Here is a 144,179-nt window from a genome sequence, read left to right on the forward strand (position 1 = left end):
GTCGCCTTTTACGACAAGCTTAGTGCTGCTACAGGTCTATTCTTTTGACACCCGGACCTGCACGGGGCGTATTCATATTGAGGTCATCTAAATATATTCTTAAAGTGTTATTATTTTTTTCTATCAAATGTTGTTAGGAAGAGAATTTACTTATCCTAGCCATAAATTGTGATTCGTAACAGTACAGAAAGATGTCTGCAATAAGTGTGTATGTCAATTTTTGTCGGGTGCACTTTTTTTTTATAAGATTTCTTACTAAAGGCAACCACTGTTAAATTCATGTTTTGTTTTTGTTTTGTTTTATTAGAATACTATTCATCACAAAGTTCTTTTGCTTGAGATGTGTAGTCAACAGACAGTTTGTAAAAATCATCGTGTCATTTTTCAACTATTACTGTGAGGCATTTTTTCGGCGAGCCGATATAGTTACTATGACGTCACATGCTGGACAATAACGTTCACCATTGACGCATGAAACAAATTTTAATGGACCGTATATATACGGAATCGCGCATCAATAAAAATAGCTCGCGTAAACCTCCTTTTAAACATAATGTTACTTTTTGACTTTTGTGAAACAGTTACAGTATTCCATTCAATATAAAGATTATAACCTATAAAAGTCATAGATGTTATTTTGTTTTTAACTTCATCAGATTTAACATCAAGCTGAGCCCAACATATTCTCTGAACATAAACCTTGATAAAATCACTACTAAAACAAACATGCCTTTTTATCTATACTATTCATTTTTTTTCTGTTTTTAGTGCTTAAGTTCTGTTTTCTTATTGCATCGATTTCATTATATTTCATATCATTTGTCGCAACAACACACCACAAAAAACACTTCTACGATACAGCTTTGATCAGAAGGAAACCACACCATAATGAAATATTTTCCTTATACGTCATGTTTTTTATAGACTGTGATCATCCACCTGGGAACAATATTGTGAAGGCGGAAGTAGCGGAACGACAAACAGTTTTAAAAAGTCACGGAAACAGAGTCAAATAGATTTGACTAATGGGCCAGAACGACTATATATAACATAGACACATCTTTCGCATTTCTACATGGTATAAAAGTGATAAAAACAAGATCATGATGGAACTGTCTCTCAGAGAGAGCTATTCCTGTTTAACAATGCAGATTGGGTCTATGTAAGAATGTGTTTTAATTTTCTGTATGTTTGGTTGATCGCACTGCTTGTAAATGGTTCATAATACAGTATTGACAATCCGACTATAATAAAATGATCATGTTTTCTTTTTCATTATATAACAGAATATATTGAGATATGCTAAATTAAGGGCAAGGGACAAGGGCACAATACCTTTCTAATCGTGATGATCATTTTTGAGCTATAAAAACTTAAGTCTAAAGTTGTTCTATTAACCGAATATTGCAATGAAATGGAAACAAAAATCAATGCTCTTTAGGCACTAAACCTAAAGGTATTTTGTTGTTATGACACTAGCACGAATTGAATTAATTATCAAAAGGTCTAAATAAAAAAAAATCCAATCATGTAAATATCACAGATTTTAATATGTTGTACACATGTTTCCAGAAGAAATCTCTCTCTTATTCAACATAGGAAAAAATGTATTGAAAGAATTTAATCCAAAATAAAAATAATTGAACTAATCCATTTTCAAGAGGTCCTTCCGTACACAATACTCAATGTTTTAGGGATTTTGAAATTTGTAAAAACGTGATATAATTTGGGAGACAACTCTTTAGTTTGATTTTTTAAGAAAGTTGCTGTCGTTAGATGTGCAGTCAAGACTATAATTGATTATCTACTATAATAATAAACTCTAAGTTTTGGGTACTTCTCAGCGAGTAAATAAATGGATGTAAAACATTACTTACACTTGCTTGAAAAAGAAACTGAAACATTTATGAAAAACATATTTTCGTTAACATATAAAAATAAATTGGACCCTGTATTGTTTTTTTTTCTGGAAACGCTCCATGTTAAATCTTAATAGGAATATAATACATCAAGACTTAAGATAATTCTTTATACTATAATTACTGATGCTTATTTGAAATCTCGACTCGAAAGCATTTAACACCGTTGTTTCTGTAAAAATGATGGAACACATGAATAATAATGATAACTAATTTGTATAAATTGTCAATACTTTGTTAAAAACTATTCCAAATCATCTTCTAAATATATTTTGATTGAAGTGTTTGTCCATTGTGGTAGACGTGTTTTTCGATAGATGATCAGTATGTCAACGATAACAAATTGTGCTCTGCTACTTGCAGACCTATTCCGTCACTCTAAGGAGCTGATCTTATCAGAGAGAATGAACATCGTTTAACTCATATCTTGACCTACTCTAAAAGATCAATTGAAAGAAAAAAAAACGTGACTTAACTATACGACAAACGCAATTATGCCTCTTTCTATATCGTCAACTTTCGTTTTAATCAAGGAAACATCCCTTTAGTACCCGCGCATGGAGTTTTCATATCAAAACTCATACTTTTTACATACAGAGCTTGTCAAAACAACACGCATTTTAATACTGTGCAAGACTTTTACTATCATGCTTATGAAACAGGGTTATGTTGCTACAAAATTGAACTCGTAGATCGTTATGGGATATCCATCTGCACAATGAGAAATGATTTGTTCAACAGAGGAAGTTGATCCTACCGGTGCACCCAGTTTATGCTTCCATTCCAGGTTTAAATGGAGCACGGTTTGCTCATTCACTTTTGTTTCATACGTGTTATCTTATTCATTTTATGTGCTTTGTTTTGTCTTTCAGTTTTCTTGTCTCATAGTTATCCTTGTATTATGTTTCTTTTTGAGTACAGTTCGAATCATTGTTCCCTTGGTTTCCCTATGAAAAGGTTGTTAACATTGATTTGGTGCAAAATACTTAGACATATTTTTCTCACAATTACTTATTTTAATCATTTAATGGAAAAAAAGAACAGTATGCCTTACAAGTGTTATCATATATAACAACTGCTTTTCTCTTATGAAATAAATAAGCTAAAATGAATAAATCTCAGGAAATTTGTACGCACTGTTTCTTCGGCGAGGTTCGCACATAATTTATCTCTACCTTAAGCTTTAAATGTTCCGTCATCTTTGTCTCATTATTTAATAAGATGAAACAAATTTCGATCGTTACAGCTTAACCTATGAACATGAAGCATAAAAATGGAAGACATTGAATTTTTTCACTAGAATTGAAGACCTATTTATTGAACGACAGAAATTTTGAAATACATCGCAAACAAGCAATGCGGCGTCTATACCAATTATAAAAATATGTTTTAAGCCGTAGGGAAAACTGTTCAGTGTAGCTCCATCATTATCTTAATGGATGCTAGGTTATGACACTCCTCTCAGAGATGCGTCTTTAATGACACTTGTTGTAACGTTTGTATGTATGAGATATTCCGTCAGTAAACTAAAACATACATATAAGAAGTTCCATAACTGCCATTGTGAGTGTCACACCTTGTATATATGTATCAATGGGGGATTGCGGAGAGTAGCGTTGAAATGACAAACAAAATAAACTTGAAATGTTGACAAAAACCCATTATAACTCCGAGAAAGCAAATGTCAAGAAGGAATAACGAACTAAACAATATATGTCACAATGCGTATTGTAGCATTGTTTGAAATGTTGGGCATAAATTGGAATGGTGAAGAAGGGCATTAAACTTTTGAAATATCAAGCAACGGTAACATACAAAATACAGAGAACCCAATACAAAGAATGAGGTCACGTGAGGTGTAGGGGCATTAGGATATAAATATGGAAAAAAACTTCATGCAATAATATAAAAACTGTTCAAAACATAAAATATAGGAATTATAGAAAATATAATATATTTTTAGGTCACTATAATTACGTCATAATGAACCGATAATTATACGTTAATTTAGAAAACTTGCTGAGAATTTGTTATTTTTAGGAAAAAATTATGTATACATAAAACTGTGTACACAGCCATAAAACACAATAAACAGCTTAATATTTTCACACAAGAAAAGTTATGAAATGATAAATGCGTTCGCTTAATATGATGTTGTTTCTTGGGTGTGTACACAATTTCATTGTCGCAAATATGACTGGAAAGTGACGAAAAAGTTTAAACGGAAAAGAATATTTGATTTCTTTTGTTCTTTAAAGCAAGAATTATCAGAGGTCTGTATATTTTTTCAGTTGTTATGGGTTTTAGTCTCAAAATTCACAACTAAGACTTTTGACACATAAAGATTAATTTTCAGTTGTATTTAGGTAAATTACGGCATTGAACGCGCCTTCTCGTTTATGATCTATCTCTTTTCCTACTTTTTTATAGTTACCTATGGATGATACTAAATTCAATACGAAACAAAATATATGACGACAAAAGGATTCCATTGAAATTCGCAAATATTGACAAAAATGTCAAAAGTAATGATAAAGGGACAATGAAGTTTCACAATGACAAATTATTGTATGACTGTAATATAGATGTCAAGATTAAAGACTAATCAGTAATAAAAAAGCCATTGGAACAACAACAAACCACATTAGTAATAAATTTAACAGAGAAAAAGTAATTGCATTGACACAAAAAATCACTAATAATGCTTTCTCCAAGACATATGATTTGATGTTTCTAGCTTTTCTCAGCTTCTGAACTATCTTCGAGAAGTTATCGTTCATCATCCGGAACTTTTTAAAGCATTGTTAAACCCATCGCGTGTCAACATATTTGGTTCTCTTACTTTCAGTGATTATTCTTGTTGTGTATTCTTTATCGGAGTTGTGACGCACGCTATTTGTGAAAAAGATGCATTGAAATGCAAATATTTATCGATACATTTATGTTTTATTGACCTTTTATTAAAGGACAATCAAGACGAAACCAATGATCAAAAGATATTTCAGTACAAAAATGTCAAATAAGACAACTAACCTGAAAAACGAAATAAAAAAGTAGAGCAATTTTCCTGGAACCAAATTTGGGGAGTTATTATATAAACAAAAAAGGCTTCAATCTGCTTCCAGTAGAAACATGTGGAAGTTCGTAGCGCTGACGTATCTTGATACCGAAACGCATTTATCCCTTCGAAAAACTCGATAGTCGTTTATTCTTTTGTTTACTGAGTAGATGAACATCTAAGAGATGACTTTTTTTCTAATATAGGTGCTGTTGACACAACGCCGTAACTGATTATAACCAATTACAATTGACAATACATGCTTTATTCGATAAGTTTATAAAATATCTGCACTAGTAAACTTAATGGCATGTACTTAATTGAAATGTTTGATCTGATACCATACCAAGACTTATTATAGTATTATATCATTAGATGGGCTATAAATTATACGTGGTTGTGAAATAGTTTTAGTTTGGTGCACTTTTAATCTTTCTACTGTGCCAATAAAAAGGACATTGTTCGACAACGTGTTCAAAGTCAGTACAAAGTCTTTACACTGCTGCAATAGATGGTTTTGTTCCTTGGAATTGTTGTGGGGAAAATGACGGGATTAATTGTTATCATTTACAGCCCACTGTTCTTATTCATAGATTATAGCCAGACCATTTAACTAAGAGTCAAAAGTAATAGAATCGGGTAATCAACCGTACAGACTGCAATTCAGACATGTCATGCACAGTAGTAGAATAAATGATGGCATCACTTATATTTGTCCTATTCCCCTTCTTGTAATAACTCAATTAATGAGACTTTCTTGTGCTATAAAATTTGGTGAAAGAGTCTTAACAACAAATAATGGTAGTTCTCCACAGATTTTTTTTTTGTGTGATATGTACCTTTTTTGTTGAAATTGCTCTCCCTTGTGCAGTTCCGGAGTTTGTTCTGTTTTGTAGGTTCGTGCTGCACGCTTCTCTATCAACTGTTCAGAGTTGTCTATTATTCGTTATCTTATGCTTTGCTGTCATACGACACGTTGGATTTCCGAATGTAAATTTGTCTACTTTTACCATCATTAGATACATTAGTAGGTATTTCATCATATATTAAACTGCCCATTTACACACAAATCTATTTTATATATTATGATTAACTTTTGCGTCCATGGGAATTATTAAAATGTCTTACAAACGTCCCTATTACAAATACATGCATGGTTCAATTTTGTTTGTTTGTTTGTTTGTTGTGGTTTAACGTCCGAGCAGCAATATTTCAGCTATATTCAGACAATGAACATGAAATGGATGATAAAATGAACATGAAATAAAAAAAAAGGATGGGTCACAAGGATAATAGGGTCGACAAATTTTGATTGCCACTGGAAAAAGGGGGGTGGGTAAGGTCGGGCAATTTAGCCTCCACTGGCGGAGCGCAAAGGTTCCTACTCCTATCGCATACCACAGCAGGGTTCTTTACAGTGCGAGGAACGTGGCATCTTTCCCAACATGGTGCACCACTATGGTTTGCGGTCAGGTTTTCCGTATTATAGCCTGACAACCCCAGCATGTAACACACCAGGGGTACCCCATTCCACCCACTGGGGCACACATCCCAGTTGCTCTGTGGGCAGAGCGCCTAGCCCCGGCTAGGTTTCTGAGCACTATTTAGTCGCCTTATACGACAAGCTTAGCGCTGCTGCAGGCCTATTCTTTTAACACCCGGACCTGCACGGGGCTGCATGGTTCAAACAGGTGACCTTGTCATTTGTGTCTATTCGTAGTCAAACATTGGTCACATATAAAACGAAAAAAAAAAGATTTTACTGAAGACTGAATTCAATAATAAATATTTGTCTTTTTGAAGTATTGTATATTAACGAATTGCACCACAAGTTTTACTTTATGTAAGATATTGGCATACTTTGATAAATATCAGTCTAATATTTTCTAGGTAATTTGGGGTTATTGTACACACTTGCATGGTATGAACTCGGTTTCCATTTTACTCCAGCTATTAAAAATTATATTCTCAGAAATAAGTATTTGTATTTATTCATAATCTATGAGAAGCAACTGTCGAGTGTTACTCATTTTTGAAACTGATGATCTTTCATTAATTTCAAATGGTTTCGAAAGAGTATTCAAGTGGACCAAGATTCGTGCAGAAATCAAAAGAATATTATCCAAGGATAAAGACAAGACAAGGAAAACAGACACACACAACAAAGAACATGCAATAATCAAAATAACACGTACAAAGAAACAAAAACAGAGAGCAACCCGAATTCCACAAAAAAAATTGGGAGTGTGGACCAGTAACACCGACAGGGTAAACGTCTTTTGCTTTTTAAGAAACATATGCCGAGTTACTCATAAAATGTCAGATTCGTGGTAGACGAAAGAGGAAAAGAAAACTATGACATAGTGAACAGATTGCTACATCTTCACTTCACTTTTATAGCAATATACCCTGTTCCCGAAGCCTAACTGTAAGAAGTCGAGCACGGTACAAAAAGTCCGCGTAGTTACGGCAAGCTCTGATATAAAGTATGAGTTGTGATATGAACACACCATACGCTGGTGCAGAATGGATGTTACCACAGATGAAAGTAGAGGGGTTTTTTGCCCATACCATGAATTTCTAGTTAAGAAAATTTGAATCCTTTTATCATCTGAAATGATGGCTGATGCCAGTTTTTATTCTTTAATATGTTTTTACCAATCAAATCCTTTCTGCATTTCTATATATTTTGATATCTTACGGTGTTCAATCCCCGGTTATTTGGGTTGTTTATCAATTTTATCATTCAAGTATGAAGTTTCTTCATTGGCAAAAATGTTGGTATTCAAGAGGAACAACCGCAGTAATTTCTTAAATTTAATATTTTGTATTTCTAAATTTATAACATGGAAAATTCGAAACCAAATTAAATTTTTAATGAAACGTTACACCACATTTATGGTGCAAAGGAATTTGAAGTACAATTTGAAGAATGAACTTCATATCTTATCTCAAAGTTCCAAACTTAAAACATTTGAGAAGGACATTTTAAACAGTATTATTAGGGATCTTTAAGGTAAATATAGCATACAAATTACTCCAAGGATTGTGCATATATATATATATATATTTAACCATGTTACAACTAATATTATTATTAACTTTATGACATAGGTATTAAAATGTGTGTACAAAGTCATTTAATGCTATTTCATGGCTTAAAATGTACTTGTTATACATACCGAGGTTTTTACAAAATCATTCTGTAGAATACACTATTGTATCAGACACTTTTTCTACTATATATAAATAACTGTGAGTGGATACCTTTTTCATTTCCTGTTTTTAGAAAAAAAATTACCATCCTACAAACAGTCCCATTCTATGTAAAAACTATCGTAGGGAAAGAGAGGAGTACTGGATACGCAGACTACGCACTGCAGTACCTTACGGATGCAATGACAACATCAAAAGTATAGGAAACCTTTCAAGCCAATATAACAATAGCGTAAATGTGATGAATTTATTTGACAAAAGTCCAAGACGGGAAAGGAGTCATGGCCATCGCAAGTATACGTCACCTAAGTTACATGATGCCTCCATAGATGGTCTCCTTCCATTCATACAAAAATCTCTTGGACTTCATCACAATAGAACCAAACTCTATTCTACACCTCTCACTCTACCACACTCCCTAACAAAACAAGTCTTGCACTCCTGTTTCTGACCCTACCTCATCATTATACAGACTTGTTGCCATCATTTTGGATATTGGTTTCCACAGACATTTTATACCCGTTTGTGTGAAAAGTCAACAAAGGTAGAGAAGCAATTAATTTGCCTTACATCCTCCATCACAAAAACGTTACCAACAAAATTTCCCCATATTTCAAAGACAAATCCATACCAATTATTTCATATTCCTATACTTTGCCCATTTTGCATCCAAAATTTTCGATTATAAAAGGCTATTGTAGAACCTCGACATTGAGGACTTCAAGGCTAAACCACCTGACTGTTCTTGCAAAAACTTTCCATTCAAATATGGTCCTTCCGGTCACGTCGTCACGGGAGATTAAACCATCATCGAAAACGAATCTCTGTGTAATATCCTTTCTAAAGGCCCCAAGTACCGTGAACCACGCTCCATAAATTGGAATTTAACTTCTTATGGATTCCGTGGAGGACTACGCAAGAAACTGGATAAAACGAAAACAAGAAGACATTGATTCTCTGTCAGAGTGGTTAAAGGCCGTGAGATCTTTAATTTTGAAACGGATGAAAGTTTTAAATAGATCAAAGAGTACCAATGCTACATCAGTTTTCAAAGACCCCGATGTAGAAATAACATTGTCTACTATACATGACAAATATATTGTCGTACAACCAGACAAAGCCCAAAACAACATTGTTTTTGTCTGCAAAACGTTTTACACCCAATGTTTATTATCAGAGGTAGGCGTTTTTTTGTCTCTCTACCAAGGACGAGATTGTGATTTACCGTATATGTACTGGTTACCGTGTATGTACTTGATTCCTAAACTCCACAAAAATTCATACAAACCTCTTTCAAAATTTTTTAACGTCTATACTCACAGCTGTCAAAGAGGTTCTACAGTCCTAGAACAACACTTGTTACTCCCGTAGTGGTTTTAATTCAATGTGGATCCTGAAAAATTCGAATGATCTTTTGGAGACAATCAGTTCAGAATATAATAGCATTAAAACCTATAATTTTTCAACACAGAATACTTCTATTCCCCATACTCAGTAAAAAACCCGACTAAAAAACATTATACATCGTTGTTTTTCCAACAAAGATGGTGCACCTAGATACAAATATATAGTTCTTGGTAGAGATTCCACATACTTTGTAAGAAATGCTTCCAAATCATCTTCCAAATATACAGAGGAAGATGTATAAAAAATGCTGGAATTTCTAATGGACATTATATTTGTCCAGTGTGGTGGACGCGTTTTTCAACAAACAGTCGGCATTCCAATGGGAACAAATTGTGCTCCTCTACTTGCTGGCCTATTCCTTCACTCTTGTGAGGCTGAATTTATAGCTGATCTGATCCGAAAGAAAGAATATCGTTTTGCTATATCCTTGAATCTCAGTTGCCGCTATATAGATGACGTATTATCTTTAAACAATCCTAATTTCGTGGAGTTGATACATTGCATCTACCTCAAAGATCTTGAGATAAAGAATACTACAGACACAGTGAAGACAGGCTCATACCTTGACCTACACTTACAAATCGATGGTAAAGGAAAACTATTGACCAAACTTTACGACAAACGTGAGTACGAAATAAACCTTTTGAAAAATTAAAAAAAAGAGTAACAATGGAATTTAACTCCTATGCTTCAATGTGAAATGATTTTTAGTAAGAATAGTTTGGTGATAAAAATATTACTCACTATAATACTACATGATTTTCTGGTACATTTTATGAAAAATATAGTTTCTGTATAATTTTTCACCACAATTATAGAGAGTTGAATGGTTAACTTCGGGGAATTTTGTGTTAAATGACCAGTCGTGATTGGATAAAACCATTCGTCTAAGTAACCACAGCACTGTGCAAATGAAGACCATACATTGAAAATCCATCCTCCGCTGATGGAAATATTTGTAGTACCAAACCAATGGATAATATGCAAATAAAGACTATTACACGAAAATCCATCCACCAATGATAAAAATAATTGTAGAATGAGTCTGTTATTCAATAATTTGACCTTGACTATGAGATTATTTAGCTCAATCGATGAAGACAGGGCACACTAAGCGTGCACTTTCAAATAACCTGGATGTCATGACTTTGATAGTTCAATGGCAAAACCGGTCAGTGAGTACATTTTTGGACGCCAAAACAAAATAAAAATTGTTTTATGAAACAACAGGGGATAGGTGCAATGACCTTAAATGTATTTTCATTAAACACAAAAACAAGAAAAACATTTTACATTTGGTTCTTAATTTTCTGCAAAAAATAATACACTGGCGTTCTACAACAATAAACACAATGGAAAGTAGCAGAAGCTCAATATGTAGGCTTGTGATTGATGTTACCAAGTAACAGCCGAATGACTTGCTAAAAACTCTGAAAAATATAATTCGATACCGTGATACAAATTTTATTCATGTCCACATAATATCGATAAGTAAAATCGTATAAAAATGTTATATAAGCTTCCGTAACCGTCTATGATTACTAAGGCAGTCAGTAGATTTTGTTGAAGGGTGATATGTTTCTAGTTCTATTCCGGCAAAAGTTAAAACCAAATTGTAATTCTGGTGACTTTTAAAAAGTGAAATCTTCTATCTATCTATCTGTGGTATTGTTTACAAAAGATTTTATTTCGTTAGAAGAAAGATAACCAGCTACATGAATATTCATTCTTCGTCAACTTCTTGTGCAGAAGAGATTATTCTTTATGAAACCTGATCAACTTTGTAGAAAAACAAAGATCGAAATGATAGATTTTAGGTCCTAACAGATCAATTCGCCATAAGTATTTTGCCATTTTATTTTACAATAGAATGTATGCATTATTTCCCTAATCGAACATAATTCTGAAAAATAGGCGCTTTGAGATATTTTGTTTGGTCTTTTGTCTCCCATGTGTTACAAATTTCATATCATTACCGAGAGATGAAACTGATTAGTGTCTGTGATCAAAGCAATGATGACATTTTGACTAATATCTTGTCCATACTAAAATTTATCAGTATAAAGATTGGGAGATTTTAAGATATTAATAGGCATTGATTATATTGTTGTATAAAAGTGCACACAGTCATTAGTGGCCTTAAGACTATAAATTTATGCCCTCGTTGTCTGTTTACGACCTGTTGAAACCAACATAATATGAAAAACGCAAGGACTGTGATTGCATACGAATATCGCACCAATATAACTCTTTGTAATTATATCAATTTGCATATGGTTTTATTAACGACATTTAAAACTGCAATAAAACTCAAACTCAATTTAATTATTTTAGCTGGTACATGTCATGGTCTGGTTATTAAGGAAAAACAGTTTGTTCAATAAAGAATAGACACAAACAGAATATTGAAATGGAATTGTATGATTATTAATAGTAACGATATATTTTTTTTCTTTTTTTAAGACAACAATAAGGATACTTTAATGTACAGTTATTATACAGTTTTTCTACTTAAACATAAAGGCATTGTCAAAACGATAATCTGGTGAATTGCAAAATGTGTTCCTATCCATCAGTTTTTCAGTTTTGAATTTTAAAAACTACAAGATTCATTCCAAACTGAAGATAGGATGTTCTATTTTGATTCAAATCGATTTGAGTAGCCGTCATTTTAAATACCTAAATATCGAAGATGAGGTGAGTTATTCATACTAAAACCACACCAAATTCACTTTTGTTGATATTTCAGAAACAGTTCAGACAACACAACAAGTCCTTGGTTTCATTCGGTCGTTGCACTTTTGACATAAAAATTATACAAATTGTACATAAAATTTGCATTTTCCAAGAGTTTTTTGTTCTTGATATGGCTTATTTAATCGGAAAATGAATGCAAGGTTTTCTCTAAAATACTGTAACAGATCTGTAAAAAGACTGTTATAGTGTAAGAATATGGCGTTTAATATAAGTTTTTATTCATAACAAGAAGTTCAAATGATTTGTTCATTGAAATATCCATAACAACGATGTCTTAATTTCTTCAGTGTTTAGAAAAAACGAATGCAATAGAATCCAAAATCCATATAGCAGTTCATGAAGATTATATGACATACATGTAATGATGACCGTGAAGAACGACTAACTTTATGCCACACCAATAAATATAAGTATCGTAATGCATTGCTTAATTGTGCGGTTAAAACTATAAACCTTGCCTTTATTCAGTCATTGTGCTTTCAAAAAGGGTGTACTTTGATCGGGATTATTACTATGCAGAGACCTTGTTAAACAAAAAAGGAAATAATGATTTTAATGACTTCTGATCTCTTCGTGTAGCTCTAGTACACGTTACAATTAAATATGACATTACTTCACTTTAATACTACATCATTGAAAATGTGTAGGTGTAGCACACTATACTATCATTATTTCTAAGCTCATGACCAAATAACTCAAACTGACAATTACCAAACCAGAATACATGTTAAGTATTTTCGGTGAGAATGTGTATATGACGTACTCTCCCTTTGTATGATATAGACATACTACTATTTGGTAAGTCTACTTGACGCGTTTTATCAACTTACAACTTTTGTATAAAGAAGGAGAAACTAATTAACAATTATTTTCGACTAAAAAGGAAAACTTTTTTTTTCAATATCCCTCACAGTTCTAGATTGTTATTGTTCTCCCGTCTTAAAAATATGCCGCAATGGCAAACACTTGATCAATGTGATCTGAAAGAAGATACCCAAGAATGCTTGTGACCGTGATTGTGGCTCCCTGTCATGTTCTTGCAAAATATATTTTATACAAGTATTGACAACGTACTTATTATAAAACTAATTAAATGGTTAAAAATTACATTATTACGTGCACGTCATTCGTTCTGAAGTTATGATATAGGTAATGGCCAATTTCTATCATCGCGGGTGAAAAAGTTCTAATGTAAAATTCATTTACTTTCATGTACAAAAGAAGGTATCAATCATGTTTAACTTTAATGTTTAATAAGTATTTTTAAATTCAATTATTTGTTCCACTGAAACAAAAGCAACAAATATGATCATTAAATGAAAGTCTTAAACCATATTTAATAGGATAAAAAGAAAAACCATCAAATGAATCTAACAATAAATTGCGTAGCTTAATAAAAAATAAACTGACAATTTTTAGAACAGCATTTTGAAATTTCTGTCTACTGTAATAAACTTAATTTGCACCGAGCCACTTCTTTTGTCTGCCTCTCTACGGCACTGACTTCAAGCAAAGTGCCACCGAATTTAAATTCAACCTCCACGTAACGTCTTTCGGCAGAAGGCTCTGGGATTGGAACTGAAAATTCTCCGAGTTTTTTGCACCCTTCATCATCAACATACATGGCACCATCGTCCTTGGGTGTGTAGTAGATGGCCACAGACACGGAGGTCTGATGACTTGCAACTGTGTGATACACAACAGTGACTACTTTATCGATTGGTACAAATTCGTTTTTCGGCATAAAAGTTTCAAATACATCCCGACACCGATCGCCGCCCTCTCCACCAACACGTTTGCTTGGATCATGCTTAGACTCGTCAAAAAACGGTCTAATACGTCTTCCGTACGTACATTTTGTCACTCGAGTACTGACGAAGTCGGGTCTGTGACCGAACAATACTGCTCCCTTAACAACCGCAAGACATGGGTCATCTCGAGGAACTATGATCTGCATATCTGAGAATGCTTCCCGGATTGCGCTTTGAACAACAGGTGACTCAGAAACTCCACCGACAAGAAGTATTGTCCTTAGATTTGTCGTAGATGTTTTTTTTTCAAAACTTTTCGTATCTCCTGTACAATTTTGTTGCAAACATTACCATAGAGTGACGACAAAAGAAGTCTATCTATTCGCATTTTATCTCTTACGAGCAATATATTATCCTTATAGTCCGACTCACTCACTGCAGTCTTAAAATCTTTTCTTAAGTAACTGGTGCATAGTTCTGTCAAATCGGTGAATGGTATTGTCATGTTAACGTACTGCCTACTACGGGAGTGAGTTGTCCTTTTAACCATCTCAAATTCTCTTAAGAGATCAAGATAGCTGATAGTTCTGTCGTTTTTAAGTTGTTCCATTATATCCCCACCAACTATGTTTTCCAACAGATTAAGGAATTCCCTGTCTACAGCAGTACCACCACAGGCCCCACCGGAAGCTGAGCATAGTTCACGGAGCTCATCTTTGTTCACTTTATGATGAGCAGTAATGTCTACAGTACCTCCTGAAAAGGTCAGGTAAGTATGATTATAACATTATTATTCAACTAGAATTCAAATCAGATTACTATAAGGAACAGAGTAATAGAGGTATCACCATTTCCCTGTGTATTATCACTCTGCAAACTTTCCGTAACAATGTCGAAGGGGAGGTAATTGGCCTGAAATGTTCTATAGAAATATAATCGGAATTTATCACATGAAAATAAGTTTGAAGATCCCCAAATTTCTTTTTGTAATGTAAAATAATGTCAGACTAGGGTTCTTTATACAATTTTTTAAAGAAATTTTAAGTACCAGTTTTTTTTTCACAGTAAGCGAAACAGTGAAAATTACCCACAGAGTCTACAAAAAATGTTGTAACAATCGCCTATATTTAGGCTCAATTATCTCTAAATTAAGTTCATTAAGTTATGTTTTTATCTTAATATTTTCGCTTCAAAATCACGTTCTCTTAAATGTTTTATAGAATTAAAAAGTAATCTGGGGAATCAAAATTCTAGTGGAAATCAAAAGAATGTTATCCAGGGACAAAGACTAGACATGGAAAACAGACAAACACAACAAAGAACGTTAAGTAACTAAAATCATACATACAAAGTAACAAAAGCATGAATGAGCAACTCGAACTCCACTAAAAACTAGGAGCATGGACCAGGTGCACCGGTAGGTCCTCTGTTTCTCTAGAAACACCCGCCGAGTTGCTCATAAAAGTCAAGTCCGCTGTATACTAAAGAGGAAAGGAAAACTATGACACGTTGAAGAAATCAGTTTTCATGGTGCAGATGGATACACCGTAACTATCCACTAGTTCCTGATGACGACCATAAAACTTCTGTAGTGATGACCAATCTTGTAGCAATATAACCCTGTTCCAGAAGCCTAATTGTAAGAAGTCTAGCACGATACAAAAAGTCTGAGTAGTTACGGAAAACTCTGGCATAAAATATGAGTGATATGGAAACTCCATATGCAGGTGCTGAAGGGATGTTGCCACAGATGAAAAGAAATTTGACAATTATGAATCAAAAGTCATCACGTTTGTCGTAAAGTGTAGTCAATAGTTTTCATTTACCATCGATCTCTAAGTGTAGGTCAAGATATGAGGCTGACTTCACAGTGTCTGTAGTATCCTTTATCTCACGTTCTTCGGGGTAGATGCGATGTATCAAATCCCCGAACTTATAAAAAATGATAACATACACATTATGAGTTTCATATTTATCAAATAAAAATTCAAACCGTTAATGTGCAGAAGGAGCTGTGTAACAAAGCGACGGAACTGCCAATATATTGTTTCAAAAAGACAAACATAGTTTCGAATGAGTTCAGCAAATCCAATAATATGAAAGAAAAGGAAAAGAATGAAGCAAACAACCTTGCAGTGATAGACAAATCCATCCACTTTATGCTCATCGGAAGCAAATGCGATACATTAGTTATAAGTCCCTGATTTATGTGGTTTATTCAATGATGCATATTATTGATGATATTCTTGCATGATTCTTTAAGTACAAGCATGCGTACCTGCAATGTCCACAACTAAGTATTTAGTGTCTTCATCTCCTACAGAGAATCCATCGCTTGCTCCTAATATTTGGTCTGGTGGGAGGTATTGACAGAATATGGACGCTGCTTCCGGTTCAAGAGCAATCAACAAACGATCTTCTCTTATACCAGCCTAGAAATAATAAATGGTTGATGTGCAAATAAGTAAAAAGAGGCAGAAATCGATAGTATTTCCTACCTACCAAATATATTGAAAAAAAATCAACATGTCAGCAACTCATGGAGAAAGGGCTAAATCCTGATCCACGGTCTGAAACATTTTTCGATCGAACAGAAATTCAAGCTTAGTCAGTAACTCATAAAAAATCAGAGTACAAGATAAAATCATCATTTCGAAAGACTTTCTCTCGACTATACATATTCGGTTTTTTTTGTTATGGTGTTATAATCTCCACAATGAGAACAGGTGTTTTCACAAACACAATGTCGTAGTTTAAAACCAAGTTTGACATCACAAGTGTAGTCCGGCGGATGCTTCTTTAAAAGCAGATGACGCTTGTGCCTGACGCAGTCTTTGGTTTCTATGTTTTTCAGTTTATTTGCATTACATTTAGTATTTTGCCAGATTGGTGTTGGTATCCCGGATTGTGAATATTCTGATTCTCGTTTTTATAAAAGGTCACGTTGCATATACTTTATGTCTGAATGACTCACATTTCAGTTCTCAAATAGAAATAACTTAAACTCAATCCAATCCAAATATAAGACAAAACTTACCCGACCGTTCTATTTTACACACATTCACTGCTAAATGTATATCCAGATAGCAAATTTTACAGGGAGCTTACCCTACCGGTGCACTTGGTACATACTCCCAGTATTTCCAGGTAGCTCACTTATTTTTGTTACTTTGTCATTGCTAGCTCTTTGTTGTGTGTGTCTATTTTTTGTCTAGTCATTATTCCCTGTGTATGTTTTTTTTTAATTTTCTTTCGAATCCTGGTTCCTCTAATTGTCCTTCTTATAATTCTAGACCTAACGTTTGAAAGAGTGATCAAGGGAACCAAGGCTATAGCGGTAATCAAAAGAATGTAATCCAGGGACAAAGAACAGACATGGAAAACAGACATACACAACAAAGAACATAAATCATACATACAAAGTAAAGAAAAATTGTCATTAATATAGTTTCGCCGTCTTAAAGGATTTGTTTCGAAATAAATTACAGCAAGTAAAATATATCCCAGTAGTTGTAAATAATAAAATTATTGGAAGTCAAGTCTGAAACCAAGAACTTCTGTACACGCTGTATTCAAGTATATGTCATACTTTTTGTTTTTGTTTTTTTTTAATGGCAGGTTGCACTAGATACGTTATTCTGTCATATATTCACCCCCCCCCCTCCCCGAAAAAAATGAATGCACACCAAACAAAACCACACGCCCCAAAATAAAACTGATAATATATATGAGTCTTTAGTCATAACAATGGCCCCTAATATTGAATGTTTCAATAATGGGACAACATTGAAAATCTAAACAATTAGTCCAGCAAAGTATAGTGGGGATTTATAACATATAACGTATGATATGTTCCAACGGGAATAGTCAGTGGTGTTACAATATGCTTACTGAATATTTATTCGAATGAACGATGTACGCAACCAGGAGTAACCATTTGAGTGTAACAGGAAACTAAATCAAACTTCGAATAAATTAGCATATTCAGGCTGAATTCATGGTAAAAACAATTCGAAGAAATATTATCATACAGTCCCAGCCCCTGTAAAATACTTGCTGTGTGGATAAGTCCTTGGGGATAATTTGATTTTTAGAACGACCTGGTCAGTTTCGTTCATATTGTTTACATGAGTGACAATCTTTCTGCGGTTTAAAGAAAATCTAAATATTATTCTCGCCACTCAGCAAAATACAACATTGTTAGTATACCATGTAACATACAATCTTGTACAGAAAGTATCCTTTTATATCCCTACTTTATGGTGTGGTGTTACACCCACCACTAATCCGTTACTCCCACGCCACTAAAAGGAAATAAAGAAACTTTCATGGAATCTTTATTACATAACCCAAATGAGAAGCTCTTATTTCACAGTTCAATCCCAATTTACATAGCAAAACACGGATTTTGTTACTTATGAATATTGGGACACGGGGTAACTATCTCGTGTCAGTTACTCTACTACCATTGAATGGTAGTAAACATTTCACCTGCACGACTTAATACAATTAGAACTTAACCATCGGGATACAATAACACTTTAAATCCTAAATTTCCATGCTTTAGTATTCAATTAATTTGCGTAAATTAGGTGTGATATTTTAATAAAATAACTAAACGGCACATATAAATGATTGTTTTACCACGAAATAAAAAAAACTGATGATACTTGCTTATCCATTTCATTTTAGAGTATCATCAAATAGAACAAGCGTATTTCGGAACGCATGTTTATGAATAAAGTTTTACATCTATTGTCACTATTTTCATAGTGATAGGGGTGACCGTCCCTCTTTACGTTACACAAGGTGGTACCCATATTTTTAATATATGTTCTTTGTTGTGTATGTCTGTTTTCCATGTCGGGTCTTTGTCCCTTGATTACATTCTTTTGATTACCGCTATAACCTTGGTTCCCTTGATTACTCTTTAACCGTTAACTCCTCCTATAGCGCTTACTGGAATTCAATGAAACTTTCATAAAAATCTTTATAACACATTTCCATTGAGCACCTATCTACGATTTTGATCCAAATCAATTGAAGGGGTTTCTCATAGCACCACATAGACGTTGTCATTTATTAATATGGGAACATAAGAGTACTCATCTCTTATCCATTACTCCTTCTACATCGATGAGTTTAATTTAATGGAACTTTTATAGAATCCTTGTTCAGTATTGAATAGGTGCACCTCCTATTTTAGATTTTGTGCTGAAGTTTTTATTTTAGGTCTCACATATCCGTTAACATGGACTTTATCCTTTAAGTATCGGCACCCATGTCACATGTTTCGTAACTCCTTCTTGACAACTAAATGATATTTAATGAAACTTTCACATAATCCTTATCGTACTTCACCATTGCGCATCCTCTTTTAAGATTGATCTAAATCAGTTTTTAGGTCAAAAGGCACATATAAATGATTATCAAATGAGGAGTTGATTTAGACAGCATTGCTCACAATTATTCTAGATATTTTCTCTATTTTCTGTTTTGTCTTTGGTTTTATTGTGTCATATTCAGTATATAAGTCAAGCTAGATTCGTTTATTACCATTATGTACTTTCATAGTTTTGAAGGAATTTCGACTTTTGGAGTTTTATTACTTTTCAAATTTCATATTCTAATTTACATTAATATGAAGTAGGGTTCTACCAGAATAAATTCTTACACTTATTTTTTTTTTGTCGTCATCTGTTGCAAATAAAAAAATGCTTACGGATACAAAAAAAATATAAGGACATAATAACCACATTTAAAAAAAGAAGAAAAATACGACGTCATAACCATATTTTATAAATGTTGTATCCGTTGGCATTTTTAATTTCCAACATAAAAAATAAAATATGTGTAAAGAACAACATGGTCAACAAAAACACATTATGTACTGACAAGGATTTTTATACTATAAAATCCTTGATATTTTTTACTCTTTGAAAAGCACGGTAATGGTATACAAAAATATATTAAACAAGTTAAAGAAAACCTATTAGATGAACTTTACACTATTAATCTTTTTCGCACTTTCCTTCATGAATTCTTTAGCTTGAACTGTCCACATAGCAGGAACCGTTAGGACCCATTTGATATTATCCTCTTTTAAAATCTTGACTTCTTTTTTCTTTATGTGTCCCATCATATGCTGTTTTAAAGCTGTTATTCCAGCAGCAAACACATCTATTGCAGGCATTGAATTTCCTCTAACATCTTCCAGTGTCATATCGATGGAAATGTCCTAAAATGCAAAACAAAAAAGAAAAACATTTCTCATCACTCCTCCGGAGCGGGGGTTTAATTACGAAAAACACAGTATTGCGAGGGCAAGCATTTTTAGTTTTTAATGCATCTACAAAACAATAGCGACTTTTATAACGAGGTTAACGGCTTAACAAAAAAGGAAGTAGATTTGTTCTCTGACAAGGAAAACTATAAAACCAATTTAGGTACCCGACAGAAGGTAATCTAAAACCGCTAATGTTATTGCCTGCTGAGAATACTTTTTTCTGACTTTTTTGACAAGGTAGGAGTCTATACGGGGTACCGAATGGGACTTGATCTTTTTGTAATCAAAATCAATTTTGTGTCACAAAAATCAATTTTGTGCGACAAAAGTCTATATTGTGTCACAAAATTCAATTTCGTGAATCAAAATTCAATCTTGTGTCACAAAATTCAATTTTGTGTCACAAAATTCGGTTTTGTGAGATAAAATTCAATTTTGTGAGACAAACTTCAATTCTGTGTCAAACAATTCAATTATGTGTCACAAAATTCAATTCTGGGAGACAAAATTCAATTTTGTGTCACAAAAGTCAATTTTGTGTCACAAAAGTCAATTTTGTGTGCATATTAATTTACAGAATCTTTTGGATATGCAAATGAATTCAAAATGTGCAGCATCATGTACACGTGTATTACAAACTTAAAGCATTCGCTGCAATACGGTGGATAAGGTACGAATGTGCACGGTTATAATAATGCACATAAGTGAAAGAAATATCGGATATCGTAATCGTATAACCAACTTTGTCACTTAATCTTGAATCTAAAGATAGATCATTAATTTTGAGCATTTGTAAACAAAAGGGAAACGAAAGTTAGATACGTACTATGTCGGTTTTTCATCTCGCCCGACCTGTTCTACTCAACCGAATTTCTTGTGTCACACATCAATAGAATCGGAATGAAATAAGGAATCTATCAGTATCTGGCAAAAAGTCGTGAGAAATAGTTAAACATAATAATCTTTCGCCGACTTTGGCAGATTAACAAATTTCACCGCACAACATATTTCTAATATGATTTTCTTGGCTAATCTGACGATTCATTTCTTTTTCCTGCAAAATTTAAGACAAATACATTAATACAAATTATCTTGTCAAATTTTAACAAATTTGGTTGCGATTAACAGGCCGGGCAAAAGCATTTTATAGTTGAGTTGAAAGATGTCAGGAAATGATCACGGGATTCACCAGGGAAAATCCTAATAAATCGAAAGTAGAAAAATCGCGTATTTTTAAACCTATTTTATACAAAAAATCTCATAGAAAACGTATAATATCAATTTTAGTAATTTCAAAACAGTTTTACTGTAGAATGCAACTTAAAAGAGTTTTTTTTTAAATTTCACTTAAAACGGCCTTAACCGTCCGGCGTTCCTCGAAGTAATCGGAAACATATGTCTGCGAGACCCGCGGTTACTATATCCAATAAGAAACCTTCTTACAAAATCGTGATGAGAATTCATTTGCTTATCCAAATGATTCTGTAAACTAATTTGCATACAAAATAGACTTTTGTGACAGAATTCAATTTTGTCTCACAAACTTGAATTTTGTGACACAAAATTGACTATTGTGACACAAAATAGACTTTTGTCTCACAAAAGCCAATTTTGTAGTGACACAAAATTGAAAATTTGTAGTATGTTATAAATATTGTTAATCAGAATTGATTTTTGTTGAACAAAATTCACTTTTGAGTACAAACCCACAAAAGTCCCATTCGGCGCCCCGTAGTTTACACCTCGTGGAAAAATAAAGGTAATATTTTGTTAAAAGATTCTTATCTTGTGGAAAGTTCTTTACCCGTAAGATCTGAGTAAATGGGACTAAATTGTTGTCTTGTGGAAAATTCTTTATCCGTAAGAAGTATACGCGAATGGGACTAGATTTTTGACTTGTGGAAAGTTCTTTATCAAGAAGTACATGCATTCTGAGTAAAAGGGACTAGATTGTTGTGTTGTGGAAAGTTCTTTATCCGTAAGAAGTACACGAGTAGAAATGTAACAGAAATATTTAATGTGTCGTTAACATTAAACTCAATTTGGCACTTTCAAATCACAATTGTCACCTCCAAATCTTCAAGTTTATGATTCATTCTCGCCTGTTGACCAATCGATTCACACCCAGATAACATTTAAACATGTAGTGTAGCCTCACTACGTGTGTTTCATAAAACAATTACTAAGAAGAAGTACTTCTTGTTAATACAAGTCAAGTTTCCAAATGCAGTTAGGCGTTTGTGACATGCCACAGTAATAAACAGCACAGGTTGGCTCTGAATTAATGAATTTGATGAATTTAATAGTTTCATTTCTTACCTTACGTGTATACAGCATCATTTTAAACCTATTAAAGAAGTAATAGTTATCTGTCTGTTCGTCGATGACAGCGTCAGCATAGTTGTTTTCGGCCTCGAAACCAAATGAATCGATCTGATTCAGAAGTGGATTAGTTTTATCAATGAGGACACAAGTCGGAGTTTTAAGTGAAATAAGTGCTCGTCCCCCAGCACTCCACTCCGTGTTCGTGTGGATCTTCAATTTGTCTTTTTTATAGTCTGCTGTCGTGGAGAATGCGTATCCGCTATATGTTGTGCCAAAGTCTATGGCAGCAACCATCAATATAGCACTTTCACCTGTAAAAGTGACTCTCGTTTCGTTGTCTCCATCCATCCCCTGTGCAGTGTCTCTTTCTGCCATTTTGTATGTGATCAGGTCCTTTCTTCATTAAATTTAAGAATCATAAGACATTGAGATAAATCAAAAATGTATTTGGCTAAATTAATTTAAAGAACTTTTACAAAATACAAGTTATGAAGGGGTATATATGAAGAAGATTACATATGTATTTGTATTCTAATGCTGGAGAACAAAAAGGATTTCAGCAATCAGAAATCAGAAAAGGCAAACTCGAAAATAACTTGACCTGAGAGATGCTAACACCATGCACAGGGCTGATAAGTGAACCCGATGTAACATGGAATTATAAGCAGTTCTTCTTTTTTTTTCTTTTTTTGTGTGTGTGTGTGTGTGTGTGTGTGTGTGTGTGGAGGGGGGTAGTCAAAGTATTAGAGATGCTATGTAATGAATTTTCTTTTTTAGAAATTGCCTTTGTGTTTATTTTGTTTGGTATTTGTAAAACCTACGCCAAAGAAAAATGTTCTTAAGAACAGATTCATTATCACATTTATTGAAAAGTGAACTAAGTGGAGCATGGATTAGGTGCACCTGTAGGGTAAACGTCCTCTGCTTTTCTAGAAACACCCGCCGTGTTGCTCATATAAAGTCACGGCCGAGTAGACAAAAGAGAAAAGAAAAACTTTGACATGGTGAATAAATCGGTTCACGGTGCAGGTGGATACACCATAGTGGTCCAAGAACATAAAACGTCTGTAGCAAAGACTTTAATCTTGTAGCAACGTAACCCTGTTCCAAAAGCCTAATTGTAAGTAGTCCGTCGTTTAGTTTCAGCAAGCTCTGACATTACATGAGTTGTGATATGAAAACTCCACAGTTGAAAGGAAAGTTGACAATACGGCAAAAATACCGAAGCGTCAACAGTGGAATGATTCAAATGCGTAAAAATCCCAAAACATGGCCAAACTGTGAACACATGAAACAGAGACGATATATACACAATGTTGCGAACCGAAAAAAAGAAATAAAAGGTATATCTCTCTGAAAGTACTAGCGCGACGTTTCTATATAATAGATAGAATGAGTTAAATAAATATTCATATTTATTTTAGCCGGACCTGCGTATGGATATTCGAGTACCTCGTATTTATGAAGTGTTGTTTGTATGGATTTTTGTAGAGTTTAGGAATCAAATACATGGACGGATGATCACAATCAATATTAAGTAGAGAGTATAGAGCGGATTTATGGTTTTCTACTATCTCTCCTTTGAAGAGTCTGTAGATAGCCGTATAGGTCTTATTACTGCTATTATTTCCTATGTCTACCTTCTATAATAAACAATAGATGTAATGTTTCTGGCAGACATAAAAAAAAACATGTTGTATTGGGCTTTGTCCACTGGTATAACAAATAACATGTCATTTATAGTAGACAATGTTTCGGCTACATCGAAATCTTTGAAAACAGATGTAACATTGACACTTATCAACCTACTAAGAACTCTCATACGTTTCAAGGGGCGCATTGCTTGGGCGCGAATTTACCAATTAACGTGTTTTACGAAAGCGCGAAGAAATTACCTGTACCAGACAGTAATTTTGCATCAAACAAAATTTAATGCAGGATGAACAGATTCTCGTTAGACGTAAGGAAACATCAGGTGCCTCATGTTTTTTTTTTCTCCTTTCTTTATATAATGCCGTTGATTATTTATACGTACATTTTGTATATCTAATTAGTGTACAATAAAAGTTCATAATTCCAATCTAATTAGCATATGTCTTTTTTCGTGCATTACGATTGGTTGTTCACCTTTTACGAGCTCGGCGATGAGAGTTTTTACGACAGTGTAAGTTCCTAAGTCTAGGGAGGATGTTCGCATAGCATTATATTTTATAGACATTTTTGTTTTATTCAAGTAGTGTCTTTGTAAGAATCATGCAAAATCTGAAAAAAATGTGATACACCCCAAAAAAGGCTACATATTTTTATTTTTGTAATTAAGTTGTGTTATGGGTCTATACCATGAAATATGTAATTATTCATTCAAATCTGCCTGCTATTAGGAGATAATCAACATTGAAAATCCAGTAGATTCTATTGTATTTGAGTGTCATTTACAGAGTTATCTACTTTTTAATTTTGAAATCTACAGTGCATTCTATATCATTTTTATCTCCTAAGAGCACGGGTTATATGAAAAAAAAAACACGTTATTTTCTGTTTACTATGAAATTTCAAACAAAATATAAAAAATGAAAATATATAGGCTTTCTACCCATTAATCACATTTTGCATGATCCTTAGCTGGAGTGCTACTTAAGTACTTAAGAGACGTCGCTTTGTCGTTTTATCCTATATACTGTGCATGTGACTGTATTTTTTTTAATTAAAGATGTTTAAAAAATCCTGCAGAAAATCCTACTTCCACCTCCCCGTGATGTGCAGGGGGCAGAAATTATTTATAAGTTATCTTTTACGAATAATTTCTGGCAGACAGAAGAGGTTCTCCTCCAAAAATACAGTATTTTACATGTAAATATCAAGACTAACCTGTAATTTACCGGTAATAATCCTGGTATTTTTAAAAATCGCGTGTATGCAAGGATTTTCTTCACGTTTCCGTAGGAATTTTTTCGCGTTTATGTAATGCATCGGTTTCAAGATTTAAAGAGTTCACAGCTTTCAACAGCTCTGACAGCGAATCAATGTCTTCTTGTTCTCGTTGTGTCCATTTTCTAGCATAATCGTCCACAGAATTCTTAAGAATTTAAAGTCATAATTCCAATTTGTAGAGTGTCGTTCAAGGTATTAGGAACCTAAAGCAAGGACTTTACGGAGAGATTCGTTTTCTATGATGTCTAAATCTTCCGTAATGATGTGACCGGAAGGAACATACTTGAATGGAAAGTTTTGGCAAGAACAGTATAGTGGTTTAGCCTGGAAGTCATCAATCTTGAGATCCTTCAATACCCATTTGTAGTTTTTGAATGCATTAGGTGAAGTACTAGTGTAGAAATACGAAACATTAAGTATGGATTTGTCTTTGATATACGGTATACGGTGGAATTACCTTCGTTGACTAATGGGAGTAGACGAAATGAACATGTTTCTTCATCTTGACCTTATACACAAACTCGGATACTGGAGTGTCTAGACTTGTTTTGTAATGAGAAAGTAAAGGTAAATAGTAAAGTTTATTGCGAATGTGATGCAGTCAAAGAGGTTTTTGTATGAAAGGGAGAAGACCATCTACCGAGACAGCATGCATATCTTAGGTGATGTATATATAGTGGTAATGGCCATGACTCTTAATCGGTTAATTAAAACAATTAACTATTAATACTCAAATTCATTCGTCAATCGGAAATTATATCCAAACAATACTGAACCTGATTTATATCGATTACATCTAAATGGCCGTGAAATGATGTATAAATATATAAAATTACAATTTCTTCCCTTTCTTGCTCAACTCTTTTGTGTCTTTTATATGAATATCTTATCAAAATGCGTCGATAATAAATCAGAAAATGCAGGAATGCATTCAACTTACTACTAAATTGCACGTCTGGTGTCAAGTTCCATCATACTTTCGATTTTGATCTTATTATGTATAATTCACTTCCTTGATAAAAATATGCAATTATTTACTTTAAGGATAACAAATTGGAATAATATAGTACGTTGGCAGAGATAACTCCCGGTGCACCTCCCACTCAACCAAAATATGATTTTCAGGTACCCTTATACCTCCCATTTACGAATCTTTTTGTGGCCAAAAAAATAAACTGAAGAATTTTTGTATTTTTTGTCTACCTTTATACCTCGTTGAGGAAAAAATCGATTTTTAAAGTCTTTTTTATTCTACGAACTTCTTCTTTCTACAGAACGAAGTAAAATGACATTAGTATGTATCATCATATAGCCCAACGTCTCAGCTTTACAATGGTACCAAGAAAGTTGCAATAACACTTAGGGCTTTGCGGTAAAATGAAAAAAAATGCAGCCATACCCGCCGGAAAATCGCTTAAATTAACATATTTTTCAATGTCAAAATCCCTAGAGTATTTATGCTTCATTAAAAATGGTTTATTTGGTATTTTCTGTTTAGTTTTATCACAATTTATACTTCTGGGGTTCTTTTGATGAATTTTGACGATTTTCGTAGTCAGAATTTATCAAAAAATGCGAAAAATGGGATTTCCGATTTTTCGGTCAAAAGTCACATAAATTCGACTCTACAAGTAATTATTCAAATAAAACATCTCAAATTTGGTATCATTTGATACATAATTTAATTTCCTACGTAAATAAATCACGAAAAACTAATTTTCAAGATGAATTTAAAAAAAAAAAGTTAACAATACTGCCCCTACCCCTAGAAAACTTGTCTCAGCTCATTCACAGCCTACTGACACAGTAGAACTCATATTTTAGGCATTCATAATTACGTTAATGATGTACCCCACATATCTGGTCGTTTCGGATGCTTAGAGTTTCTTTTTGGGGTGACAATTACTATAAATTTGGAAAAAGAGGAATTTTCAGAATTTCAAAATTTCTTCTATATCACCCATTATTTCCCTTTTTTTCAGAATACCATTGTTCAGTCAAGCTTTTGTATGATACCGTACATTAATACAGTGTCTTAGCTTCAAAATGAGCTCAAGTAATAAATATTTAAACTTTTCTAAGTCAAGTTAGGTGAAAATTGCCACCCCTATCCATGAAAAAATGCCTCGACATGAACCCAAATGTTAATAATCAATATATAAACGGTGTACAATAGACATATTGAGTACTATTGCTTTAATTATCGATGTATTCAACATATCTTCTCATTTCAGGGGAGTATTTTTCAGTTTCAATGTGACAATAATGAGTTTTTCATAAATCAAAAAAAGGGGAATTTTTTATGATAACTTCGATAATTATTTATTGAAAAATTCCACAGGTTCTTACGACTATATTCGGCAAAATGACGTTTGGTGTTACATATATATTTCCACAGAAAATACTAAACAGAAAATTGTAACGTGAAAAATAAGAGAATAAGTATTATTTTACTCTGCTACAAGGTCTGTTATGTTTATATACGTTTTATACTACTTTTTATTGTACTTGCGTTGAAACGTCCTAATTGTTCGGAATACGAAATAACATGTTTGCAATTATGTCAGGTGTATTTTGTCTTACTTACTAAAATATTAAAATATAGATTAAATGTCCATCCATGTCAATTATTAATTATAATCATGTCTAGGAGATAAATTGCTTAAACTGACATACATTTACGTCTTGTTCTCGTTATAGTCAATGGTAATAAAAAAACATGGATACAAATATAAAATATAAACTGTTTAATAAACAATTTTATTAAGTAATGTTTTTTTTAAATACGATAGAAATTGACCGGTTTATAGAAACTCAACTTCAACTGTTGTTTTCGCGAAAAAAAAATACTGGTCTTAATATGCATTTTAGTTGGTCTTCATCCAGAATTTCAATTTCCGATATATAATTAATTGCACGTGCTTCACGAGTCCGACAGCTCTCAAGGGTTGATGTGCACATTGAATGGCATATTGTCTCTGTGTTAGGGGTTGACAGTTTTCTTCTCAATACTTTTGGCCCCTGACAAAGGCCGTAAGGCCAAAAATTTGGGCTCATATTTTTTTCAATATTTCAAAGTTTTATTCATATTTTATTTGTATTTAGTTCCTTTTTACCTTTTAAATGTGACTATTGTTCACTAATTCATTATTTTTATTTACATTTAGTTTGAGCCACTTCATAGCATATATTATTTTTATTCAGCTCTAAAGGGTTGGTATGTTTTTTTTTTAAAAAAGGATAAAAAAAACTCATTGATTCAAAATCTGTATTGACGTTCAAAGTTTTCATTTTCCAGAAAAAAATATATTTAAAGTTAAATTTCTTGTTGTATTTGTTTCTTTTTGAACATCTGATGAATGAAACAAAAAAGAAAAACACTTAAATATTTTTGAATAAAAATTGACAGATCCGAAATACATGTTTTTTGAAAAGGACAAAAACAAAGAAAAAGAATGAATGTTTCTTTACGAATGTTGCTTTAGAAATATTATAATCGTTTAGATATTGATTGACAAAGGTTTCAACAAGTAACTGTGCTAAATGTACAACATGACTGAGTAACAGAAAACACCCGGCAAGCAAAACAAAAAATTCAAAAAATCTTTTTGGCATTTACATAAAACAATGTAATAAAAGAATTTAAATACAATTTTAACTCCAATACAATAAAAGGAAAAAAATCCACAATCAAAAGTTAAATGTGCAACAAGGAAATTGCATATTTCATTCACCTTTGGCAAAAGGTAGAAAATAGAAGAAAAACAACTTGTTGATGAACTTAGTCCAAATATATATAGATCTGCCTACTTGTTACAGATTCAATTTACATGTCGTAGTATGTAAGTTATTTAATTTCATTGAAATATGACCAAACACTGATCAAACCGTTTTAGTATTGGCAGAATGTTATTCGAATTGTATAGATCCTTCTTACTGAAAATGCTGAGATTTATATTAAGTGAATATTTCGTACAGATATAGTGGTCTAATACAAATATTTATGTATTTAACTAGTGTGTGCCTTTATGTATTTAACTAGTGTGTACCTTTATGTATTTAACTAGTGTGTGCCTTTATGTATTTAACTAGTGTGTACCTTTATACAGTATTAAAACACATTAGTTAATGAAGGTTTTATGAAATTGTTATTTTGATATAAATCTGGTATAAAGTCCGCGGTTTTGATCACCATTTTCATTATAAACTATAAAAATTAGACTTGACTGAAAGTGGCAAAAGTGCAGCTGAGGATATTCAACCCTGAATGAGAGTTTACAGTGTTGTCTTTCTTGTTATGAGGTATTATGTATTGAAGTGAAAAGCCAAAAATTAACGTTTTTTTACCAAGTATGTAAGGACATTTAACTCTTTTCAAATCAACAAAAATATGGATAAATATTAGCTGCGTCTTGTGAAATGTTTGCTAAAGAATGTTTATTCACAAAGTTATAATTTATTTTAAAAAAAAATCACAATATGCTCACTTCAGACAATATAAAATACCTGCTTATATGGAAAGTAACACTGTCAAATGGGAGATAACAGACATGAGTGTAAAATAAAAAGACTAATTACAGGATTCAAGGAACCTCCAGTTTTCTTCTGAAATGAATTTTATAATGTGCATTCTTATTTCTAGTTAATTCCATAGAATCGGTTCAGCCATTCGAAGGAGGTATAGAACCCGCATCAAGGAAGACAAATAAATGGTCTAACAAGCATCTATGTCATTGATAGAGCAGCAAAAAAAATTAAAGACCTTTTTGACAAACCATCCATTAAAAAGAAAAAAGTTTGGCAAAAAAATCAGCAGTGAGATACATGAAGCAGGTTTTCAATTCAGAGTGCAGTCCAGAGTGAGCAGAAAAGAACGAATTTGACAAAAGCTTATAGGGACAATAGATCACAATAAGAAATTGAAGGAAGGGATGTGCCTTTTTCAAAAAGTTAGAGAAGTGTTATGGGTATAGATTAGATGTTTTACCAGTTTCACTTTATGTTCTGCATCTGTGTCCACTTTGTCAGATTATTTTATTGGTAGTAAACTCAAGTTGTTAAAAAGCAGAATGAATGATGTTATACTATTGTTGGATACATGTAATTCAACCCAGGAGCAACAGTCTTTAAGTGGCTGTTAAATATTATTGATATCATTGTTATTAGTAGTTTTCAGTTACTTACTTTTTTCATTAATGGTATTTGTCATTTATCCTTCATAGTATTTCTCAATAGATATATTTTATTCGTAATATTGTTCTTGGTATTTTGTTATACTGATGTTACTATTCATGATATTTAATACATCATAGTTCTGGGAAAGGAAGATTTATTTCAATGATAATGGAATTACATCTTCATGAAACTTGAAACACATGCACCATGTACACCGCATTGAGGTAATTTGATAGTGCAGACATCAATGTAAATAAACACATAATTGCTTTCAATTGTTGTTGTATAATGGGAAATTAGAAGAAGTTGCTTGATTACAACTAAAATCAGCTGAGTTCCGAGATAAATGGGCCTAAAGAGTCCAAAAATTCTATTTCCTGGGGTACATGAAACTTATATTTAACTCAAACTTGGAACTCATCACAAGTGATGGAGTACCATTCTTGTTGATGGCCTTTTGGAGACCCCTTGACAGTTACACATCCTATAATTATTAATCATATAAAATCGCATAGAAATCGAACAGAGGAGTAGGATGTATGGGGCAGAACCGATTTCCTTTATATGTTTTTGCCTCTACCCCCTACTATTTAATTTGACCAAAAACACACTACATATGCATCTCTACATTTTATAATCAGTAATCCTATCAAGTTGAATAAAACGTATGTCAAATAAAATCCGAGTAAGAGTACTGATGAACTTTTGGTAATGAATGGGAAAACAGGACGAAATCTTTAATTCTCCTAAGAAATTGAGTGTGGGTAGGTTAATAATGCAAGTTTGTGACAGATTACTAAATTCTCATTTGGCTAGATTGTCCAGAATTTTTCGTCTTTTAATCCCCGCAATTACCGGTGGATTGTGTATCTCAGTGAACTTCCATATATTCATTCATGTCATCATGTTGCAAAAGACAAAGCTCATGGCGCTAACAACAACTCAAGTGCATACATTTACTTTTTTCGTTAAGTAAAGTTTACATATCAATAAATTCTAAACGACGATATCGTCTCTTTTCAGTTCCAAATGCATGCTCAACCTCAATCCAAGTGCTGCTATGAAGGAAATTTAACTTTTAAAAAAAAATGCTGTCCCCAATGCCCTGAAGAATGATCGAGTAAAAGAATTTTCTATTGACACATGTACAGTTCTCATGGTACTCTTGGTGCACGTATCGGAAGGCGAGTTCTTTCAATTACCCCCATTACTCCTGGAAACCCTATTCCTATTTTCTTCTGGAAGTTTTGTACTAATGCTTTTCTCTCCTGCTTTTTTCTATGCCATCTTATGAACTTCGGTAGCAGCTTGTGGCAAATAATATTAGAAAGACCTTGAAAGAGTAACCAAGGGAACCAAGATTCTAGCGGAAATCAAAAGTCCAGGGACAAAGACCAGACATGGAAAACAGACACCCACAATATCAAAAAAAAGTATTCACGAATAACGAAATGGTTCGCAATGGCTTGCAAGGTATTCTGGCTTGATACAGGTTACAGACCACCAATTCAACCAATGAGCATTTGGAACGTACGCAAAAATAGTCCTACGCAGAAATTACCCCTGTTCCTCATAGTGCTGTGAAAAAAGTTCTCATCTTATTTTAAAAATTAAAACAGTTTCTGAAAGGAAAACATTTCTATACATTTTGTAGGTGCATTTTGCTTCTTGTGATGTGAAGCATAATCTCCATAATGGTTTCTAAATATACCCCTATCTTGTGAAAACACTGGGATTTCCCATGCTATTTATAGACCCTTTTTGACCAGTACTGCACTGCAAGTCTGCTAACCCCACATGCCATTCTGAGGATTGTGAGCGGACATATGTAGAATCATGCTGATATATAGTCCTCTGCAGGTTAAAGTTAAGGTGAAGTCCAGAGAAGCCATTGAATATTGTCAAATTAGCATAGAAGCCTATGGGAAGTGGAATTAGTGGTTTCTAGCCTTAATGCACATTTCTGATACATAAGTACTTCTTTACCTAACCTAATAGATCTACATTCCCTGAATCATCGTAACTACTAGACTAAGTTGTTTAAAGTGTTCACATTAATTCGTTCAAAAACGTTGCCTAAATTCTTGATAGCTGTAGGTTGGCACAAAATCATAGTTAAGAACCTTTGGAATATGTGTTCTGTTTTTGGTAACTCTTACAAAACAAGCTGATTTATTATAACCATTAAAGCAGCTATATGTAATGCAACATTGTTGTCGTATGTAATATTAGGATGGATATCAATTGTTTGGAAGCTGCCATTTTGAGTTCAAAATTAACGATTGTGTAACGATAAGAAAATCAAAACTAGTTTGGAACCAAACTAAACTAGTTTTGTTCAAACAATTTTGGATGTTAAATCCCATCCCTTTATACAAATAAGTAGGGTAAAGCGGAAACAGCTTCGAGGATTTGTAATGAGTGATGCTCGTATGCATGCCCTGTGATTTTTTTTCACATCATGTACAGCGGAGTGATACATAGTAAATCTGAAAGCGATTACAGGTCTGCAGCGAGGATTGTTTCCAAAATATACCTGTCATAGATAGTCGTCCTCCTTATATGGTCTTGGCGTGTGTCTTACCCTTCTGGAGAATATTGAGTCCGAAAGTTTATGCGGTGATACTGCTGTTCACTGCTCTTTGGGCACTTTCGGGCGTTTTTTGTTGTGTAAGTTTTGTTTTTATTTATTATCATTTAGGTAATCCCTGTTTTGTTGATTTGTTTTATTTGTCCGTTAATTTCCTTTGTTTGTACTGTTGGTATTACTTCTTCATTTTGTTCCTTTCAACAACAACAGATTCTTGAAGTAATTATCGCATGTCTTCGAGGAAACTATTAGACCCTGACATAAAGATTACGTAATTTGGAGGTTTCTTTCTATCAATTGTGGTTTTCCAGCTGATAATGACAATTCTCAAATATTCGTCTGTATTTGTGTAAACAAATAACTTTTAATCATTGCAACTCATAAATATGTTGAATTATATTTCTGACTCTACTTGGAAAAATTGGTCATACTTATCAGGACAGATAAATATATTTATATACAGTTCAATGAAGCTAAGCACTAACCATTTTGACAAATGAGACAAATATCTCTGTGTCTTATTTTCAGGCTTTATTGATATCATCCTGTGACTTTAAGATAAAGTTATCTTTTCTTAAAATGGTCATTTTAACGGTATGTCAGGTTTACATAAAGGGGATATTGCAAATATATATGTATGCTAAAACGAATTTTGATGTAATTCATGTACGAATATTCCAATCCTGATAACATTGGCACTTACTAGTAAATCTAGTAAAACTTTGATAATGAAAAAAATAAATATGATGATAGTTTAAAACTGGCTAATACAGAGACGATATTTAACTTAGAGATGATATTCATCATCTGCAACGTATCAATACAATAACAGCATAAAACATAGTGCATTCATTATTTTGGGTTACTTAAAGAGCTCCATTTCAATCGGTACAAAAGTAACTTTAAAATGGCTACAGTTTTCACTTAGGGTTATAGGGTCATCATAGTAGTGCATGTTTTAGTTTTAAACAGTACATTGCTTTAGAACGGATTTTTAAAACTAAATTACATTTCGTGATAAGCTTTTAACAAACTTTAAGCTTACATTTAAAACACCAATTTAATCAATAATATTAAAAAATACTACATCCGAAAGTACAACATATATTCTTTGTGCATGGCCAATAAGGTAAGTTAGTTGCTCATTGGTCGTTCATGATATAGGAATCGCGTTTGATGTTCATCTTGTAACATATTTGTGCGATATTGCAATCATTTTACATTCATCTAAAAAAATGATAATTTCATTTACTATAATTAAAATACTCTAATAATCGTTGGATGATCGGCTTTACCCGTAATTTATACGTGTATTACCAGTGACATATAATATATAATTTGTCTCTGGTATTGCCTATTTTCTATGCATATCTAAAATAAAATAGAAATAAAAATAAGAGAAACATATGAAATGTAATTATGAGAATTGAATGTTTCAATTTTCAATTTTTTTCATCGACGTGTAAAAGCTTTGACCGTAGCACATGAAGCGCTACATCAAAAACGAAACATTCAATTCTTAAATATTCTTTTAAAGGCCGTTATTTGTCATACATTATTTTTTGTTAAGCGCATTTCACTGATACGCTCCCGAAGGGAACGTAAATGGCTGTATTATCAACATGGGTCCTGCATACTTATGGGCAGAAAAAGCATCAATATCCGGTTTGTGCATGTAAAATCGGTAGCTTAAAAGCAGTACAATGGTAACTTCATTTTCGTATACATGGTAACTGCGGTTAAGGACCACGTCAGTCTGTGAAACATAAACTGGCTTCGATGGTTAAACACAAATCAAATCTGAAGTTCAAAACATGGCATCCGAATTACGAAAATTACGTAATCAATACCGGACAATTCAACCCAAAGACATTTCGGACAATGACACCCACAGTTTTTTACCATAAACTGGACATTTCGGCACATACATAGTTCAGACCATGACAATAGGAGAATGCATAAGGACAATAAAAACCGTATATCATTACACATTTTACCAATAACAAAAAATATGAAAGGATTTAGGTGTTTGAATTCATATGCTTCTTCGGGAGCGTATAAGGTTCCATTATCCTCAAATTAGTTATACTTAAGGAATGACTGCTATTTTTTTCGGTCCATGAAAAAAATAACCCTAACCCTATCAGGTTATATTCAAGTGTGCACCACGGCATTGAAATTACTTTCAATAGACCGAAAAATATAACAGTCCTTCCTTATGATTTTAATTTTAGTATAAAAATTCAATGAGTAAATCGTTGAAAATGTTAATGACGTCTCAGTCATATACAATTTGGTCTGTGAGATGATGGACATTTTTTTTTGTCCAATAAGAAAGCACGCAATTTTTGAAATTAAAAATCCATTTTAGACACTGTCCAGCAAGTGCCCGATTAACTAATTAGGTCGTACTTCATGTCCAAATTATACCTATTTTTATTTCTATTATGTTTCAGATATACAAAGAAAGAGGCAATACAAGTGATCAAAAAAGATCAATTAAAGCCGTTCACTTGACTGTAGGCGCGGCCTAAATAAATAGTTCGAAACTCATGAATTCAGAAGCATCACGTGTAAAGCCGATTATCTAATGATATTATACAATTTAATTTTTTTCCGACGCAGTCGGTATAGTGTCGCTTTTTAACCTTTGACCTTAAGAAGAACGCTGTTCTGTGGAAACGCAAGTCACCTGATCGTAATTCTGTTTCCCTATTGGCCAAATACTGATAACTGCATCGAAAATTAAAATTGCTTCCTCTTGAATGAAATGCAGAAACTTATTAAGTAAAAAGAATAAAATTTTACTGCGTCGGGTATCTTTTTTTTTAAAGATAGTACTTGTTTCAAAATATACTGACATGTGTATAATACTTGAAAGATGATTGTGTCCCTAAAAAATGGAACGCAGTTTAAAAATGCATTTCAACGTTTAGGGACACATAATGATCAATACTCTTTGAGCATATTTGCTCATCACTTGAATCGGATGAGAAAGGTAATATGAACAAAAATGGAAGGTTACCTATGTCAATGCAGTATTGTAAAAATATAACATTCCATTAAACTGTTAAGTGTCAAGATCTACTGCAACAAACTAAAATTGTATTGAGTAACTTCTTGTGTCTGTCTCTCAACAGCAGTGACTTCTAACAATGTGCCTCCGAATTTAAATTCAACATCTACGTAGCGTCTTTCAGCAGAAGGCTCTGGGATTGGAACAGGAAATTCCCCAAGTTTTTTGCAACCTTCATCATCAACATACATAGCACCACCGTCTTTGGGCGTGTAGTAGACAGCTACCGATACAGAGGGCTGGTGGCTTACCACTGTGTGGTACTCGAGTGTTACTACTTCATCGACTGATACCGATTTGTTCTTCGGCATAAAAGTCTCAAATACATCCCGACATCGATCGCCACCATCACCACCGACACGTTTGCTTGGATCATGCTTAGACTCGTCAAAAAGCGGCCTAATACGCCTCCCATAGGTACATTTTGTCATTCGCGAAGTGATAAAGTCAGGCCTGTGGCCGAATAATACTGCCCCCTTTACCACAGCTAAACCTGGGTCTTCTCTTGGCGCTAGAATTTGCATATCTGAGAATGCTTCTCGAATAGCGTCCTGTACTAAAGAAGCCTCTGAAAATCCGCCAACGAGGAGTAATGTCCTCAGATTTGTCGTAGGTATTCTATCCATGACCTTCCTTATTTCTTGTACAATATTTGTACAAGCAGTATCAAATAGAGAGGACATTAAAAGCCTGTCCATGCGCATTTTGTCACCAACGAGTAATATTTTACCCTCATACTCCGACTCGCTTACTACTGTCTTGAAATCTTTTTCAAGGTGTCTGGAACAGAGTTCCGTCAAATCGGTGAAAGGTATAGTAAAGTTGATGAACTGCCTGCTACAGGAACTTATGGTCCTTTTTACCGTCTCAAATTCTCTAAGAAGGTCAAGATAACTGGCAGTTTTATCGTTCCTTAGATGCTCCATAACAACTTCACCAACTATGTTTTCTAACAGATTAAGGAATTCTCTGTCTACAGTAGTGCCACCACAGGCCCCACCGGAAGCTGAACATAGTTCACGGAGCTCATCTTCGCTTACTTTATGATGAGCTGTGATGTCAACAGTACCACCTGAAAAATGTCAAATATTTTTGTGTCGGTTTCAAAACAGTGATAGCATGGAACAAGTTGTCGGCTGGTGTTAAAACTACATAAAGGGATTTTTTTCTTGGGGAAACTTCTTGAAATTAGTCCATACAAAAATACACCCGTACCCATATGACAATAATGCACTAGTATACATATTCAAAAAATATCATTTCTTTTAACAGTTTAAAAATGAAACTAAAACTTTTTCAAACAGAAAGTTGAAACAAGATGCACAAAAGCATCATATAAAAGTTTACCAGATATAAAACAGAAATCTCACTGGAGTCAATGACAAAGTGGAGGTAAAACTTCTCTTCAGATCATTTATTTTAATTTTCACCGACTAAAAATTCGTCAAGCTGTTTTGGAGGTGCTCTTGATACAAAATGGTTAACCCTTTTTATCCATCTCAAGTTAACGTCTAAGTCATTGAATACATTACAATAATTGAAACCCTATTTCCTATCAGATTTAAATTAAATATAGCAGCAAGGCGCACAGTCAATCACGTTCCATAAAATATTTCATAAAATACCAGAGTGATTTTTTTAAAGTGTTGCAGAAGTAAAATCGGTTAACAACCCTTTACCACATATCTGTTTATGGCTAAGTCATGTTATTTTCTTGTTTCTCAACGTTTCTGTAAACACCACACAAATGTGTTCAAATGGGTTGTAAAACGGGTATTACTAGTATACAAAACGCAATTCGTGGAATACGAAGCAATAAAAGATCAATTCGATAAGAATATGTTTATCCCGTGCTTAATAATCATATGCTCACCTCCAATGTCAACAACTAAATATTTAGTGTCTTCATTTCCAACAGAAAAACCCTCATCTGCCCCTGATACAAGTTCTGGTGGGAGGTATTGACAGAATATGGACGCTGCTTCCGGTTCAAGAGCAATCAACAAACGATCTTTTCTTATACCACCCTAGTTTGAGATTTAAGGACGTGCATTTATAAAGACATTTAAGATAGACAAAAAAGAGCAGAAATTTTCCCAGTCTCAAGTTTAAAAATTAACAAAAAACATATATAGTTGATAGACTTTTTATGTTACTTACAATTAATTTTATATATCGATGCATGTTAGAACTACTCCTATAGATAAATATTTCTAATGCTCGAATGCCTCAAATATGGCTACCGGTTATAGTAAGCAAAGTATTCATATTTTATGACCACTGCAAAGTGATTACAGTTGTTAAAAGAAAGTTAAATCAAGATATGTTTTAATGTAGATTGTCACGGAATGGACGCTCCTCTATATCATAAATTCCGAAATAAGAAAATTACAAAATATAAGTTCCTCTGAAAATTTGATTTCAATATTAGTTACATTATAAACTTAATATAACAAATGTTCCTAAAGGAATTTTTATTATAAAAAAATCTATGACATGTTCCACTGGAACCTCTGTTGAAAGGAACAAAATATTCATTGGCAGATCATCGTTCTATTTTATAATCTTGCAAACTCATACAGATTGAGATATCTTTAATTAACTAATAGTTTTTTGAATATTTTAAAATCACTTTTAAAGATTTTTTGTTTTGTTTTTGTTTTTTGTTTTTTTACATAAAAATAAGGGGAGATAAAATTGGCGGGAAACTTTACTATAGAAATGTAATGGGAATTTTTTTTTTAGTTTTGATTTTTTTAAAGAAATTCTATAGTATTAAGGCTCAATTAACTAGAAATCAAATTTGGAGACCTATGTGTTTATATTAAAATTCTAAAGTATGTTAATTCAAGATCATCGTTGAGAAAAATGAATATACCAGAAGTGTTACTTTTAGACACTTTCATTGTTTAAAATGCATTGTATATTCATATTTTATTAACCTTTTCCGCACTTTCCCTCATGAATTCTTTGGCTTGATCTGTCCACATAGCAGGAACGGTCAGGACCCATTTGATTTCACTCTCTTTAATTTTTATCTTTTGTTTTTCTATGTGACCCATCATATGCTCTTTCAAGGCCTTTATTCCAGCTGCGAACACGTCTATGGCAGGCATTACGTATCCTCTAACATCTTCTATTGTCATGTCTCTAGTGATTTCCTTTAACACAGATAGGGACTAAATAAGTGCCCTGTGTTCATCTAGTAGATTATATCCTTACATTATTCATTATTATACATGTGATATTTGTATCAATCTAATTCAAATTACCCCTATCAATTGTTCCATTCGAGAGATTACATTGGCTCCCTGTGTATATTGCAGTATTTTAAATGCAAGATTAGTATACTGGTTATATATTAATTATATTTTACAGGATGAACAAAATGGTTTTAGAAAACTATTGATCATTTTTACATCAATCATTGAAAATAGAAAACTTAAAAAATGTTCTACATTTGCTGCTTTTGTGGACTTCAACGGAGCTTATGATACACTTAATAGAAATGTACTTTTCCCAGATTTAAGTCAATTAAGTAAAAGCATAAAGATTTTATGTGCATTAAAAGCAATATACAAACAAACTGATTGTGCTGTGAAAGTTGAAGATAATTTGACTGAATGGTCTAGTGTGAATTCTGGTCTTAAGCAAGGGTGTGTCTGATCACCCATTTTATTTGATATTTTTTATGAACAGTCTAATATCAGATAAGAAAGCTCTAGATATTGGTCTTGATATTGATGGTAAAAAGATTTGTGTACTTTTAGATGTAGATGATTTAGTTAGTTGCTGAAAATTAGAATAATTTACAGTTAATGTTAGATAGGTTAAATAGTTGGTGTAATAAAAAAAACCAGATATGTTAGTTAATTTACAAAAGACTAAGATTGTACATTTTTGAAATCCATCGGTACAACAAACTACAATGTCATTTTATTTGATGGTAGAGTTTAAATTTTGATAAGAAAAAATGGTGTTATAGAGTTAAAGAAAGTTTAAAAGAAAGTAATTATGATTTTTTACAAATATTTATAACATTTTATCAAAACAGTGTATCGTACATTTGGAAAGTATATTTTTATTCAAAATTTTAAATATTGTGTGGAAAAATAGAATGTTAGCTCAAGGTACTTGTAGAAAGTTACGTACATATAAATTATTTAGAAGTTCCTGTTGGACAGAGATATTTATCTTATAATATTCCATATAAATACTGAAGCGCTCTCGTCAAATTTAGGTGGAGATGCACCACTCAGGATTGAGACAGGTCGATTAGAATGTAGGTGGGTTGAAGAAAGAGTTTACTGTATTTGTAATAATACCAATGAGGATGAAAAAAATGTTGTACTATCATGTCCATTATATGCAGATCTGCGACTCAATTCATACAATGAAATAAGTAAAATTCATTCGAATTTTAACCTGTTATCTGATGATGATAAGTTTATCTTTTTAATACATATGTTAACACATGAGTGTTTCCAAAATCTGCTTTAATATTTTAAATAAAAGAAAAACCTTTTTATATTCTTAAACTGTAATTGTGATTTTATGTAGTAAGTATGGAGGTGTATAAGGGTCATAAATTACGATTATTTTTGGTATATATTGATTTATCTAATGTTGATAAGAAAGTTTAAACTGTATTATCTTACATCTTATTATCTGAACTAATGCAAAAAATTATCGCGACTTTTTGAGATAAAATTGCCATTTATGTCGACAAAATACCCAAATTATCACGACTTAATAATATATAAGAGATAATTTTTCGCGACTTTTATTTATCTTGATGACAGAAATAGACTTCCATAAAAAATCGTTCAACTATAATGTCATTCCAACTTAACATGTAACTTGTCATGATAAGACTATATACTCAATATGAAATCAATTGGATGAGGCATTACAAAAAAAGTCCAAAAAACATAAAATTTCATGAAATTTTCTATGTCCAGGGGCCATAACTTCTGTAAAAATCATTCAACCGTAACATCATTCTATCTTAACTTGTAACTTGTCATGATAAGAATATACACAAAATATGAAATCAATTGGATGAGGCATTACAAAAAAAGTCCGGAAAACCAAGTGTGACTGACGGACTGACAGACTGACTGACAGACAGAAGGACGGGTGGAGTGCATTTGCCGAAAAGGGACAAAACAGACCATGTACTAACTTTCTTTTCAAACTGGCGAACGAACGGACAGGCGTAAACTAATATGACCCCATGTCATATTTATCATTTAGAAGGCATATACACATCAAACTTAAATTTCCTGCTATTAAGATTCACTGCATGAAGAGAGTGGCATTTACCTGTTTTCTGTTGTATTCCAAGATTTAGTGTTACGAAAAACTATTTTATTTTATTATTGTTCAGCAACCGCAATAAGACTTACTTCTATATTGGGATTTGAAGGTCGATTCTTTTATGTTTTCATCACGTCTGACGAAGGCCGCGATGCCAAAAAAATGTTTGCTTCATTACTTGGTGTTTTATTTGTATTCATTTTGTACTTGTCCCTTTTAAACGTGGCTATTTTCATTTATCATCCCTATTTATCAGTGAATCTCATAAATAGCAAATATTTTTTGTTACCCTAAAACAACTTTGTACACGACATTTTGTTGCTTAATGTGTATCATATCTTATAATCGTCTATCGGAACGACCGTTTTATTATTTGAAGAGGGATTAACCTTTCCAGAATTGTACCATTCTGTCTTTCTCTGCCAAATAAAACAAAATAAAACAGAGTGAATATTAATACAACTGAGCTCTTTGAATCGGATCGTGTCTTGTAGTTTAGTAAGTCAATAGTTTGGTTTAGATAAGGAAGGTTCATGGTGTGCCAGAATCTTTCCTGTATGTCCGTCTACATTTTTATCTCGGACACAATAAGTTTAGTTAAGTAGTTTGACAAGTGTGAACATCATTTTAATGTGAAGTTAGGTGAAGTTAACAGACTTGTAAATGAATAATATTCGCATGTCCATATATCCTAAAGACACACAGTAACTAATGCCATCGACCTGTGGTAAATCATAACAGCAAGAAATTACATTTTAATGCCTCCAGAATGATCCATTGGGATAATATTCCGCTCGTTTGTCAGTATGAAAAGGAAGTTGGGACATGGTTTGTATTTCTATCCTAAATTACCATACTTGAGCTACAGTTTTTGTTGTACTGATTTCATAATTTCGAATGTTCATATATATACTAAGAGGGTGTCCATGCAAAAACCAGGCAGTGGATGGCACATGTTTTCAAAATTTTTTTACCTATTTCATATCACAAATGCATCCTTTCTCAAAGTTGAATGTTAGTGTTGATTAACTGCAACGATTAAAGAGAAATAAATTACATAGAAAGCATTGAAATTCATTCTGACATACATGTGATGTATACTTTATATTGGAACAAACAAATCAGTGAGATAAAATTTATCCTTTGCCACTCATATCATTGGATCAGCCGGATTTTTTACATGGACAGCTTGTTAATGATTTACAAGACCAAATGAATTTGATTTTAGATTTAAGTAAAAACAGATAAATGGATTTAAATTGGGTGCAATAACTGTAATACAGAAATATCCAAATTTTTATTCAGCGAGCGATAAACTGGACAGGGCAGGGGCGGATCCATACACTTTTAAAAGGAGGGGTGGCAACCGGGTTTCCTAAGGAAAACGGGGAATGCTGGGGTATTATGGGATTATTTACCATTCTTTGTCACGTCAATTTTACCGCTGGATCCGCAACTGCATGGAAAAGGTCATAACCTACGATAACCAGCACGATGCTGAATTTACGCTAACCCATCGGAAGTTCTAAATTACGACAGAAAATATTAGTTTAAAACAGAGTTCTACATCTACAAAAGCTTAATTCATTGTTTCCATCAAAATAATTCCTTACTCCATATCCTGTTATTATTCAACCGAGTGTATTTATATAGGCACAAAATTTGATCGTTATTCATTTTTATAGCAAAGCAGTGCGTCTTTTAAGTGCAGACTATAGTTAAGGGTATTCTTTTATTTCTTTTTTTCTTTTTTATCTTGTTTTGTCATGTCTCGAATTGTCTCGTTTTTTTATTTCGTTTTGCAGCTTATAGGTACCCACTTCACGCGACTCAACATTAATACGTGTACGATGTTGCCTTACGTTTATTTCATTTATATATTTAATATGGAAGTCTATTTCTGTCATCGTGATAAATAAAAGTCGCGAAAGATTATCTCGAAAAGTCGTGATAATTGGGATATTTTGTCGACATGAATGACAATTTCAACTCAAAAAGTCACGATAATTTTTCGTGATAGTGAAGGTAATTATGTCGACCGTTCGAGTTAATTATCACGACTTATAGAGTGTCATGCCAATATGTAGCTTCGACATAAATATTTTCGCAATAGCTTTTTACCAATATCACGACATTAGAGCTAATTATTGTGACAAAATGGAGACATGTTATCTCAACTTGTCGTGAACGTATTGATATCTTTCGACATTAACTATCGCAATTTTATAGTTTAAAGTTATGAAAATGGCAAGTAGTGTCAGTTACAAAATTTTTGCATTGTGATAAATCATGTTGACTTTTTTTGTGAAATAACTTGAATTGTTGACGTATTATTTCGACGAACGTGAAATTTCGCGATAATTTATCGTTACTTACCACGAAAAACTAGCTTTTGTCGAGATATTAAGTCAATAAGTCAAGTTAATTCACGCAAAAGTCAACATGATATATCGCAACACACGTTTAGTTGTTGACACTACTTGGCATTTTCACAACTTTAAATTCTCAGATTGCGATAGTTTATGTCGACAGATATCATAACTTTAACGACCAGTTGAGTTAATATATTAGAATTTGACATGATAATTAGCACATAAAGTCGTTGTATTAGTATAAAGTTGTCATAATTTATCGTGAAAATATTGTATGTCAAAGGCACAACTTGTCGTCGGTTCCCTTGAAGTCGCAATAATTTATGTTAGTATATCGAACGGTCGACATAATTATCTTAACTATTGCGAAAAATTATCGTGACTTTTTGAGATACAATTGTCATTTATGTCGACAAAATACCCAAATTATCACGACTTTTCGAGATAATTTTTCGCGACTTTTATTTATCACGATGACAGAAATAGACTTCCATAATTTAATCTAATGATGTCACCTTAAGTTAGGCATCTTAAAATTATGTCTATCTGAATTTTTGCAGAAGTCGATATATTTTTAGCGACTGTACACATCTATCGCGTCATCAGTTTCTTTATTGCGACTTAATTTTGTCAGAATCTTCCTCAACAGAAGTATGAATTAAACAATATAAGTCAGATTGCATATGTGCTTTTTGTAAATTTCAATAGAACATAGTTATTTAATATGAGATAAATACAGTTAAAACTTTCGTATCAACATAAGTCAACATATACCAAAAATATAATCGTAATTTATGACCCTTATACACTTCCGTAAGTACTAGGCTTCCATAACTTTGTATTTTATTGTTGAATATTTGCATTTTATCTGTATTGTGTTTATTATGTTATATAAGTGGAGGGACTTCAATAAAATATTGAACATGCATCCATTCCGTTACTACAAGCAGTCACTGAATTGAACAATTGATAGGTCAAATTTTGATTAGATTGTATTTGTACCGTGTAGTTTAAGTAAAAATCCATAGAACTAATTAAATGGAATTCACTCAGATTTGGAAAAAAATCAGTCATCTGAATATTTCTGTAATGACCATCTATGAATGTTGTTATGCTTGCAAATAACCAAGGTTTACATTCTCTGGTACTCTTGGGCTACAAGTTACAACCAAGTATGGCCTTACCTCACGTTGATACAACAACATTTTAAACCTATCAAAGAAATAGTAGTTGTCTGCATCTTCTTCTAAGACAATATCAGCATATGTATTTTCAGCCTCATAACCAAATGACTCAAACTGTTGATTTTCTTTTCTAATCAGAACGCAAGTTGGTGTTTTAAGCGACATCAGCGACCGTCCTCCAGAATTCCAAGCCTGGTTCGTGTGGACATTTAGTTTGTCTTTTTCGTACTCCCCCTTCATGGAGTAAGCATATCCACTGTATGTAGTACCAAAGTCTAAAGCAGCTACCATTAATATGTCTCCCGGTATCGGTCCCATTTCTACGTAGTCTCCTTCCATCTCATAACCTCCCTGTGCCATATTGTATATCGAGGAGATCAGTAGTCTATTTTATTAATGTATTACGTGCATTTTCTTTTCCGTATAATCTGTAGGAAATAAAATTACAGACGATTTGAATGGTACAGAATATTAATGGTTAAACAGTAACACTGGGATAAAGCGGATGACCGTAACGGCCGTTACGGTCATCCCAAAATGGAGGAGGGGAAATTCGGGTAAGAATATGTTTCTTAAATAAAGTTGTCTATTCGAGTCATTCAACAAAATAAACATGACAAATAGTTAGACATTCATAAAAGGGGAAGCATATAGATAAAATGTATGATTAATGTGGAATTACGAGGTAAAAATAACAGCGGGATGACCTGACGAAGAATGAATCTTATTTTTCTAAGGATGACCGTAACATGAGAAATATTTCGTGATGAGAGTTGGCACTTTACCATAATGATAAACGTTGAATTACAAAAGATTTCACTGAATAATGTTAAATTTGAAATACTTAATAAATTAATTCCAAATGGCTTCTACACTTTACCACAGTGAGTTTTTATTGTAAAACAGAACTGAAATCAAACACCTCCAAAAATACCACAGTAAAAAGCTAAAACCTGATCATAAGATGTGAAGACTAATGTGCATCTACATTTGGTGGTTAGAACATTAAAAACAGCTGTGACTAGAAGGTACACTATTCTTGTACATTTTTTCTTATTTTATTGATAGAGGTTTGTATTTCATCTATTTCATTATTGTTTGTCTTCAGTGTCAAAATACAGTATTGCGTGTCACTGTCATTGAATACATGTACTGTTATGAACATCACAGCAAAATTTCATTGGATAAAATTTTATCAAATTTGACTATCACACAGACTGTGATACTGTCATCTTTTTTTTTCAGTTATACTGTACGGAACAACCTTTTCTTGCTGAGCATTTTTCCTTTAAATGGGTTTTTCCATATGATTAAATGCTGATTAGAACGTTAATAAAAAAACACACCTGTACACACAATTCATGGACAAAGATTAGACAAAGAAAATGGAAACACACATGAAATAACTAAAATAACAGGCACATAAAACAAAAGAAAAAGAACAACCCGGACTCCACTGAAAACTGGGAGCATAGACCTTGAGCACCGATAGGGTTCAGCAAAATTATTTTATTTAGGACTATTGAGACCACAGATAGTACTACATGTAGTGACCATAATGTTAATTTATTCATATAAGTATACAAAGCATCATCATGAAATAGAAGACAGAACTCAAGAGCTGGAACGACAAAACCAATATCTTGAGGCTGAAAACTATAACTTGAGAGAAGACTTCTTGAAACTTCAAAGTCACTCTATGAAGTATAACCTGATATTTGGTGGAAATAGACAAACTAATGAAGATGAAAATACTGAGGTGGTAATTCGTGAGTTTCTAGAAAGACAACTTCATATTGAAAACGTGGAAGGCATACAATTCCAAAATGTTCATAGATTGGGTCAGCGAAACGATGACAAACCATTATAGCTAGATTTACAAAATATAGTGATCATGAACGAGTTTTAAGAGCTGTACCAAGGGCCCTTAAAGGAAAAAGAGGCTACACCGTAAATCAGCAGTACCCAACAGAAATTGCAAATAGACGCAGAGCGTTATTACCAGAACTCAAACAACTTAAAAGGCAAGGCGTAAACGCTAAAATGGTGTATGACAAAATCTTGATAAATGGCAAACCATATGAAAGCGCAACCCCTGAGGGACCCCACGTCGACTTGAGTAAATAGGACAGTCACTCGGACACAATCAATACCAACGAAACATCTGTAAACAATAACACTGGACATTTAAATCCCAATGAATTAAACTGTTACGATAAAAAACTAAATGTTACATATCTTAACGTATGTGGATTAAAATCGAAATTGTTAAATCCTGACTTTTCAGAACTCATATTAAAATATGATGTACTTATTTTTGTTGAAACAAAACTAGACGAACTTGATACTATAGATTTACCAAACGATTATCTTTTTTATTGTAAAAATCGGAAAGGGTGTAAACGTAAATCTGGTGGTATTATTATTATTTACAAAAAGTGTTTATCTAACTTTATTAAGTTTATTGATTCAGAATCAGATGTTGTTCAATGGGTAGAATTAAATCTAAACCTTGAGAGTAAAGTTTATCTTGGTTGTGTTTATATACCTCCAGAAAATTCTGTCTATTCGTCTGAAAATTCTTTTATTGAACTAGAAAATGACATCATTAATTTTTCACAAAAATCGAAGTATGTGTCACTAGTTGGCGACTTTAATGCAAGAACCGCCCGACTTCCAGATTATGTTACACCTGATGAAAATTTGTTAGAAGAAATACTCCATATTGTAGATGATTATTTAACTGAAAACATGTATACTCACAAAATTTTAGAAAATATAGGTATTCCTCTTGAAAGATTTAACAAGGATGAAGGTAGAATTAATCCATATGGACACAAATTATTCGATCTTTGTAAACGGTGTTCTTTATTTATAGTTAATGGTAGACTACATGCTGATAAACTTTGTGGTAAAACAATTAGCAAAAACATTAGCACTATTGATTATCTAATTATGTTCCCATTGTTAATCCAATATATCATAGAGTTTGAAATATGTGACTTTAATCCCATGTTCTCTGACATACACAATAGAATACACTTTACTATCTTGTCCAAAAATGACAAGCATGATAATCGTGCTAAAGTTAGTGAAGGGGAAAAAATTATTAAATGGAATCAGGTGAAGAGTCAAGAGTTTGTGAGTAATCTTAATTCAGATGAAAATGATTGCATTAAAGAATTAGATGAAAAGGTCAACTCCGTTTGTATAGAAACCATTACCAAAGGTGTTATAGATGATTTGTTTTTAGATCTTCAAAATATTTTTGTTGATAATGCAAAAAATACATTTGGGACACACACTCCTAAAAAGAGATTAAATGATCATAATAAGTCAAAACCATGGTTTAATAAAACTTGTGCTGAAAAACGCAAAGAATTTAATAAACTCAGAGATAAATATAAACATGATATAACAGATCAAGTCAAAAATGAATTAAATCTAAAAGCAAAAGAGTTTCGAAATGCCATGAACAAAAGTTTTGAACTTTTTCAAGGGCAGAATGCAACAAAACTTAGACAAACCTCTAAATCTGATCCCAAAGAAATGTGGAAAATACTTAATAATATGAACTTTTCAAATAAGAAAGATGCTAATATTGATATTGATAAATTATATGAATACTTTAAGAAATTAAATGATACCAGTGAAGATGTTGTTGATGAAGATGATTCGGACGCTTTCCTTGATAACATATGCGACAATGATCTTTATGATGTAATTATTAATGGGGAGATAACTGAAGATGAAGTAAATGAAGCAATTAAAGGGTTAAAGAATGGTAAAGCTTCAGGTATCGACGAATTTGTAAATGAATATTTTAAATGTTCCTCGCCGCATCTCGTCTCTATTTTTTGTAAACTTTTTAATATTGTGTTTGATTCTGGTATTGTGCCAGATACCTGGTTAAATGGAATTATTCGTCCGATATACAAGAATAAAGGTGATCCAAATGATCCAGATAATTACCGAGCTATTACAATAATTAGCTGCTTAGGTAAATTATTTACATCAATTATCAACAGTAGATTAAACTTTCTTTCTAGTGAGTTTGATATTATTTCTAAATGTCAATCCGGCTTCAGGAAGGGTTACTCAATCACAGATAATATTTTTATTATGCATGCCCTGATTTCATTATATTTGACTTATGGTAAAAAATTATATTGCACATTTGTCGATTTTCACAAAGCTTTCGACACTGTATGGCGAGTTGGTCTTTGGAAAAAGTTACAAAATTATGGTATCAAGGGAAAGTGTTTCCGAATAATCTATAACATGTATGATAATATTAAATCTTGTGTGTCATTTAACAACCAGACTTCTGATTTTTTTCTGTGTCTGCATGGTGTTAGACAAGGTGAAAACCTTTCACCTTTTCTTTTTTCAATATTTCTAAATGACTTAGAAAAGTACTTTGAAAATCTTAATGTTCTACCATTGACAGTCATTAGAGAGAAAATTGAAAACACACTTCACCATTTAATTGAAATTTTTGTATTGTTATATGCTGATGATACAGTTATTTTTTCTGAATCTGAAGAAGGAATGCAGAAAGCACTTGATATTTTTCAAGAATTTTGTACTAAATGGAAGCTTTCGGTAAATGTATCAAAAACTAAAGTTATTATCTTTAGCAAACGTAAATCCAAAAATAATCCTGTATTTAAACTAAATGGTATAGAGTTAGATATTGTTGATTCGCTGACATACCTTGGTATTGTTTTTAAATTTAACGGCAATTTTAGCGATGCAAGAAAAAAACTTGTCGAGAAATCACAAAAATCTTTGTTTTCTATATTCAAAAAAATTAGAAACCATAGTATACCTGTAGATGTGCAACTTAAGCTATTTGACTCCTTGGCTGAACCTATTTTACTCTATGGATCTGAGGTCTGGGGTTACGAGAATCTTGAGATAATTGAAAGAGTGCACCTACAGTTTTGTAAAAGGATACTCAATCTCAGACCTTCGACCCCAGACTTCATGGTGTATGGAGAACTTGGACGTCACCCATTACATTTTCGAGCAAATATGAGAATGGTCTCGTTCTGGTGTAGACTTTTAAAGAATGAGACAAAACTTAGTAGCATTCTTTACAAGTTGATGCTAGCTTTAAACATTAACGAAGGCATGAACTTTAGATGGATTGCCCACATCAGATCCTTATTTGACAATACTGGCCTTGGATACATATTTGCAAATCAACTACACATTGAATGGAATACTCTAAAGCCTGTTTTGTATAACCGCTTTAGGGATCAGTTTATTCAGAGTTGGTTTTCGAATATAGTGAATTCATCTAAAGGGGATTTTTATGAAACTTTTAAAACAGATTTTGGCATCGAGAATTACCTCTTACGGCTGCCGGAGTCAAAAAGAAAATATATTACGAAATTAAGAACATGTAATCTAAAACTACCAATCGAAACGGGTAGATGGAATAAGACCCCTCGACATGAGAGGATATGTCCTCTGCGTAGGAATGGTATAGGAGGTGAGTACCACTATCTATTTATCTGTGATAATGAATCTATTGTTCAGCTTAGGCAAACATACATACCAAGGTATTATTATGTGAATCCCAGTGTTTATAAGATGAAAGGAATGTTAACTCTTTGTCATGTAAAATTGTTATCTTATATTGCAACTTTTGTAAGCAAACTTAACAAATATTTTCTATGATTATTGTATTACTTTCTGTCAACTTATTCTTCCTGTCATTGTGTATTTATATATTTATTATTGACCTCATGTTACCTTAATTGTGTCTGAGTGTATCAATAAAATCGTGTAAATCTAAAGAAAACCTAATAACATTTGATTAGCTTTCTGGGCATTTTCCATATGGTACCTTATGAAACTTTGTTTATCAGTATAAGCGCGTAGCTATGACGCATCAGAAATCGGGACTGATCGAAAAAGTTAAAAATAAATTAGTTTTTACTTTCTTTTTAAAACTGGATTTTCAGAAAATCGAACACTTATTTTTCGAAACTTCAATTTCTTTGCCATATTTAAGACACAATTTAAAGATGTAATAGCTTTATAAATGCACATTTCACTTATGTTGGTGTCATTTCAAATCTGTCATGGGTCGTCTTGAAAGATAAGGCCAATTATGTCAATTATCAATAAATACACAAAAAGTTAGGAGAACCAACAGTCTAGAACAATATTTTTGTTTACAATTCATTGTAGATATGCTCAATTAACACTAAAATGGTACCGCACGGTTTTAACTTTCAACTTACCAGAATATTCAATCAACTGTCTGACATTTCATATTTCCTCTCTATTTATAGTAACTTACTTCCTGGATAAAGCATACCCTATTTATAGCCTTGCGCAGAAATGTAACTGTCCGAATAAACCCGACAAAATTAATTTAAACTTTTGTTAGAACATCTTTGGTGTTAACAGAAACAGTTCAAATATTGCAGTACTATATGAGATAGGCAGCCTTCCTTTATATTTTACAAATGCAAATATTTATTCGTTAAAACACATTTACAATAAATGGTTATGACACAATACACAAATCCAAACATACAAGAAATGACAGTCCTAATAATAACCATATAGAAAAAAGAACAGGAGCGGAGGTGCCTTAAACTAATACTTTATTTAATTGACAAGGCGAAACATTTACTTATATTACAGTTAGTGTTTAATTTTAAATATATATTTTAATATCGTATCAATGTAATGTTATCTGCATAAAATGTACCACTGTAGTTCAGAATTATTTAAAGAAGCATTCATATTTTGTAAGAATATGCATGAATGTAATACTCAAACCAGGGGAGAGATCTATGATTAAAATTTCGCCGAGGCGAGCGAGGCGAAAAATTTTTTGAGGTTAAATTTTTGAAATATTTTTCTAAAGTGGGGGCAATGTAGAGATCTTTTATGGTAAAATTAGGTAGAAATTAAAGTTTCAACCTGAAACCTCCTAAATCTACCCCTGACAACCAATGCTTTGCAAATTTTAGGGGGGGGGCACTCCCGCCATGCCCCACCTGAATCTGCCCCTGCAAACTTGGTACTCCTTCGTAAAATTTTTATTGGAGAAATTAGAGCTATCGGAATCTTAGGGAACTGGTCAATCATTGTAAGATTGTGTTTAGATCTACCCTTGCATACATATGGGGGTGCACAAGCATTTTTCATGTAGGAAGGCGCTTTACTCCAATGAGACAGTATTCAGACTTCAAGCCAAATGGACCTCCTGATTCCTATCTGCTCTACAGACGTAGCAACTATCAATTATAAAGTCACAGCGAAGAACCAACTACACTGATATCGTTCATTTATTTGTTTGAAATTTTTATTCACGTGTTACAAGAACACCGTCTACTATACATGACAAATATGTTGTCGTGCCAGCAGACAAAGCCTAAAACATTTTTTTTGTCTTCAAAACGTATTACACTCAATGTTTATTATCAAATGTAGACGTACAAATAATAGCGGTGATAAGACATATACATGTACTGTCAATTCACGCTACAATGACGATAGTGGAAACCATAAATCTGAACTATTATCTTTTGGTCTCTCTACCAAAGACGATGATTGTGATTTACCGTCTATATATTGGATTGCTTAACTCCACAAGAATAAATACAAACAACGCTACATAACTGGATCGCAAAATGTACCAACAAACCTCTTTCAAAACTTTTTTAACTTCTATAATCACAGCTGTCAAAGAGGGTCTCCAGTCTTACCACAACACTTGTTGCTCCCGTAGTGGTATTAATTCAATGTGGATCATGAAAAATTCGAAAGATCTTCTGGAAACTCTCAATTCAAGATTATTATCAGAATATAATAGCATTAAAGCCTATGATTTTTCAACACTTGCCCCGTGCAGATCCGGGTGTCAAAAGAATAGGCCCGCAGCAGCGCTAAGCTTGTCGTATAAGGCGACTAAATAGTGCTCAGAAACCTAGCCGGGGGCTAGGCGCTCTGCCTACAGAGCAACTGGGATGTGTGCCCCAGGTGGTGGAATGGGGTACCCCTAGTGTGTTACATGCTAGGGTTGTCAGGCTATAGTACGGAAAACCTGACCGCAAACCATAGTGATGCACCGTGTTGGGAAAGATGCCACGTTCCTCGCACGTTAAAGAACCCTGCTGTGGTATTCGATAGGAGTAGGAACCTTTGCGCTCCGCCACAGGAGGCTAAATTGCCCTACCTCTTCCATACTCCCTTTTTCCAGTGGCAATCCAGATTTGTCGACCCTAATGTCCTTGTGACCCATCCTTTTTTTTTCATTTCATGTTCATTTTATCATCCATTTCATGTTCATTGTCTGAATATAGCTGAAATATTGCTGCTCGGACGTTAAACCCCAACAAACAAACAAACAAACAAATTTTCAACACTTAATACTTCTATTCCCCATACTCAGTTAAAATCCCGACTAAAAACATTAAACATCTTAGATACAAATGTGTAGTTCTAGGTAGAGATTCCTCATACTTTGTAAAAAAATAATTCCTAATCACCTTCCAAATATACCGAACATGTTTTCAAAATGCTGGAATTTTTTATCGACAACATATTTGTCTAGTGTGGTGGTTGCGTTTTTCAACAAAAGTCGGCATTCCTTTAATCTGTTTCCGTTTTATAGATGACGTATCAGCGTTAAATAATCCTAGTTTCAGGGATTTGATACATCACATCTGCCCCAAAGAACTTGAGATAAATGATACTACAGACACTGTAAAGTCAATCTCATATCTTGACCTACACTGAGAGATCGATGGTAAAGGGAAACTATGGACTAAACTATACGACGACATGACTTTTCATTCAATATTGTCAACTTCCCTTTCACTGTGGCAATATCCCTTCAGCACCTGCGTATGAAGCTTTCATATCACAACATACTTTATGCCAGAGCTTGCCGTAACTACGTAGACTTTTTGTATCGTGCTTGACTTCTTACATTTAGGCATCTGGAATAGGGTTATGTTGCTACAAGATTGGTCATCACTACAGAAGTTTTAATTTATGGTCATAACGAACTCGTGGATCGTTACAGTGTATCCATCTGCACCATGAAAACTGATTTGTTCAATGTGTCAAAGTTTTCCTCTTTTCCTTCGTCCACCCCAGACTTTACTTTTTATAAGCAACTTGGCGGGTGTTTCTAGAAAAGCAGAGGATGCTTACCCTACTGTAGCACCTGGTCCATGCTCCCAGTTTTTAGTGGAGTCCGAGTTGCTCATTCACTTTTGTTTCTTTGTATGTATTGCTTTAGTTATTTTACGTTCTTTGTTAAGTTTGTCTGTTTTCCATATCTGGTCTTTGTCCCTGGATAATATTCTTTTAATTTCCACTTGAATCCTGTTTCCCTTGATTACTTTCAGTGAGTCTTCTTAACTTCTATCAGTGGTATTAACTTGTCTTGCTTTTTCTGACATTGTCTTTATAACATGATACCTGAAACTAATTCGAATTCTTCCAATATATTAAAAGATATCAAGTCATGCCTAACCAAAATGACTACAATGCAACTTGCACAAGCAATGCTTAACTATTGTCGGGTTGCTTCAATTTAAAAACAGCTTCACTGTAATGGTATCATAAATCCTATCCAGAAGGTAATTAGGCCTATAGTGATCAAAGGAGAATCATTTATATTTTTTGAGCTTTAAGTATTCCAGCAAAACAAGATTTCAATTAAATGCACAATTTTAATATAACATTCCTCTGGAAGATATATGTATAGTCATATACCATCATCAAAGAAGTTTAAAACCAGTTTCATTATTACATCTACTGATTTTACTTCACAAGCCATAACAAATGATTAAGTATAAGATTAATTAGAAATCATAGAAGTTGTTTCCATGAAGATTAAAGAGATTTCCATAACAATATACATGTACAAAACCTGAATCAACAACCATCTGAAAAATAAATAACCAGATCTATTGCTGTGCTGATTGTAAAATTTCAGCATGAGCTTTCAAAATGCTTTCAGTCCCCTGTAACACAGGGTCCCCCTCTGTGCCCCCAAAGTCATCAAGTTGATTGACATATGATGACTGAACATCATGTGCAGTTGTAGAAGTTCCAACACTTGTTTCCACCAAAGGGTCAGTATCATCTAATGGCAGAGAAACTTGTACAGGTACCAGTTCCTCTACAGATATACATGGGTTAGATACAATAGAACCATGTCCACCCATACCTCCCATGGCTGTGACTTGTAATGGCAGGGCATCACCATCTCCGGCCCCTTCTACTGAGGCTACTTGGACTGGCAGGATAGCACCAGGCTGTGTTTCTATAATAGTAATAGGCAGTGAAGGAGGGAGAGCAGTTGATGTTTGAAAAGTATGGGTATATAGGTCAGATTGTCCAGAATGAGGATTCTGAATGTGTACAGTCACATACTGCTGACTTAGTAAATTCTCAGGAGGAATTACTTTAACACAGAAATCTTGTTTATCAACCATGTCACTTTCAGACAGTCTATTTGATTGGCTGATAGTTGGTTGTGGTAGATCATTAGACGAATCTTGCTCTTGCAGTGCATTAGAATGTTCAATGTCCTGTAAGTCTTCTTGTAGCTCTGATCCCCCATGAACAGTGGCACCCTCTGTTTTCATATTTTTAATTAAATTCTGATCTGTTTTGTCTAAGTTGTCTATTTTTCCATTATTATCAGGAGTTTCACTCCCATTTTGATGTCCTTCAACCTCCTCCTGTTCAACTGATCCCTTCCTAGTTGTAGTTCTACCTCTCCTCCTCCTTGAGTTAACCTCTGCTGCCTTACCAATTGTTTCCTTAGTAACAGTGATCATCCTCTTTCTTGGTCGACCTACTTTTCTCCTACATGTATTTCTAGGACGATAAACATATATTCTAGTCTGACCAGGCTTTAATGGCTGACATTTATGTTCCTTGAATGTCTTCGGTCGCCAGAATCCTTTGCCACAAGTTTCACATTTGAATTTATAATCAGCATCATGACCTCTTTCATGTTCTCGGAGATGTGGCCTTCGACTAAATGTCTTTCCACAGGCTTTGCATTCATAAGGTCGGACACCACTATGGGTTATAATGTGGGCCTTTAACTTGTCAGCTCTGTTGAACTCCTTATCACATCCTAAAATTAAATATCATAACTCTTTGTGTTTTGCTTATTGCATTGAAGTTCATATATTTCCTAAGAAAACTAAATAGATTTTTTCATCTAGATTCTAATGTTTGAACTTATTCATCAGAACGTCTCCCTTTCAGACAACACATATCAGCAATTCTCAGGTATATGTGCACAAAAATTTCGGAGTGAAGACTTATCACATTACTAATCAGATAATCATTGTAGTGACATGACTGAAAGTTTGATAATTTTCTGTTTACTAACTCTATTTCCTAAACATCATTAATGCATGCTCTGTAATATATTCCAAAAAGTCACTTAAATTAGCATAAGAAAAGATTTAGTCTAAAATAGTTTTACCAAACATGACATGAGCAACTTAGCAGGTGTTTCTTTCCAGAAACAGAAATAGCTTACTCTAAATGTGACCCTGGTTCAATATCCTATTTTATATTGAGGGAGTCTGGGTTTATAAAAATTTTCTGTGTTTTGTCTTATAGTTCCTAAAAGTACTTAGTACTATATGTAGTTATATGTTGGCCCTGTTGCCATTTTCTATGTCGGTCATAGGAAGACCAACTCTATCTCTTTTACTATCATTATTGTATGTGCTGTATTGAAGTTTTTTTTTTATAAAACCAGGCAATATTGTAACCAACCTGTTATACTTTTGAATGGACATCTGAATCTCTTGGTAGTTTCATGAATGGTCATGTGACGTTTAAGTTTGTCCTTCCTGTTGAAAGAGTTATTGCAAATAGAACAAGAGAAAGGTTTCTCTCCTGTGTGAATCAATAGGTGGATCTTCAGGTAATGTTCAGCCTTAAACTTCTTCTGACAAATATTACACTGGAACTGCCCTGAAAAGTACACATACATGAAAATATGAATCAAATGCTTTAACTAAGCGAAAATACAGTGGAATGTATTGGTGTCAGTGGCAAGGCAGTCTTGTTAGCATATCAAATGAGGAATATTGCAAGTGCCTCTTTCAAATTGATTTACAGTCTTCCAGAAGTGGCTTACAGACATCAGACTGAATTGACCAAATTTTTGAGATTTTGATTGTACCTATTACACAGATACATGCAGTTTCTTCCTACCTTCAGATCCATGAGAAGGTAGATGTCTTCTTAGGTATCTCTCACAGGTAAACACTTTATCACAATAAGGACAATTATGTTGATGTGATGAAGTCTGTAGATGGTGCTCTAATGCTTCTGGTGATGAATACTTGTTCATACACTTAGTACACTGGAAATGTCTGAAAATTATATGTAATTCACTTGTAAGCTATCCACTTAATTTTTTTTTCATAATTCTGATAGCCATCTTACATGAACACAACAATGAATTACCATCTCTGCCAATTAATGTTACTTAACTTTGGGGTAATTTCTGGTAAAACAATTAATATTTCATTCTCTTTACATGAGGACTGGAAACACCATGACCATGCCTACATAACCATAACCCATAATTTCCACTAGACTCTGTACATGAAAATCTTTTTATTGAATCATATCCTCTTGCAAGCATTTATAATTGTCTTACTTACATGTAAATAACATCAACAGATCATACCCAACCTTAACGCAAGTTTTCATAAAAATTAATTAAACATGGTACACTGACAGACACACAGATAGACAGACAGTCAGACAGAAACAGTGATTTTTTAAATTTAATAACGAATATACCAACCTAGCACCAGGTTTAACAGGGTGGTTTGGGTACAGGGAATGTGTATACTGGTGAACACCAAGTTCGTACAGTGACTGGAAGAATTTATTACAAAGGTGACATCTATACTGCATTTCATTCTCATGGGTTTTAACATGCTGCAGAAATGCATCAAGATCTTTAAAGCTAGAAGTACAGTCTTTCTGTACACATTTGTAAACCTGCAATGATAAAGAAAAGAAAACACATATAAACTAAAAAATCACTGAAATATCTTTAATATCACAAATAATGAGGATAACTCTTGCAATAAAATAAAATTTGAAGATAAAGATGACCTATTTTTCTATAAAAAAAAAATCTAACAGTTTGTGTCTGGTTAAAATAAAACTAATATTCAACACCCTTTTTCTTCTTATCTTGCTTAACACAACACAAGACAAAGCCCTGAACAATGCTGAAAAACACTCAAGTCTAACCGCCATGATTTCTACAATTTTTGTCCAAACATAAATTCCTGAAACATGCACATCTCCATATGATAATCTAACACTCCATTGAGTTGCATTACAATCCTGCAAGTCGTTAAGAAAGAATTGTGGATAACACATTAGACCAAGTTTTGCTGAAAATGCCTAAGTTCCAAGAGCCATAATTTCCACAATGTTTGTCCTTTCACAAATTCCTGACAATATGCACATCTCCATATGGTAATCTAACACCCCATTAAGTTTCATAACAATCCTGTAAGTCATTAAGGAGTTGAGGACTATGCATCAGACCATGTTATGCTGAAAAACGTCATAAGTTTTTAAGTTCAACAGCCATCATTTCTACAATTTTGTTCTAACATTAATTCCTGACAGAATGCACATCTCCATTTGGTTACATTACATCCCACAAAGTTTCATAACAATGCTGCAAGCTGCTTAGAAAATAGTTTGGACAGATGGACACAGTAAACCTATAAACCCCAAACAAATTTTAGGTATAAATTATGCAGATGTTTCTATAAAAGAAAAGAATTTAAGCCTCCTGTTAATCTGTTCAATTATACCATTTGTTTATGGTTTTCATCAGAGCAGCTTGTTTAATCATTGTATTCGCTCTTTTGTGGGAATGTGTTTGTCATTCGGATATGAATGATTTAATCTTGCTATTGTTCTTTGTCCATTTGTTTTTCAATTTCATTCAAATTATTTATTCAAGAATTGAAAATTTCATTTTTGATTTTTCATCAGCAATTAAAAGAGTTGACCAGAGCCCATTTTTAATAAAGTACTTCATGTAAAAAATGTGTGAGTAGATGCCAATAAAACAACTAAAACAAAACATTCTATTCCTATAATTACATTTGATATCTTACTCTAACTTTATTTCTATTTTATTGTTTTGTAATACATAGAAAAAAAGGCAATACACAGGGATCAATAGAAGTAGTCGACTTAAATTTGGGTGTGGCTTACACTAATGGCTAGAATTCATCAAACATCATCTATAAAGCCACATCCAATGAGATTAGCATATTATAATGAAATGCACAATAAATGTAAAATATTTTGATATTATATGATTGTTACATATTATCTTGAAGGGCAGAACATAGTGATATATTGCCATATATGACATGTTGCCATTTTATCTATGTTTGTATTGCTGCATTGTGTGTACTAAATACTGTAATTCTTGCATGTCATATATGTAAGAAATTTTGTTATTTATGTCGGTTTCAAAACCTCATTAGAGATTGTGTTGGAATGTTTTATATGTATCCACTTTCAATACAGCTTTTGAACTTTAACAATATATTACTCAGATAACCAGAGAAATCAATCATGAGGTGTCATCCCAGTTGTCCCACATTTGATAATTACAGGTAAAAATGTGTGGGACAAGTGGGAATTGTGTACATGTTAATTAGTTGTTTTCACACCCTTATTACAATAGGTAATTATGTATAGTCTTTTTCTGGATATTATCTAATTGTATTATGTAGTATCTATAGATAAATTGTTCCTGAAGTATATTTATTGCTATAAAATATGTAACTTATTATAAAATAAAATAGATCTTTTCCAATCCTTTGTACTGATGCCTGGTAAGAGAGGGAGATATTCCATGTGGATAGTTTGAATGCATTTTGAACTGTGCTTTTTGATGATGCTTTTTCCATATTAATATTTTTCTCCTTGGGTGATAATTGAAATAACAATAATTTTTTCTAATATTTATTAATTGCTTTATGATATATTTCAATATTTATGAAAATAACAAGATTCACAAAAATTAACAGAGAATGATAATAATGCACTATTACAATATAAAACAAACAGTAAAATGTTCATACACTTCTACCCAAGGTGAATAAGCTGAGATGCTGCATCAGCATAATTGATAACTGTGATTTCCCCGTTGCGTAGTCTTTGTTTGAGTAGTTGCAGTCTGTTGTCAATATTTCTGTATTTGCGGCGCTTTCTTGTTGGTAGTCTCCCTGCTCTAATTTGGATGATATTTACTTCATTGGCTGACTGGATCTGCTTGAGATGAGTAATAATTGTGTAGATGTTCGGATGTGCCTGCTGTATTTGTTTCTTAATCTTGGAATGCCATCCCTCTAAGTGGTTGGTTGTTCTGGATTCATCATGGTCAAAGTGGTTCCAGATTTGCTGATCAGACTCTACCCACTGCTGCCTCTAACTTAAATGGCTCTGCTCTGTGGTTGTGTTGAATGTTGTAACCTACTGGTATGTTGTTTAAGGTTCTTATAGTAGCTGGGCATGTTCTGACAGCACACCGCCAGTAAACCCTTTCTTCAAGACGATTCTTTACCTGGAAACGGTAATTGTTGTGAACAAGACTTTGTCCACCTCTACTGTTCTCTATGAATTCTATGTTTAGCTGTGCATTAGCCATTGTGACTTTGATTCAAGTTGACATTTTTACTTTATATACCTCTTTTGAGATGTGTTCACATTGATTTCAACAAGCTGAAGTGGCATGTTGCTCATAAGCAAGCCCACTTAGAAAGAAATTGATTAGCCAATTAATGTGGTCAGTTATTAAAAGTTATTATATGACTGCTGGTTTAATTAGTTAAAATAATTAACTTCACTTATTATTTTTATTATTATTTTTTTTTTTAATTCCAATCAAAAATATGTATCTCCATGTATATGACTAGATGGTGATAGTGGAGTACTAGAAAAAGACTATAACTTTGTCAAAACACTAATTAATTATTTGTTGTTATAAGAATGTTGGACAACTGGGAATATAGTTTTTTTTCAAATGTGGGACAAATGGGAATAAACCAATCATGATTGATTACATAAAATCATTGAAGTAATCAATTATTTTAAGTAGTTACTTTAATCAGTAATTAAGCCAATCTCTGATTATATCCTACCTGTTCATTTTTGTGCACAACCATATGTGTTTTCAACTGAAAGTAGCTTTTGAACTTTTCATTGCAGTACTGACAAATGTAGGAATTATCTACCATTAAAACTTTTTTCTTTTCTGCTTCTTTTGAGCTCTGCAACAATTCATATTGCAAATTAAATATAATTACTACATAACAAAGCATCAATAGCATTTTTTTTCTCAATTATTTAATTTATAATAAAAAAGTAAAAATAAAAAAGCAGGTAAATAGCTAACAAATTCTTGCATTTGTTTCTTTTTTCAACTGGTTGAAAATCTTGCTTTTATATACGTATAATGCACTTTTTACGATTCTGAAAACTTCCAAATATGCAAAGGAGGAATAGCTCTAAATTTTGGAGGGATAAAAGATCACAATGTTAACATCAATGTAGCAAAAAAACTTATATGATTTTGCTTAAATGTATAGATATAACTTAGGTATATTTACATACATCATTTGAATCACCTTCTACCTCTGGAACTGCTTCATTAGTTTCACTAACTGTTACCTCCAGCTGCTGTACCCTTGGTGTGCTTTGTTCTGGCAGAGTAGAACTATGTCCAGTTGGCCAAACCTAAAAATATCAATATTTATATCACGAAAACAAATACTATCAGAAACTACTATCATAAAAGCAGAACATTCCACTGAAATATTTTAATGATACAAGTATGGTGCAGCCTATTAAGTTTAAATTTGATACTCCTCTGATAATAATTGTTACTACAAGATGAAATACATATTGTAAATATCTATACATCTATACTACCTTGTGTGTAGACATGTGTTTCTTCACATTAGATTTCTGAGCAAAAGCTCTGCCACATACAATACACTGGAAAGGCTTTTCTCCTGTATGGGCTCTTATGTGCTGTTGTAAATCAAAGTTTTTAGCAAAGGCTTTGTCACAATACTGACATCGTAGCTTTTTCTTGTCTCCTGGTTCTCCTGATTCTCCTGGTTTCCCTCGTCTAGCTCTAATACTGTTTGGATCTTCTCCAGCAGCTACATTGTTCACAAGACTAGCTTGTGCTGATTTTCGTCCTAAATAAGAATTTAGCATCAAGATGAAAATGAAGGACAATTCTGTGTTGTATAGTTTAAAGAATGTGTCCTTGAATCCCAAGATAGAAGTACATGCACATTTTTATGGAAATCATTAAGCTTATTTTGGATAAACTTTTGTAACTACATAAGATAGAATAGTTAATAAAGAGACATTTAGGCAAAAATGAGTAGATACATTTTAAAAATTGTAATTTGGGTTCAAATTGACTGAAAAAAAAACCTATAAAATTAAAACGTTGTTCTGCTAGGTATACCCCAACTCCTACAGGAAATTGATATCGACTTCGATTCATCCAACTCGGGTTACTCAGGTTATTTTTTTTGTTTCATTGCCTGTGTGTCAAGAGCGTAGCAATCAAATTAAAAAAACCAGAGTTACTCGAGGTCTGTTGTTTACCATAACAAAATGGACAAATTCACTATAATAAAACCATATTTTTAGTGATGAAGAAATAATGGTGATTCAAAATATAATAGATGCAAATCAAATTTTAATTCAGTTATTGACAACTTTGTTGCCCAGGGAGCATGTTCTAAGCATTCAAAACTTTGTCAAGGAAACTGTTCCTAGGTTTTCGAGTAAGGATTTTAGAAGTCATTTCTGTATTGATTGGAGTATGTTTGAGATATGAGAGGTGGGAATTGCACCCTCATTTATTCTGGACTTCGAGATTCGATGATTTTGCCCCAGGAACCCACAACATCAAGATCAGACCCCATCCAACGACCTCTAGATATTGGGATTGGGCGATTTAAAGCTTGTGATTTCAGGAAAAACCCTAACGAGATTCGGGATCAACTATTTCTTTTTTTGGGGATACGGGATTCAAACATTTATTTCAGCGGTAGTTGGGGATTATGTATTTCATTTCTCAGGAGTTCAGGATAGCACCTCTCCTTTGCATCCTCATATTCATGGGAAATTAAGTGCAAAGGAGGTACACATGTGTAAATATAAGCAAAATTTACAATGAATGGGACATTGGTGAAAGACAATGGATACATTTGATGGAGTTTTCATGTGACTATTGTACTTAATCTTCTATTTCGTCACAGAAAATAGCTAAAATCATTAACAATGTATTTTCAAACATCACGTTTCTTTATTTGCCATCTTGTGGCTTAACTTTACTCGATCAAACCTGGTCAGGGGCAGGGTTGATATTGAGTTAACTCAAGAGTTGAAAAATGACTAACTTGAGTACTTTGGTTGCAACCTGAGTAACCCAAGTTGGACTAATTAAAGTAGGCCAATGAAAAGGTGGAGGAATGTGATCACACCATAGTACTTAAACCCTGCCACATTTTTTGCACCAGTCCCAAGTCAGGAATTTCTGGCCTCTGTATTTCTTATTATATAGGGACAACTCTTTCACTGTACCTGTGTATAATAATGTTTTGGGGCCAGCTGCAGCCTGCCCCGTGGTATTAGGATTTCCTCGTCATTCATTGAAAACCATTGGCCTTTTATCCCGGTGAGGTTGTTGTCTCTTAGAAATATACACTATACCTAGTCTTGTTATATGCCCCATCTATATAAAGCTACACACCAACTTTGCAATCAATTCAATTTCATCCATTGGAAGCCAAGATTTTTGTGAAGAAAATTTTCTCTCCATCATTCCATTAAGTGAAAAAGTACTCACAAGTGGAAGTTGATATCAGACAGCATCCAACATTGCTTACAACATATGCCCCATATATATATATGCAGCCACACAACTAATCAATCCATCAATTGGTAGCCAAGATAATTGCAAGGAAATTCGGGCAAACTGACTGACAGTCAAGGTGATTCCAATGTACCACCCACATGTTTAGTGTTATAAATTTATAGTTATTTTTTTAAGATTCATATCACAAGATATAGAAATGTTTCAAAACCTGCTTTTGTTGGGCTAGGTTTAGCCACAGTTGGAGCAATGGTTTTTTCTGGCAGAGCAGCAGTGAACATGACATTCTGTAAAGGAACCTGATTGGCAGTCACTGTACTGGTAAATGCAGATCCTCCTGTCGGCAGGGTAGCGACTGAACTGCCTGTATTCAGTATGGTTACATTGGACGTCCTGCTTAGGTTTGGATTATAGGGTGTAACTTGTGATAGTAAAGGTCCACTGGCCTGTAGTGCTGCACCTTGTTGCTGAAAAATATCAAGTTTCATTTCACAATAGCTAAAGCAGGTCGCTCTTTTCAAAATTCAGCTTATATTTTAAAAAGACACTAAAAATATGCTTAATTGTCCAAAGTAAAAAATACTAGTATGCATAGTACTTCTGTTAATGACCCAATTTAAAAATCCCTTACACAAAAATGTGTATTTCCTTAATCCATACTTAAAATATGATTTATAACTAATTTTAATGAAATCAAGTCTATCATTGATAAAATATTTTAACTTGTCGTAGTATGTGTGTTAGGTGGGGACAAGGCCAAACAGATCAGCTGAAACTCCAAGTAATCAATGTATAGACGAGTCTCAAGGACTGACACATGCTCATTTGTATAATCATCCAACATCAAATCTAAATGTGTATCACAGACAGTTCACCATGTTTTTCATAAAAATTAAACTCACCAGTTGTAAGGTAGATGCCCCAAGAGTCTGATCGACACTGGCAAAAGACATAAGCTCATCAGTAAGGACCATATTCTGTGTCAATGGTGATGGAGGCACTGTTGTGTATGCAGGTAAGGAAACAGCTTGAAGAGAAGGTGCCTGTGAGGTAAGTATAAGACTACAAGTATGAGATACATAACACTGCAGTTATATTTGGAAATAATTGTTTTATGCACAAATTTTGTCATAACTGTTGCTGTGTAAGAATATTATACATGCTCTATCATTAGTGGACAGGGGTTTGAACTACTACATTCATTTTCCACTCTGTGCATATGACACATTTATTTTTTTACATGTGGTAATATTCACTGTATTCGCTGTAGTGACTCAACCCTGTGTGGGTCCAAAAGTGGTAAATAAGAGTATTGCAATGTTACATTGTAACGTTGCCCATGGTACCCAAATAGTTTTATCTTATCAGTTACAGAGACTTATCAAAGCATATCATTAAGTAGATTTATCATTTAATGTTACCTGCATGATTTGTGGAGTCCTATTGACAGTCTGTAGAAGTGGACTCTGGTTGATGATATTCTGTGAAGCACTGATCTGTCTTTGGGGAACACATCTTGACTGTTTGTGGTTTATGAATCCTCCTAGGGTTGTAAATTGTCTTTTGCATTTTCCACATTGGAAAACATCCTCTTCTTCACCTGTTAACACATACAGATTGCTTCATGTTTATGTATTACACATTCAAACATACTAACCAGATTACTAACTAGTGAAAATTTTATATATTTAGCTTGCAGTTTATTATAAGGCTTAAAACTGTTTTTCAAGAATTAATCAATGTGTAAAATCAGACCATTCACTCACAAAATAAATAAAAGTCTGAATGAATTTTATGCTAAAACATTTACATAGAGATTTTACCTGTGCCAGGTATTGGTTCTGGTAAAGCTTGAGATTCCAATAAAGATTGCACTGCTACAGCTGTCTGGCTGTCCATACCCACTGTAATGGAAAATTTGTTTTTTTCAGTATTCTAATGAATACAGGATTTTTCTATGCTGTATACAAAAAAAAAGAGTCCATACAAGTAGCCATGATAGCTCAGATGACTTTAATACAAATTCTTCACACTGCCATTTTTTTGCCAGTCACCTTCCTTATTTCTCATAGGTCTATACACAAAGTAATTTTGTACAGTGACTAGCTTACAGCCAAGAGCATACAAATGTATTAAATCTGTCATCAGCTTTCTCAAGCACTATTTTGTCTTACACAAAACACAACTATAAATCAAAAGATTAAAGAAGGACAATAGACAACACTTGATTCTTTCTACTTTCTTATGTTTCCCTGTTAATCGAATTTTAAAAAAATTCCATGAAGGGGTATAAAAAAAATTTTAAGCTTTAGAAATACAAAATGTAAAAGTACATGTAATTAAGGGACAGACCCAGTGGCAGCAGCAATACTTTCAATGCCCCTAACTACTATATACAGAGAAGCACAACAAACTTAGGGAAAAAATGCCTTAAATTTGCCTATCAGTAAATGAAACAAACTCTGATCTGATTATAATCAAAGTGCTGATAGCACTGGCAGTTTTTGATTCTTGTGAAAACTATAGCATGAACAAAATTTCAAAGATTATATGATGTTAAATAAAATTGTAATCATAATTGCATTTTAAATACTATTAAGAACTTCCTTTTTAATATGTATAAACTGGAAGTCAATCTACTACTGATCCAACATCACACACATTTACATATTTTTTTCATTTCACCTTTTCCCCCAATTTTAAATCTACCACAAAGTTAATTTGTATTTACGTTCAAAAGCTATATTAACAGAGTATTTATCCTACATAACAATTATACAACAATAAAACCAATATCAGCTTAAGAAAACACATTTCCTTAACACAAGACTTTCAAAAACTAGACACTTTTATCAATTTGAATTTCCGCTAATTTTAATTGGTTAAAATCACTTTTCTTCACTCAGAACACCTCAGCCTTTCTATTTATACAAAAGAAAAACCTTGGAGGCACAAGGCAGATGATCTGTCAAGAATATGACCGATCTGATTCTAAAATTGTTGTTCTTTGTTTCCAGTGCTATCCAACTAAAATTTTTACTACTTCGATTCGTGTATGACTACAAATCCTGTAATTTTTTCAAGAAGAAATTCTCCTTACAGCATCCGAGGTTATTTTTTAGTCTAGCGGAAATGAAGTAGTTCCGATTGCTCTTCACTTCCTGTTTGTAAATGGTAAAATATTAATGATAGGATGGATAATTTGACTTATAAGTGTGTTAAAATGAAAATATTTAACATTGTCATTTTAACTAAATTTGCACAAGCACAAGTATATACATCTAAATCATAAACACCCATTTAACCCCCTCAGAAAAACAAGCCTCACTTATTACATAGTAATAGTAACCCTTAAACAAGAGGCTCCCAGGAGCCTGAATCACTCACCTGGTTGAATTTTGCCTTTCAAAGGCAATAAATTAAACAAGAAATTGTCTAACAATTTGGACTCAAGAAGTCTTTGGTAGGACTTATTATAAGATCTTTTCAACAAATGAAAGTTTCTTTCAATCTATCATAGTTTTCAAGATAATGACTGAAAACTGTTAAAAACAAGAGGCTCTCAGGAGCCTGAATTGCTCACTGGTTGCATTTTGCCTTTCAAGGCAATAAATTTAACATGAAGTTGTCAAACTATTTTGACTCAAGAAGTCTTTGGTAGGACTTATCATCATTTCAATAATTGAAAGTTTCGTTTAATCAATCATAGTTTTCAAGATATTAGCTGAAAACTGTGAAAAAAAAATATAAAGACATCAGTTTTTCCCTTTCAAGTGAAAAACTCTTACAAGGAGTCGTCTGACAACTTTGATCCCTGAAGACTTTTGTAGTCCTCATAATAAGGATCATTTAACTCCATGTCAGATTTAGCTAAACCTAACGATTTTGGAGATATATGTGAAAAACTACCGTCTGACCCCTATGTTCTATTTTTAGTAAAGGCGGCCATATTTTTCGACAGATCAAAAATCATGAATTCTATGCACGATACCCCAAGGAACATTCATACCAAGTTTAGTTCCAATTGGTCAGGTGGTGTCAAAGTAAAAGATTTTTGAAAGAAATAACATTCAAAATAGCAAAAAACCTCGAAAAAGGGCAATAACTCCAACTTGGCTTAACATATCATCATGAAAATTTGACCTCAGATAGCTCTCATCATGCTGAATACTTTTACCCCTTCAGAATTTGGCTAAACCTAACGGTTTTGGAGATACATGCAAAAAACTACTGTCTGACCCATATGTTCTATTTTTGGTAATGGTGGCCATGTTTTTTGACGGATTAAAAATCCCCACATCAGTTCTATGCAGGATACACCCAGTGTTCTAGAAACTGAGGCTTCCTTGGGAAAAATCCACATAAAATCAACTTTCCCACAGTCAATGACTGCTTTCCTAACAAAAACAAATCCTTACAGCACATGAAGTTTTCAACTTGCCACGGGAAAGTGTAACTAAGTACCTTACTTTCCCTAACCCAAATTTCACTTGCCCCAGGTAACTGGAAATAGGAATCCTAGAACACTGACACCAGGGAACATTTGTACCCAGTTTGGTTTCAATTGATCAAATAATGTCAGAGGATAAGATTTTTTAAAGAAATAACATTAAAAATAGCAAAAATCGTTGAAAAAGGGCAATAACTCCATCATGGCTTAACAGATAAAAACTAAAATTTGACCAGAGATAGATGTCATCATGCTGAACACTTTTATCCAGTCAGAATTTACCTAAACCTAAGAGTTTAGGAGATATATGTGAAAAACTACTGTCTGACCCTTATGTTCTATTTTTAGTAATGATGGCCATGTTTTTCAATGAATCAAAAATCCCCACTTCAATTCTATGCAGGATACCCCGAAGAACATTCATACCAAGTTTGGTTTCAATTGGTCAAGTAGTGTCAGAGGAGAAGATTTTTGAAAGACGTAACATTAAAAATAGCAAAAATCATTGAAAAAAGGCAATAACTCCCACATGGCTTAACGAATTACAACCAAAATTTGACCAGAGATAGATCTCATCATGCTGAACACTTATATCCTATGTCAGAATTTAGCTTAACCTAACCGTATAGGAGATATATGTAAAAAAAACTACTGTCTGACTCCTATGTTCTATTTTTAGTAACGGTGGACATGTTTTTCAACAAATCAAAAATCCCCACATCAGTTCCATGCAGGATACCCCAAGGAACATTCATACCAAGTTTGGTTCTAATTAGCCAAGTATTTTCAGAGGAGAAGAGTTTTGTATATTTGTTAACGACGACAACGATGGACGCCAAGTGATGGCAATAGCTCACATGGCCTTTGGTCAGCTAAGCTCAAAACCTTATTTATAATGTGAATTGAAAAATTTTCTGTCAATACTACTGAGGGGTTTTTTAACGTCCATGACTACCCTGTCAAGTCTCGCACGTTAATAATTTCTGTCAAATACTGACAAGGGATATATACTAAGAATTCATATTACGTGTCCCTGTATTGACACTGGTTTTCTTTGCAGAGTTGTAGTGTCTGATCGAACTTTATTGCACTATGCATATATTTGTTAACTTTGCTTTGGATTTGATTACTTTTCCAAGAGATCTAACTTTATGATAGTATTTTAAGTTCTGTGTTCTCTTTTGTTAAGCGAATACAAGATATATATATATATATATATATATATATATATACATATTTTTTTTTCAACTGTTCAAAGCCGATTTGTTTTGTGCCGTTCCAACATAATGTTGCACACCCATTAAGGCCAGAATGGGCGGGTCCAATTTATGTCGGTTTTTCGCTTCGTTTGACGACATACAACAACAATGTTTGGCCACATAATGGAAATGATTTAAAGTGATCAACTGTTTAGTATCCTTACGTTGGTAAACAATAAATCTGACTTCAAAATATTTTTGAAAGTGCAAAAACGAAGAAAGACAAAATGGCGGAACTCCAGTAATGGAAGAGCAAGTTTGTAAGCATTAAAGCCTGTAATGGACGTGGAATAGGACCCGACTTCATAAATTTCATATCACCTACACCTAAATTATATATCAGAGCAATATATTATACCCGTAAAGGTTTCCAGGAACGCATGAGCCATATTTCATGGTAATAAAATTATGTACACTGATTTCAATATGCAAATTAAGCGGAAACGCTTTCAAGGGGAATAATTTCACTGTTTCCATCAAATGAATAAAAACGCGGGAATACTTTTAATAGGTTAAAAGGGTGTGCCTGAATTTCATGTGTAAAGTTAAAAAAAAAATCAGCAGTAGCCGGGGTTACTTTTTACTTGAAAATCTACATAATTAAGTAAAGGGGAAATATTGAAATATATTTTTTGTTTGTGGACATCCATGGTTGAGAAAACAAAAATTGTTACTCAAATTTGGAATAAGTTTTTTTTTCTTTTTGAAAAATAATTCGAGCCCACCCTTAGAATATAAATGGTCAGTGCCTTACTGGCAATTAAAATATTATGCATAATGATCCGACTGCACCAAATCTTAATTTTATGGCAAGCCATAGTGGACAAAAAGCCCTATTTTTTAATATGAAAAAAATGATTCTAATATTAAAAAAAGGATTTTTTAAAATTTAAAAACTTTTTTTTCAAAAGTACAGTACTTGTTCATTGGGACGCATTATACTTTCAACATATAAGCTAGGTGAACATCAAGGAAAACCAAATCATAATAATAAGAATAGGAAAAATATGTAGAAATTAACAGAATCTTAACTTTGACACTCGACAGGTTCAGTTTGAAATGCACAAGTATAAATTTAAGCTTAACATATAAAACCCTTTTCAGATTTCATGCTTTAGTACTATTCATATAACATACACACAATATTGTCAATAAAAGTTCAAAATGTCAATTATGTGTATCCCTAACGTTATTATCAACATTGAAAAAGATTGTTGATTGTTAAATGTTACGTTCTATTGCAGGCGGCATGTTCATGTATTTCAGGAGAAGAATGTTTAATTAATCCAACAGACCCTGCTTTGCACTAATCTGAATTTTCATTATGCCAGCTCACATAAACTCTAGCCTACATGTAGGCACGTCACCCCACTCAAACACTATTCTGACTCAACCAGTTATCACTCTATCTCCTATACACCTAGTGCTTGGTGGAGAAACAGTAAATTCCAATTTCTAAAGTCTTTGGTGTGACTCCGAACATTTAAAAAGAAAACAGTAAGCTAAATATAAGTTTTATTAAATAAAATTATCACAGAAGTGGTCACTTATTTACAACAAGTAAATACATGTATAATGATGTTTTTACAGCAAGTATATAAATAGCAGATACATAGAGCATTACCATTTTCATTTCGAAAAATATTTTGATCATTTCCCACAAAAGTTGTTTGATGAAAAATATCTTTTCCCTTCAATACTGTATTGAATATATTAATGATAACTGTACTGAGACCAATTAAAATTTGCAAAATAATTCATAAAACCAGAAATTTAAATAGCCCTCTTTATGTTTTTAAGAGACTCAATTCAGAAACCAGGCAGTTCCTATGATATTACATGGATGGCACATGGTAAATTTTATCCCACAAATTTTTTCACTCCAATGTAATGTCTATATTATACATGTATATGTCCAATTGTACAAAGATTTATTTTAAATCGACAATGGATGACAAAGAAAACATTTCAACATTTTCCTATGAAAGCAGCCATATTTTGCTCAAAATGAAAGAGTTATCTCAATTTTTCAATGAATTTCAGTGCTTTCTATCTAACTTATTTCTCTTTAACCACTGCAGTTAATTGAAAACCAGCATTCAACTTTGCAAAAGGATGCATTTGGGATATGAAATAGATGAATATATTTTGAAAATAAAATTTGTCATGTACCATCCATTGCCTGATTTTTACCTCTTATGATAAAAAACATTTATTTAATTTTACTAGCATAGCAGGTAACCTGTATTAAATAAATGTTATGTTCAGTCAAGATACAAAATAAAGAGCTTCACAGAGCACAGCATGATACAACAGCAGTTGTCAAACCCTGAACTGTTGGGGTAAGTGTGGACACAATATGTGTTTTTAAAATACTTAAGCATGGGGACTTATAGTTCATTATGGACAAAACACCTGGTTTGGACATAATGTAGCACAAAATTTGAAAATTAATTAAAAACTTTCAAAATCAGATCAAAAATAAAAAAATTGCATCTTTGGCATATTTGACCCCTTTTTACTCAAAGATGGTAAGAGATATCTGAAATCTGACTGAATAACACAAACAGGATTTTCTTAAGAAATCCAATGTATAAAATTTTTCGAAATCCAACCAATTTAAAAAAAAAAAAATATATTTTTTACTTTGGTATGACCAAATTATGTGCCCCTTTGACTCACAAACTGTTACAGATAAGGCTACCTTGTAAAAAAAATTCAAAACTGAATTTCAAATGGAACAGATTGACATCTGAATCATAAAAAATCAGATCAACAATAAGCCTTGCCTATCAGTTCTAATGACAAGTAATTTCTCCCTTTTGGCCCCTACTTTCCAAAAGGGGAAAGGTAAATACCTTCAAAGACAATAGGGCACTCAATTATGTTCACCAAAATTAAAATTTCAAAAAGATTGGATAAGTTTTACTCAAATTTTTGTTCATAAACAAAGGTTAATGGATAAGACTGACAGGATGATACCATTACATGACAGAAAATTGTGTGGTCCTATACAAGTTAAAAAAATTCTATCTATGTTGAAATTTTCTTATACAATGTATTAGAAATAATGACCATTACAACATAACATAAACAATAAAAAACTTTGTTGAGCTCAGCATGATGCAACTGCAGGAAGTTGAAAACTCTTCACTTGGGGCAAGCATGGACACAATATTAATTTTTGACACACTTTAACAGGGTGTTACATTTCATTATGGACACAGCAACTGGTTTGGATACAGAATTGCACAATATTTTAAAATTCAGTTTCAACTTTCAGGGTGCTTTCAAGGATCATTTTGTACCCCATTATCTCATAAACAGTTCATGAAGGAGTAAATTTGCTAACATACTACTTAAACTCATTGTAAAGAGGCCCTCTTGAAGAGGTACAATTGAAATTTTAAATTAAAATACAGTTGTCAAAAAAATGATGGGTTTGGCCCCTTTGATCCCTTGTTACCTAAAAAAAGGAAGAATTATTCCAATATCAATTGAAACATGCAGATATGGACTTCCAGAAGGAATCCAATGAAAACAATTTCAAAATCTGACCAAATAAAAAAGTTGTTTTTTTTTTTTTTGGTGTGGCCCCTTTGATCCCTTCTAACTTGAAAATGGTAAAAAATATCTGAAATCTGATTTAAAAACACATGCAGGAATTTTGTATGGAATCAAATTAATTTTTTTTAATTTGACTAAAACAAACTAGAGGCTCTAAATAGCCTTAATCGCTCACCTGCCTTGATAAGTTTGCAGAATTGGTGGTGCTTTTTCTATGATGAAAATTCTTAACACATATACCTTTATTGGAACAATCAAATCATATTCATTGAATTCTGTACGGTAGTTTCTTAGGTGAACATTTTTTCATATCCTTTAGGCCAAGTGAGCTAAGGTTTCATACACGAAGTTGACACAGTCTTAAAAACTTAAAAATAAAAGGTGAAACTTGGTGGAAATAATGATTGTGGGTAGTACAGCATTCATACATTAATAGATGCAATATTTGTGAAAATAAAGAGGTGCGAAATGCATGTTTTAAGTTATCCAGAAATATTCAGGTCCTTGCCCCAGTGGGGTCTCTCCTCTGTACTCGCTGGCTGTTTTTCAAAAATTCTAAATTTCGCAAGAACTTTAGGAATTAAAATCATGAACAAATAAGCAGGAAAAGGTCCACATATTTTTTGTTTTTATACAACAACATCATGTCTGCTTATTTTTTTCTTGCAGTTTTAAAGTGCCTGATATTTTAAAAAACCTCTTTTGACAGTTAAAGTTTTCGAAGGCAACCAAAATTTGTCATTAAAACTGATATTTTTTTCCCAATATGTTACAATAGCTACAGAGTTTTATGACTATATATAAAAGAATATCAGCCATTATCATGGATCTCCATAATGTAAGGATTTTAAAAAAATACATATATAATGGTACTTTTTTCAGGAAAAAAAAACGTTGGATTTGCATGTTTAAGTGTGTCTCAATATAGCTTTATTTCCACAAAATGTCATAAATAATCTGCAGTAGCATAACCATAGAGTGGAACCTAAAAAATTGATTCTTAGGGTGTGGTCCCATTTTGGCCCCACTATAGACTGAAAATGCTAAGTTGTATTTCAAATCTGTCAAAATATTTTAACACAGAATTTGAAAAGAAGCAATTTCAAAGAAGAATGGTAAAAACTGAATGAGAAATAAACCATCTACATCATATTTAAAAGAACCCATTTTACCCCTTTAGGCCCCATTTTTTTGTTGAACTGTAGGGGCCAGTGACACCATTTTGAATAGCAAGCTTAATCTAGTAAGAAGTTACAATATATCAAAATTTCATGACATCTGGTTCACTACAATTGTATATCAATAAAAATATTAACAATGACGACACCAATGCCAACAATGACAGCATCATAACATAATATGACTGAAATGTTTGTCCACGATGAATACAACCTGAGAAAAAGGAAAGTTAAGAAAAATATATAATGAAGACTCACAACTGAAACAAGTTATGAAAGTGCTGCTTATTTAAAAAAAACATGTTTTTTTTTCAGCATATTAAGGTGAGGTTGAATTAAGAAATTTTAACAAGTTTATTAATATAACTTAATTTATAACAAATATACACAGATTTATTCTTAAAATTATAAGATGGGCATTTACATAAAACTAGAGTTTCCATGATGCCACAAGTTATTGCCAGGCCTTATCTCACACTGGTAATTTGATGTTCTTCCAAGCGCAAAAGAATTGCCTCCGGAGACATTTGAAGACAGGTAATTTGTCAATTATCCATTTATTTCATTATTATATAGTTTGAAAGATAAAAGCATAAAACAGCAAAATTTATCAAATTATATCTTGCAAAAATAAACTTCCTTCAAACCATGTTGTAAAACTTTGACCTAATTGAAAATAAATTGCTCAAAGTTACAATTCAAATACACCCATATACTTTTCCTAAAAATGAATACAATGCAATTCCAATTTTGGGTATCATTCCAATTAAAATTCTCTAAATGCAGCATGAAGCTTGTTACTTCAACTAAATTTTAGATGGCTTCTCCTATAAAAATTAAAACCACCATCTTTTATTAGGTTCAATGCCCAACTGAGACTAAACTCCTCTGTTATAAAAGTAAAATTGGGAATTAGTGAGGAATTGCAAATAAGACAACATGCAGACAATATACAGGTGTCCAAAATACAACCCAAAGGTCATCATATACATGTAGATAGTCTTGTCCATGGTGAGAATAGATTTTTAGTGAGTACAACATACCATTAAAATCATAAAAGTTTACCCCAAAAAAATAATAAAATTGTGAAGGTTCTAATTACACAATTACTACATACTGTAAAAAAATAGGTAACATAGTAATTGCATAATACATATAAACAATACACTAAAAGTTTAAAAGCAAACAACATGATATAAGATACTTCATATCTTCTTACATTTGCTTGCCCTTCAGTTTCTAAACACCGTTTTCTTATATCTTTCCATCTATTCTTTCTACATGACTATTATGGTTTTGTTTCAATCCCTTCTTCCTCTTTCTCACACCATTATTAATTTCATTAATTGTACCCAGTTCTACAATATCTCAAACAGATTTCACTCTTTCATTCTTATCATTTTTCATGACTAGTTCTTCCAAAGTTACATTCTCACAAGTAAAAGATATAACTCAACTATCAATATGGTCAAATTATAAGCAATGAAATACAACAAAACTACAGTATAGTTTCAGTTCACATAACATTTGCTCATTTCTATCTACAGCTGAAGACATGACACTTTCACATGTGAAATATTACAAGATTACAAGCATGCTGTTAACCTGACTTACATAAATTACACATTTTTTTTCAAAAATAGTTATGCAAGACAATTCTATTTATCTTTCTTTCCTCATACATGATAAATACAACCAAAGTCCTTTCATCATGGAATCATTCAAGCATTCATATATAATACACCTAAACTATTAATTCCAACCATAACGTTTAACCATTCTATTAAAAGCATCTCTTGCCTCTTGTTCCCCATAAGGCCTATCGGCATCTGTCAGATCTAATGAAGCTTGGCTGTCAGACATTATCTCTGATCTTATTTGCACTAGAATCATCTGAAATTGATATATATAAATTACAGAATGTCATTCAAGTAGAAAGTGCTTAAATTATTTCAATCAAGATGATAAAACTCTGTTCAAACATCAGTAGTTTGAAGAGAGGGATGACAAGCTGCTTTAGACATGTACTTTCAGAAACAAACTTTAAATGAGCATTTGTTCCACAAATTTGATGCATAAAAACTCCTGGTAATATACACAGCAGCATACTGTCTTCTTAAAACATACCAAGTTTCATGATACTCTGTTCCGTAATTTGAGGGGAGTTGCAACGCCGAGCCAGATATTTATTGTGCTAGCTCGCAGAAGCAACATCCCGCAGGTAAGCATGTCACCCCACTCAGACACATTATTTTGATTCAGAACCAACCAATAATCACCCTACCCCCTTAATTACCACATGCTTGGCAGAGAAGCAGTGAATACCAAATTGGAAATCTTGAGTTACTGAGGGTCAAACCCACTACCTTCCACACTAGAGGCAAGCACACTACCATGAGACCAACAAAGCGGTGAAATGTTAAAAGAAGATTAACAGACAGATGGACAGACACATCGAAAGCATTAAACACCCAACAGGTTTGTTGTTTGGGCTTGGGGTCCTGTATGTTGCATGATCAATATGCAAATTTAACCACAGAAAGGGGAGAAATATTTGAAATCAAGACTTGGCTGAAGAAGAATGGGTTTCTTCCATGAAAATAATAGAAAATTCAGGAAATATGAAATGGCTGATACTGATTGAAGAAAATTTATCACCCTCCTGGGGTTAAAAGGTTGTGAGTACATATAATCCATTGCTGAGAATGAGGAGGAAAAATTCAATCAATCAATTACCCAACTTTTACAATTTAAGGAGAATGTAAAAGAAAAATTAATGCCCATTTCTACCAAAGTAATGATTCAAACAAGATTTGAATACTGATAATAAAGCTTGTTCCTGGTCCACTCTACAGTAGTTTTTATAGTTTAAAGCATAAACACCATCAAAATGGTACTAGTATTTGCTGATTGAAATGAAAGAACTTATAGGAGCATGTCAAGTTCAAAGGGCATAACTCAAAACAAAATCTCAGAAATACAAACGTCTATGTAATATGCACAATCACATATTGTGTTCAAACTACAAGGTTTGTGATAAAAATAGAGGATGGAAGAACTGAGCTACAGTATACCCTAAACATTTTGTTGTGTAGGCTATGATGAATTTTTGCATTCAAATTTTCAAGGGGGATAACTATCACAACGTTAGACAGTCATCACTAATCTAAAACATGTCCAAGATACTTATGGCTTAAACCTTTGGTTTAAATTACCGATTCCAATTACAAATTTAGGTGTGAGAGCACTTACAAATCAAATCTTAATTTCGATAGGTTATACTCTCACAATATTAGCTGCTCATTGTTGATGTTTCAAACTTATCCAAAATTCATGCTAGCAATCTTTGGTATAAAATTTATCCAAATCGGCTGAGAAATGTAAGCATGAGAACAAATACGAGCCATAACGAGGTGTGACAAACAGACACAAGGAAGTATGGGAACCTAATTTCCATTGGGGATATGGGGTAATGCACAGACACAAGGGTGCATGGGAACCTAATTTCCATTGGAGATATGGTATGACACACAGAGGCATGGAAGCATAGACACATAGTATTTATAAGTCTCACATGGTATTGCTGTACGAGGCAATGAGAAGTTCAGCCATTTAAGCAAGGAACTGAAGCTGAATTATTTCTCTTTCTACCTACAAGTTACTAGGTATTTGTACAATGAAAATCATAATGACCTACCTCAATGTCATTAATTGGTCTCCATCCAGATTTGGTCAACATTTCCATACAAATACTACCTCCAATTGTTATATGGCCTGGAATGAAAAGACATGCTGACACCTAGAATATTTACAAACATACAAAAAAATCAATCTAATTTGGCATTGCTCCCAGTTTTCCAGTTATGATGTGTGTGAGTGACATAACAGAGTGATGCGAGATTGGCTTTTTAATAGACTGAAAAATAATTAACTAATTAATTATACATTGTACTAAGTACAAGTAGATGGGGACATAAGGAATTTTCTAGTAAACATCATCTATATCATTAACAAATAATAATTCATGAATACAAGTGTTTTTTGGGGTTTTTTTTATGTTTTTTTCCCTTTTGTGTGTTCGTGGAAGGAAAGGTGTGTCCATGCAAGTGTACAACCAAACCATGCACTAGTATCATGGATACAGAGTCGTGTTAATGTTAGTGATTGCAGTAAATAGTAACTAATCTGTGTTAACAATGATAAATATAGAACTTAATGTAGACTAATTTGAATATCTGGGCCTGAAATAAAATTCTTTATACAGTTAAGGTAATACTATATAATCAGGTCAATTCTGAAAATCTCATTCTGCTGAAATAAAGCTGTTTTGAGGCAGTCAGAACACAACTATTAAGTGTTTTATTTCGTTACAAAGTACATATTTTTATAATCCTGAATGTATGGAGGTTCAAGTCATTTATAAGTGCATTAGTGAATATTGACATAAAAACAAGTAGCCACAGTAACATTACTGAGTTTTAATATGAATCAAGGGTGCCTTTCCAAAACTAACAGCTTGATACTATGTTTCTTTTTAAATAAGAGGCAGTTAGAAACTACTACAGGAGTTTGTGGAAGTCAAACTGTTTCATGCTGATCCTTAGGTCCTTGAAGTGGATCAAACATTCTGAATGTATTGCATGGGAATACTAAGTCCCATACCAGAAGAAAAATCCTTTGAAGAGAACTGAGTGCAAACTTCATGCATAAATCATTAAGAAGAAAAGTGTAGAAAGCTGAGTCAGCCACAACTTTCCAAGGACAAAAACTCAGCAAAAACATCAGATGGATCGAAGCAATTTGAGATTAATCTGTAAGTTGTCAGGATAAAGCAATGCCCAAAATATAAAGTTTTTTTTTTTAAATTATGCACTTTTCAGCCCCTAATTCTTACAAATCTCAAAAACAGATCAAGACCTCACTTTACAGGTAAGGAACATTGTATTATTATAGATCTATATGATTATACTAGAGTTATAAAAAGCTTTGCAGGGGGCAGCATGATATGACAGCAGCCAGTTGAGCTCAGTTCATTATGGATACAACAACTCATTGTGACACAACATTGCACATTATTCTGAAACTCAATTTAAGTATAAAGGTCTGCTTCAGGATGAATTCATGGATCACTTTGTACCCCATTTTAAAAAACAGTAAGTGATAGGGTTAATTTTGTAAGCATACTTTTTAAAGCTCTTTATTTAGGTAAGGATTTTCATGAGGAATCTAAAAATAAATAATTTCAAAATCACACCTAAAAATAAAAAAAAGACAATTTTTTTAGGATGTGGACTCCTTTGACCCTTCATAATTTAAGAACTGTAAAAGGCAACTGAAATCTGATTGAAAAACACAGGCAATGATTTTCATTAGGAATCATAAATCCCAGCCTTCCTTTTGTGGTATGGCACCTTGTATTATTGTGGAACAATATTATAGATAGTCCTCTGCTTTTATTGGAGTTAAAAAGTTGAATTCCATGAAATGCCCTTTTTTGGCTCCGAATTCTAAAACAGTTGGGGCCATTAACCCAAAAATCAATACCTACCTTCTGTTTGTACATTATATAAAGATAAATGAACTATTATCAAATTATCACATGAAAACCAGGTGTCTATGCCTACAAACGATGACAGTGCCATACCAATACAAACAAACTTTTTGTGGTCATGATATAGTAAAAACAATGTCATAAAAGCTTGTTTTTGGCAACTTTATGAACCCCAATTCCAAACAGTTAAGTCAGTAAGCTGAAAAATCAATACCAAACTCATTTTGTGGTTTGGAAAGCTTTAAACCCACTGATGTTCAAGTTATCCAAAACCAAGTGTCTACAGATACAAGACAAAAGCATTGACAAAGCTGTTGGCACAGAGGATGACAGTGCCAAACCATACCATTCTACATCAGCAATTTTTTGTGGCAAAAAAATGCTTTGTATGGGCTAGATATGACTGCAAAGTTTGAACTCTGCAGTAATCGGGACAAGAATGGACACACCATTTAAGCTTGATATAGTTCTGAATTTCAATCTCAATTAAAAACAGCATTCCAATGTCCCCTGCTTAAAAAGATACATTTTAACTAACAAATTGCCTTCTTTGTCAGTATAAACTTTAAATTCACTGAAATTTTTTAAGTCCAAGGGCCTTAACTTCTATAACAATCATTCAACCATAACCAAAGTCAATCTTAATCTGTAACTTCTCATAGTAAGACTACAAACAAAAGATAAAATCAATTGGTAGAAAGCATTACCAAAAAAAAATGGCGGAAAACTTTAAATTCACTGAAATTTTCTAAATCCAAGAGCCTTAACTTCTGTAAAAGTCATTCAACTATAACCAAAGTCAGACCCAATCTGTAACTCTTCATAATAAGGCTACATACCTAAAAAAACTTATTTGGTAGGAGCATTACAAAAAAAACTCGGACGGACATCCAGCACTTCTATGTCCCCTCGCAATGTGTTGTGGGGGACAATTAAATATTTGACATAGACAAGAATCCGACCAGAATTGAATTGGCCCCTTTTTCTACCATAATTCCTGCATGGTTTCAGCCACAAACCTTATAAATCCCAACCTTTTCTGCAGTATGGCTCATTTTGGATTAATTTCAAAGAGATCCATCCACTTGCACTTACAATGTTATTTATTGTCCAGCATCCACTCCATTTTGGGCCCATACTTCAAGAACAGTTCAAGTAACAACCTGAAACTTATTTAATCCCACATCATGTTTTAACTGTGATGTTTCTAGGTGACAGACTACTGGTAACAAGTGTTGGGTAAAGCTACCATCACAATTTACTTGTGCTGTTTAGTTAAACCTTACCTGTCAGAAATTTAAATCTAGGTCTAACAACCCTAACAAATGGAGGGGTCATTGGGTAATCATGTGGAAATTGCATCTCTAACTGTATAACAGGCTGAAATAAACAAACATAGACTAGACCTGTTTACTCATCTACAATGCCATAAATTGCACTACAATATGTTGTACATATATCTGCCGGTAATAATCTCGAATTTCTTGATTCTCTACACTGGGTATATATGAAAACGCTAAATAAAAAATGACTAATTTACAGTGAAAACAAGTGCAAAACAGAGGAAATTCATAGAGGCAAGCATACATGTACATGTTCCTAGTTAGACAGCAATGTGAATATCAAACAAGTTTAATTGTTTTTTTTTAATGTAATACCTTATTTTAAGTATAGGGACACCTATTAATTCTGTTACATTATAAAATTAGTTCTGTATTACCATATCTATCAGCTATAAACATGTAGGTATATTTTTAATACTACAAATGTATATTCACATATTCCGTCTTACTCCATCAACGTCCTTTTATAGACAACAGACTGTACATGAATATTATTACAACTTACATCTCTTTTGAACTTGAGTGAGTATTCATTCAAATGTTTTCCAAGTTTAGAATCTACTGGAAAGTCCTTAAGTTTAATATCCTATTAATGATAAAACAATTTCATCTTAATTTCCATATAATCAACATAATGAGTGTGTTCACCGAAAGAAAAAGCTGGGAAATAAAATCCAAATTCAGTTAAGTAAGTGTTGTAGTCCCTGAACCAATCCATGCAACTATTTGACAGATCGCTGACAGTTCAAAGACCAAACTTATCATAGTTTTGTTTGTAAAATGACAGATGACCATGTCATGGAAATTTTAATCGAGTATAATTTTAATGTAAATTAGAAGTGAATTTTAATTAATTCATGTTTTATGTTTCCGTTTAACATACCTGTTAACCTCAGAGAATGGGTATTTGGACCATCTCCAAAAACTATTTATGTTGGGTATTTTGAATGACAAATTTTTAAGCTATAAAAAAAACATGTTTTCCTCATGAAAAAAAAATAAACAACAGGTGGGAACAGCAACAATAATTTAAAAGGATTTCATATAAAAGGAAGCACATTTCAGGGAATGTATGTGCACTTGTTCATTTTCAAATGGTCCTTTGGTGAGGGATTTTTTTTTTCAATGACAGATGTATAATGTGTGATAAATCTTTTGAAGTAGGTGTTTTTAGCCTCCAAGAGCTAAACTGTGGGAGGATAAATAGGGGAAAATAAAGCAAATGCAAAAGAAAAGTAAATAAATTTTTGTCTTAATCTATAAAGTTTAGTAAATTTGTGTAAAATGGAAAATTGAAACAAACCACTCCATAAATATATGAACCAATCAGCAGTCATGTGGTGTAAAACAGAAGCAATCACTGATTTTAACTAACAATGATCCATGACAGATTGCAATTATAGTTGCAGGAACCGGTTCAAGAACTGTGTAGGTTTAAATTTGGTAATTTTATTACTTTTAAATGTCTAAAAAAACATATAAACAAATGCATTACAAATATGGGTAAATATATGCAAAATATAAGTTATATTTCTTTTTATTCTGCTTTCTGAAAACCTACTGGCATGTTCATTCAAAAATCTATATATTCAGCATGCTTAAAGTGACATTTTGATATCTAAAGAAGGAGCTAAAACAACTGGCTTACTTAAATTTGCACACAAAAAAGGTGTTTTTCTATTTGAATAAACAAATGTGTTTTTCCTATTTGCTCCATAAAGACAATTTAGCCACACCCCCCAAAAAAAACCATCAATAATTGCTTTCTATTTAAATACAAATGACCAAGTCTTACCCAGATGAATAAATTGTCTCCCCTTGGACTTCCATCAATTCCATACTTGTGTGCTTCCTTCTTCATGTTTTTCAAATCTGTAATTGAAAAGTTGACATGTTTTTTTGGGTTGTTATTAGTACAGGTACAATAAAAGCAAACAATTGAAAGTTCTACTTGTTTAAGCAATCTCAATTTGCAGTATTTTATTTTAAGTTAGTAACAGGCACAAAAAAATTGTCCTTTAGAAACTAGAACTGAGTATCACTGAAAAGTTTACTTTAAAAATACTCTAAGGCCATACAATAATATCATATGTTTTGTCATACAGTATTGGCCGGAACAGCAGACAGTCTATATTTAGACATTATTTTAGGAAGCCAAACATCTTCTCAAACTTGATCAAAACTGTATAAGGGCATTCACAATTTTTACAACCACTCTTTTCTGCATGTCAATGACTTTCAGCTTTACAGCACAAGTAAAACAGAAAACCAGCTTTGAGAAAGAAAGAATAAGAAAATAAGTAAATAATAAATAAATATATATTTCTGACCAAAGGTGATAATGAAAATTCATCCATGAATTGTTACACCTCTTATTTGAAACACAATCATTTTAAACTAAGATATAAATACATGTACAAAATAGATTTGTTAAGTTTTTTTGTAGTCTTAAAGATACCTGCTCTGACCAACTACAGAAGCAAATCTTCAAATTAATATCTTATTCAAAGGTATTTTACAATAAAATGCTCCACAACTCACAGCTTACATGAATGCAGAGCTTGAACCCTGAACAGTTGGAACAAGTATGGACACTCCAATGAAAGGTTAATCAAAGCTTGCATGAACACAGCGCTCGAACCCTGAACACTTGAAGCAAGTATGGTCACTCCAATCAAGCTTGAAACAACTCTGAATTTTTATTGGGATTACATATTTGACAAAGGAAAGGAATATTGTAATTTGTATTACAATTTCAGAGAGATTTATTCACTTATAATTAAGACAATGTCTGGAACATCATAAAAAATGCTTTCAGTTCAAATCACAACCCCCAAAATCAATCCAAGGAAGATGATGTAAGCATAGAAGGGTCTGAAAAATTCGCAATGAAGTTAGAACTGTCAAATTTGGAAAGCCAATATTTTGTTGTTCCCTCCATGTGACTCAAACTCTTCGCAAATTCACTTTGCAAATTTGACAGTTCTAACATCGTTGGGAATTTTTCAGACCCTTGTATGCTTACATTATCTTCCCTGTATCAATTTGATCCGATGGTACAGTGTAGTGAATAGAGTCATCACATTCTGAGACATTTGTATAATACTGATTTGTTGTGACATGTATTGTTAATTTGATCCTCTATCCTACATAACAACACATAGATGAGCTGTCCTGTACAACCATACATCTTGTACTAAGTTACAGCCCAAGATAAATCCTACACAGAGGAATTACCCGACCAGTGAAAGCTATATTTTCATATAGCCTAGCTGGACGAGTGGTCTAGGGCACTGGACTTTGTGCGGGCAGTGTTGCCACAGATGTCACAGAAGTATGAGTTCGAGTCCTGCGGAAGGAATGACCAAAAATTTGCATTGCAAATTTAAAAATTCTAACATTGTTGGAAATTTACATATTTATATATTTCACCATTTTGACCTTAGAAAACACCTCTCTACCGCTATTGAACTAAGAAACAAGATAGCAGTTGAACTCAAGCAATGATATTGTTGGCCTTTTTCATAACTACCTTAACTCCTTTTGTATTGGGAAAATATGCCGAATCTTTTTAACAGGAAATTTGTAAAAACTACAAAACCTTGAATTTGTGGCTATATTGATGACTTGTATGAGCATGTCAAGAAAAAGTCATAAACAGTTAATCAGTGGAATAGAAACACCATATCCTACACTATGACTACCTACTGGGAAATATTTTATCTATATTGGGATTATTTTTTGCCATTTTTTGACAAATCGGGAAACTTTCATTAACATGTGATAAGGGAAACAGCTTTATTTCTGAGGTAATTTAAGGTAAACAAAAATACCGTCATTCCGTCATTCATTGGATGTATATTGGTACTTTCATTAGGCCATTTATCTTAAATTGGTTGGTCAGAAAAAAGGTGAGAGAAGGCAATCTGAATTTGGCTTGTGAATAATAATTTTCAGTTTTTTATGACAATTTTAGTATGTAAAATAATGTAGTGTATAAACCCCTTTTTCTCCCAACCTGTCTGAAATACTGAAGTTTAAATTTTCAAATTTTATTGTTGATTGTATAGAGGAGAAACTGTCTTTAGGGAATATGTACACATTCCTAATGTCTGGCTGTCAAAAACCAGTTAAAATTGTTTGAACTTCTTTACATGTAGGTACAATGTTTCAGGAAATGAAACATATAATATTGAAGATTACTGCTACTAAATTTTCAAAATCATTTTAAATTTATGAAATAGTATTTACTACAACTTTTAACAAACAAAACTTTTGTTTGAAAACAGCATAGTTAGAACACTGTCCTAACTATATACTGATTATCTACCTGACAATAGTCTAGCTACAGCATAGCTAGAACACCGCTCTAACTATAAACTGATTATCTACTTTTTTACCTGACAATAGTCTAGCTACAGCAGCTTTTGTTCCAACATCACCAAAGAAATTGGAAGCGCCACCAATGTCATCTTCCTCTCCACTTAAATATACAAAAAGCAAAAATAGGAATAGGTATGGAAATTTTCAAAGTATGATTTTTCATCTAAAAATGTGATAAAAAAAAACAGATAAAATTAAATCCTTTTATTTTATTTCAGGTTTCTCCAGTTTATATGCAATACCCTGAGATTGAGATGGGAGATACTGACAATAATACATAATTGTCATAAGTTGCAAAATAACAATTTATTTATCAATTCTTCTCAGGAAAGAATAAAAAAAATCAATACACTGTCTTTGTACGTATTCTAATTTATTGCATTAAATCCTTTAAAAAACGCTAAACAATTTGCATATAAAAGGAAAGATACTTCAACTTTCCAAATCAATTTAATCAATAAAACTTTTCCACAAAAACAAAAGTTACACAACTTATATTTTCCTTTTGAACTAAATAATAAGAAGTTGAGTGTAGCATTTGCAAATAATGATTTATGGCTAGTAAATAATCATATTTTTAACTTATCATATATATAAATATATATATATACAATGTTAAATAAAGCTTCGCCGAGCACAGTACGATACGACAACAGTCAGTTGGACTCTATTCACTTGAGGCAAGCGTGGGCACAATATTAGTTTTTGACACACAAAACATAAGGATTTACAGTTCATTCATGTAAGTATTAAGGTCTGCTTCACGATGCATTCATGGATCACTTTGTACCTCATTATCTCCAAAAAAAGTAAATGATTGGGTTAACTTAATAAGCATTCATCTTAAACCTCTTATATTTACGTATCTGAAATCCCCCCAAAAAAATTTCAAAATCACCAAAAAAAAAATAAAAAAGTAAATTTTTTGGGGCTTGGTCCCCTTAAGCCCCTTATACATTTGTAACTTGAAAACCGTGACACACTAAACATAGGGCCTTACATTTCATTATGGACACAACAACTCATTTGGACACAATATTGCACAATATTTTGAAATTCAATTTAAGTATAAAGGTCTGCTTCAGGGCACATTAATAGATCACATTGTACCTCATTATCTCAAAAATAGTAAGTAACAGAATTTGGTAAGTATACATCTAAAAGCTCATGTATTGAGACTAGGATTTTCATATGGAATCCAATAAAAAAATATTTTCAAAATCACATCAAAATTAAAGTCGAATTTTGGGGCATGGTTCCCTTCGGCCCCTTATAACTCAAAAACCGTAAGAACTATCTGATTGAAAAAATGCACTCTCCAAAACTGCAACAAAAATAAACAAGAGGCTCCCAGGAGCCTGAATTGCTCACCTGGTTTTGGAGATATAAGCGAAAAACTACTGTCTGACCTCTATGTTCTATTTTTAGTAATGGCAGCCATGTTTTTAACTTCAAAAATCCCCACATCATTTCTATGCAGGATACCCCAAGGAATATTCATACCAAGTTTGGTTCCAGCTGTTCAAGTAATGTCAAGAGGAGAAGATTTTTCAAAAAAATAACATTGAAAATGGTAAAAAAAATGTTGAAAAAGGGCAATAACTCCAACATGGCTTATCAGATTAACATGAAAATTTGACCACAGGTAGACCTCATCATGCTAAACACTTCTACTCATGTCAGAATGGGCTAAACCCTATGGTTTTGGATATATAGGCGAAAAACTACAATCTGACTCCTATGTTTTATTTTTAAAAATGGCCGCCATGTTTTTTGATGAATCAAAAATCTCCATAAAATCTTTGAAAGTACAAAAAAACATTATAAGCTGTAAGCCTAATATTGGTTCTAGTGCTGAAAGTGACAATTTTATCACCCCAAGCTAATTACAACTCTCAACAGGTGTCAAAATTGTGCGTGCACAATCACCTAATTCACCAATTACACTAATCAGACACAGGAAGTAAATGTCTCTTGACCACTCAAGCGTTACTTTAAGGTCTATAAAGTTCAAATGCTGGTAAAAATTTCTGCTGGGCAAATTTCTTTACTTCTGGTTAACTTTGTATCAAAATGACATAAAAAATTATATATCATTTATTTTTGTAAATAAAACATGAGTGTAAACCAAATGTGGGTAATATTTTTATAGTTGCATGTCGGCATTTTTTTACGATCTTGAAAATATCATTTATGCTACACTTCGCTAGATGTATTTTTGTGTTTCTAAAAAGGGTGGCTATGCATAAAACAGCATTTTTTGTTATATTCAATACATTTAAAATTATGCCAAGGATGTACTTGGTATGTCCCTGATTGAAGTATAAGAGTGTAAAGGAATTTCCATTTTTGATGATTCTTAAAGGCTGGGGTGTTTCTTTTTTAATTAAATTTGGATTGTCTGGAAAACATGCTTGCATGATAGCGGAATCCTTTATTCATATGCAATGTAGTTGTACTTTTAAGTTTTATTTCATGTATTTACACAGTGCTGTAAATAACAGATGATACAGAAATATCTTACATGTATGTCAGATGCAAATACTACTTTAAACAAAGGCTCCCAGGAGCCTGAATCGCTCACCTTGTTGAATTTTGCCTTTCAAAGGCAATAAATTAAAAAGAAGTTTTCCAACAATTTTGACTCAAGAAGTCTTTGGTAGGACTATCACAAGATCTTTTCAACAATGGAAAGTTTCTTTTAATCTATCATAGTTTTCAAGATATTAACTGAAAACTATCAAAAAAAATTATTTTTCCCCTTTCAAGGGCAATAACTCTTACAAAGAGTCTGAAGACTTTTGTAGTCCTAATAATATGGATCATTTCAGCTATTGAAAGAATTTGGATAAACCTAACAGTTTTGGAGATATCTATGAAAAACTAGTGTCTGACCCCTATGTTCTATTTTTAGTAATGGCGGCCATATTTTTTTGACGAATCAAAAATCCCCATTTCAGTTCTATGCAGTATACCCCAAGAAATATTCATACCAAATTTGGTTTCAATTGGTCGAGTAGTGTCAGAGGAAAAGATTTTTGAAAGAAATAACATCAAAAATAGCAAAAATCGTTGAAAAAGGGCAACAACTCCAAAATGGCTTAACGGATTAAAACCAAAATTTGACCAGAGATAGATCTCATCATGCTGAACACCTTTACCCTGTCAAAAATCAGCTAAACCTAACGGCTTTGGAGATATATGTGAAAACTACTGTCTGACCCCTATGTTCTATTTTTAGTAATGGCGGCCATGTTTTTTGAAGAATCAAAAATCCCCACAACAGTTCTATGCAGGCTACCACAAGGAACATTCATACCAAGTTTGGTTTTAATTAGTCAAGTAGTTTCAGAGGTGAAGAGTTTTGTATAATTGAAACGACGATGATGGACAAAGACGACTACGACGGCAGCGAACGCTAAGTGATGGCAATAGCTCACATGGCCTTTGGCTAGGTGAGCTAAAAATAAGCCACAGAAATGGCTAAAGTAACTAAAGCTTTCAAAATCCTGGAAAAAACCCTGTAATATATATCTGTAATAATTGTGATTGCACTATAAATAAACAATATATTTACATTTGTATTTATCTATAATATGGTCACTTATTAAAAATTTACCTATCATCTTCATTCTTTGATGTAGTGCTTCTTGCTACATCCTGATCTGCTTCTGGCATATTGGCATCTATATCTTCATCTGCATAATAATCATCTTCTATTTCATCTGCATCAGAATCATTATCAGCATCTGTCAACTTTAAATACCAATAATATATATATAAATGTGTTCATGCCTCAAAACATGCAAAAAAAATTTACATTTGGATTAAATTAAATTTAGATTTATGAAGGTCATTCTAATATCATAGAAGTTGACCATCAATAAAAAGGGTCAGAAGTCCTGACAAACACCAAGAACAATGTTATTGAATTGGAAAATAAGATAGAAAAAAACGCTTATTCATTTTTTTAAAAATATATTACTGGTCTAAATCTGCTTTACTTTGTCTTTTTTTTTGTTTTTTTTCCATTAAAAAAAAGCAATATTTCTAATTCATAAAGGCATCAAAGGTACAAAATTTAATGTAAATGTAACATGAACGTTCTTTAGAAATGGCATATGATTACATTATTTGACATTGCATTCACTAACACATCCAGTATCTATGACATACATGAAAAAAAATTGTCACCCGAAGTTGTTTCTACTTCAACATAAATTTGATACTAAGATCAAGGGTTTGCTAATATGAAGGTCATTCTAAAGGTCATAGAAGTTGACCATCAGTAAAAAGGGTCAGAACTCCTACAATAAACACTCACAACTGTATTATTGAATTGGGAAACAGGATAGAAAAAATGCTTATTCATTTTTCAAAAAATATATTATTGGTAAATCTGAATTATTTTAAAAAATCTGCTTTACTTGTTTTGTGAACTTTTTTATCCTCAGTTACAAAATGGTTGCTTCCTAATATATGCATGTACAGTACTATGTGCTACACATAAACTGCAGATATAAAACAGTTAATAGACAATAGACCTACTGGTTTCAAAAGAATATTGATCCTTGATAAAATTTGAAGAATAGACTTTTCTTTACAACCATCTGTAAATTCATGCATTTCCATGATTCTCTGTAAAACTTCTTCATTTTCTGACCAAAACATCTGAAAAAAAAAAACAATCTTCAAACTACAATATTTATTGATTCAAACAGCATAAATGTTTAAGATATCAGATCAGTATTATAAATTTTGCCTCTTAAAATGCAGGATTCTTCTCTTATATGTATATATATATAAACCATACTTTTTATTACTTTGCACTAATTTAATCCCTAAACATCAAATTATTGTAATGTTGTAGAAGTCACAAATTATGTACAGAAACCAGTAAACAAAATGTATGGAAAATCCATAAACTCCAATCAATCAACAAGATGTTTCATTATTACCTTATTTAACAAAAATGGCCACGAGTGAGGAAGAAACAAAAAATGATATTATGTCATACACTGTAAACCAAACAATACTCAAACCAGAAAGAGTAATCATGAGAACAAAGATTTTAACGGAAATCAAAAGAATGTATTCCAGGGACAAAGACCAGACATGAAAAACTGACACACACAACAAGGATCACAAAATAACCAAAATAAAACATAAAAAGTAACAAACTTTAAAGGGGGCAACTCATACTCGACAATATGTAGAATAAAGAAAAAGCATCATAATTCATGAGTTTCGTCTGAACCAGTTATGAATTTGGTTAACAAGGCTTCCAAAAAAGATGGTACACCTAGATACAAATATGTAACCCCTCTCCCCAAACTGAATCCAAGTACCCTTTTAACAGGTGAGACAACCCTGATTTAAAGAATACAGAAACAATGTAATTTACTTTGGGTCATTATAAATCTGTCAGCTGAAGGAGATTTCCGTATTGAAACAACAAGAAAATATATTATTTTTCACAGTGGCATATACTAGAGTTAATACTCACAGAACAGCTTATATAGTAATAATAGTTTACTTGGACAGGCTTGGTTGTCACAATCACAACTAAGCCATTCCTCGAGTTATGATACCCTCTTTAAACTGATTACTAATTGATTAAAGAAAATAAATACCCATTTGCTAGCGGGGTCACTCTTAAGAGGTACAGTGACACTAAAATTGATGTTTGAATTTTCTTCCTCGTCTTCTCCGGAATATTTAAAAAGAATTTTTCTATCGCCTTCGTCTATTAAGTCAACACTAAAAGACGCTCCACTTTCTAGACACCATGCTTTAGAAGCTTCTGTGCATTCTTTAAAATCCATAGCTTCTCTAAGAGAAAAGATTATGAGCTTTCGGTTTTGTGAACTTTTGATTTCGCAACTTCTTGAAGTTGTCGCTTCGGCACTTGAGAAAATTAACTTTAACTTATGACCATATAAATATTTATATCTAGGTTATAAAACGGACGGCAAAGTTTAACTGCAATGGGTGACATACAGACAAAAAATAGAACTTTTTTTTCAATTTCTATTTATTAAACAAACACTTTTCATATTGTATTTGGAAGTAAAAATATCGCTATTTTTTTAGACGAACGTGGTATCGGCTTAAATTTGTATTTGGGTCATTAACATTAATTCTTATGCCCCTTGTACGTGTAGAAAAATGACAGCTGAAAGTGAGAACGAAAAACTGAAACGACAAATACAATATTTGACAGGTAGGTCTGCGAGATTGATACTTTATTAACAATCTTATAGCCAAATATTTTTATCTCTTGTAAACACTTTCTTTCTTTCTTCACCATATGATGTCTACGACTGCTAATCCCTTTTAGGATTCGGCGCTGGTGCCAGTGGTGGTGGTCAAAACAAAAAATATCCTCAGCCCCGAATCCCAAAAGGGATTAGACAACTGCTAAGTATCAAAATATCTATCATAATGGCTGAATGCCAGTAAGAATTACGTACTGGTCAAAGAGTAGTGATCGCCATGATTCCAGCAATTAATTCTTGTCAACTCGGCAGGTGTTTCTAAAAAAGCAGAGGACGCTTACCCTACCGGTGCACCTGGTCCATGCTCCCAGTTTTTAGTGGAGTCCGAGTTACTCATTTACTTTTGTTACTTTGTATGTATGATTTTAGTTACTTTATGTTCTTTGTTGTGTATGTCTGTTTTCCATGTCTGGTCTTTGTCCCTGTGGATTACATTCTTTTGATTACTGCTATAACCTTGGTTCCCTTGATTACTCTTGTAATAGATTGCTACTATTTTGCACTAAAAAGGCTAAAAAATAAGCTTTCATAGACAAATGTAACGATTTTCATTGATTTTGTTTGTTTGTTGGGGTTTAACGTCCGAGCAGCAATATTTCAGCTATATTCAGACAATGAACATGAAATTGATGATAAAATGATCATGAAATGATGATGAAATGAAAAAGGGATGGGACACAAGGACAATGGGGTCGACAAATTTTGATTGCCACTGGAAATAGGCAGAGGTGGGTAGGGTCGGGCAATTTAGCCTCCTGTGGCAGAGGCCTATGGTTCCTACTCCGGGAGAATACCACAGTAGGGTTCTTTAACGTGCGAGGAACATGGCATCTTTCCCAACACAGTGCACCACTATGGTTTGCCGTCAGGTTTTCCGTATTATAGCCTGACAACCCCAGCATGTAACACGCCAGGGGTACCCCATTCCACCACCTGGGGCACACATCCCAGTTGCTCTGTGGACAGAGCGTCCTAGCCCATGGCTAGGGTTCTGAGCACTATTTAGTCGCCTTTTACGACAAGCTTAGCACTGCTGCAGGCCTATTCTTTTAACACTCGGACCTGCACGGGGATGATTTTCATTGATGAATAAGCATTTGGTGAGCAGCTTGGCGAGAATTGCTTCTGTCTTGAAAAAAGTGAAAATTAGCTAAGATGGCGTAATTATGGACAAATACAGCAGTTTAAGGTAGGACTTGTGTAAATGAACGCCCCTAGCAGATTACGGGAAAAACGTTGTCGTTGCCGTTACCATTACTATGCGAGTTGTTCCCCTTTGACCACAGACTAAAAAATGTTCAACGACAATCTAAATTCCTGTGAATATTTTGTTTGTAAATTGTATTATACTAAATAACACAACCTTTGAGGAAAAGAGAGACAAGAAGATGTCCACGAGACAGAAAAAAATGAATGCACATGAAAGTAATAACGACAATTTGGAATGGAGACAGGCCATGATAGAAGAGTAGTAGACATATATGCTGAAAGGGTGTAAAAACTATATAATTCTCTTCTATTCTTGCATAATTGCAAATCTGAGCGAAGAAATGGTCTTGGGAGCACTCTATGAAAAAAAGGGAAATTTGGGAATTTCCACCAATTAAAAATAAATGACCAGTCATGTTTGACGATTAAGATATATATATGAAAACAAGTTAAACGAACGATAATTTAAAATCATTTGTATGGGAAGGGTGTGTTACATTTTTGTGAACATACAACAAATGCACGTAAAAATAAAAAAAAACCAAACAAACAAAGAGAAAAAGAAATAGATAAAAGGATTGATAGCTGCGCTGATATGTCTTACCAAAGAGGCATACAAAAGGAAATATCGCTGAATAAGTACAGTTTACAAAATGTTGTAGGATTAAACAGCTATTTTCGGTCTTTCAAGCATATATGAACGGATCTCTCCACTCCCAAACATTACATGAACAGCCAAAGGCCATTCATTGTGTTTGGGAGCTCCGAGAATAGGAGACAGAAAACCGCACGACATATGAGACCAGGGTGTACTCCCAGAGGTGGTCGAGCGAAAAAGCACCAAGATATCATATTGGCATCCCTACAACAAACTATCAAATAAATCAAAGCCCTCTTGTACTGAATCAGTTTGCATCGATTGTTTGAATTAGTCATCAAATTGCAGAAATGGGGTTAAGATAGAAGGAAAGAATCTGAATCGTTTTCAAACGTATCTAAACACAAGCTTGATGTTGTAAATTGTCAAAATTAAACTCATTTATTTAAATTCACCATTCTGATTACAAATGACAATCAGTTTGTCTTTAACATAGCACAATAAAATTCAATTGGCACTGTAGCAGTGCGCAAGTTTGTGTGATATTCAGGTTCGTTGTCAGTTTACATGGGAACACCTATATGAATGAACACAAAACTCACTGACATCTTGCATAGTTGAACTACAAACTACTAATTTGTCTTTTTTTAGTTTTTCAAGTCGAAATTCAATTTAGTGAACTCCAGATGTCCTTTTTTACATGTACATGTACTTATCATAATACAGTTTGTTATCAGTTGATAAGCTATAACTTAAGTGCTACAAATACAATGTAACACCATACCGTAGACTGACACCATTCCTTAGAAAACTGCATGAGGTCTCACTAACCACTTTAAACGTTTCCATTACTTTACATGTTAAAAAAGTAATTTTCAAAGTCTCACTGTGAATTCCCAGGACAAATGACATCTTAAAGCTGCATACCGTTGCGAAGCTTGGAAAATAAGGCTTCCAAAATCATTATGCTAATGGTACGATGATAGTAGAAATTCATCACAAAATTTACTTGAATAAATAATACTGAAAATCCACATTTTTACCTGTTCTGCTAACTGACAGCATGGAGGCAAATTACTCACACATGTAAACAATATTCATACACTTTTGTAGTTAATTACATATATGATTTTAAAGTACACATTCTCAGCTTTATTTTGACTACTTTTAATCATAATACACACAAATAATGCACTTACAATGCATATGTCTAGGTTCAGTGTGTTTTTGGTACTACATAGGGGGGTGGCCATTTGACCAGGAAGTGGTTAATGAGATCTGATCAAAATTACTGTACCCCATGACATATCAGTTGCCTTTGACAAGGGTTTGCAAAAAAAGGGGAAGTGGACAGGGTTACAGTAGTTTGACAGGTGCACATTACACAAGTCAAATGCATTTTTTTTCATGTCCGACACTTTTAAGCCCTGCAAACAAACAAACCCGAGACCCATCGTGAAAAAATGCCATGTTATTATGATGTATTTCCAACAATATTGTTATGAGTACATGTAGCTATACATATAGTGGAGGATAGAATATAATTAGAACTGGTATGTGCTACAATAAACTGATTGGATTAGGACAGAATTATACGTAATTCGTAATTCATCGGTATTTCTATGTCCCATTTCCCTTCATGACGGGGAATAAATGCACTGTAATATAATCCATCAAATTAGTATCTCAATTCTAACGCACCTATTGTGTAATACTTCAGAAGATTTCCCAGCTTTCCTATCACTGTCAGCTGGTGTCTCCTTCAGTAAGAATACAATGACTTCATTAAATATCATGCCTACCAAATATCACATCTGTGCATTGAGCTTTTTATCATTTAGGCCATACAATAATGCAGCAATCATGTATCCATATTTTTTTTTAATTTTGAAAACATCTTTTTTTCGATACAAATATGTGTTATAAAATAAATGAATATACAGAAAATGCATTCGTAAAATATAGCAATCTGAAATAAAATGGTTAGAAAATGCTACACGTATTTGTAAATTGCCTTCTTCTTGAAAAACTTTGTTTTATTGCCTTTTCGGTATTTTAATTCCCTTTCCCAACATCTTTGAATTCATTTGAAATTGAAGAAAAAACTGTCCAAGGCCTTCCGTTCACTAATTTTGCTATATGTACTATACATGAAACAATTGTCATAGCAAGCCTAGTGTTTCATTTACAACTGTTTAACATGTAAAGATATGTGACGCCACCGAAATAAATTTTGACGTTACTGAAAAAAAAAAAGAAAAAAAAGGTAAGTATTCCCACTTCAGGAGAGCATGATGGGTTAACGAGTCCCGTTGTCAAGTGATTTTTATACATCCTTTGTTAGCTATTAAAGATGATAATCATATACTATTTTTTAAAGAAAATTCTAGGCACCGTTATTTCACAATACTAAGAAATAATTTAATACCTGCCATTTTTTAACGATTTCCCTACATATCCTATGTATTTTCATCATTGTACTAGTATATTTTAAATCTATGTACTTAGAAAACAAAATCCGATATGATGTCATTTTTTTCTGGCGTATGATTGCATTCAAGTCAATCTTTCCATATGCAAAATTTCAGAAAAATTCTAGGCCGTGATATTTACGTGTCTCCTACCTTAAATTTTAAATAAATTGATTTATGAATATCTACAAAAACCTCTGTTTGTATACTTTGTTGATTTTTGCAAAGCTTTTGATTCAGTTTGGCATTGTAGTTTATTAAAAAAACTACTTGATCTTCAAAAAGACTAATATATATCTAATGTCTGTAAGGCATACAGAGGTTACAACAAAGAGATGGATTGCACCCTCTATTATTTTAATCATATACAAATGACCTGCCTTCAATTTTTTATCATTCAGAGACAGACCATGTTTTATTAAATGTTACCTAAATTAAATTGTCTCCTGGTATTCATTTATTATTAATTTGGCAAGAAGATGAAAGTTGACATCTCTAAAATACATGTATCTGAAATGAAGTTTCTAAAATAATTCTTAATCATTCTGATAATTCTATTTAAGATCAATTAAACATTTAAAAAAAACCATAATCTGATTCTAAACTAAGATACCTTTGCTAATTGTTATAAAGAATTTAAATTACGAAGATACTTAGACTGGAATCTTTCAAAAAATGTAGTCAAATATTGAACGAAGAGTAAAAGCTCATACATTGTATATATTATAGACCTAAAATTCCAAGAAATTTAAGATTGTGTTGTTTGTAACAAACTTGAAAACAATGAACACTTTATACTATTTTGTAAAAAAATTTGATAACTTTAGAACAAAATTATTTTCTAATTTAAATTTAGATGCTTATTCCTTAACTGACAGTAAAACCTTGCTAACATTGTTAGCGACTTCTTGCACTCATAATTTCAGTACTTAATATTCACATATGATTTGCATAATTATATATTTATACTCCATGTAATGCTTCAGATCTGTGTCGTGTTTACCACCATATTGTCACAGTTCTAGCTTCATATGAGATAAAAATGTTCCTCTTTAAGTATCATATACGTTTGTTGTACGTGTGTTTCTTGTTTGTATGAGAACAAGAAGTTTACATGAAATGATCGGTTAAATAGCATTGAACATTACACAGTTTCCGATTCAGGCATAGGGGCTTGTTACAACACTATGTACAATGTAGGTTATATATATCAGCAGGGCCCTGAAATCTACGAATATTCATTGCCAGTTGTTTAATCTGGTTCCTTATCTGGTTCCCTGGTCAATATCATAAGAAACCCAAAGATCGCTACAACATACCTCCTTTTAAAAAATATAATACACAAGTCTATGTGTGTATTTATTTGCTTGTATGAGAATGGGAAGTTTACATTAAAAAATAAAATGATCAGTTAGTATTGAATTTATGTAAAATTACCCAGTTTCCCATTCAAACACATGGGCTTGTTGCAATTTACTCTATATACATGTAGGTCATATATATTATCAGGACCAATATCTATATATAGCCATTGTCAGTTGTTTAATCTTGTTCTGGGTAATTGATAACATTCGGGCCATCATGGTTATGAAAGAGTACGCAATCATATCATGGGACCGAAATTTTAGCAGACGTCACCTGATTTTAGAGCATATCGCATTCGTGCCATTTCAGATGTTGTAACTATGCCATTATCAGTGACAGAGAATATTTGACAATCAGTGAGTTTGAAGACTTCAGTCTTTGATTTTGTATGGTCATGTTGGAAAATTGCTGTCAAATTGAATGAAGATGAAGTTATCATGATCAATTGAAGAGTTGTTGAAGTGATTCCCTACCGACTAATATATTGCCATAGCAGGATTTTTTATATAGACAATTTTAGAGAATTTTCTTTTCAATATGGTGATACAACAGGAAATTTCTTTTAAGCACATAAATTTACTTCCCCTTTTGGCAGCAATTATTGGTTTAGCATGATGAATTGTACCTGTGCTGAAATTTTCAAATAGATTTGTAGACAGTTTCTATTAAAGTGTACTATGGTGTATGAAATTGACAAATGTTATTTCATTATCATTTTCAGTTACAGGTTTTGACAGAATTTTTTAAGTTGTATCATACATGTCATAATGTATGTAAAAAACAACAACAAAAACAGTAGGTTATTTAGAGGAAATAATTCTGTTCATATTATCCTGTTGAATTAAACCACTACAGTGCATCAAGGTAAGTTTGTGTCATGAAAGAGTTTTCCATATCATATACTCCAGCAAAGGTTTTGCATGATTACTTACATGTATACATTTCAGGAGAATGGTGGTTTCATTTCAATTTATTTATGGTAGTAAGCTTCTTCCAGCATACATGTTCATGTATATGATACTAATGATAAATGTATGTAAAAAAGAAGATATTAAATCTGCTTATATTTCAGATTTGATAAACAGTTCATCAAGATTGCCATCTTTTAGACCAGAAATAATCCATCCCAAGACCAGATCAGAAATAAACCACCCCAAGTCCAGACCAGAAGAAATAATCTATCCTAAGACCAGACCAGACACAAACAATCAGCTGCTTAGAACTTATAGGATTGCCAACTCAGAAGGAAAAGGACATTCTAATATATCTACTCTTCAAACTCACGGAAGTAAAGGAAAATATAGCTCACATTTTTCTTGGAAAAAATCCAGTGTTTCACTGACCGAACAGAACATCATTGGACAAGCTTTAGAAAGTTCCTCAAAGTGTCATAATTTTAGTGTTGGTGATGATGTGACCCATAAATTAGAACAGCAACCTGTATCTGTGTCATGTGGATTAAAAACCTTTAAACAAGCTGGGAAACTTACTGAAGTACGGAAATTAGCTAAATGTGACCACTCTGTAGAGCAGAAAACCTCAAAGCGTAACACAGTTGATAGTTCCAATGAAGATGTTAAAAGTACTTTAAGCAATGAAAATTATACTATAGAGAAAGGGAAGTTAAATTTAGAAGCAATGTCAAAACGACTTAGAAACCATCCATTCATGAATCGAACCAAAAATATTATATATTCAAAAGATATATCTAGTAAGGATGAAAAGATGAATTCATCAATTGATGCTGAAAAAAATGTTAGTGAAGTTGAAAGTTTTAAGAAAAATCAATTATACCATGAGAAAGGGGAGAAAAAGTCCACAAATTCAAAGCAACAAGTGGTGATGAAACCCCATTGTGTTGAAAATTCTAAGAAGGGACATGTAGATGTAGATAAGAAAACAGAAATGATAGAAGAACTAAATAGAAAATTGTTAGAAACATCATGTAAAATTCATGAGCTAAAGAAAAACTTGTATTTGAAAAAAAGTTTGGATAGAAAGAATTTGACAGAACTTCCAACAAAGCAAAGGCTCATAAAACAATTATCTGTGAAACCGCTGTCAAAACTTGGAGCATGTCATATTAACTCATCAGTGGTGGATAAAATCAGTATTAATAGAGTCAGTTCATCAAGTCAAGATGCTGTGGTAGAAAATTCCAAAACTAAACAGATCACAACTACTGGGGAAGATTTCCAAACATCAAGCCCCAATAGTAATTTTGGAAATTCAAAATGCCATGAAAATACTAAACCCCTTATGAAGTTGATCGACAAATTAAACTCTTCTCCTGTAGGACAGAGTGAAAAAGTTCTCACTGTAAAATCAAGATATTCTTTGAGAAAAACTGAAATAGATGTGAAAAAAAATGACAAAAAAGGAAATGCCAATTTTAAACCAATAGATAGCAGTGATGAAACTTCACAACGAAGGAAGACCAGTCGTACTCGGGATGACAAACATACCTTTAAATCTAAATTCTTACTTCAGAATCAAGGTCATAGCAGAACAGATCAGGCTTCTTCAGTACAATCATCCATGTCACATCCTGCATTACAATCTGAGGACATGTCTTCTAGAACACCAATTAAAGTTGTGAAATCAAAATACAGCTTTAAAAAGATTCCAAGTAACAGCCTGACTATTCCAAATACTAGCACTGCTCTTCAAATAAATGGACCAAAAATAGTTTCGAGGTATAAACTGCAGAAAGCAAATATTCCCTCAGGTAGCAAGTATTCTTCTGGAATAAGCAGAACTATGGTAGCCTCAAACATCATAAAATCAAAATATAAATTAAGAAAAGTCTCCAATACTGCCCTGAGTAGACGACAAACCCCAATGAAGACAGTATTAAAAACAAAATTTAAATTGAAGAAAGTCCCTAGTCATTTAGTATTATATCAACAATCTTCTACGAGGAGTTTTTATTATCAAAACGAGTATCCAGAGTTTGATATGCATTCATATGGAAGCACTGCTTATTTAAAGAATTTTACTGGAAAAAGAAAATATAATGGAAAAAGAAGCAGAAGCCAGTTTTCCTACAGATATCCAAGTCATTATGGGAATAAATTAAAATATACATATCATGGTAGGTCTTTGTAAAAATAATCAATTTGATATAAAAGAATTACAAGTGTAGCTGTAACATTGTGTTACATTGTATTACATTTGACAGTTTAAAGACTAGTTTGTTTTGAATGAATTCATTACCTTTAGTCCTTACTTGTCTATTTCAGTTGAATAGGACATTCAGAATTTTGACTTAAAATATTTACTGACAAAACCAACATTTTTTTTAAGAACTTGGTACCTGCATTGTAAATTGTAGTAACATTAATGTAAAAAAATGAAATTCATTTGAGTTGATTATTATGGCAATTGTAATTTCATCGTCAGGGATTAGTCAATTATTAAAGCTTGCACTGATACAGTCAAACCTGTGCTAACAACCACCTGTATTCAACAAAAAATAACCTGTATTAAAAGACAATGATTGAATTTTCCCTTAGTAGTGCATACTATGGAAAATTAACCTGTATATAAAGACCACCTGATTTATGTGACCATAATTTTGTTCTCCCTTTGAAGGTTACTTAAAACAGGTTTAACTTTTTATGACTATATGTAAGTTAGTCAAGTTTATATTTTGTATTTATTGTTCTGTAGCAAGTCCAAGATGCCATTTAAGTAACAGAAGAATATCAGATAGATTGACTGTTCACAGAAGATATATATTGAATCATTTGCATACCCTCAGAAGTAAAAAGCCAGGTTCATCTGAGGGGTAAGTCCTTCATTTATTGGTTAAATATATGGTAGTATATATATATAATTAAAGTGACTGAAATTGAAAAATAGGTAAATGGTATATGTATGTACTTGAAATTACCCAATTTTGAAAAGAACAAATTGCCATTATGACATCACATTTGTTCTGTATGTGGTCCAGAATTTTACTGATATTTGCTTCAACAGTATTTCATGCATGATGGTTGAATCATATTCATGTACTGCATGAGCATTTTGATGCCATAATAACATGTTTGGACAGAGATCACGCATATTTTCATTTGATGAAAACAGCACATGTATTTAAAAAACAGTTTTCTGTTTTCGAACATAAACTTTATACGTACTATGTAATTATTTTGTTTCATAGAAAGGAAAGACCCCACAAAGGAGCAGGAAAAAATGTGAAACTTGTGGTGATCAATGGAATGTTGTACAAATCGAGTGGACACAGTCTAGTTAAAACTAATCAGAGCCAAACACATCTAAAGGAAAGTCCTCTAGTGGTCAAAAGTAAGTAAGGTAGAAGAATAGCCATTTAAATTACCTGCTGCCATCTTTTCATCGAGGTACATTTACAGCTTCAATTGGCTATTTTTTTGAAAATTAATGTTAAGAGTCACAGAAAATTTGTACTTGCTGAACGTGGATGTTGGACCAAAATATGAACTTTCTATATTTAAAACGTATTTGTACTGCAAGTTTTGGTCATAATCATTGGTCAAAATAGCTTGTTTTCTTAAATTTAACATAACCAGGAAGCAATTTACCTATATAATATAGGATTGAACTGCTATTTTCGGTCTTCATGCATGTATGAACAGATCTCGGAGCTCCCAAACTCAATGAAAGGCCGAATCCTTATAATTCTATCCGACAGCCAAAGTTACCCTTTGAGAGCCTCAGTCGGTTATATTGATACACTGTGTTTATGTTTACGCTTCAATACACACACATTCCTTTGCACACGTATGGTAGCATGAATGAATATTTACACATAATCGGCTGAACAACAACAGTGAAGGTGGCATGGACGAAGTGATACTTGGCATTGAAAAATATGAGATGTAAACAATTTAACAGGAATATAATTATTAAGGAAATACAACAAGGAAGAAAGAAAATTACCTTGGTATTTTCAAGGGTTCAGTCAGACTCAGTTATAAGTTTCTCTCCCCGAGCTGAAAATTACTCTCTATAAAGAAACTTGACCGGTAAAATCATTGTGCATGTAATAAACTATTCTTACGGCTATTTTATGCCGTTCAGTTCGTTGCCACACTCTTTCAAACTACACGGCCGCCATATTGGTTTCAAGTTGACTGGCATTCATGCTTGTGTGAACGATCTGTCGAAGTTCATGCATGTATGAACTTTCTGGCAACGACGTTCTCGACCAATCAAAAATAGCTATAAGCATAAAGAATCTAATAATTAGAATTATTATGAAATAGAACTACTTTTGACTTGTCCTTACTAGACATGAACTAACTTAATAAATATTCCAGTAATGTTATTGTACTACATCAATTTCTTAACAAATATGCATAATTTGAAACATTCTATTACCATGTTTAGAAATTCAGCCTAGTAGCGGGCCAAAAAAAAAAACCCTAAGTGTACTTTGATCTTTTACATGAAAATAATATTAAGTTACATTTGGACAAAAGACTAAGTATATATTTTGTTGAGTATATTTGTTTTGCTATTTCTAGAAATGAATGCCTCAGGAATGAAGATAGTTAAAGTAAGGGGTGTTAAATTTCAAATGGATTCTTCTGGAAAGACTCTTAGAAGAATGGATTCTTCCATTCCTACAAAAGCAGGTAAGAGTGAATTTAAAATGTGTTTGAATTCAAATACATTTATATTAAACTTCATTCTACTTGTATAAGAAGAATAATGATATATTTCCTACTGTCTATATTTTGAAAAAAAACATACCATTTAAATATTTATAGTTTCTAATTGTGTTTACATTGTAACATAGATTATTTGATATCTTTATGGACAGTAATAATGAATACTGTAAACATTATTTTTAAGGATTCTTTCAAATGAACATATTCAAGAATATCAATTAATTTTTAGCTCACCTGGACAAAGGCCATGTGATCTATTGCCATCACTTGGTGTCTGTCATTGTCATCCATTGTTCGTCGTTATTAACAATTATACAAAACTCTTCTTTTCTGAAACTACTTGACCAATTATAACTAAACTTGGTATGAATGTTTCTTGGGGTATTTCGAATAGAACTGATGTAGGAATTTTTGATACATCGAAAAACATGACCACTGTTACTAAAAATAGGACATAGTGGTCAGACAGTAGTTTTTTCCATAAACTCAAAATTGTTAGGGTTAGTCAAATTCTGACTAGGGTAAAAGTGTTCAGCATGTTGAGATCTGTCAGTGGTCAAAGTTTCGCTTTAATCTGGTTAGGTCTCACTAACCACTTCTAATGTTTCCATTACTTTACATGTTAAAAAAGTAATTTTCAAATTTCACTGTGAATTCCCAGGACAAATGACATCTTTAAGTTGCATACCATTGCAAAGCTTGGAAAATGCGGCTTTCAATTTCATTATGCTAATAATACGATAATTGTAGAAATTCTTCACCAAATTTACTTGAATAAATAATACTGAAAATCCACAATTTTACCTTTTCTGCTCACTGACAGCATGGAGGCAAATTACTTATACATGTAAACAATATTCATACACTGTTGTAGTAATTACATATATGATTTTAAAGTACACATTCTCAGCTTTATTTTGACTACTTTTAATCAGAATACACACAAATAATGCACTTACAATGCATAGGTCTAGGTTCAGTGTGTTTTTGGTACTACATAGGGGGGTGCCATTTGACCCAGAAGTGGTTAGTGAGACCTTAGCCATAATGGAGTAAATGCCCTTTTTTCGATGTTTTTTTTGCTATTTTTAATGTTATTTATTTAAAAATCTCCTCTGACACTACTTGACCAACTAGAACCAAACTTGGTATGAATTTTCCTTGTGGTATCCTGCATAGAACTGATGTGGGGATTTTTGATTTGTTGAAAAACATGGCCACCATTACTAAAAATAGTACAGAGGGGTCAGACAGTAGTTTTTCGCATATATCTCCAAAATCGTAAGGTTTTGCCAAATTCTTTTTATTGCTGAAATGATCCTTATTGTAAGACCTACTAAAGTCTCCAGCGACTAATGTTATCTGAAGTCTCCTTGTAATAGTAATTGCACTTGAAAGGTAAAAAATGATGATTTTTTTTTTTTAACAGTTGTTAGCCAATATCTTGAAAACTATGATAGATAGAATAAAACATTGAATTGTTGAAATGATCCTTATGATACGACCTACAAAAGTTTGTAGGGATAAAACTTGTTGGATGACTCCATGTTAGAGTTATCGGCCTTAACAGGCAAAAAATTTGTTTTTAGCAGTTTTCAGCCAATGACTTGAAAATTACAATAGATACAATAAAACTTTCTATTGATGAAATGACCCCTCTGATAAGTCCTACCTAAGTGTTTATTGAGTCAAAATTGTCAGACAGCTCCTTGTTATAATTATTGTCCTTGAAATAAAAAAAAAATAACCAGGTGAGCGATTCAGGCTCCTGGGAGCCTCTTGTTTGCAGTTTACTGTCCACACCATGAAAATGAATGTGTTTACAGTACTGACTATCTAATATTCGATCATTGATGCATCATATGGTCATGTTAATTTAGGAAACACACCACAGCAAGTAAAGGAATCTCATATAAACAGAGTAGATATTGGTGGTATAACATATATACAGACAAAACCTGGAACATTGGAACAAGTTGGATCAAATCAAGCAAAAGTAATAGCAAGGTAAACTTGGCAATATCAGTGAAATGCATGTGTATCTGTAACATATTCTTCATTTCGGACATTTATATGTAGACAAAACTGGGGATCAGACCAAAGTTGTACCTTGGTATATTAAAAATTAGATTAATATAATTTGTATTCCTGATACACACTGTCATATAATTAACTAATTTAACTAGTAATCATCCCATATACTTTCATTTCTAGATTTAAAGGAAGATTCGCTTTTCTAACCTATATATATACATAGGATCAGTAAATTTACATTTATATATCTTTCCTACAAACTACACGTACAGATATAGATAAGTGTCCAGTACTACCATACATCAATTTATCCTACAAGGAGGAATGACCTGGCCAGCATAAGCTATATTTTTATATAGCCTCCACTGCTACTTCACTGGCCAAGTGGTCTGAGGTGCTGGACTTAGTTCAGGCCCTAATGCCGTAGATGTCACAGCAATAGGAGTTTGAATCCCGTGGAGGGGACAACCAAACATTGCTTTGCAAATTTTGACAGTTTTCTAACATCATTGGGAATTTTTCAGACCCTTGTATGCTTTTGTTATCTTCCCAGTATCAATTATGATCTGATGGAACAGTGTAGTGAATAGAGTTGTGACAACTTTCTCCATTTATTTCCATCTTAAATATATATATATCACTAGGGAAGGGATACGACTCAAAATCATTATTTACTGACAGTGACAGAAGTAGAATAAAATATAGCTAGTTACCTGTTGTTAAATAGTCAGAACTACATGTAGGTATTGTCTGTTGTGCATGTAAATTATATAATGTAATGTTCCAAGACCTGTCTATAACTGATCAGGACAATTTACTGTTGAGTTTAAACATATTTTCAGCCGAGTGAAGAATAGAAGTATAATGACAGCAGCAGCCAAGTACAAAAAGGACAATACTAAGAAAGTTGCCAAAAAATACTGTGTGTTCTATAACAGATTTGGGAAATGTCAGAGAGGAGATAAATGTCCATACCAACATGATCCTGACAGAGTGGCTGTCTGTACTAGGTAAGATTTGAGGGAAGATGAAATTTCTTATTTCTTATGTGATAAATACAATGTAACAAGCAGTTTGATAGACCAAGAGCCAAAGTGTCAACATTGGTCTCACTAACCACGTCTAACGTTTCCATTACTTTACATGTTAAAAAAGTAATTTTCAAAGTCTCACTGTGAATTCCCAGGACAAATGACATCTTAAAGCTGCATACCGTTGCGAAGCTTGGAAAATAAGGCTTCCAAAATCATTATGCTAATGGTACGATGATAGTAGAAATTCTTCACAAAGTTTACTTGAATAAATGATACTGAAAATCCACATTTTTACCTGTTCTGCTAACTGACAGCATGGAGGCAAATTACTCACACATGTAAACAATATTCATACACTTTTGTTGTTAATTACATATATGATTTTAAAGTACACATTCTCAGCTTTATTTTGACTACTTTTAATCATAATACACACAAATAATGCACTTACAATGCATATGTCTAGGTTCAGTGTGTTTTTGGTACTACATAGGGGGGTGGCCATTTGACCCGGAAGTGGTTAGTGAGACCATTGCCCTTCCACTGGAATAAATTTATAACAGGCTATTTCTTTTGCATTTATCTATTCAAGTGTAGGCATTTGACGGCTGTTTCATTGTGTTGTTAATTCTATTAAGCACATATTATTAAAATTTTACATGTTTCCATTCTTTGTCCATGATTCCTTAAGAAGCATTCTTTTAAGTTATGATAGCAAAAAAATACATTTTCTTGAAAAAAAAAGTGCTAATAATTCATTTTTTCTTCTTTCATAACTTACTATAAGTTTCAACATACACAGAATCCTTGTATAGATAGATACTTTAAGATAAGTTTTATACCTATTGTCATTTGAAATTTTCATCTGAAAATTTTTTTTCCAGATTTTTGAGAGGAACATGTAGAGTAGATGACTGTCCATTCTCTCACAAAGTGTCTAAAGAGAAGATGCCAACATGTTCCTACTTCCTTCGGGGAGTATGTAACCGTGACAACTGTCCATATCTCCATGTCAATGTTGGAAAAACAGCCAAAGTCTGTGAAGAGTTTTTAAAAGGTTTCTGTTCTATGGGAGAAAGGGTATATATATATATTTTGTTTTGTTGCTCTTTTATTTGTCTGTAAATCATTTTCAAGTAGTCTTAACTGTAATTAAATGAATATTTTGTCTTTAATCTGGTTTTTAGTCCTTTGTCATTAGACAGAGATTCTGGATTTGTTTGTGTGATTTAAAGGAATAAATTCATGGTAGTTTAGTAAGAGTAGCTATTGTAAATAAATGAATTTTCACAAACACTTATTTAACTGTCCAATGTCCAGTAAATGGAAACTTTTGTTAATATGTAGAATTGTGGAAGATATAATGTATGTCAAGGCTAAGTAGGGAGTTATGATCAAATGTAAAAATAAAGTTTTTCACACTACATATTGATGTGTTGTTTAATTTTGTTGTTTGCTAAGAGGTACATTAGAACTTGTTTAGACCACTTATTGATCTGTTATTTAATTTTGTAGTGTACTGAGAGGCATATTCTTCACTGTCCATCCTTCACAAGGACTGGTGCATGCACAGAAGAAAAACCATGTAAATTGAAACATATAAAAAGGAACCAGAGACACACTTCTCACAATGAGAAAGAGACCAGGTAAACTTTTTGGGCTGTACCATCTTTTTAATAGTAAATTTTTTTATGACCACATAAAATATTGCATTTTTATATTGGTATGGTGCTATTTTCATTCTCTGTAGACAAATGGTTATTGTGCAGTAACTTAAATATTAGTTGGTTAATCTTTTCAGATTTTCTAACAAGATTCCACGATATTGATTGTGGGGATTATGTTTTAATTGTTTTAAAAAAGTCGTTTTTCATATTTACGGAATGCTAGCCATTTGAGCAAGTTTTTCCAAGGGACTTAACCCACCAACACCCAACAACCTGGTAGGCGGTCTCATTGGGAAAAGGAAGAACAGTAAATATTTTTTCTTTGAAACTTAAACTATTTACACTTTAGTAAGTACTTAAATGATTTTAAATTAATTATTTAAAAGTATCCAAGTACTTACCACAGCAAATGTTTGAAGTCTACTGTCCATTGCTCCAGTGGGACAGTAAACCAGTGGGTCAGATTTGAGAGTTACTTCCCTTTGCTCAAAATTTTTGAAAAGTGAAGTCAATGTTGGGAATATGAAAAAGGTCTATTAGGGACCAAGAAGTGGCCGAAAACAGGTATTTCATGGAATTTATCTATATAACTAGTAAAATCATAGGTATATCTATGATGTTGTTCCACAGTTTTTATACCAAAATTGTCAGACTGGTATTGGTTTTTTAAGACTTAATATTTTAGAATTAGGGGCCAGAAACCAGCATATTCTTGATGTGCAGGCAATAACTTTACTATCAGTGAGTGGGTCTCTTGATATTGTATAACAATGTGCTATACCACCAAAGAAAGGCTGGGATTGATTTTAGGGTTTAAGACTTGAACTTTTTTCGACTAAAAGGCCAAAAGGGACATGAAACAATCATTTTCCTTATGTTCAGACTGAAAATGATTGAATCTCATACAAATTTTAGTTCAAAGTACCATTCCACCAAAGGAAGGCTGGGATTGATTTTTAGGGTTGTGAATTAAACCAGTTATGAAAAAGGAGCCACAAAGGAGGCAAGAAACAAGTATATTTTTGTTTTTTTATCTTTTTTATTTCTGGATAATAGTTTGAGTAAAAGGGGATGAATCATTTTGATATTGTATCACAAGTGACGTACCCCCAAAGTAAGATTTTGATTGATTTTGGAGGTTTTGATTTCAATAAGAGGCTGAAAAGTGACTGTTTCAATTCTGGTAAAATTCTTATCCTGTGTCATATCTAGTCATAACAAAAATTCATAGTTTGAATGGTGTGCATATATTTGCCCTTACTGTTCAGGGTTCAACCTCTGCAGTCAAGCTGCACCCTGCAAAACATTATTTTTTGCCAAATATTTTCACTTTGTAGATAAAACTCCATTCCACTCAAATTTTCCTATTTTCTAGTGAGAGATGTTGTATTCTACCAAATGTGCATATAATTAATTTGTAATGAGCCTCTCTGTCCTTAATGATATCATGGTGTGTTTTGATTGTACATGTAGTAAACTGTTTCTATGAGCAAAACATTCACATGTTTCAATGATTTTGTTCTCAAATCAAACGAAATCAGAAGAAACAGTTGATCTTACAGAAAAATAAATGGATGGATTTATTTATTATAATTCAGTGTTCAAGCTTCTGTTACCAAACCAAATCGAAAAAGAGTACACAATGTGGATGATGATTCAGACATACCATTTAAACAGAGAAGGTTACCAGCATTTATTTCTATTACTTCTGATGATGATGAAACAATATTAAGTCCACAACCAGGAACCAGTAGTAATCTTAAACCAGGCAAGTATATATAGCTATAATGAATATGTCATTAAGCTTGTCCATAGGAGACTGGTTGGAGTAGTCAAGGCATTTAAAACCCATTGTCTTTAAGCACTAATAATTGTAAAGGGTGTTTATTCCTACCATTCACAAAATTTGTAAGGAATATAGATATTACCCTGTCTGTTTGTTTGTCCACACATCTTGTATGTACAACTTCTCCTAAACTGCTCTAGGGATTTTAATAAAATTTTATATGAAGGTTAGGCATCATATTGCAAAGGGAGATAATTCATGTTTGGTGTTTTACATGTTAGAACCTCGTAAGTGCAATTCCTCCCTTGGTTGCACTAGGTCACTGCAGATACCTTTATGACAATTTGTGGAAATAAAGCTTTATTTAGACACTTAAACAAGCAAAGCCAACATTTTTTTCCTGTAAAAAGTATATTTTTTTTTTACATTATGGAGATCCTTGAAAAAAAGATAGATATTCTTTTCTATTTTGTCATGAAAAGATGTAGCCATGGTAACATAATAAAAAAAAATATATCAGTTTTCATAACAAATTTTTTGTTCCTTCCCAAAATAAATTGCCAAAAAAAACAGGTTTTCTATAATATTAGGCACTATAAAACTGCTAGAAAAATAAGCAGGCATGGTATTATTGTAAAAAAAAACAAGTAAAAAATGTACCTTTTTCTGCTCATTTGTTCATGATTTTAATTCTTGAAGTTTTTTGCAAAATTTTCCATTTTTGTAAAACTGCCAGTTGGTGCAGGGACAAGAATTTTTTTACGGCGAGGACCTGAATCTTAGCTTAAAGCATGCATTTTACACCTCTTTACCTTCACAGGTATTGCATTTATTTATGTATGAATTCTCTACTACCCACAATCAATATTTTCTTCAAGTTTCACCTTTTTTTAATATTTACTAAATTAGACCTGGTCAATTTTGTGTACGATACAGTGCACCTAAATTACATCTGTATAGTGCAACCTTAACCACTCGATAGATTTCAATGAAATTCTATTGGAAGATAGAGTTTGTGGCATAAGAAATTGATTTGATATCTGCAAAGGGAGGTAATCAATCATAAGGGATAAACATGATTTACCAAAGTCCACTTGAAGCAGAGGTTTTTTTTCTGAGCTTGCTCACAGTATTTCTACATTTAATGAGCCCTTCACTTTTACACCTACTCATGATATATGTCTCTTCTTACCATACTTAATCCATGCAATAATGAATCTCCCTCAGAGATACTTACAAATTAATATAAAATTTGCTTAATATTAAATGTTGAAGAGAGAGAAAAAGTTTCCATTTTGATTAGTTTGATTCTAATAATGCCTTGATACTGGTAACATACATGACAAACACCAGGAAGTAATGCCTTGATACCTGGTAACATACATGACAAACACCAGGAAGTAATGCCTTGATACCAGGTAACATACATGACAAACACCAGGAAGTAATGTCTTGATACCTGATAACATACATGACAAACACCAGGAAGTAATGTCTTGATACCTGATAACATACATACCAAACGCCAGGAAGTATATATTACAGCAAATAAAAGAAATTGTTTGTCTATCAAGCCACTTTTCTCTTTTGTATGTACCTCCTTACCTGTTTTTGTCATCACATCTATATAAGAAAAAGACTACAAAGCACTTCTTTCCTCATACACTCTTGCAATGAACAATAAAAGAAAAACACCCTCTGAAGCTTATCACTTTTTTTTAGGCGACAAAAGATATTAAATTAGGATTTTTTTTTGTAATAGAAATTTGTAATAGGGACTTCTCATTTGTGTTGACTGAAACTTTACTCTAAATACTTGATAAGTTATGTATTACTCCATGTTTGCCCATGAACCTGCAATATTGCTGAGTTTTGATGTTAAATACTTATTCCAATAGATTGCAGGGACTCAGAAATGCAGATTGTTCGTCTGTGTGTCTGTCATGCTTTATAGACACTCTTGTGTCCTCATTTTATGTTACACATCATATATCTGCCACTGCACAAATTAGAAATCCCTAAAAAAACACTGAGGCTACAATAATGTGTCCTCCTTTGGCATAGTCTGGTGAAGAGTAATCAAGGGAACCAAGGTTATAGTGGTAATCAAAAGAATGCAATCCAGGGACAAAGACCAGACATGGAAAACATACATACAACAAAGAACACAAAGTAACTAAAATCATACATACAAAGCAACAAAAGCAAATGAGCAACTCGGACTCCACTAAAAACTGGGAGCATGGACCAGGTGCACTGGTAGGGTAAGAGTCCTCTGCTTTTCTAGAATATATTGATCTTCTCTGGAACATATTGATGATGGATTTCACTTCCTTTTTCAATATGTTTGGTTTGAGTACTTTTTGTATACAGCTTGGAACTTCCTTAAAATATAGTTGTAATGTTGAAATTCACAATATTAGTAGTATTCATGTATTTCTTAAACAGATTTGGATAAAATTGATACCAAACATTACATTCTTTGAATTGAGATATACAATATAACTTAATGTTCATAGTTGTTAATACAGTAGTATGTTCAATATTAATTTCAGCTATGAAGATAAGACCAAAGCTCAAATAAAAGCAGGTAAGTATTTTAATAATGTGAATAATTTGCAGAAAAATGTCATTCAAAACACATTCCTTTGAGGGAGAACCATAAAGATTTCATAGTGCAATTTTGTCATAAAGAAAATTTAATAAAAAATTTTTGAAAATCTAAAAAAAAATTATTATCTCAATTTCTTAATGTAAAAAACTTGGACTAAATATTATGTCTTTGATTAGAATTGAAAAAAATACATACATAGCTTGATAGGTGAAAGTTGTACATGTATGTACATGATAGATTTCAATTTTTTCATACATCCAGGATAGACTATTTGGAGAGTGAAAGGTTTGAATTGGTACTACCATATATGTTCAATCACTGATTTGTCTTCCTGTTTTGTTTGAATTGATGTTATGGTTTTCTTTCAGGTATTATTTGTTACTGCCAGTTAGTGCTATTTTATTTTTGGTAAACTATTTCAAATGATTTAAAGGTATGAAACATTTGAAACAGACATTTTATTCTATTAATTTTATTTTTTATCATTTTATTTGTCAGTTGTTGCTGTTTATTTATTATGATTGTAATAAAGGGAGATGTTATATATTTGACAGTGTTAGATTTCTTTTAAATGCAAAAATGTTCATTTACAATGAGAACTTAATCTCTTCACAATCTACTGTCTTAATGGCCTTTAGGAAGCATGTTTTGAATGGAGGAGGTTATTGTTTCAAAAAACTTTTAATTGGTAGTCACTGCTTCTCCACAGAATGAGATGCTTACCTGTAGGTTGTTGCTTTTTGTTCTTTATCTGATAGACTTGAACTATTATCTCAATATAATGGCAGCTATTTAATTTTAATTAAAATGCTGTTAGCATTGGAGGGCTGGATTAAGACAATTTGAAAAAGGGGGTGCTAGCCAAGGTTCCTCAGAAAAAAGGGGGTGCTAAGGGTATTATTTGCCAGTTTTTGTCAATTTTACACATAAAAATGACAAATTTTCCAATAAAAGGGAAGACTGCCAACCCCCTGCACCTCTCCCATCAGGATCTTCTACTGCAGTACATGATGTAAAAAAAACCTGTAGTAATGAACTTGCCTTTCCCATATAATTTAGAATTGCTTTGTTTTCTTAAGTAGCACTCCAGCTAAAGATCATTCAAAATGTGATTCATGGGTAAAAAGCCATATTATATTTTGATATTTTGTTTTAAATGTCATAGTAAAGAAAAATTAACATGTGGTTTTTCATATAGCCTGTGTTCTTAGGATATAAAAATTGTATAGAATGCACTGTAGATTTCAAAATTAAGGGAGATAACTCTGTAAATGACGCTCAAATACAATAGAATCTACTGGATTTTCAATGTTGATTATCTCCTAAGAGCAGGCAGATTTGAATGAATAATTACACATTTCATAGTATAGACCCATAAAACAACTTAATTACAAAAATTAAAATATGTAGCCTTTTTGGGGTGTATCACATTTTTTTAGATTTTTCATGATTCTTGCATAGACAGCTACTTAAATGTTTAAACTGAATTTAATCTTTAATAAACCGGTTTCATTGATATGATCTGTACACCAAAAGTAAAACAGTATCCAACCTCGCATACACAAATTTTGTTTCATTTTACCGTGTTCACCAATTTTTAAAACCTCAAAAATTAATTTGTAATTACATTCATAAACTATTTTAACAGAGTATTAATTCATATACTATAATAATACTCAAAGAAAACCAATATGGGCATATCTCATCTCAATTTTTTTAAGATGTACACAAGATTTTCCAAAACACACTTCTTATCAATTTGAATTTTTCTGCCAATTTTACTTGGTAAAACTTCCTGTTCATTTAACTGAAATTATTTTTGAAATGAAGAACTTGACTAATAAGCCTTTTAAGGAGGTAGACCTAGGGTAAGAGACATAACTCATGAAATCAGTGATATGTTTGTATTATATTCAGTTTCACCAAAGCCATTCAAGCTTTCGATTGAAACAGAATAAAATGAATCCAAGTTAATTAGATGCTTACATAAGATTGATGTAAAATGCTGAACACAAACGTTCCAATGATTTTAAAGAGTTTATCCTTTACCCTAGGTCTACCTCCTTAAATGGAACATACTTAATACATTTAATGTTTATTGACAAATTCAGCAAAAGCTAAATTTTCTTACAGCAAAGTTTTTACTTTAACAACTTTCAAGGCCAAAACAGAATTCACGAAAATATTCAGTTGATTTGAGGACTAAATCTTAATTGTATTTACAACAGTGATGTAATATTATAAAACTGATTGCCTTTAATATATCTACTGATTCTGAAAGCGATATTGATTGTCACATATGGACTGAAGTGTAGTGTTCAGAAACACTACACTGATGAACCGGTGACACAAGTTATTTGATCCTAAAGGATTAAAAAAAATTACAAGATGTTCAAAAGGACACATTGGTATAATGTATGACTGTTTTCAACGTAGAGAGCCGTCTAATTACTCAGAAGCCTAGCTTGATTTGTATTGGAAGTGGTATCACTTATCTCAAATTGCTATTATCAACCATAGTCTTGGTGTGATGGACAATACCAAGGATGACATCATTTACAACATAACCAAACACGAAAAATGTGGAAGTTAAATCCTGTCTTCTGTAGTTTTATATTAGAATAAAAGCAAGGTTGGAAAAAAATCAAGCCATGTGATGTCCGTTTTGGGGCCGCCGCAATTTTTTTCTGGGTCCGCCTCTGCGCAAGATCAACAACGATATTGATTTTCTTGACTTTTTATGAGCAACTCGGCGGGTGTTTCTAGAAAAGCAGAGAACGCTTACCCTACCGGTGCACCTGGTCCATGCTCCCAGTTTTTAGTGGAGTCCGAGTTGCTCATTTACTTTTGTTACTTTGTATGATTTTATATTCTTTGTTGTGTATGTCTGTTTTCCATGTCTGGTCTTTGTCCCTGGATTACATTCTTTTGATTACCGCTATAACCTTGGTTCCCTTGATTACTCTTTAACACCTTTAAACATTCTGACAAGGTTCGTTCCCATTATGATTAAAGGACGATCATTTGATTATTAGGAGGCTGGCCGATTTTTTAGGGGGTCAGAATATTTATTTTTGAAACCGCGGGTCAAAAAAATTATTTTCAACCACATCGGGGCATGATTATGTATTTCCATTCCACTGAATGAAGTATCTACTTAAGTCAGAAAATATATTTTCTAGGTATTGGCCAGAATATTGATTTCCAAAAAACACCAGGCCACCCATCAGAACATGGACTTTATCTTATATACGCTCCCTGCTCAGAATCAAATGGTTTTCCCCTTAAATACTTGCCATATTGAAGGAATAAGTGCTGAACATAGCACATAAAGTTACACCCTACCACATAGAGTCCAAACCTCGAGACCCAAGCCTTCAAATCTTATGGTCGGATTTTATACTGAACGTGCAAGTCATTGTGCGTATACAGCACTAATTTCACTTTTAAAGTTTAGTGAACTAAAATATATATTTATATAAGTATCGCCATGTATGTCTGACATTGTGACTTGTCAAAGGCGGATCCAGTGTACCGGGTGCACTCCCATTTTTTTTAAAGAAAAATAATTATTGAATTGAAATAAAAAAAACCACTTAAGTGTGACGGTTTGTTCTTCAGTTCCTGTAAGTTCAATCCATTCCTGCTTGTAGCTGGACAGAGTACTCAAGGGAACCAAGATTCTAACGGAAATCAAAAGAATGGAATCCTGACACAAATATCAGACAAGCACAACAAAGAACATAAAATAACCGAAATAATACATACAAAGTAACGAGTAAATGAGCAACTCGGACTCCACTAAAAACTGGGAACATAATCTTCATATATTGTTTAATCGATTTTGATAAAACTTAGTATGAAGTTGACGTGCTTGAAAGGAGATGACTTGCAGAGTGAGATAACTCGGCATGAGCTTTCCTGTATACGAAACCGAAAGATGTTTGTTTGTTTGTTGGGGTTTAACGCCCGAGTAGCAATATTTCAGCTATATTCAGGCGATGAACATTAAAGTGGATGATAAAATGAACATGAAATGATGATCAAATGAAAAATGGGATGGGACACAAGGACAATGGGGTCGACAAATTTTGATTGCCACTGGAAATATGGAGAGGTGGGTAGGATCGGGCAATTTAGCCTCCTGTGGCGGAGGCCTATGGTTCCTACTCCGGGAGAATACCACAGTAGGGTTCTTTAACGTGCGAGGAACGTGGCATCTTTCCCAACACAGTGCACCACTATGGTTTGCGTTCAGGTTTTCCGTATTATAGCCTGACAACCCCAGCATGCAACATACCAAGGGTACCCCATTCCATCATCTGGGGCACACAACCCAGTTGCTCTGTTGGCAGAGCGCCCTAGCCCTCGGCTAAGATTCTGAGCACTATTTAGTCGCCTTTTACGACAAGCTTAGCGCTGCTGCAGGCCTATTCTTTTGACACCCGGACCTGCACGGGATCGAAACTGGAAGAAATAAAAGGAAATAAGCGGCGTGGATTATACTGAAAGTACTGAAATTATTAATTAGGTACAATAGTGAAGGATAAGTCCCCACTGTGAAACACCAATCTGGTTAATTGAACTTAAGAAAACATTAAAAAGTAATGAAAAAATAAAGTCCGACCACACTCCCTCAAATGTTTAATTAATAGGTCTCGTACGGCTTTTAGAAACTTTTAGTTGATCTACAAAGCGCTTATCTTTACACTGTTAAATGTTGGCAAAACTGAGTTTCTTAGAGTACTCCAGATTGATCATATGAGTCCCGCAAACGATACGCAGCAACCCTTGCCTGTCAAACAAAAGCGCCATTGGAAAAAAAAAATTTCCATTTTCTTACATCTTTAAATACGAAGTCAGCAGAAAGGACATAAATTCGATTCGAAGCACTTCTGCAACTACAATCATTCCAGAGGGTGACCAAACAACGTCATCTGAATGAAACTGGATATCCTGTTCATGGACAGCGCCCACTAAATTTCCATTTTATATCCCTAGTATGTCTGCCTATAGCCTTACTGCCGCAATGGTTATTGGACACTACATCATTCACAATCATGACATCATTTATGCCTGTGCATATTCTTGTTGGGATTGTAAATAACCTCAGTCCGTTTTCGTCATATTCGAACATATCATTTTGTTGTTTTTTTTTTTCATGTCAAAAACAATAACCTGTCTACTGCCTTCATCTGTCAACTCGTATCGTTTTTCAAGAGAGACATTGTAAAGAACTCCGACCAATACTTCATTTTTCTCCGTCTTATGATTTCCTCTTACCAATAAGGGAGATACGTCTATAAATAGCTCGGAAACTCCTTTTTTGTCGACGATATATATTTCAGAAGTCATGTGGATCGACACAAAGAGAGTATCGTCTATATAGTTCAGGTCAGACATCTATCTAAAACTTTTGAGCGGCTAAACATGCTTAAACTTCCAAAATGTTCCCTCCGTAATTAATGCCAACGTTTATTGTAAGACCCATAAACTGACAGCCATGCAGTGTCATCTCTACACAATGCAATGTTGTCAACTCCAATAGACCAATTCACTGATGAATTTGTCACAAGCTCCAGTTTAACTTTCGATGGAATAGACAAATGTTTAACTGAACCAAACACATTTACTATCATGTCAGTGGATAGATCGGGTTGCGATATTGTAATAAGTTCAGTGGGGATTGAAAAGCCATTCAAACTGGCATATAGTTTCCTTTGTTCTGTATCAGTATGAAAAATAATGTCACCTTCTTTAGTTTGCAAAGTCTTGTCGATTAATTTACCAAAAGCCTGTAGCTAAGCCTCTTTTGAAGAGTTGTGCCTTTCTTTGTTACATATCAGATCATAACGAGCTTGTTTCTTTTGATCAAGAGAAGATCGCAGTTCGTTTGCATACTTTTTTACAGCTTCCACGAGAACTTGCCCAGTTTTATCAACCAATTTTTCAGCCGTTAAAATATGTTCTTCCCATGAACCTCTTTTATTTTTTAGGCCCTCGGTTTCGTGTTTAAGTTTCAATGAACATAATTTTGCGTATGCATTATACCAAATCATACCCTCGACCTTTTTAATACCGGCGATCGGCAGTTTTCTTGGTCATGCTTCATGTGGTCTCTTTCACTGCACTCGGGGCAAGCAGGAATATCGCATGGTATACAAAACATAACACATTTCCTTTGCGAATGTGTTTGACATGGTATGCTACTAAAATTGAAAGTTTTCAGGCTCAAATCTTTTCCTTATATCTTCGACCTTGTGACTAAATAGTGCTGATACTTTTCTGTGAATTAACTTGCATCTTTCACAAATCAAATGCTTACATTCCACACACTCATAGTATAAAAATGCCGAACTGTGTCTAAAATGTTCTTGTCGATTTCATTTTATTTCTGTTTCCAATAATTATAATAGAGCATTTTTACTTTCAGTTTTTGATTACCCTCTCGTCACAAAAAATATATCGTCCCATTATTGTAATCACAAAAACTTTATTTTTTGTTTGTTCTTCAATTTATTACCCCTAACTTCTTTCCATAATGCCATTTTTAAATCACAATACTAAAATGAACGGACACTGCCAAACAAGCTTCTAAATTAAAGGGGATACATTCAGCATTTGTTAATATCTTCAATAGAGAAGTTTCACTGTCGTCATCCCTTGATATACTATACGTGTCGTTAGACTTACGAAAGATCAAGTCAAAGGAGCTAGGTCCTATAACCGACAACAATGTTTTCTAAATTACACTTTAAAATCACATTACCATAACGAGAAGTCATTAGAATTACTCAAAGCTTCTATTTTATTTCCTTTGAAATCTTAGAGTAAATGTTTGACACTGTGTCAGTTTTTTGCATGATGTTATGTTAAATCAAGTTCAAGATCAAATCCCAACGTGAATCGGTCCATCGTCTTTTCAAAATGTGATCTCTCTGACGTTGCGTACGGTGTTGGTGTCACATTCGATTGAACCGGGGATAGTTACGAAAACCGAAATATTGCTGTTAGAATGTGGAGTTATCAAAGGCAATATAGATATTAAAATGTTCGAAAATGGTTGTTGTTTTAGGATTACTATCATAAATCCTTGAAAGATGCCGTTAATTGTGGATGCAAAGCATTAGTCGATTACAAGAACGTTCATTTTCACATGTGGACGGGTAACATTAAGAAATGCTTTCTTCCCATTTCACCAATATATATCTAAGTTGTTTCTTGCCGTATTTTGATCAAACAAACTTTTGTGGAAAGAGCAGTTTGGGCTGCAGACGATGTCATATTTTTCATGACGTAATGATAAGATTAAAGCATATTACAATATCACAAATATCTCCCCTTTGATGTGGACATGGTAAAAATGGAAAGAAACAGATTTGAAGACAAGATGTAAGACATTGTTTTTAAAGTTATGCGAACAGCTTTTTTTAATCGGGACTTTTATCAAGTATATAGACAATTTATTACGTAACCCCAATGAAAAAATATATAAAATGTTCTATCAGTCTTTTTTGTTAAAAAGCCTTTTTGTCCGTGTTTCAATTATGTCACAAATCTTAATTTTTTCGACGTTGGCCATTGGCTACTTTCTGGCTTACGGTTGTGAAATATAGCAATGAATAGTATTTTTACCAAAGTATATTCATGCTTAAAGGACTGTATAAATATTCGGAATATTCGGAATATCATCTTTATTCTTTAAAACAATAATGCGTTTTATTGTCTAATAGTAGATAAATACGCACATATGTTCTGATGCAACGTTGTATTTTCCCGACGTTTTCTACACGTTGCGTGCTACCCAGTCTTTATCAAAAGCCTTTTTCATTAGCTTTGAGTGAACTAATAACCATGAAATTTGAATTTTACATGTATATATGCTGCAGATAGTATATTCTAAAAATAATGGTACTTGGTTGAACAGGTATCTAAGCCCAGCATTTTGTCTGTGTCTAACCAAAATGTCACAACATCTAAAATTTGTATATTTTATTTAATCGCGCGTACACCATACGAAATTCGAACGAGTTGTTCAAAAAGGCAAATGGTGTTTAGTCGATTTCTTCATATAGTTAAACATGTATCCATCCTCCTCTATGGTTTTATCATTTCATTTTTTCTTTGGCTTAACAATCGGGTTATATATATATATAATAATCGTGTCTAACAAAAATGTCACAAAGCGCATTTTTGACGTTTCCAAAGTAACGTTCTGTTTTGCGACGTAAAAACTATTTTAACGTCAATTTTAAAAACAATAGAAAGTATTGAAAAGTTACGATACTAAATTAAATTACTACGATTGTGGACATAATTAATAAAAAAATACGATTTTAGCGAATCTGATAAAATAATGAAAGAAATGTTAAAAAGAAAACAGGAAAAGGAAAGATATAATAAGCTGTACAAATATTGTAAAAATATTTTTTGGAATTTTTTTTTCAAATTGGATCAAAAACAAAACAAAAAAAAAATATATTCTGGTGTGGCCTTTTTGACCCTTTATAACTTGAAAACCTTAAGAGATATCCGAAATCTGATTGAAAATTGCAGACAGGATTATTAATGAGGAATCAAATGAAGAATCCAATGAAATAAAAAAAATTGAAATCGGACCAAAGAAAAGTTATGAAAATGTTTTTAGGCGTTGCCCAACTTCGACCCCCTATAACTTGAAAACGGTCCAAAACACATAAAATCTGCTGTACATTTGTTTAGCCGAATTAAATAAAGAACACATTAAAAAATAGAATTTTTAAAATAAAAAAAAAAACAATCTACATGGGTTTTAATAAAATACGTATAATTACCCTTTTGGTCCCTTCTTCTAAAGCGACAGGGGCAATGATGTCCAAATAAAATAGAAATCTTCTTAGTTGTTGGTAAAATCACATCTTCATTTCAGAACAATTCGTCAACCACAACTAAACGAAGTGTCCCCAGACGACGACGACGACGCGGACGACGACTGCGCCATAATATTATACGACCGCAAGTTTTTTTCGTCGTATAATAAAAACGGGAGATTTCACTCTCAAATTTCCCAAAGAGGGAGATTTTCCAAGGTTTTGTTTTCTCGAAATGTTTAGCAATGTTTTATGTTTAGCAACAGGCCTTATAAAATTCCGAACGAGTACATGTATTTGGAAATATCAAAATACATCTACATTAGAGATATGAAACTAAATAGGAAAGATTCACTTTATACGCTTTCACAATACGATTTCCTGGGGTGTGCTACTGACTGTTTTGTTTTTAGGTTTTTTGGCTTTCTGTTTTAATGAGGGTGTTTTACTTTTTTTAGCGCATCACAAAATTTTTTTTTCATAATTCCTAACATTTTTCTCATAGGATAAAATTTCGATCAAATCATTCTTAAATGGTTGATGCCAAACTATTTACCATATCAGGATGTAATCTGATCATTTCAATTGACCAAAACGTACAAAAATTAATATCAAATATAATTAAATAATAAAACATGTTGTGTGTGTTATTTTATGTAAACACATTAGATAAGCACACTTCTTTTTACACGTAACAATTATAGAACTATGTACGTCGCAATACAAAAACGTCAAATTTTGCAGATTTCGACGTTACAAAAAATGACACCAACACTGTAAGCTACGTCTCAGTGACTCGGAGCTACTTTATTATTGGATTTGTTAGTGTATAGTCCTGGATAGTACAATATAAAAAAATCGTTGAAACAGCATTTTAGTACTATTAATTTTTGCCCATTTAATGGATCGAACTTATGACCTCAAGTCCATGTGCTTTAGAAGGGACAATAGTATCCAAAATGAAAGTGACCAAGTCATCCTCCCAAGTCAGGGTTCTGAGTCCACCTTCGTTCCCACGTTGAGTTGCCGAGTTGCTCATTTACTTTTGTTACTTTGTATGTATAATTTTAGTTACTTTATGTTCTTTGTTGTGTATGTCTGTTTTCCATGTCTGGTCTTTGTCCCTGGATTACATTCTTTTGATTACCGCTATAACCTTGGTTCCCTTGATTACTCTTTGACTCAAACCCCTGACTTGGGAGGATGCTGGTGTGTTTGTATGTATTTTCATATACGAATCTAACGCGTCGATTCTTTTTCAGTTTTAAGTGCGTATTTGAAAATTCTCTGTTTTTGTAAAGATTAATTAGACGCGAATTTCTTGTTTGAAAGATCCTAGAAGATCCGTCATTGAAAATACCTAGTCGTTTGAGCATATGTGTATTGGTAAATATGTGGTCACAATGTTTTTATGTCATTTTTATACAAATTAGCTACTTACTAAAATCTCAATGCATTTTCAAAGAGATACACACTTGTATTGCGTCGAACCTACTTATATTTAGATGTTGTGAGCGGTCATTCCTTTTAAATGTAAAGTGTTAAATGACTATACTCACTAAGATATACTTAAAACTGCATTAGCTGTCATTTTCGTGAATTTTTGTTTCTTTTGAAATATACCTTAACTTTGAATTATTTCTACTATATTGTACTTTGAAATTTGAAATTTACGTACTGTGATATAATGCGGCTCAAATATGGTCATTATATATTTGAAAACTAATCAAGAGATAGATGAAATGAAAACAAGACACGTGCTTACCTGTGTATCCGTTATTGTTATTTCTTAACAAGGTTAAAGAATTTTTAACCCTGGTGAATGTCCTGTCAGCAGTCTTCGGAAGTAATGGCGAAAAATAATTTGATCAGACCTATCGATCTTCTCTGATTAAAAAAAAAACGTTTTCACAATATTATTTAATTATATTATATTCTGTAGGTATAATCAACATTAATTGCTTCAATTGCATTACTACAAACTTATTTCATTGAATCAGCAAAATTCAGAACTGAACAAATTTGGCAGCTAATGCAGCTTTAAGCAATGCAACACATAAACACGAGAATATCGTTTAGTGTCCTATCACCTTTGTAGTAACAGGTACGGATGACCTCCGCAATGAAACGAACTATTATAAAGTCGAATTCTTTGACTATTCTCCACAAAAACTTTTTAACATCTGTATAAATATATTTATTTATTTTCTTAATCACATTCTGTACATAATAAATAAAAAGTGAATAAATAGAAAACGTGGAAAATTCAGTATGCCAATAAAATCGAATTGATCCCAGAAATACATATTTCTTTACAGATCAATTGTCATATACTTCTGAAATATGCATGCTTTATCTTTAAGCATTTCAAATGCATAAAATATGAAAAAGTATGATTTACAAATAATCATATTGTAGATATGATTTATGAATATTTAATAAGATAAATGTATGCATATTTGAGACCAATATTTTACATACTAAGGTTTAACACTGACCTTGCCCGAAATGTACATAGTAAACAAACACTTGTAGTAAATGCATACACATTTTGGGTATTAATTTCTATCTGTATTTTTTTCCAATAGTTAAATAGTAAACAGTCATTTCATAAAGCACACGAGCTTATATGGTTATGTTCATAGAATATTCTTAAACAAACATATTATACCAACACACATGAATAATGAATAAAGATCTTTAAGAATCTGAACAAAACCATACTTTTTTACGAAAGAGAAAACTAAATAAGAGAGCAGAAAAAATCACAGAGGTAACAAAACGGGCCACAGATTAGGTCAATGTTTATTATGTGCATCCAGTTTGACAATACTTTAACCGATCAACAGTAGTTTTCTTGTCAAGGTAACGGGATACACTAGCATTAACCTCATCCTCCGCCTCCACCACCACTCCTACGTGGAGGTCGATAGGAACAACTGCTATCACCCATCAGAGGATTATAATCTGAAACATAGAAAGTCGATAGTATTAAATATGAAGACGTTTTCCTTCGTTCAACTACTGTGCACTCAACTTAATGGTACATTCGTTGCACTGTCTACACACTTCTTCAAACAATTGCATGTTATTTTTAAAAAATCACAATACTACCTTTTTTGTTGCTCAATTTTCTTTCCTCTTGTACTGAATTAAAATTCTTATAAAATTTAAGGTTTTGTCCATGAAGGCCGGAGCTATTTTTGCAGCAGCTTACACCCTTACCATTATTTCTAAGCTTTGCTTTAGGTTTCAGTGGCTTACTGACTTCTTGTTCTTCTTTCTGTGAAAAGTAAACAAAACAAACCTAAGTTATGAACACAACATTTCTTAGAGTCAACTGGCGACCAGATAATTGTTCAGTAAGGTTGTACGAATCAAATATTCAAATGGAGACCACACTGGATTGGATTGTTTTCCCCTTCCACATCGATATCTATAAGGAACCTTATTGATAAATGGTATATTTTTCACTTCGATTTTTATCTTTATATGTTATGTAAAAGATGTTTTATCCTTCTGCACTAGAAACAAAACGGCAAAAATGTTGCTGTCGAAAAACCCATAAATCTTTCTGAGTTCGCAATAAGATTTGTATACAAAGTGATGATATATGATTTATCTATCAGAAGTTCTTCAGATTATTGAGCCTATCTAGGAACTCTATTATATAATTTGATCACAATGCAATTTTAGAAACGAAATGAAAATATCTGGTACAAAATACTGTACTGAAGCGACAAGATATCGCCGAACATTAATAACTAACTCATTCTTATGCAAACCAGAGATTCAAAAAAGAGCAAATGTTCAATACGTGACATCAATCCACAGTCTAAACAATTATATTCATCTTTTCCTTATTTTACTTCTTGATACACGTTTTGATAAGACGTAGCGTACGGTGTGGTGTTGGTGTCATTTTTGGTAACGTTAAAATCAGCAAAATGTGACGTCTTTTGTGTATTGCGACGTACATCGTTCTATAATTGTTACATGTGAAAAGAAGTGTGCTTATTTAATTTTTACATCAAATAACACACACGACATGCATCTTTTATTATTTAATTATCCCATTCGATATTAATTTTTCGTATGTTTTGGTCAATTGAAATGATCAGATTACATCCTGATATGGTATACAGTTTGGCATCAACCATTTAAAAATGATTTGAGGAAAATTTTATCCTATGAGAAAAATGTTAGGCATTATGAAAACAAATTTCGTGAAGCGCTAAAATAAGTAAAACACCCTCACTAAAACAGAAAGCAAACAAACCTACAAGCAAAAAAGTCAGTAGCACCCCCACCCACACCGGGAAATCGTATTGTGAAAGCGTATAAAGTGAATCTTTCCTTTTTGGTTTTATACCTCTGTTGTTAAACATTTCGAGAAAACAAAACATTGGCCAATATTCCTCTTTGAATGAAAAAAAATAAGAGCGAAATCTCCCGTTTTTATTATACGACAAAAAAAATGTGCGGTCGTATAATGTTATGGCGCAGTCGTCGTCCGCGTCGTCGTCGTGGTGCGATAACTTTTGTTGTTGTTGCCGAATTGTTCTGAAATATTGATAAGATTTTACCAAAAACTAAGAAGTTATAGGGGGTCAAAGTTGGGCAACACCTAAAACATTTTCATAACTTTTTTTTTTTTTTGGGGGGGGGGGGTCCGATTTCGATTTTTTTTTTTATTTCATTGTATTCTTCAATTGATCCCTTATTATTAATCCTGCCTGCATTTTTCAATTAGATTTTGGATATCTCTTACCTTTTCGAGTTATAAGGGGTCAAAAGGGCCAAACCAGGATAAATCTTTTTTTTTGTTCTGTTTTTGGTCCGATTTGAAAAAAAAATTCAAAATTTGAACAGCTTATTATATCTTATAGCTAAAGAATTGTCACGGGGTAATTAGACGATCATGAAATAAGTTGATTTTACAATATTTCACTAGAGAATGTGTCTACACATTTCAAAATACTTTGAACAGACAGGAGAGCGCGCAAGGGGGGATCCTTTTTCCTGTTTACTTTTCAACATTTCTTTCATTATTTCATCAGAATCACTAAAATCGTAATTTTTTTATTCAATGCGTCCACAGTCGTAATAATTTAATCTAGTATCGTAACTTTTCAATACTGTTTATTGTTTTTTAAAATCGACGTTAAAATAGTTTTTACGTTGCAAAACAGAACATTACTTTGGAAACGTCAAAAATGCGCTTTGTGACATTTTTATTAGACACGGTTTATATATATATATATATATATATATATATATCTATAGAAGGGTCTGAAAAATTCCCAACGAGGTTAAAACTGTCAAATTTGCGAAGCAAATTTTTGGTCGTTCCCTCCGCGGGACTCGAACTCGTACCGCTGTGACATCTATGGCAACACCGCCTGCACTAAGTCCAGCGCCCTAGACTACTCGGCCAGCTAGGCTATATAAAAATATAGCTATATATATATATATATATATATATATATATATATATATATATATATATATATATATATATATAACCCATTTGTTCAGCCTAAGAAAAAAATGAAATAAAAAACCATTGAGGAGGATGAATACATGTTAAAGTATATGAAGAAATCGACTAAACACCATTTGCCTTTTTGAACAATTCATTCGAATTTCGCATGGTGTACGCGTGAATAAATAAAATATACAAATTTTAGATGTTGTGACATTTTGGTTAGACACAGACAAAATGTTGCGCTAAGATATATGTTCAACCAAGTACCATTAGTTTTAGAATATACTATCTGCAGCATATATACATGTAAAATCCAAAATTTCATAGTTATTAGTTCACTCAAAGCTAACGAAAAAAGCTTTTGGTAAAGACTGGGTAGCACGAAACGTGTAAAACGTCGGGAAACAAGACAAAGTGACATCAGAACATATGTGCGTATTTATATACTATTAGACAATACAATTCATTATTTTTAGAATAAACATGATATTCTGAATATTTATACAGTCCTTTAAGCGTGAATATACTTGTTCGTTGTTATATTCTATAACCGTAAGCAAGAAAGTAGCCAATGGCCAACGTCGAAAAAATTAAGATTTTGTGACATAAATGAAATACGGACTAAAAGGTTTTTAACAAAAATACTGATTGAACATTTTATATATATATTTTCATTGGGCTATGTAATAAATTGTCAATATGGTTGATAAAAGTCCCGATTAAAAAAGGAGTTCGCATAACTTTAAAAACAGTGTCTTACATCTTGTCTTCAAATCTGTCTCTTTTCATTTTTACTATGTCCACATCAAAGGGGAGATATTTGTGATATTGTAATATGCTTTAATCTTATCATTACGTCATGAAAAATATGACATCGTCTGCAGCACAAACTGCTCTTTCAAAAAAGGTTTGTTTTATCAAAATACGCCAAGAAACAACTTAGATATATTGGTGAAATGGGAAGCAAGCATTTCTTAATGTAACCCGTCCACATATGAAAATGGACGTTCTTGTGATCGAATAGTGCTTTGTATCCACAATTAACGGCATCTTTCAAAGATTCATGATTGTAATCCTAAAACAACAACCATTTTCGATCATTTTAATATCTATATTGCCTTTGATAACTCCACATTCTAATAGCACTAATTTGGTTTCCGTAACCAGCCCCCGTTCAATCAAATGTGACACCAACAACGTATGCAACGTCCAAGTGTTTTTTTGGATGTGCAAAACATGTAATTTTAACCGTCACTGAATCTGTGCGCACTTTAAAAATGTCCGTAAAAAAAACAAGGAAAAAACAATTTTTAAACAATCGATTAAGGTTCCATTGAAATGGACACAATTTTTGTTTCATTCAGAAATGCAAATAAAATGTCTATTTCTGTTTTAACAAAGGTCTCCTAAATGCGATGTGATATAATTGGTCGAAATTTGAATTGAAGGATATGAGCAGGGGCGGATTCAGGCGGGGTGTGGCTGGCGTGCCCCCCCCCCGTAAAATTTGCAAAGCATGGGTTGTCAGGGGTAGATTTAGGCGGGTTTAGGTTGAAACTTTTATTTCTTGCAAGTTTTACCATAAAAGATATCTGCACTGCACCCACCCTAGAAGAATATTTCAAAAATTAAACCTAAAAACATTTAACTCTGCGCCCATCGCCCTCCCATCCCATCCCCCTTATTCTAAAATCCTCGATCCGCCCCTGATGAGGAAAACCTAGATTTGAGATACGTAATGAAATCGGGCCCAGGACTTCTAAATTTATGAGTTTAATCCGTTCATATGAGCTCCTATTGATTTATGATCAGATTTGTTACCAGACTCCATTAACATGAATTTGCACCGGCTCTTGTTTCTCTTTTTCATATTGAAACATTTTGGTTGTATTAAAACCAAACACTTAAAAATAAAAGTATATTTTAGATAAGTGGATTATACCCTCTCTCATATTAGGCAACATATTTTATACATTTCAATTTCTAAAGATCAAAACAAAACCGTGGTAATTCGGAGGTTGACTTTCAACTTCTATACTCCACGTTCAACAGGGATTGTGTTCGAACCGGGTATCACCTTCTGGGATATATTTATTCAAAATGACTATTTAAGGGTTTTACCCTAAAATAACTGAAAAGGTAAAACATTTCATTCACACAACTCGAACTCGTCTTGGTATAAAGTATTGCTGGAAGTGAGAACCATTTAACTACCATCAGAGGGCTGCTACATTTTATTGCACCGTCCTAATGATATTATACATCTTTATAACTAATAATACATAGATATTTAATTAAATCGGAAATAGACTACAAAATCAGTTACATGAAATGTTTCTTTTACGAGAGATAATGGTGACGATACGGACGCATTCATCATCGTGTAACGACAACTATTTAATTGACACGTCTTTACGTGGAGATAATCAATTCCAACTTCATGGTTATTATTGTAGATTTTTAAGGAAAAACAACCAAAGCTTTAATACATTTCGCCAAAGAAAGACAAGGGGTTCCATAATAACTATATATTTGGACTCTGTTCCGAATAGGTCCCTCAATCCATCTCTGTTCCGAATTGATCCCTTAGTCCATCTCTGTTCCGAATTGATCCCTTAGTCCATACAACTTATATTTGTAGGCATAGAGTACTTCCTATAGATGTCGTTATAATTTTATATTTCTGAATTGAAAGACTAGTATTATATTATATAGAAACACAGCTTGTCCAGTTTTTATTAATTCAGAAGCATTTTGGAAAAACGAAGTGAATGAATATTATAAATTAAATCATCAGAAACTGTTGTCATTTACATTTGGTTTTGTTTTAGTTTTTGTTGTTTTTGTTTTTTACTATTACTCGAAAATTAATCTGTTGCCTAATTGCCTCATTTTTTAAATAGCAGTTTAACAGAGAACGTACGATCAAACATTTACCGCAAAGAATCCTCTGTATTGTAAAAAAGAGCTTCATTTCTACATAACGTTTTTGGAATAATGCGCGGGATTTTTCTATGCTTAGATCATGGCAACCATATTATAAAGAATAATAATTAGCACATTGAAATATACTTTACATTGTGTCCGTACATTTTATTAGACATGATTTCATGCTATAATAAAATACTTGAATCTATTAGAATTCCATCCTCCCCATTTCAGCGAACCCCTTTATCTGTATGCTAATATGCAATAATAATAAAACCGAACTTCTTTAAATCCATGATTGATAGCTAAGGATGAGTAACTCATTTGCAACAGATAAATGGCTATTTTCATATCGTCATTATCAAATTAATAACCCAAAATGGTTTTGTAATTAAAAAGCAACCATAGCGAGTGGGTTATCCTGAAAACGTCACTAGGACATCAAGTTGGGAGTATTTAACTGCCGGGGAGAGCTAACTACATCCACAAGGAACTACCTGAAACATTCTGAATACACTTCATCATGGTAAGTGTTAATTTAATACTTTATATACTGTTTTAATTTTGTGCAGCTTTATTTTAGGTGAATATTATTAGATGAAAAAAGTTTAAATAACAAAAAATCAAAATGATATGTAGAAAACTTTACTGCTCAAAATTGTATTGTTATTAATATATAAATAAATGAAATATCATAAGTAATCGCACTAGCGATGCTGCAAAGTACATTGTATTAAGACGTTTAATTTAAAAGGACTCTCTTGATATGATTTTTTTAAGTGTAAAGTTAAAATTGAATTATCTTCAATATCATTTTTAAGATTCCATTTTTCTACATATCTTTCAAATTCAACTCGTCAGTTTGAAGTCATAAGGACCAACCCATTTCAAATAAAAATTATGCATTCTATTAAATTTCCTAAAACCATCTATGCAAATGAAACTTCCAGTTAAATGGTCTCCTATAGGGTTCGTTTTGTCGTCTAAACAGCTTAAAAAGTGGATCGTAGCGTTGCTAGTTTTTTTTAATATTTTAAAAAATATTTTTGGGAAGACATTCCGGTCAATATACTACTACTTAATGAAGGCCTTTTGATGACCTCTTAAAGTATTTACTACTTTGTGTTTCAAGGTGATGCAATAGTTGCGTTTCACCATATTCGTTTCTTTTCCCTAACGATTCACAACGTCATAATTTGTTTAATTCTTTAAAACTATCAGCACTACTACACAAATGACTTGATAGTAATACATACATTATCATTAATCACTGACAGTGTTACTAACAGCAAGTTCCCTTATTGTTGAGCCCTTTGTCTAATCATAATTTATAAATATACAAGGATTGTTACTGTGATATCAGACTCTTATAGTTACATCTTTTTTAATATACAGGATAATTATATGCCTTAATTAATTCTTGTAAAAGTAAAACTACCATCTCAATATCATTGAATCTAATGTCCTTTTGAATGTTCAATAATATTTACTCTCCTATTAATTATTTCAACGCAGAGGGGTCATTACAACATTCAAATGTACAAAATAAGATGAAAGGAATATCCGATTCATTTTTTTTAATCATATACAAAGTGGTTTTATTTTGCAAGATTCGGATGTCTTATAATCTTATCAAAGAGGACATTTCTAAAAGTCGGACCTAGAACTTTGGCCAAACTTGATAAACATTGCTCTTTTGAAAGCCTGAAGAGTTCAGAGGGGTCATATATTTTTTACGTATGGTATTCAAACAACAACAGTTCCTTTTGTGACTATTTCTTTCCTTGGCAAACATTTCAACCCCTAGGTTTTGCTAATAGTCTCTTTTATTTATTTCATACCCCTTCAGATATATTACCGGGTATTTACAATAATCGGACAGTGAAAGTTATCTAAACGTTCGCCTTAAAAACATTTCATAGCATATATACTTTACTGTAAGTTCGTTTGTATAATATTCATTGCGAAATTTATAACGGTTTTCTTTTAATTCGATATACACAAGAAACAGTTTTTTTCTTTATTAAAAAACCTCCAGCTTGCATTGAAAGTATATGTTATATGTTCTATAAAACTTAAATTGAACTTTCTTTTAGCAGAATGAGTCAAAATCTGTTCATCAGTTTTTACAAGCGAGGACATTACATTTGGTAACTGACGTTAAAAAATTCTCTGGTGGTTGAAACGGTCACAGATTTTCTATCGTTATGATTATCAACCTTGTAATAATTTCCGTCGACAAATACGTGTTGTGTAAATTTAAGAAAAGGCAATGACTTATTTCAGAGAGAGAGTGGAAATTATATAGTTTATGGTTTTGCTTCGTAGCGAGGAACCATGAACTATTCTTGCCCGAGATTATTGTTTTATACGCCAATACAAACTTGACAGTATTCATTGAAATACTTTCTTCACGTAATATACAATCAATGAGATCTTATTTGACCAGGTTAATACCATTGTCCATGTTTTATCAAGGGATTTTCTTTTATTTTTACAAGATACTAAAACATATTCAGCATTTCATTCATCAAACGAAATTATTGACTAACGAAATACGTCTACTAATAGAATAAAACGAATATTAAAGCTGAACACTAATTATCTCTAAAGACCCAAATTTGCTGGAAAGGAATTTTTGATATTTATCTACAAGTATATGCTCTTATACTTAGATTGTGGTTAAATGCTTGAACATAAGATTCTGACCAGATTAAATGTGATGCCCATAAATATCCTTAAATACCACGAATATAGAGGGTATACGTATGTAGCAGGAACCTTAATACCTGTTCATGTAGCTTGTAAGTACTATTTCATTTTGTCTTGTGTCTCTCAAATCTATGCTAATTTGTGATAAGGGACAATGTGATACAATTTTATAAGGATCCTTACACGTGTCCTAAAGTTGTTGTGCAGAAACCAGAAAATGTTTTTGGCCTCTAATGCCAACACTTTGGGCCATAACTCAATCCTAACCTTCTTTTCAATGTTATGGAACCTTGTAGTAAAGTTAAGTATTGATTCATACACTTTTACTAAAGCTACTGTGCAGAAACAGAAAAAATGTTTTATCCATTTTTGGTCCCATATTCCCTAAAGGTTAGGATCAAGACGCCTAAAATCAATTCAATCCTGACTTAGTGATATGAAACCTTAAGATATACATAACCTTTACTCAAATAAACTCTAATTACTGAAAAAGAAAACAGAAAATATAAGTCATATTTGGTATTTCTTTCATAAAACGGATAATGGTCCAAATTTGTTGGCGGGAAACCGGAAATGTTTTTTTCCCTTCATGTCTAAGATCAATCACAATCTGATTTTCGTGGCATGGAGCCATGCGGCACAGTTTCATTGATAACAATATATCCATTTATTGTGTGGCAGCCGATGACCTATTTTTGTCGTATAAGGAGGTAAACCAAAACCGGACTAAAGCTCTTACAAACGCTTCTCTTTTAAATCATTCATACAACACTCTTGTCGGTGGATTATATTATTTAATCTTAACTGCCCAAGGGTGTTGTTGAGAATACTGGAAATATAACTTGTTTTGTTTTTCATAAAAAAAATACATTAATTCAAAAGCTATATATCAACCTTCTCGCGCTTTTTGTGACGTAATTTACTTGAAAAATCACGGAACGTGAAGAACCATAAATCGCGAAAACGACAGAGAAAAATTTAAACAAAAATGTCAAAAATGCAGTTGCAACGAATTTACCTCAAATTGTAGAACATTTCAAGATTAATCTCTACAAAATTAGTAATAGTTAAGGTCTTCCTATACATCTTTCAGCGCTAAACTTAAACATTTAAGCGACTTTTGCAATTGGCCGGATTCTGGTCAGAAAGCAGAAAATAGAAGCTTTCATCAAGAAAACTTGGGATAAAGTACTCTATTCTAGCAATTTGCGAAAAAATCTTAACATTTCTGAAAGAAAGTTATCTGCAGAACGCAGCTATGGTTAACTCATAAGTTTGATTGTAATTAAATGTTCAATAGGTACAGCACTGTTTTTTGGCATGGAGAGAAAGTTGTCCTAGACGTAAAAATTGAAATTGGACATTTACAGGTATAGCCCAATATCCGAAAAAGAACCTACAGATTTAAACAAATGATTTAAATAAATATTTAATAACTGATTATTTTGACCTCCTTGTGTGCTTAATTGAAAACTGGTCCAAAACCGAAAGTCTTAATACTCAGACTAAGCACATCGGAAAACTCCAAGAAATCAAAGATAACGTTTTGGAACGGTTTTTTTTTGCCAATTTGAAAGCAGAGCGCAATTATAAAATCTAAAAAAAACCAGGTTGATTCACTATATTGAAGAACCACTATTAGTAATAAACTTTTGTTCAAATCAAACGTTTAATTTTGGATCCTCAAGATCTAAACTTGAAAACGGTACCCGATATGCATATTCATAATGCATGGTTATAATTAGCATATCAGAGAATTCAAATAAATCAAAGCTTGTTAAAATCAAATATAGACTGGTATCGTCATTTTTTACCTTTCGAAGCTCAAACCTCAATGCTGACAAATGAAAACATCCGAAAAATTGTAAGATTAACATAATCATAATGAAGAATTTAAAACCCCATTGAAAATGGTTATGGAATATTTACAGAAATATATATTTTTTTCAATATCTTTCTTCCCTTTACAATAATAAAACATTTATTTGTATCAAATGCAACAAGGAAATCTTATTAATATACCTGCTTTTTGTTTTTTTCTTTTCTTTTTGTTTTTAGCTTCTGTACTCTTTGTTTATATTTATCTGAAGAAATATTGTGTAAATATGCATCTTTTCCACCAGCATTGCTATCACTATACGATGAGATAAGGAACGTATCTACTTAATAATAGTATTAAAGCCTTTTACAGAGGGATTATTTGAGAAGTATTTTTGATATCTTTATATGTTAATATCATCAAACAATGTAATAGCAGTTTATCAATTAATAAATTTCCAATCCATGTTATAAAAGTTAAAATATTTTATAAACACAAGCAAAATCGACAATTTATTTTTTACATTTTAGAGGTTGGAAACCGTTGTACAACAATGCTTGCTGTTAATTGTCGCAATATTATCTGTCTCCCTTGTCTTCACGGAGTCGGTATCCATGGAAACAGAAGAACCATCTGAAGATGTGCCGTCTGCAGCAGAAGGACATTTTGTTTATGTACAAACTAATTCACGACAGAGAAGAAACGGACTGTCTTTACTCTCACCTCCCAATATGTACCAAGAAAAATTTGCACCATTTTTACATAGAACCCCATCTAAACGTGACGGATTTTGGATTTGGATGCCAGCACAAGGGTATGTTTCAGTTCCAAGACAAGGTCAGGCTGGAGCTAATGGTCGTGGAGGAGCTAATTCTAATCTGTTGAGATATGGTTAAAGACTTAAGACATGTGAAGTACAATTCAGAACAATTACTCAGGATGGTCGCCGAAAAAAATTACCGCTGTTCATTTTCAGCAAAGACTGAAAATCTAACTTTCAATCTTGCACATTCTTATGCATCAATGTGCTTATATAAACGGTAAATAAAAATCTATAACAAATATGCAATTATATTATCTCTAGACCTTCTTCTATATTCAAATTTCAGGTTCCAATTTACCAAGCGTGCTGTTTTGATAACATGGTTCGATAACCCTCACTTTTAATAATGTATTCCCCGGCTCTCCAGTTTTTGCTTTGGCTACTTTGTATGTATGATTTTAGTTACTCTATGTTCTTTGCTGTGTATGTCCCTGGATTACATTCTTTTGATTACCGCTATAAGCTCGGTTCCCTTGATTACTCTGCAAATGCCCAATTGTGAGTTTATCTTTATAAAGAAAAAGCACCATCAGTTCAAAATCAACCAGTCTGACTTTCCTAAATAAATCAACTTCAAACTTAATTTTCAGGCTCATAATGCTATTCTAATAATTTTTACGTTTTTAGTTCTGATATTTATTCGCCAATGGGACTGCCCTCGCTTCCGTGCTTTTTTTTTTACTACCTGTACTTTAGCAATTCATTTGTCCACACCAGCATTCCTCAACATTAAAAAACATTAAAAAACGCGTGGTATTACATTCCAAATAATTGTTAACTCAGCCTTTTAACTGTGGATGATCGTTATTTAAGAGTTATCAAATCAATGTTTTGTTTTAAATTAAAGGCAATATAATTCTTTTCCAATATTGAACAATAAATCACTACTGATAAAAGACATGACAGTTATCTCACATGTCTACTGGACCAGCTATCACACATCCTGTCTTCAAAAGTGTCACCAACCGTTTGTTAAATCCATTAATTGTTAGAGAAAATATAGAACAATCAGTAACAACATCCAAAAGTATTCACGTATAAAATTCTGTCAAAAACTCTATCTTAAATGATGTAAAACATTTTTCAAGAAGTAAATAATTGCTTTTTTTATTGGTTATAATATGATCATTTTCTACTAGGCTAGAGAAATATGATTAGCAGGAATTAATATTACAGTTATTGGAAATTATCAAAGATTTTTACTACCTTATTCACATTAGGTGTCCTGCATTTCATGTGATCATATTGACCACTTGTTACTTAAAGACATTTACCTGCTGATGTAGAAAAAATCAGACTATAATTGAATGTATTCAGGTTACTAGATTCATTGAAAGTTAGTTATTACAAATAGTGGTTACAAAAAGCTAGATTATTGAAAACTAGTCAGATAACAATTGTTAAGTCTAAACTTTAGAATCACTTAAATGCCTCACCAAAACAAATTTGGATTTTTCTTATTTCTTAAACTGAAGGATGGTGAATTTCTCCTCACTCTGCAACCCTCCTTTTTTTTTATTTGGATATTGATATGTTGGGTTGGAGTTTCAGGGTCAGAGGTGAAAGGTCACATTAATGATTACTTCTCTAACAGAAAACATATAAGGATTATATTTAATATAATACAATATTTAGTTTGTTGAACAAGCTCACATGTCCCACACCCCATTGCCATGGCTAATTTGTTTCCATGTTGAAATTAAATAACTTGAGTTGATATTTTGTTATATTCAACTACCACTTATTATGTAAAAAGAAGTACAGAACAACTGTTTAAATAATTCTGATGTAAAAACATTAGAAAAAGAAAATCTGAAACAATAAACATCAAAAGATCTGTATAACAAAATGCACACATATATTGACATGTTGCATGGCACAGTATAAAATGGTAATGCATAAAGAAAAGTAAATTTGGTGTTCAACCATATTGTCAGCCTTTATAAATATAGTATTTAATCTAACAAGGAAGAGCTGCAATCCCTGCTGTGGAAGAACTATTATTTTCTTGGTATTAATTTTCGTGTTTTTTTGTTTTTGTTTTTTTTTTTTCGGTTTAGTAATTCCACCAAATTCCTCACAAACTATTAAATTTCCCCCAAAAAAAACAGTGCTTCTTTATGGGTCAGAGTGTTGCCATATCATCCAGAGTGATCTACAGAAATTGGAAGTATCCCAAAACAGATGCTTCCACAAAATCAAAAGAATACATTGGCCACAGAAAAATGAAGAACTTCTTTGGATGTGCAAAGGCAAATCCATTGAAAAATTGATACTGACACCCTTCTGATGGTACTGCCATGTGTTTAGAATAGCAAATGACAGACTGCCTAAGATACATCTGTGCTAGACACAATCTGGGAAGAGAAAGCAAGGCAGTTGTCGCACTACCTGGAGAAGAACGGTTCTTTCTGAGCTGCAGGAAATTGGATACACCTTTGGACAAGCCCAGCACAATCATGGCAAACAAGAGAGTAAAATGTCCCATTCTGGACGAAGAGCATACATGTAGATAAGGTGAGATGAATAATAAAATGATTCACATGGTGCAGCCTGATACTTTTGGAGGTATGGCACCTTGCGCTACAATTTCAAAGAATTCCATTCACTTTTACTATAGTTATTATCTGTACAACAGGAAAGTGCTTGTTTCTGGCCCGTCATTCCTACTCAGTCCATCACAATGGCAAGGTTCGATCTCAGGCTTCCTCTTGTGGTATGACACCTTGTTTAATTTCATAAAGATCTATACACTTAGACTCAAGATACCATTATACAACTACAAATCAACTTTTCTTTTGGTCGTCTAAAAACATTTTCTATATAGCTATAAAATTGCTACACATATTTCATGAAAGATTAAAATATGATATGACCATGATCATTATTAAAAAAACTGTGTGAAAACAAATTTATTTAAAACACCGAATAAAAAAAGGATGCATAAATTTCTGGTTACCAGTGGTAAACAACAGACACTTACTGGTTTTATTTTCGACCTGTATCCTCCACCCCTCTGGTGATTCTCCCAATCCTCTATCTTTTGTTTTCTTTTTTCTTCTTCTTTCTATCAAAAATACATCATGCCGCTATTTAAAAATTATAAACTGCAAATTGATCAGAATCTAAACAAGAGGCTCCCAGGATCCTGAATCGCTCTCCTGGTTAAATTTTGCCTTTCAAGGGCAATAAAATTAACAAGGAGTTGTCCAACAATTTTGACTCAAGAAGACTTTGGTCCTTATCATAAGAATTATTTCAGTAATTGAAGGTTTCTATCATAGTTTTCAAGATATTGGCTGAAAACTGTAAAAAAAACAACAAAAAACAACAAAAAAAACATCATTTTTCACATTTCAAAGGCAATAACTCTTACAAAGAGCTGTCTAACAATTTCCATCCTTCAAGGCTTTTGTAGGCCTTATAATAAGGATCATTTCAGCAATAGAAAAAATTTGGTTTTGGAGATATAATATGCAAGAAACTACTGTCTGACCCCTATGTTCTATTTTCAGTAATGGTGGCCATGTTTTTCAACAGATCAAAAATCCCCACACTTGTTCTATGCAGAATACCTTAAGGAACATTCATACTAAGTTTGGTTCAAAAAGGTCAAGTAGTGTCAGAGGAGAAAAGATTTGAAAAAATTGTTCAAGATGACGACAGATTACCAATGACGACAGATTACCATCGATGATGGATGCCAAGTGATGGCAATACCTCACACGGCTTTCGGCCAGGTGAGGTACACAAATCATTTTTCACCTTTCAAGGGCAAAAAAAAACTACTGTCTGACCCCAGTGTTCTATTTTTAGTGATGACCGCCATGTTTTTCGTCAGATAAAAAATCCCCACATCATTTCTATGCAAGATACCCCAAGGAACATTCTTACCAAGTTTGGTTCAAAGTGGTCATGTAGTGTCAGAGGAGAAGATTTTGGAAAGAAATAACATCAAAAATAGCAAATAAATGTCAAAAAAGGGCAATAACTCCAACATAGTGTAACACTATTAAAACGAAAATTGAACCACAGATAGATCTCATCATGCTGAACACTTTTATATATGTCAGAATTCGGCTTAACCTAATATTTTTGGAGATATATGCACAAACTACTGACTGACTATTATGTTCTATTTTTAGTAACAGTGGCCATGCTGAGGCGAATCAAAAATCCCCACTTCAGTTTAATGCAGGACACCCTAAAGAACATTCATACAAGTTTGGTTCCAATTAATCAAATAGTGCCAGAGTAGAAGAATTTGAAAGATTGTTTACAACAACAATGATGACAACGACGGACGCCAAGTGATAGCAATTGCTCACATAGCCTTTAGCCAGGTGAGCTAAAAAAGTTTGTAAAAACTGTAAGCAATGCTAACTAAATTGATACCCCACTTTTCATTTGATAATATGCACCTTTTTATGTCAATCAGCAGATATTCTGAATATACACAAGTGCATGAATGTCATACAAAATTGAAGTATGTACTTATGATAGCAAATATTCCTTTTAAACCTTGAAGGGTCCTTATTGAAAATAAAAGATGTTACAGTGTATGTTAAGTTTCACTGCTGAAAAAGTGGCTTATTCCAACACGTACATATATGTTAAATTTGTCCCTCATGGGAAATGCACATTTACTATATGTATATAAATACTGTGTAAAGTTTGAGTGATATGGGTTTTATACTTTTCGAGTTACAGATTACACAGTAGGTACGGTCAACAACACACAGTGTCAAAAAATGGTTAGTTCAAAATGTTGAAAAAGTAGGATAATGAATATTAATAATTTCTCCATGATAGAATGAGCAGATAAATGGAAAGACAGTAGGATGGATGGAGTCGGGTGGCTACTACACCTGTTTTTACCATTGGTGACAAAGGTACAAATGTACTACTAGTACAAGGCCTAAATTCAATATTATTTTAAAGCTTTTAAAGTATAGGTTGTTTTACATCCTGTTAATTAAAAGTATCCAAAAAGGTACTTATTCAAAAAAGTATTGTATCCAAAAAGGTACTATATCCAAAAAAGAACTAGCTCCTGTAGATTATAAGGCTTGTAATTCTTACTCTAGATAAATTTTATACCCATAATTTATACTGGTACAAAAGCCAAAGTCTTATTTGTATTTAGTTTGCTACATCAATATTATGATACATTGTTATATTCTATTTATTGTGTTATTACCAAACTTATCATAGTGTAGAAATAGTGAACCATACAGGTAATATTTTTATCATCATATTTTAACTTAAATTGTGTTTGTTGAAAAGATTGTTGTAAACAAATACTACCTATGAGTTTTTTTAATAGGAGTTAAGGACTCATTCTTGTGATGCTACAGAGTCACATGACCAGACTTACAAGCCTTATTACCAGAATTAAATCTAAATCAGTATTTAACTTGTCAAATCAAAGAATCCTGCTTTACTTCATGACTGTATCTATAAGTTCCATATGATTACATACAATCTTTTGTCTTTCAGCATATTTGGCTGCCTCGGTATCATGTTTCTCCTGTAGCTTCATTCTGGCTCTCTCCATCTGTTCTAATCTTCTCTGAGCAGTATCTGGATCTATCAGTAACATCAAACTGTTCTTTTTAATGCATTAATTGATGTAGTCAAATTATACTTTATGTTCTCTGTGTTAAACAACATATACTACTGGGGGTAAATGTATACACAAGGATTTAGCCAAGATCTCTTAACCATTAGTCAATTATAGGAATGCACTTATACACATATAAACAACTTCTTTCATACATATATACTTTTTTATAACGTAAGGTCAATTTGTATATGCATCATAAGGTTAACTTATTTTTCTTTGGGTTTTAAGATGGAGGTATTTGTTTCAGTAAAAATATACCATGTACATTAAAAAGGTCTATGGAATATTTGTTTCATTGAAATAGTACATTTTTATGTAGCCTGTGGTAAGTTACATGCTGCAGCACACTACATTCAATAGCAGAATACAATTAAGGTACAGTGTACTAATGTGTTGTTCATTGCTCAATTCTTATTCAAAGTTCACTATCTAAAAGGAGACATATGCATTATGAAAACAAATGAATACATCAAAAGGCAAAGACAGTGGGTTATCCCACCAGGATGAAAAATGTCAGCCCAAGCCTAGTATTCATAGAATCTACATGACATGCCATATAGTGATCAAGAGTAATCACAAGAACCAAAGTTACAGCGGTGCAAGCTAGATAATTAGGATTGAGGTGTACAATCTTTCATAACAGGTCAGTTTTACCAGTACACACTCAATCAAATCTTAAAGGGCTCACTCAAAACATTTTTGCTATAGTTTAACTACATGCTTTTCAACTTCACTATTTCAATGTAATAAGGTTTTAGAATTAGTCAGAGGGCCCAACAAGGGGGTCCATCAGAGGGCCCATCAAGAGGGTCCCTCGTTTTGTCATTGTTTGATTGGACAAATATTTCCTCACCAAATTTTTTCTGTTCTATGACATCTTCAGCTTGTCTTTTGAGTTTTCTGAAGTGTGGATCCAACTTTGACTTTATGTACAGTAAAACAACAATACCAAATAGAACAAACCATCCATACTCTTGTAGAAATACTATCACTGAAATACAAAAACAAACGGTATTCATTGTATGGGCATAAAGACTCATTAGCCATAATTTTAAATAGCATGCTTTACCACATATTTTATTGAAATAACATCAATTTTGCATATGTGATATAAGAATTGTTTTCTGCATGCAATAACATTTTAAGAGGGCAAATAACATGTTATCAGCTATCTCGTGAGCCATACTGATGTCTCTCCTGGTTAAATTTTTAAATTGGCAGTTTTTCTGTTTTGAATTTGGTGCAACATTATCATATTGAGCGATAAAAACAAAAAGAAAAGGATAAACTTGTGGATTAACAATCATCCGTTTCATACTGAAGAGCAATGTTGCTATAAGCCATTGGCAGAGTCAAATATAATAGGAACATAAAGAAACTAACAGAATAGATCACACACTTTAGTGTATCCAGAAAAGATGGACGAAAATAATTTATTACTGGCATAAAAATATATGATAAATAAACCTAGCTATTAGCACTATATTGACATCTGCCCAAAGGGCTTTAGGTTGAGGGATGATATCAATTGAGGGCTGATAACAAGTTCAATACAGGGCCTAATCCAGACATCCATGAGAAGTTTTAGAAAATTCTGTTTGAAAACTAACAGTATTGACATTTCTGGCTGTGTAACCTACTAAAAAAACTTCTCCCTGTCAAAGACAAATGGGAGAAGTGAACAAAAATATGGAAAAGTTTTTGCTCATTTCTTCCTTTAGATTACACAGGCAAAATTTTTTCACATGATTTTCACCTGAATTGAGCAAATAAACTAAGTGACAGAGTTCACATAAAATTCGGATGAATGGAGCCTTCACGTGAAATTCACACGAAATGTTCACATGAAATTTGTGTTAGTGAATTTCACATGAAAATCATGTTAATTTCATGCGAATTTCACCTGAATTTCATGTGAAGCTCGATTAACATGAATTTCACATGAAAAATATTTGCCTGTGTAGGCTCTGCAATATTAAAATAGTCATGCATCAATCTATAATTATAATGCTTATGTGATTACTTTTAACATGAAGCCCTCAGATTTATCAAGTTCAAAAAGTAAAATTCCCAATGAGGGTTGTGTGACTTCAATGATCATTAAGCCCAAGGAATAACATCAAAAAGCTCAATGTAACACAAAGTGATAGCCAATGTTTAATAACTCAATTAAAAAGCATACTCAATGTAACACAAAGTGAAAGCCAATGTCTAATAACTCAATATATTACATTTGTTAATAATCGTGTTAAGAGCATGTATATTCCATAAGCTCTGACTACTAATTTTCATATAAAAAAGTATATATAGATTTATATATTGCACAGGAATGTTGAAAATGTTTTAAAAAATAAAAAGCCATTTGAGAACTATGCTATCAATACATACAAGTGGTATAATGTACAAGACAATGTCAAGGGTGAGGATTGTTCTAAACAATCAAGACTTCAATAAACGCTACAAAGTTGACACATTATTTTAATATATAATGTGCTTTTGGAAATAACTCAACAAAATATTATCAGATGATCATGGTGATCTGAAAAGGCTTATATCTATCACACTGAAATGGAGTATATGGAAAATATTAGCAGGATCAATGATCTTACATTGTTAACTACAAAAACCAAAATCCTTCATAATCATCATACATGTTTGTGTAATGGACAAAAATTAAATTAGAAACAAATTAAAATATATTGATGTGTTGTAATCAAAGTGCTATTAGTACTGATGTTTTTTTTTTTTATTCTTGTAAAAATAGTGCTATATACACCCAATCACAAAACTGTAATAAGAAATTTGCATTTCTCATATAATTAAGAACTTTTTTCTTAACTGTTCAAACTGAATGTTAATCTTTAATAATGATTTCAGAGATATGAAAACCTGTAAACCTTTGGAACAGTTCATGTTGAATATATCTCCCTCACTGACACTGTCTCAATGGGGGATTTTTACATAAAAACAATTTTTTTACATAATATTTTAGTTATTTCATATTTTTTTTTAAGAAAATATAGTAATTCTATCCAAGAAACCTACCACAAATCCTACATTTCTAAATTATGTGGGAAATCCCCCCTAATGTATGAATATGATCAATAATACATGTAGCTAAATAGTATTCAACTTCAGTCCG

The 144,179-nt window shown here is 32.8% G+C and overlaps 6 protein-coding genes and 1 pseudogene across 8 annotated transcripts in view; 2 read left to right on the plus strand and 5 right to left on the minus strand.

Annotated features, from left to right (window-relative positions):
- Positions 1-13,584: 13,584 nt before the first annotated feature.
- LOC148615735 (heat shock 70 kDa protein 12A-like) lies at positions 13,585-26,695 on the minus strand (annotated as a pseudogene). Its single transcript, XR_015922036.1, has 5 exons — positions 26,591-26,695; positions 22,714-23,116; positions 20,116-20,346; positions 16,387-16,540; positions 13,585-14,864 (listed from the first exon to the last, which is right to left on the minus strand). The product of XR_015922036.1 is annotated as a heat shock 70 kDa protein 12A-like (transcript).
- Positions 26,696-33,931: 7,236 nt separating this feature from the next.
- Positions 33,932-51,746, minus strand: LOC148615736 (heat shock 70 kDa protein 12A-like). The gene is made up of 5 exons (XM_088582273.1): positions 51,624-51,746; positions 45,367-45,794; positions 39,434-39,652; positions 38,365-38,518; positions 33,932-37,563 (listed from the first exon to the last, which is right to left on the minus strand). The coding sequence occupies exons 2-5, from the start codon at positions 45,724-45,726 to the stop codon at positions 36,500-36,502; spliced, it is 1,797 nt and encodes a 598-aa protein (XP_088438399.1). The 5' UTR covers positions 45,727-45,794; positions 51,624-51,746; the 3' UTR covers positions 33,932-36,499.
- A 3,319-nt stretch (positions 51,747-55,065) lies between these two features.
- LOC148615737 (zinc finger protein 341-like) lies at positions 55,066-70,507 on the minus strand. The gene is made up of 12 exons (XM_088582274.1): positions 70,416-70,507; positions 66,172-66,252; positions 65,770-65,948; positions 65,251-65,391; positions 64,560-64,815; positions 62,377-62,651; positions 62,059-62,181; positions 61,587-61,715; positions 58,202-58,401; positions 57,601-57,761; positions 57,157-57,357; positions 55,066-56,500 (listed from the first exon to the last, which is right to left on the minus strand). Exons 1-12 carry the CDS (start codon positions 70,444-70,446, stop codon positions 55,317-55,319), a joined length of 2,961 nt encoding a protein of 986 aa, XP_088438400.1. The 5' UTR covers positions 70,447-70,507; the 3' UTR covers positions 55,066-55,316.
- A 3,870-nt stretch (positions 70,508-74,377) lies between these two features.
- On the minus strand, positions 74,378-91,977 carry LOC148615738 (uncharacterized). The gene is made up of 9 exons (XM_088582275.1): positions 91,713-91,977; positions 90,628-90,750; positions 89,699-89,835; positions 86,097-86,179; positions 83,492-83,568; positions 82,202-82,282; positions 81,640-81,733; positions 78,500-78,576; positions 74,378-76,695 (listed from the first exon to the last, which is right to left on the minus strand). The coding sequence occupies exons 1-9, from the start codon at positions 91,902-91,904 to the stop codon at positions 76,555-76,557; spliced, it is 1,005 nt and encodes a 334-aa protein (XP_088438401.1). The 5' UTR covers positions 91,905-91,977; the 3' UTR covers positions 74,378-76,554.
- A 200-nt stretch (positions 91,978-92,177) lies between these two features.
- On the plus strand, positions 92,178-113,338 carry LOC148615739 (uncharacterized). Of its 2 annotated transcripts, none has more exons than XM_088582276.1 (12): positions 92,178-92,302; positions 99,073-101,094; positions 101,673-101,790; positions 102,166-102,308; positions 103,511-103,621; positions 105,538-105,664; positions 106,534-106,701; positions 107,610-107,805; positions 108,241-108,371; positions 109,991-110,160; positions 112,734-112,768; positions 113,161-113,338. In XM_088582276.1, the coding sequence occupies exons 1-11, from the start codon at positions 92,248-92,250 to the stop codon at positions 112,760-112,762; spliced, it is 3,270 nt and encodes a 1,089-aa protein (XP_088438402.1). In that variant the 5' UTR covers positions 92,178-92,247; the 3' UTR covers positions 112,763-112,768; positions 113,161-113,338. The 2 variants fall into 2 exon arrangements, with proteins under 2 accessions (XP_088438402.1, XP_088438403.1); XM_088582277.1 differs by having other exon boundaries at positions 113,054-113,191.
- A 10,485-nt stretch (positions 113,339-123,823) lies between these two features.
- Positions 123,824-144,179, minus strand: part of LOC148615740 (selenoprotein S-like) — a 24,563-nt gene continuing 4,207 nt past the window's right edge. The window contains exons 2-6 of the mRNA XM_088582278.1: positions 141,891-142,028; positions 140,894-141,000; positions 138,395-138,478; positions 124,867-124,924; positions 123,824-124,608 (exon numbers count right to left, since the gene is read on the minus strand). Coding sequence (XP_088438404.1) covers positions 124,532-124,608; positions 124,867-124,924; positions 138,395-138,478; positions 140,894-141,000; positions 141,891-142,028 — 464 coding nt within the window. The 3' untranslated portion in view covers positions 123,824-124,531. The remainder of the gene's footprint in view (positions 124,609-124,866; positions 124,925-138,394; positions 138,479-140,893; positions 141,001-141,890; positions 142,029-144,179) is intronic.
- On the plus strand, positions 130,457-135,650 carry LOC148615741 (uncharacterized). Its single transcript, XM_088582279.1, has 2 exons — positions 130,457-130,583; positions 135,119-135,650. Exons 1-2 carry the CDS (start codon positions 130,581-130,583, stop codon positions 135,482-135,484), a joined length of 369 nt encoding a protein of 122 aa, XP_088438405.1. The 5' UTR covers positions 130,457-130,580; the 3' UTR covers positions 135,485-135,650.

This window comes from Perna viridis, chromosome 5 (genome assembly GCF_037379345.1).
Source record: "Perna viridis isolate PV_CMFRI_1.1 ecotype Kerala chromosome 5, ASM3737934v1, whole genome shotgun sequence".
In the NCBI taxonomy this organism is placed as follows: Eukaryota; Metazoa; Mollusca; class Bivalvia; order Mytilida; family Mytilidae; genus Perna; species Perna viridis.

Coding starts and splice junctions, on each gene's coding strand:
- LOC148615736 (XM_088582273.1), bottom strand. CDS start 45,726: ATGGCACAGGGAGGTTATGAGATGGAAGGAGACTACGTAGAAATGGGA. Junction 38,519..39,433: donor TGAGGGAAAGTGCGGAAAAG/GTTAATAAAATA, acceptor ATCTCAAACTAG/GGTGGTATAAGAAAAGATCG. Junction 37,564..38,364: donor TTTAGTTGTTGACATTGGAG/GTGAGCATATGA, acceptor GACATTTTTCAG/GTGGTACTGTTGACATCACA.
- LOC148615738 (XM_088582275.1), bottom strand. CDS start 91,904: ATGGATTTTAAAGAATGCACAGAAGCTTCTAAAGCATGGTGTCTAGAA. Junction 90,751..91,712: donor GTGACCCCGCTAGCAAATGG/GTATTTATTTTC, acceptor TTTTTTTTTCAG/ATGTTTTGGTCAGAAAATGA. Junction 89,836..90,627: donor TCAATATTCTTTTGAAACCA/GTAGGTCTATTG, acceptor TGGTATTTAAAG/TTGACAGATGCTGATAATGA.
- LOC148615739 (XM_088582276.1), top strand. CDS start 92,248: ATGACAGCTGAAAGTGAGAACGAAAAACTGAAACGACAAATACAATAT. Junction 101,095..101,672: donor ATTAAAATATACATATCATG/GTAGGTCTTTGT, acceptor ATTGTTCTGTAG/CAAGTCCAAGATGCCATTTA. Junction 106,702..107,609: donor AGAGTGGCTGTCTGTACTAG/GTAAGATTTGAG, acceptor TTTTTTTTCCAG/ATTTTTGAGAGGAACATGTA.
- LOC148615737 (XM_088582274.1), bottom strand. CDS start 70,446: ATGGCTCATGCGTTCCTGGAAACCTTTACGG. Junction 58,402..61,586: donor TTGTGCACAAAAATGAACAG/GTAGGATATAAT, acceptor TTATCATTGCAG/GTTTACAAATGTGTACAGAA. Junction 56,501..57,156: donor TCCATTCAAAAGTATAACAG/GTTGGTTACAAT, acceptor ATTTAATTTTAG/GATGTGATAAGGAGTTCAAC.